This window comes from Vipera berus (genome assembly GCF_964194415.1).
Source record: "Vipera berus genome assembly, chromosome: 3".
Taxonomy (NCBI): Eukaryota; Metazoa; Chordata; class Lepidosauria; order Squamata; family Viperidae; genus Vipera; species Vipera berus.
This window is the reverse complement of record NC_138204.1, coordinates 15,967,290-16,094,109: the sequence shown is the minus strand read 5'-3', so window position 1 is coordinate 16,094,109 and position 126,820 is coordinate 15,967,290. Positions and strand designations below refer to the sequence as shown.

The 126,820-nt window shown below is 39.5% G+C and overlaps 2 protein-coding genes across 7 annotated transcripts; both read left to right on the top strand.

Moving 5' to 3' along the window:
- Positions 1–54,520: 54,520 nt before the first annotated feature.
- Positions 54,521–91,884, top strand: SPO11 (SPO11 initiator of meiotic double strand breaks; the record flags this gene model as incomplete). Its single annotated transcript, XM_081325956.1, has 12 exons — positions 54,521–54,663; positions 57,994–58,082; positions 59,671–59,737; positions 61,476–61,584; positions 62,444–62,530; positions 63,154–63,187; positions 63,398–63,507; positions 66,578–66,677; positions 82,422–82,459; positions 84,533–84,609; positions 90,179–90,290; positions 91,746–91,884. The coding sequence occupies 12 exons, from the start codon at positions 54,521–54,523 to the stop codon at positions 91,863–91,865; spliced, it is 1,086 nt and encodes a 361-aa protein (XP_081182082.1). The 3' UTR covers positions 91,866–91,884.
- A 4,497-nt stretch (positions 91,885–96,381) lies between these two features.
- RAE1 (ribonucleic acid export 1) lies at positions 96,382–122,228 on the top strand. 6 transcript variants are annotated; one of them, XR_014025947.1, is made up of 15 exons: positions 96,382–96,458; positions 98,138–98,234; positions 101,662–101,766; positions 102,776–102,868; positions 103,501–103,587; positions 104,732–104,818; positions 105,676–105,747; positions 106,033–106,140; positions 108,207–108,313; positions 108,400–108,475; positions 110,508–110,702; positions 112,316–112,401; positions 114,607–114,640; positions 118,856–119,364; positions 120,428–122,228. XR_014025947.1 is itself a non-coding variant. In XM_081323892.1 (14 exons), exons 2-13 carry the CDS (start codon positions 98,145–98,147, stop codon positions 114,608–114,610), a joined length of 1,110 nt encoding a protein of 369 aa, XP_081180018.1. In that variant the 5' UTR covers positions 96,382–96,458; positions 98,138–98,144; the 3' UTR covers positions 114,611–114,640; positions 118,856–119,562. The 6 variants fall into 6 exon arrangements, 5 of the variants coding, with proteins under 5 accessions (XP_081180018.1, XP_081180021.1, XP_081180020.1 ...); XM_081323892.1 differs by lacking the exon at positions 120,428–122,228 and having other exon boundaries at positions 118,856–119,562; XM_081323893.1 differs by lacking the exon at positions 120,428–122,228 and having other exon boundaries at positions 96,411–96,544; positions 118,856–119,562.
- The last annotated feature ends 4,592 nt before the right edge of the window (positions 122,229–126,820 follow it).

The window sequence follows — 126,820 nt, the reverse complement described above, 5'->3', positions numbered from 1 at the left end:
AGCAGTTCGAAAGCACGTAAAAATGCAAGTAGAAAAATAGGGACCACTACGGTGGGAAGGTAACAGCGTTCCGTGCGCCTTTGGCGTCTAGTCATGCCAGCCACATGACCACGGAGACGTCCTTGGACAAGCGCTTGCTCTTCGGCTTTGAAACAGAGATGAGCACTGGCCCCTAGAGTTGGAAATGACTAGCACGCATGTGCGGGGGAACCTTTACCTTTACCTTTTATGGCTATAGTATTATTACTATCCTTCTCAACTTCTCTACTACCTGCTCTTATTGGTATCATTATTATGATTATTATTACTCTGTTATTTTGCAGGTACACTAAGAGCTTCTGCACCAGAAATAAATTTCTTGGGTGTCTAATCACACTATGGCCAAATAAAGCTGTTCCATTCCATTCCTGCTCATGCCATTGCATTCTGTACCAGCTGAAGCTTCTGGATACCCTTCAAGGGCAACATTGCAATAGTTAAAATGTACAGCACATTGCAATAGTCCAATCTGGAGGTTACTAAGGTATGAGAGACTATAAGCAGGGCCTGCCAATCCAGGAATGCAAGATGAAGCTGTGCAAAGGCCCTTCTAGCCACAATTGGCACCTGCTTCTTGAGTAGGAGTCGTGAGTCTCCCAGGTTGCATGTAGGGTCTGGGGCAGTGCAACCCCACCCAGGAGCAAAGATGCTATAGTCCTAAATCCAGCAGGCCTCCAAACCCACAGCCACTCAGTCTTTCCAGGGCTCAGATGTAGCCTGTTGTTCCCCATCCAGTCCCTCCCACTCTTCAGACACTGAGATAAGATGTTCATGGTATTGCTTAATTCGCAGAGATACATAATTGGATATAAGCATGGCGACAGATGAGTTCACCCAGTGGCCACGTGTAAATGTTAAAAAGGAGAGGAGAAAGCTAGGACCCCTGTTGTGCTGAGCACAGAATGCAATCAACTGTTTTAAAATGACTTATTCTCAGTGCTTTTTTTGTAAAAGAAAAAGGTGCCGGAACTCACACATGTCATACAACCCGCCTTGCCTACCCTACAAGGTTCCATCCAAAAAAGGTGCTGGAACTCCGTTCTGAGCGTTCTATGAGAAAAAAAGCCCTGCTTATTCTAAACAAATGTTTGTTGACTTCAGTTCATTAATGGTTGTTTTGAAGGTGCCTGGATGTACCTATGTTTCACCAAAATTCTACAGAATTTTGAAGAAACTGAATTTAGATAACTGGTCTGCTTCCTCCTTTTTATACACTTTATATACTTCACTCCTTCTCCAGGATTTTTCATGAGTAAATACATACTCATGTAAATGAACTGTGATCACATCAGGAAGAAGTTCCCTTAGTACGGTGCAGTTTATCTGGTCATCCAGAATGTGCTCTGTCAGTCTCGTGCTTCAATCTTACTTCTTCATATTTTATTTTAATGCTGTGGGCAGCTTATGCTTCAATGTTATCTCTGCATTGTGTTGTGTTGCGTTGCGTTGCATTGCATTGCATTGCATTGCTCTGAGCATTAAACAAAAAAAATAAAACATAATACACGTACCAATTAAAACAGTCAAGTTGAGACCACTGTAAAAACAGCTTGCCAATATATCCTACACATATCTGTTGAGTTCATTAATATCCCAGCCAGGTCTTCAACAGCCTTCCAGCTATCCTTCTTCCACCCAAATGGGAGCCACTGCAGCTGAAAAAAGCAGCAATGTTACACGAAGATACTGCAGTGTGCCCAATGTGCACCGGCTATCACATTCTGGGCCAGCCCAATCAGACTATTTATAGTTCAGTCTCCTAATATCCTTATCCTAGTTGTGTTTATGCAGAATTATTTCCTATATAGTCAATTTCTTTTCTTTTCCTTGACATAATAGGTACTTGAATTAGCTCTTTGAAGTAATTGGACATAATAAACCTTTTTCCAGAAAGCTTATATGTAATGCTTAGGAAACACTGCTTAGGAAACTATTTAGGAAACAGAATTATCGGCCTTTGATAATACATTCCTTAAACTGGAATTCCAAGATTTAGAAACAGGACATAGGTAGTAGAAGACATGTCAAATTTATCTAATATAATAATCATAAAATTGGATTACTGGAAACACGAGCAGACCTATGTATTTCAACCCATTTTGTTTCAGACATTCATTTCTGATTGCGTTGTCCAATAATCTAGTCAAAACAGGGAATTTAAAATTGGTATCAATATCTTTTTTTTTCACGTTCATGTCAGGGTAGGCATGCAAACTAAACATGTTTTACAAAAGTCACCAGTTCTTTGCACAATATTGATAAATGCTGACTTGTTTAGTAACATATTTCTAGTCATCAAGGCTGCTGAAAAATAATCTTTATCAAAGCAGAATTGGTCCATGGTTTCTAGTACTTTTCAGAGTTTTTCTAAGGACATAGTTTTCCACGAATGTTAACCTTTGTGGGAACCCATTCTTTGGTTCACGATCAAACACTGCATATTTAGTTCTATAATTGCCTTTAAGAAATATTGCAACTAGCTGAGTAATAATCAAAACACTCCCTTTATTCTTTTGTAAGCCTAACAATTTAAATAGCTAGAAATGACTAGACAGCCTATGCAATGAGGCAGAAAAATATGCTAAGATTGGATCCAACCTTGAAATGGCTCATTCCAACCTTATACGTTCTGACTTCACCAAAGATGTTTTCACATCAAAAGGGGCTCTTCTGAATTTATGGAAGTGTCCTGACCTCAAATCAACTCATTCTGACTGTAAAACTGTGAGTCTGTAAGTCTTCCAATGAAGTTAGAATGACTCATTAAAAAGCTGAGGCTCAAAGATGCTTCAAGTATGGAACAATTTCACCTCAAAACATTTGCATGTAGGTAGTTCTCAACTTACAACTGATCACTTAGTAACTGTTCAGAGTTACAACAGACCCACAAAAAGCTACTTATGACCCAGTTTTGAAGTTCCAATTTCATCCCTTACACATATGACTGCAATTTATGATGATTTTGCCAGATGGGCTTGCTTAACGACTGCAGCATTATCTTTATGACCATTACATTTGTTTAATAACCTCTGCAGAAAAGATTGTAGAAATAGATCCCTCTTTACGATTTCATGAATTGTCAGGCTCAATTAATTTATTATTAAATTTATTGGTTGCCCATCTTCAATCAGAATAGAGCTGGAAGGGACCTTGGAGGTCTTCTAGTCCAACCCCCTGCTCAAGCAGGAGATCCTATACCCTTCCAGATAAGTTGCTGTCCAGTCTTTTCTTGAAAACCTCCAATGATGAAGCACTTACAACTTTTGGAGGCAAGGTGTTCCACTGGTCAATTGTTCTCACTGTTAGGAAGTTTCTCCTTAGTTCCAGGTTGCTTTTCTCCTTGATTAGTTTCCATCCATTGTTTCTTGTCTTGCCTTCTGGTGCTTTGGAAAATAAGTTGACCCCCTCTTCTTTGTGGCAGTTATTCAAATACTGGAATACTGTTCTCATGTCACCCCTAGTCCTTCTTTTCTCTAGACTGGCCATATCCATTCATGCAACTGTTCTTCAAATGGTTTTTTTTTTGTCTTCAGGCCCTTAATCATCTTAGTTGCTCTTCTTTGTACTTTTTCCAAAGTCTCAACAACTTTTTTGTAATGTGACCAAAACTGGATGCAGTATTCCAGGTGTGGTTTTACTAAGGCTTTATAAAGTGGTACTAATACTTAACGTGATTTTGATTCTATGCCTCAGTTTATACAACCAAGGATTGTATTAGCTTTTTTGGCTGCTGCCACACACTGCTGGCTCATGTTTAACTGATTGTCCATGACACCAAGGTCCCTCTCACAGTTAATGTTTTTGAGCCAGGTTTTGCCTAATCTGTACTTATACCTTTGGTTTTTCCCTACTTAAGGTTTTTCCTTTCCTTGCTTTACTCTGGGTGGCCAACAATTACAGTTGTATCAGGCACAAAGAATCAGGACCATACATTAAGTTGCAATTAAGATTTACTGCTGAAGCCTATACAGAGAATCTAATCTACTAAGGTTCAGTGCTAAATTGGTGCCAGATCAGGTCAACAGAATTCAATAGGGGTTGGACTTAAAACCATTAGTGGGAATGTAGCAACTAGACTGGTGACTCCTTTAACTCTGCCCTCCCCACCCCCCCACTCTGCCTGCTCTTTTCTTACAGTAAGACAACAACTACATGTACCTCTATCTGACTCCTTGAAGACCAATCCCTAAGACTTCAGAAAGCTACTATTAATTGAAGCAGACAGTTTTGGAGTAAATGGATCTGATATGTACTATTTCTTATATTCTTTCTTCTGCCAATGAATATGAAAATACTGAAAATAAACACCAGGCGATATGAGTCAACTAAAATAATGTTAAATATATTGTGCCACATATCCTGAAGCATTTATGATTATTGACTTGTGACACTGCAACCAACGTATTCATAGCCCAGTTCCCAGCTTTCTGACTAACGTGCCTGATAAAAGTTCAGCAGTAGTTTGTCTTTCCTCATCCGAGTGCAGAACCGAAAGAGCTTTATATTCTGATTTTTTGTGGTCACCTAAAAGGCACCTTTGAGAGCAGGAATGTGATTATGGCTGAGGGTGGGGCATGGAGTAAAATATGTCAAATAGTAGCCACCGCTCTGTGATCAAAATATTGGTCTTTGTTTACATGAATTACATGACACAAGTGAAAAAAGGGGTAGAGCTTGAGTGTCAAAGTCATAGCTACTGTTTGATTTTTTTTTTTGATAGATACCCTTTATCAACTGTCTAGGAAGTTACTACGTAAGTATGGATCTCATACACTATTTGCATGATAATGCAACCCATGTAGTGACACAGCCATTTATAAAGAGAGACAATAAAATATGATTGATTGATCACCTTACTCACCCATTTGATTCCTCCTGTTGGCAGGAGAATCATAGGGTTAGGTTGGAAGACCTTGCAGGGCTTTTAATGCGACCCCAGCCCAATGCAGGGATCTTCATACTATCCCAGACAAATGGGCATCTAATCTTTTCCTGAAAATGTTTGTTGATGGAGCACATACAACTTCAGAGAACAGCCTGTTCCATTGTGTAATAGCTCTCCCAGACAAGAAATTCTTCCTTATTACAAGTTTGGATGTTTCCCTGTAAAACTCCCATCCATCGGTTCTTGTTTTACCCTCAGGCTTCCCAGGCGATAAATCCAACCATCTTCTGTGTAGCATGGAAGACTGCTGTTATGTCTCCCTTCTCTTTTTTAACCTAAACATACCCAGATCTGCTTCTCAAGAGATTTAGCCTTCAAGTCCCTTATCATCTTTTCACTGTTCTTCACACTCGTTCCAGGTTTTCAGGGTTCCCTTTGTATTGTGGCAACCAAAACTGGACACAGACTTCCAGATGTGATCCAACCCATGCAACACAGAGTGGTGCTATCACTTCTCATGATGTTGACACATATCTGTATTGAACCAAAGTGCATTGGACCTTTTGGCAGCCATAGCACGTTGTTGGCTTACACTTAATTTGTGGTCTACCAAGACACCCAAATCCTTCTTTGCGAGTATTACTGCCAAGCCAGGTAGTACCAAACCTGCACCTGCACATCTGTTCACATTGAACAACATTTTACTGTTCAGAATACCGGCTAAACAAATCATGAATGTGGCTTACCTATTCGAAAGTAAACCATCTGATATTCTCAAAAGTTTTTAACTGGATTTCCCCTCAGCTGCAGCTAGATCAGTTTTATCCAGACAATCTAAAAATATTGACTTCCCGGTTTAGCATGATTTGGGGTATTCTGCTGTGTTTTCCTGAGAAGTCATAGTTGGAAGCCATTTTCTTCTTGGATTCCAATTTTCACTTAGGTTTCTGGTTTGTAGGTCACACCCAACAAACTGCAAAGAACTAGTGTTCCCATTGCCAGCTGGGGCAGGTAAAGACAATTGAGCTAGTACACAATAAACTAGAATTATTCAGAATTCTATATTAACATAGCAAACAGACGTCATTAAGTACTATGAAGGAAACAGAAATGCATACACGTTGCCTACTAAAGTTCCAACATTAGAATTAGAACTTAGAATTAGAATAATAGTCTAACCCCACCTGCCCAGGCAGGAGACCCTACACCAGGGGTATGCAACCTTGGCTCTTTTATGACTCGTGGACTTCAGCTCCCAGAATTCCTGAGTCACCTCAGGAATTCTGGGAGTTGAAGTCCACGAGTCATAAAAGAGCCCAGGTTGCATACCCCTGCCCTACACCATTTCTGACGGATGGCAGTCTAGTCTCTTATTGAAAGCTTCAAGTGATGAAACTCCCACAACATCTAAAGGCAAACTATTCCATTGGTTGATAGTTCTCACTGTCAGAACATTTCTTGTTATTTCTAGGTTGAATCTCTTCTTGATCAGTTCCCATCCATTATTCCTTGTCTGGCCTTCAAGTGCTTTGGAAAATAGGTTGATCCCCATGTCTTTGTAGGGGCCCCTCAAATATTGAAACACTGCTATCATATGTTCCTTGGTCCTTCTGTTCACTAGACTAGCCATGCCCAGTTCCTGTAACTGTTTTTCATATGTTTTAGCCTCCAGTCCCTTAATCACCTTTGTTGCTCTTCTCTGCACTTTTTCTAGGGTCTCAACATCTTTTTTATAGTGTGGAGACCAAAATTGGTTGCAGTATTCTAGGTGCGGTCTTAGGCCCCAGTGTCTCAAATTAACCCTGAAAAAGAATCCTGATTACATTTTGGAAAGCCACTGCCAATTGCTTGATAATAGGCAAATTTGCACCATTCCATATATCTATGGGGATTCTCAATCATCCAGTTCATGGTTGTCCCAAAGGTGCTTTTTCCAAAAGACAACTGGACTTTCTTTTTTCTTTTTTTTGGGGGGAGGGGGTGTCTGAACTGAAGAAGCTTCTTTGAAGAGAAGCAAAATGTTTTCAAAGAAAAAAAAAGCCCACAAAAGTCCAGTTGCCTTTTGGAAAAAATATCTTTGGGCACCAAGCCATAATACGATTTATCTTGTGTGAACCTGCCCTTGCTACTATATAAACTGTGTTTTATGAAAGCACATGGTATGTGAACCTAACCAAAATTCATGGTCCATACCTTAGTGTGATAATATGAACTTGCCCATTATAAGGCAACCTCTATGTTCTTATTTCATGCATAGCTTTCAAGGACAGAAAAGAACATGGAACAAACAATGCCTATGTGATGAAATATACCAAAAGGGAACCCTTCATAGAGATAGAAGAGCCATTGTGTCTAATCCTCTGTTCAGGGCAGGAATCCAGATTAAAGCATCTTAATACAGATGGTTGTTTAGCCTCCACTTATATAGTGCTAGTCATTTTCTGACTCTAGGGGCCAGTGCTCATCTCCGTTTCAAAGCCGAAGAGCCAGCGCTTGTCTGAGGACGTCTCCGTGGTCATGTGGCCGGCATGACTAGATGCCAAAGGCGCACGGAACGCTGTTACCTTCCCACCGTAGTGGTCCCTATTTTTCTACTTGCATTTTTATGTGCTTTCGAACTGCTAGGTTGACAGAAGCTGGGACGAGTAACAGGTGCTCACCAACTACTTGTATAAAACATTGATTCCATTGTAAAAATATTTATTCACTTTGGAAAATTTTTCTAATCCAGAGAGAATCTGCCTTCCTGTAAATTAGCACTATTCTTAATCTTAGTCTCTAGAATGAAAGAGAACAAGGCAAATCTTCTTCTACTGATATCCTTTCATGTATTGGAAGAGTGCTATTATATCAATACTCATCCATCTTTTTTCAAGGCTAAAATGCCCTAGGTCTTTCTATTTTATTGAATGATTCAATATACAGTTTCTTGATCATCTTTGTTGCCCTTTAAACCTAGGATTTGATCAATACAAATCGTCAAGTAGACAATAGAGTATCTAGAAATACAATGGAACACTTGCTTCCCAAGATTTGGGAATTTTTTATTTATTTATTTAATTAAATTTCTATACCGCCCTATTCCCGAAGGACTCAGGGCGGTTTACAGGGCAGCATAAAATACAATATAAAAATAATATAGAATTAAAATACATTAAATTAATTAAGCCCAATTAAAACAATATTTAAAAAGCTAAAACCCCTTCAGTCCAGACCTGATAGATCGAAAAACCAGGTTTTCAGGTCCCGGCAAAATGAACGCAGATCAGGGGCGGTCCTAAGTTCCACGGGTAAATCATTCCAGAGGGCAGGCGCGCCCACAGAGAATGCTCTTCCCCTAGGAATAACCCGCCGGCATTCCTTAACTGGCGTATCCTGAGAAGGCCCTCCCTGTGGGAGCGCACGGGACGAAGGGAGCTTGATGTTCCCTCAGATAACCCGGACCCAAGCCATTAAGGGCTTTATAGGTCATCACCAGAACCTTGAATCTCACCCGAAGGGCAACCGGAAGCAAATGCAGCTTGCGGAGTAGAGGTGTTACATGGGAGTATCGGGAAGCCCCCATCACAACTCGCGCGGCCGCATTCTGCACCAGTTGAAGCCTCCGAGTGGTCTTCAAGGGCAGCCCCATGTAGAGAGCGTTGCAGTAGTCTAAACAGGAGGTCACGAGCGCATGAGTGACTGTGCGTAGGGCATCTCGGTCCAGATAGGGTCACAACTGGCGCACCAGGCAAACCTGGGCAAAAGCCCCCCTGGTCACGGCTCCTATATGATCTTCTAAACTGAGCCGTGAATCCAGGAGGACGCCCACGTTGTGAGCCCTATCAACGGAGGGTAACACCTCACCCCCCATAGTTAACGATGGACAAAACTGGTTTTCCCGAGATGCCGGTATGCACAGCCACTCAGTCTTGGCAGGATTGAGTCGGAGCCTGTTTCTCCCCATCCAGACCTGAACCACCTCCAGGCAACGGGACATCATGTCGAGGGCATCACTGAGTTGGTTCGGGGTGGAAAGAAAAAGTTGAGTATCATCAGCGTACTGATGATACCCCACCCCGAAGCCACGAATGATCTCACCCAGCGGCTTCATATAGATGTTGAACAGGAGGGGAGAGAGGACCAACCCCTGAGGAACTCCACAAACGAGAGGCCTCGGGGCAGACCTCTGCCCTCCCGTCAACACCGACTGCGAACGGCCCAGCAGGTAGGAGGAGAAAAACTGTAAATTGTATTTCTGCTTATTTTATTGGCTGAATTATTATGCCCAATCCAGGTAAAATTACTGAAAAGGGGAAAAAAAGATCTTAACACTGGATAAGGTCCTGGGAGAATAGCAAAGTTTGTTGGCTCTCCCTTCCTTCTCATCTTACTGTATAAGGTGGGAGAGAAAAAAATATTCTGAGGGACGTCTCAACTCTGCCTTCTAAAGTAACCTCCATGACCTGGTGTCCTCCAGATGTTTTCAGAAGTCACATTCCCAAGTGAGCTGGGTTTTTGGAGAGTTATAGCCAAACACATCTGCAAGACACCAGGTGGGAAAGATTGCTGTAATGGCTTGCAGTCAAGGTTGCTCCCTTGTTTTATTTACTGGCTCTTGAGTGTTTAGTTACAGCTCAGACAAGCATAGTCATTGAGCCGGAGATGGTGGTAGTAGGAAAAATAAAGCTCAGAATTCAGTCTTCTTCTTGCACTTCTCAGAAATCTTGAGATGTTTACTCATTTATACCCAAGCTTTGGTTCCTAGGATGCCTTTCTTGCAATTCACACATGATCTCCTGTTGAGACCACAATAGGTCTGGTTTCAGTAGCTCCATGTCTCCTCAGGCCGTGCCTCCAGTCCAGTGGAACTGCTATAAAATCTGGAATTTTAAGAAAGAATAGCAGAAGAACACTGAACCAAATGTGCTATAAGAGCCTTCTCAATGAAATTACCGTATCCTAAATGCGTAGTTTGTTAGATCTTCTGTGTTCAGGATAGAGGCAGATTTGCCTCCATTTCTAATAGGTTTTGTAGAATGAAGAATTTCAGCAAGCCTGGCTTACATATCTAGCTGCACCTCTTTTAACATTTGGTTAGGGGCAGATTTATTAAAGAGGCAGAAGAACAGTGGTGGGATTCAAATATGTGAACAACCGGTTCTCTGTGTGGATGCTGCTTCCAGAAGTCCATTCTGGGCCTGGGCAACAAAAAATTACCTACCGGTTCTGCCGAAGTGGTGAGAACCGGCTGAATCCCATCACTGCAGAAGACCCTATTTCTTTTACATTGGCTATTCTAAAGTGAAACAAAAAGCTTAGAAAAAGGAATAAGAGTTAACCAAAGATAGCAATCCAGTTGTGGAGGAGCTGTGCAAGCAATAAATACATTCCCATGTTTTAACACGTGCACTTGTAGGTGTGCTTTTTAAAAAAACAAAAAAAACCAAAGCCTGTTTATGTCTTTTCCAAGTTGTTTTCAAACTGGTAGGAATGCACTTATGCTGTTAGCACTAATTGGGAAACATTCCTCACTCATAAGCTTCCAGATAATGAAAGCAGTTCACTGGGAATATTACACATCCATGAACAACAGGGGAAAACCAGTTTCTCTTCTTTACCACCTTCCTTTTGGCCCTCTCCTAGTGTCTTCCAAGATGAAGCAACCTGTGAGTTGGCAGCTGTTATTTCTGTTCTTTCCTGGAGATTACAGACACCAGCCCTTAAGCTGCCTCCCTGCAGAGTTCACTCAGGCCATATGACCAGGTCAGCAATACTTCCCTTTTTTTTCCAGGGACCTTATTCTTTTTGGCTTCACCCTACATCAATTTATGATGCTGCCTTCTTTCTCAGATTTGTTATGCAACCACCAAAGTGCCCTGGACAAGTGAAAGAAAGAAAGCTTCGTAATGGGAAAAGAGAGAGAGAGAGAGAGAGAGAGAGATGGCCATTCTTCATGCAATACTTGTCATGTTTACCATTTCTGCTATAATCTCGCCTGCAGAATGAGAACCTGCAGACCCTTAACTCCCAAGACAGACAATACACTCAAGGGTTAGACAACTGGAAAGATGGCCATCCCATTTTTCAAAGGTGATCCTAAAGGGTGGGTGTTCTTCAGTGGTGGGATTCAAATATGTGAACAACCGGTTCTCTGTGTGGGTGCTGCTTCTGGAAGTCCATTTTGGGCCTGGGCAACAAAAAAATTAGCTACCGGTTCTGCTGAACTGGTGTGAACTGGCTGAATCCCACCACTGGTGTTCTTCCCTTTCAAATGGAGCTGTGGGAATTTCCCTCTACCAACTCCACCCTGTACTAAAAGGCAGTTAAATCTCAGCACCAGCAGAAACATTTTTAAATGGAACTGAAAGATTAGAAGTTGATGTTTAAAATACTGTAGGATCTCCTGCTTTGATCAAAAATAGAGGACAGTAAATCAAAATCAACATTACAAGAACTGAAATATGACTACTACATTGAAAGCTTAGACTATAAATTAGAAACAGAGAGGCAAATATTTATCTGCTATTGTACTTTCACCATTGAACATTAGAGGTCGAGAAAGGTTTTTTTGTTAATTGAAAAGTTTTAAAATACATTTTATCTTTAACCATCCCCCCCTCCCCCCACCCCTACCTATCCCTCCCTACCCCTCCCCCCCCTTCCCCCCCCCCCGACTTCCCAGAGCTAAGTACAAGGTATAAAAACAAAGAACAATCATAAACATCCATATGCTACCAACAATAAATTCTTAAATCTATCACTCTCTAGCTCATATAAGATAACTACAAGCAATACTAATATACATATAAAAAGAAAAGAAAATAGAAAGGAAGACTTATTCAAATGCTAAATGAAACTTTTTAGTCCCATATTTGTTCTGGATATATTCAATCCATTTTTTCCACTCCATAATATAACGTTCTTGCGAGTGATCTTTCAAATAAGCCGAGATCTTTGCCATTTCCGCCAGGTCAGAAACCTTTAAAGTCCATTCTTCTATAGTCGGCAGTTCCTCCTTCTTCCAATATTGACCTATTAAAAGTCTTGCTGCTGTAATTAAATTCAACATCAACTTAGTGTCCACAACAGTAGCATCTGTAATTATACCCAACAAAAACAATTGCGGACAAAACTTTATCCTTTGCTTGAAGATCTTCTGCATATTCCACCAAATTTTTATCCAAAAAGCCTTAACCTTTTTGCAGGTCCACCATATGTGAAAATATGTTGCATCTTCGCCACCACACCTCCAGCATTTTGGCTGATAATTCGGATACATACTTGCAAGCTTTTTAGGATCTAAATGCCATCTATAAAACATTTTATAAAAATTCTCTCTTAGGTTTTGAGCTTGTGTAAATTTTACGTTCCTCACCCTGATCTTTTCCCATGTGTCCATTGTAATAACTTCTTGAATATTCTGGGCCCATTTTATCATACAATCTTTAACAAGTTCTGTTTCTGAGTCAATTTCTATCAATGCAAGATATATTCGTTTGATATGTGCTGGACCCTGATTTCTAATTTGCTTTATCAAATTTTCGTCAGTCATTGCAAAACCAGTTTTCTGATCTTCTTTCCACCTGGCCCGTAACTGAGTATATTGAAACCAAGTTTGAACAATCTTCTCATCTCGCAAGAGGTTATACGATTTTAAACACCAGACACTTCTTTCCAAGCTTAAAATCTCCTTATACGTAGTCACATCATGCTTGAAACCAACGTTTATGTTTTCTATTGCGTGTTTTGGAATTGCCCACAATGGCATCTTGCAGTCTAACTTATGTCTATACTTCTTCCAAACTCTCAACAATGCCTGTCTTAGAATATGCACTTTAAATACATTATCTACCTTCTTATCATACAACAAATATGCATGCCAGCCAAATAACAAGTCGTGGCCCTCAAGATTTAATAATCTCTCTTGTGTCAAATTAATCCAATCACTTATTCCTGATAACGCAGCAGCTTCATAATATAATTTAAGATTAGGCATTTTGAGTCCACCTCTTTCACGAGTGTCTTGCATAATCTTAAGTTTAACTCGTGGCCTTTTCCCTGCCCAAACAAATTTATTGATACCCCGTTGCCATTCTTCCAAATTAGAATCTTTTTTAAGAACCGGTATCATTTGAAATAAGAATAGAAATTTAGGCAGGACATTCATTTTCACTGCTGCGATTCTTCCCAGCAAAGACAATTGCAATTTTTCCCAACTCTCCATTTCTTTTTGAATTTTTCCCCATAATTTTTCATAGTTATTTTTATATAACTTTGTATTAGAGGGTGACAAAAACACCCCCAAATATTTGACCCTTTTAGCAATCTCAAATCCAGTTAATCCTTCTAAAAGAGCCTTTTGCGATACTGTCATATTTTTGGCCAGAATTTTAGTTTTTTGTGCATTAACTTTAAATCCAGAAACCTTCCCATATTGCGTTATTATCTCCATCAGGTCCACAACAGAGTTCTCCGGCTGGGTCACCGTAACAACCAGATCATCTGCGAACGCTCTCAATCTATAATCCTGATCTCTAATTTGTATACCCTTAATTCTTTCCGAATTCCGTATTTTTACCAATAATATCTCCAATGTTAACACAAATAATAAAGGCGATAACGGACACCCTTGCCTTGTGCCCTTCTCAATATTACATGCTTCAGTCAAACTATTGTTAACTATTATTCGGGCAGTTTGTTTTTGATATAATGCCCTAATTGGTTGCAAAAATTTATCCCCAAAATTCATTTTATCTAGAACTTTCAACAAAAATTGCCAATTCAATTGATCAAAAGCTTTTTCAGCATCTAGAAAAATTAGCGCCGCAGGGATCTGGTTGTTCCTCTCCAAAAACTCTATCACATCAACTATATGCCTCACATTATTTTTCATTTGCCTATCACTAATAAACCCAGTTTGATCCCCATGAATCACCTGTTGCAGAACCCTCATCAATCTGTTAGCCAACACCTTAGCAAATATCTTGTAATCTGTATTTGAAAGTGATATCGGTCTATAGTTTTTTACTTGAGTAGCATCTTGATCTTCCTTTGGAATCAAAGAGATAAAAGCAGTTCTCCAAGACGGAGGCACCTTTCCCCCTCTCTGAATTGTCTGGAACAGTTCCTTTAACGGCTTTATCAACTCCAATTGTAAATTTTTGTAATAAGCCGCAGTCAAACCATCCGTACCTGGCGCTTTATCCACCTTCAATTCCTTAATTGCTATAAGAATTTCTTCTTCTGTTATCAATTGATTAATCTCCTCCTTTTGTGCTTGCGTAAGAACCGGGATGCTAGCATTCTCCAAATATACATCAATGTCTTTTTCATTAATCTTCTCCTTAGCATATAATTTAGAATAAAAATCCACAAAAGCTTCCTTAATAAGATCCTGTTGAAACACAACCTTTCCCTTATATTCAATTTTATCTATATTAGAAACCCTTGGCTTTTTCCTTAATCTGTAAGCTAGCCATCTACCTGGCTTATTAGCATTGCAAAAAGTATTATGCCTAGCAAACCGTAAATTGGTTGCCACTTGATCAGCCATCAACTTATCAAATTGTCCTCTTAATAGGTTAATAACCTCCTTAGTCTTCACATCCAATGGGTTCACGATTAGGGCCTTTTCTTTTTTCCCTAATTTCATTCTCCAGTTCTTTCCTTCTAACTTCCAAAGTACGTCTGCATTTATTATTCATATATATCAACACCCCTCTCATGTAGGCCTTGCTAGCATCCCAAACCATGTCCATAGAGGTATCCTTATTCATATTAATTTCAAAGAAATCCTTCATCTGCTGTTTACATTCTTCCACATTTCTCTGATTTCTAAACAAATTCTCATTTACGCGCCACGAGCGCCTATCCCTATTGTCCTTATTGATCTCTAACCAAACTGGACTATGGTCAGAAATAGTTCTTGCACAGATCTTTACCTTCTTAATCCTAGAAAAAAAATCATTAGTCAGCAAAATAAAATCAATCCTGGAAAAAGATTGATGTCTGTCAGAAAAAAAAGTATAATCCTTTTCATGTAGATGAGTGTCACGCCAAATATCTCGCAGTTCCAAATCATCCTTCATTTCGAAAAAAGATTTAGGCAATCTGGCATGACTCGGAACACGCTTAAAAGAACCAGCCTTATCCATCTGTACGTCCAAAACACCATTCCAGTCCCCCATAAAAATAAACGATTTGTAATCCAATTGGGTAACCTTTGTGTGAAGTAAACTAAAAAAATCAGCTTGTTGTTGATTAGGAGCATACAGTCCAACTAGAAGCGTCTTTTTACCTTCTAACAGCAAATCTATCATAACATATCTTCCTTGCTTATCTACTTCAATTAGTTCCGCTGTTAGAGTACTTTTAACGTAGACAACCACTCCATTTTTCTTATTCATCGCAGAGGCAACAAATTGCATGCCCAACCTTGAGTTCGATAAATACTTTTGGTCCATAACCCTAATATGCGTTTCTTGCAAACATGTAACATCAATCTTAAATTGCTTTAAATAGTGAAAAACTTTTTCTTTTCTGTGGTGAGTTTAATCCATTGACATTCCAGGTTAGAAATTTAGTCGCCATGCTTGGCGCCCCGAAGCTTTTGGAGCACATCTTCAATGGCCCCTGCAACTTCTTTGGGCCGCGCTCCTCCCACAGCTTCACTGTAAGTACGCTTTGAAAGTTCCATAAACTTCTGCTGATCTTGCTCTTGTACTTGTCTTGCTCGTCTTAAAGCGGCACGCGTCAACCTCTGCTCTCCAGCAACAGCCGATGAAACTGTAATTTGATCCCCTCCAGCACCATTCTCCTCTGTCTGTCCCCCTTCAGCATCTTGAGATTTTCCCTCTCCAGATCCCTTTGCAGCTTCCAAGAGTGATAGAGGGGTTGCTTTTAAAACATTGCTGTAGAAATCACGCGCCTGAGCCACGGTAACCAGACAATATCTTTTACCTTCGTGCATCACCACCAATCCGACTGGAATCTCCCATCTAAACTTGATATCACGTTTATCAGCAACCACAACCTTAGTATCATAAGCAGCTTGAATAACTTCATCTCTAGTTGCTCTCTTTGTAAAATAGACCACCACATCTCTAGGTAGCTTCCTCTGCCTTGCAATCCATGAATTAACACGAAAAATTTTATCCATGCTTGCCTCTATTTCAGATGCTGGCTGGCCCAATACTGCTTCCAAAGCCTCAGAAATCAGCTGCTTGAAGTCTTCTTTAGGATTCTCTTTTAAGACCCTGATTCTAATAGCATACTGCATCTGATGGTACTGGGCAAGGCTCAATTCTCCGTCCATTTTATCCCTTAAATTTTCATTCTCCAGTACCTTTACTTCTAATATAGAGTTCTTTTGACTAAGATCCTCCACTTTTTCGTCCAAACGTTGCACACATTCAGCCACGCTTTCAATTGTAGACAAAATGTCTACCCTCATTGCACTGAACTTCTCTTCCATCCTCTCCTCCATTGCACTAAACTTCTCTTCCATCCTCTCCTCCAATTTCTCCAGTTTCTCCTCCAGCTTTACCATCTTATCATCCATCATTTCTGACATTACCTGGGATTGCTTTGCAAAGGCATCTTGTAAGTCCTTAAGCGTCAATGCCACAGGAGGTGCAGGAGGAAGCAAAGCTTGCAACGATGTCTGTTGCACCGGGGAAGTTCCCGCACTCCGAAGAACTTTAGAAGAAGATTTAGCCGCCATCTTGCCCAACTTTCACTTATTGCGTACTTTCACTTTAAAGCTAAAAAATCCATTGAGCCAGGGAGTAAAAGTAAAAGTCCACTTCACCTTGACCTCCTGTACCGCTCTGCCTGAACCTTGTTATTCGAAAGTCTTTCCTTCTGGCAGGGGTGGTTGCTAGCGCCTGGCTCCGCTCCAAAATTCACGGAGCAGAGACGCTGCGCAGCTCGGAGCAACCCAGGCTTCGGGGGGGCTCAATCCTTCAGCCGCCCAAACTTACAGCTCAGGCGGCCCCGGAGAGCTCAACCCCTACCTGGGGCCTCACCCCCTCCTCTTCTCCCGAGGAGGGGGCTTCAAATCCACCTAAACAGCTGATCGGCGCTGTTTTAGGTGGATAAACACAGCTGCGAAGCGGACAGCCCGGAGCCGGCTGTCTTCGGCGCCGCGTCGCCACCGGAAGCGAGAAAGGTTTTTTTTTAATGCTCAGTGTTAACACCAGGATATCCACAGGGTGGGGTCAAAAAAATAAAAATGGTGGCTGCAACAACATTGCACATAAACAGGCAGAGCTTTTGATGGCATCAATGTGGCCACTTGTTTGACTTTTTTATTGTACCCTGTGTATTTTATTTAATACACAGTTTTGTTGCTATCCACAAAATAGTGCAATCTAAAGTGCTACTCCTCAGGGTGCAACTGACTTCACGATGCCTTTTTCCAGGTTACTTCACTCCTGGTTTTCTGTTCCATCTTTCCAATCATCAGCCAGCTTTCATCTATCTATCATCTATCTATCTATCTATCTATCTATCTATCTATCTATCTATCTATCTATCTATCTATCTATCCATCCATCCATCCATCCATCCATCCATCCATCCATCCATCCATCTATCTATCAGATTCTTACCTCCATGGACCACTTTATATTCTCCCACCTACCCCCCTTAGGTCTTCTTTAATAATTTGGGGTAAAATGATACCACTTCAAACTTCTACAGTTTCCCCAAAACCTGTTTTTGCAGGCAAACATATCTTTGAAGAATGGGATTTTCCCCAGAAAAAAAAAACAGGAGCCATAAAACTTTACAAATAAAAACAGTAATTTGAAAAGGTTAGGCTCCCTTTCTTTCTTTCTCAATCGGAATAGAGCTGGAAGGGGCCTGAGAGGTCTTCTTGTCTACCCCCCCTGCTCAAGCAGGAGACTTAAAATGAACAGGTCTGCTTACCCACTCAGACGCAGGGGGGGGGTCTCTCTAAGTTGCCAAAGAGATATGTAATATTTTTTCCCATAAGTACTGAGCGCCTTTCTGAAGCCTTCCTTCCAGGGATCAGCTTTAATATTAAGGTCCTGGCTGGGAAAAAGTGCCGGTCTAAAGGAAACCCACGATGGGAAAAGGGCTTGCATTACTCAGCCCACCATCACTACCCCGCCCTCCGGACCATCCTTTTTGTTTCAGAATCCTGATTACTTGCTATTTAGCTTCTGCAGGATGGAGGCAGCTCTGTGCTCCATCCATTGGACTGGGCTCCGTAAAGCATGAGTGATGTTTCACCTGCATCAACCATGTGTTGGTGTTAGGATAAGAGCTAGTTTGGGGTAGTGGTTAGGATGCTGTCCTAGAAACCAGGGGACTGTTCTCACCGTAGACATGAAAGCCAGCTGCATAACTTTGGGCCCATCACCAAGAAACTGTGAATTCTAGTCCCACCTTAGGCATGAATGCCAGCTGGGTAACCTTGAAATAGTCATTCTCTCTCAGTCCAACTCACCTCACAGGCTTGTTGTAGTGGGTAAAATAGGAGGAAGGAATATTAGGTGCCTTGAGTTACTTATAAAGTAATAAAAATGGAATAAAAATGAAATAAATAAACACACTTCCAAATAACAAGGAGAAACCACTTGGGCAAATGTTCTTAAACATTTCTCTTTTGCGCATATCAGTCTCAAACTTACCTAAGACTGAACACTGGCCTTTCCCAGTTTTTGAGGTCAAAAGAGCTCAGTTCTCTAGTCCAAAGGAGACCTAAGATCCATTTATATCTCTGACTGATCCCAAATTACCAGATGGGTTGGTTTTCGTTGGAAGACGTCTATTTAGGAAAGGGATTAGCCTGGCTGAGGAATTCTGGGAGTTGAAGTCCACAAGTCATAAAAGGGCTGAGTTTGAAGACCCCTGGCTTAGCCTATAGGATCTTCACTGACAGCTAAAAGCTGGTGGTAGGTTTATAATTACTTTAACAAGCTTAATGGAAAGTCTGCTAATTATCAAAGCAAGATATCCCCGTATAACTTAGAGAATCCTTCAAAGATGGGCTTGAAGGCAAAATTATTAAGTGACCAGCAGAAGAGAGTTTTTGCCTGTTAGTGCACTGGTAACAATAACACAATCTTCAGCATCATTCTGGATAATGGATCCATGTGCTAGCAGTTTCTCTTGTCTGTCTTTTCCACCTGTATCATTATTTTTCTTTTTTCTTTTTGCTAAGTAAGGGAACACTGGAAATTTACCCTCATAAGACCTCAATGCCCTGTTGTCTTCTCTTCACTTCTAAATTTGCCAATACAAAGTAGACTGCTTGCACAATAAACATTTCATCTGGAAGTACATCCCAGGTTAAAAGGGGTGATTTAAAAATAAATAAATAGTAGGATTGCTTTCTTTAAAGAAAAAAACATGCATTTTTCTTCTGTGTACATAAAAGAACCGCAGAAGATGCAACATTTGTATGAGTCAGGTTCATGTTAAGTATAGGGATCTAATTGGGGAATCTAACCTTTCCACATCTTTAACCAATGTTTGGATTTCTAGACAGGTTTTCCTGTCCTCCTGTGACCTTTATTGTTGTGTAGGAAGGCTGATCACTGAAATGTGTTCTTAAATTCATGAAGGCCATGTAAAGAATAAGGCTGCCAGATTGGGATTGGAAATATCTGGAGGACCATTAATGGCAAAAATTCATTCTTGGCTGCCATCTTGTTTTGGTTTGGATTTTGGCAGCTCTAATCTAATAACCTTAGAATATAATCAAGTTGGTTCCTGACTTGCACCTGCCAGATCTGCCCCACCATTTCATTCATAAATAAATAAGTCACTGATTTTCCTGCCAACAAGTTTTCCCTTTTATCTTACAAGGCTTGAACCACTTGTACAAACATGCTTTTTGAATTCTTCCTTATATTAAAAACAAAACAAAAACAACAATCCAGCTCACAAGGTGAGAGGTTTTAGGCTTTGCCTATCTATGTAGTGATAGAAAGCTGAGGCCAGTATACTTTGACTGGTTGTCCATTCTGCTCCTAAGAGATGCTTTAGGTACCTTTATATTAAGGTAAGTCATGAAAACACCATTTCTTTATTGTTGCCCCAACAATCAACTTCTGAGATCTAGCTGGCTTTCACATAGACTTCTTCCATATCTAGACCCGTACCAATCGGGTTTCAGGCCCGGGCACAGCACGGAGACGGCATTGGTCGCGCTGGTGAATGATCTCTGGAGGGCTCGGGACAGGGGATATTCCTCTGTTCTAGTCCTATTAGACCTCTCGGCGGCTTTCGATACCATCGACCATGGTATCTTGCTGCGGCGTCTCAGGGGACTGGGAGTGGGAGGCACAGTTTTACAGTGGTTCTCCTCCTATCTCCAGGGACGTTCGCAGTCGGTGTTGGCAGGAGGGCAGAGGTCGACCGCGAGGTCTCTGATTTGTGGAGTTCCTCAGGGGTCGGTCCTCTCGCCTCTCCTGTTCAACATCTACATGAAACCGCTGGGTGAGATCATTCGTGGCTTTGGAGTTGGGTATCATCAGTATGCTGATGATACCCAACTTTTCCTTTCGACCCCAAACCACCCCAGTGATGCCCTCAACGTGATGTCCCGGTGCCTGGAGGCGGTTCGGGTCTGGATGGGGAGGAACAGACTTCAACTCAACCCCGACAAGACTGAGTGGCTTTGCATACCTTCATCCCGGGTTGATTCGGATATTCCACCTCTGGTTATGGGGGGTGAACTATTACCCCCCGTAGATAGGGCTCGCAACTTGGGAGTCCTCCTAGATTCACGGCTCACCTTGGAAGACCATGTAGGAGCTGTGACTAGGGGGGCCTTCGCCCAGGTTCGCCTGGTGCGCCAGTTGCGGCCCTATCTTAGCCGGGATGATTTGTGCACGGTCACTCATGCGCTCGTGTCCTCTCGTCTGGACTACTGCAACGCTCTCTACATGGGGCTGCCCTTGAGGACCACCCGGAAGCTCCAACTGGTACAGAATGCAGCCGCGAGAGTTGTATTGGGAGTCTCCCGATACTCCCACGTTACACCGCTGCTCCGTGAGCTGCATTGGTTGCCAGTTGTCTTCCGGGTGAGATTCAAGGTACTGGTAACGGTGTTCAAAGCCCTCCATGGCATGGGGCCGGAGTACCTTAGGGAACATCTGCTGCCGGCATCAAGCTCCCTGCGTCCTGTGCGTTCCCACAGAGAGGGCCTCCTCAGGGTGCCACCGATCAGAGAATGTCGATTGGTGGCCCCCAGGGGGAGATCCTTCTCTGTGGGCGCTCCGGAGCTGTGGAATCAGCTACCGGTAGAGCTCCGGATGGCGCCCGATCTTCGCTCCTTTCGTCGCGATCTCAAGACGTTTCTGTTTGTACAAGCCGGCCTAGCCTGATGGGGATTGGTGGGGTTTTCTATTGTCTTAATTTTTAACTTGGTGTTTTAGAATTCTATGTCAACTGTTTTAACATGGGCAATTATTTAATCTCTTTTAACGTTTGTATTCAGTATTTTATTCTGCCCTGTAAACCGCCCTGAGTCCTCAGGGAGAAGGGCGGTATATAAATATTATTAAATTAAATTAAATTAAATTAAAGCTATTAAAACATGGCTGTTCTGACAAGCTTTGGGAGAATAATATCTTAGCTTTGACCACGTCATTTGGGTAGCATGCTATCTTAATTTTCTATTGTTTTAAATCAGAATTATGATGTGGTTTTATAGGCTTGTTGTTTTATTACAGTACTCGGTTTGTGGCTGTGCAATGATGAATATGCAGAGAATAGAAAATGAATGAATAAATCCTGAGGAGGCATGTTCAAAATACTGTGTAACACTGGTTGTATTTTTAACATTTTAATTTTGTTTAATCAAAATTGTATATTATATATAATTCTGCTGCATGTGGGGATAATCCATTGGAGTGGGCTAAAAATATTATTCTCTTTCAGTAGCAAAGGAAAACATATACAAGATGCAACTGAGTGATGAAATCGTTATTTTATCTTTTATTCTTTAGCTACAAAGATAGAGCAGCACTTTGGCCTGGAGATGAAGATGCTTGCCTCCCACTCGGAAGATTGAGAGTTCAATCCTGGGCAGCAACATGTTTCTCTATCAGGAGGACGCAAAGAGAAAATAACTGCTGTGAACTCCACATAGGCATCAGGAAGGGCATCCGGCCGGTAAATGCTCAGCTTCACTCAGTTGCCCCAACTCCATCCCAATAGAAGGTATTGCAGGGTTGTAAAAAGAAAAGATATTTATATGAAGGTACTATTTTAAAAGGCTCTTCTATTTGAACAGAAGGCACTATGTGAAACATTGTATAGACATGGTGGAAGCAAGGACAATTTGCAAAGATGGAACATAGATCTAAAGAGGCACCATGAAGGGTGTTGGAGAAAATGTGTTTATAACACTGTTTCCTTTCTTTTATAACTTTAATTTTTTATTTGTTTCTTCTTTTTATTTTATTTTTTGTGTGTATGTAATGTTGCTTGCCTGAAAAGGAATTGTTATGATGTGTATGATACACTTAAGTTCTATAGCAGGTGTTTTGGGAAGGTACTAGTCTACAACATCTTCACTTTCCACCTATAGGAAGTGGTTAGTTATAGAAAGGAACAACCTGAAACATAGTTTTCTAATTTATGGGGTTAAGAAACTTATCAGGGAAAAATATTCAGCATAAAGTCTACACTGCTTTATGACTTGTTACTGTAATTCATGTAGACGGTAGAGAGCATTTATCTCTATGTGGATATTCATGCATGGTGTAAGAGAGAGTGATCCAGCAACCTATATAATTCTATTTGCAAAAGTAGAGTTGTTCACTTTTCTTATATTTTTAAGAAAACATCAGCAAAGCAAAACTGTCCTTACTATATGAAAATTTTCTTTAATAATCTATCCAGCTTTTCAGTAATGAGTAGTAACTTTTCCTTAAGAGTTTTTTGAACACTGTAGGCAAATGTATATGGTTAGACAATTAATATGATTTTTTCTGCATTTTAAGACATCCAGTGACAAGACAATGGGAACAAAACGCCTTTTGTTCAGACCAAACTATTCCTAATGATCTCCTGTGCCAACAGCACCACTAATTCACAAGGCCTTGTACTAAGTCCCTTTCAAAAGGCCAAACGGAGCAGAACATGAAGCAGAAAACTCCCAGAGTTGCTAGCTCTTTACACCATGTTGGTGGTCTCATAAACTGGGTGTGGAGAAATAGGTTCCAAAAAACAAGAGTAAAAGGGGGAAAATATATATCATCCTATAAATAATTTTACCCTGGGGCCTTCATTTCATTTCTAAATAAAGGACTGCAAGTAAAGGCATGTGGGATTTAATGGAAATAATCACATGCAAAACAGAAGTGAAAGAGCTTTCTCAAACACTGGAGATCCAGATAGGTGATTCTGCAATGACATGGTGGCACTGGTACTTGGATTACAAAATTTAAGAACACCAAAAGTTGTCATTCCAGAACATACGGATGGCATTTAGTAAGGAAAGACTGTCTTGATATGTTTTGTAGGAGCAATGTGCCAGAGAGGGAACATGGTCTTGGTTTGTCATCATAAAACATGTTGTGTAGAACAGGGGTCCCCAATCCTCAGGCCCTGGACCAGTCCCAGTCCCAGCATGCCAGCAACTGGTCCGCACAAACAAAGCCCCATCTGCAAGATGCAGGCAGCACACAAAACCACGCGCCCTCCAGTCCATGGGAAAACCTCTCTCCACGGAACCGATCCCTGTGTCCAAAAGGTTGAGGACCTCTCGTGTAGAAAATGCAATAGATTCAAAAGTAGACAACACAGGATATCAGCGGCCTTCTTCTGCCAAGGACCTTTGCCTCGCATGGAAAAGGGGGAATACATTAAGTGGATAATTGTATAGTGTTAGTCCTCAACTTATGACAGTTTGTTTAGTGACCATTTGAAGTTAAAACAGCAGTGACGTATGACCGTTTTTCACACTTATGACCATTTTAGCATCCCCATGGTCACGTGATCAAAATTTGGATGCTTGGCAATTAACTCGTATTTATGACAGCTGCAGTGTCCCAGGGTCATGTGACGCATCCCTTTATATACATGTAAGGTTGTGAAGGAAGAAAATGCAATAATATGTACAGGTAGTCCTCAACTTACAACAGTTTGTTTAGTGACCGTTCAGAGGTACAACAGTGCTGAAAAAAGTGACGTATGATAATTTTTCAAACTTACAATCGCTGCAGCATCCCCTTGATCAGGTGATCAAAATTCAGATGTTTGGCAACTGGCATGTACTTATGACGGTTGCAGTGTCCCAAAATCATGTGATCCCATTTTCTGATCTTCTGACAAGCAAAGTCAATGGGGAAGCCAGATTCAGTTAACAACTGTGTTACTAACTGAATAACTGCAGTGATTCACTTAACAACTGTGGGAAGAAAGGTTGTAAAATGGTGCAAAAATAACTTGACAACTGCCTCCCCTAACAACAGAAATTTTGGGTTCACCTGTGGTTGTAAGTTGAGGACAACCCGTACAATCCTTTATTATTTGCCTATCAAGTCTAGCAACTAGACTCTCCTCACTCTCTCTTTCTCTCTCTCTCTCTCTCTCTCTCTCTCTCTGTTCTGCGTTTCCAAGCAGATACCAGAAAGTTGGATAGGAAGACTTATTACAGAGAATTAGACAGCTATAAGTTCAAGACATTCTCCATCTACTATTATCCAGGAATCCTGACATTTACATCAAGTATTCCCAAGGTTTGAACCCTGAGTATCTTCCTCCCACCTTTTTGAGTCAACAGCCTTGTGGCTATTCATTTTCCAAACTTGAAATGACTCTAGTTTGAGAAGCAGAGGTTCTCAGCTCACCAGCTTCAACACTTACAATTAATATTAAAACAAATCAAAATCACTGCAAGGTCAAGGTAATTGTTTTACATTACAGGAAATTACAGGAGATTTTCTGCAGCACATGCTGTTTTACCTGGGAGCTAATATCTACCAAAAAAATGGGGAAAACAGCCATTTTGGAATAGTGGAGGAGGGAGGGAGAGGCACATGCTTATCCTCTGGCATAGTATATCTCTCAAAGCAGAACATGTGGGCAGGAGAGTGGTGGAACTGCTGCCAAAAGGTGCTAGATTATCCTTAAGGAGTCCAAACTTGTTGCTGTCTTCCATTTCTTCACAAAATGACATTGAAGTGATACTAATAAAGGAGAATATTTGTAGCTCATGGTTGACACAAGGGGACCTTGGTTGCTTGTTTTCTTGCAGATATTTCATTACCCAGACTAGGTAACATCATCAGTGCTAGATTGCATAGACACATACTGACTAGCATTCATGATGTTACCTAGTCTGGGTGATGAAATGTCTGCAAGAAAACGAGCAAGTTCAGAGAGCACCAAAGACGCCTCACATTCAAGTGAGGAATGGTAAAGTTTCTTGTAATCCTTTTTAGTAGTGGTACCCAACTGGCTGCTGTCCTTCCTAATTCTTCCCAATATATACCTGAGACACCAGTTATTTATTTATTTAGTGTATAGCATATCATACATAGACTAGCAATATAAATTAACATTTCAACTAGATTAGTTAGAACCCAATAAAACATAAATGTTAATAAGACATGTATATTCAAATATCGATGTCTAGGCCATCTAACCATTGAAGCACAGTATTGTTTACATTAAAAATAATCAGATACTGGAGCAGTATAGGCCCTGAGCTTACAGCTGGTCACAATGTGTTCAATGTGTTTCAGGTGGGACCACCGCAGTCACACTAAGGGGAGGATACTATGCCCTATTTATACAGAGAATCCCAACAGATGCCATGTGAGGTGCGAAGCCTGTCAGGATTCTTCATTGCAGATGTGGCAGTTCAAAGCCTGCCACCTTTCTTGTGGGCTCATGTATATGTTTTCCTATCACTGGGTGTTCACCCATCCATTGGAAATCAATATTAATGTTGTTGGGCAGATGTTGTTCAAGTGCCAGTAGGAGTTTCCTGGATTTGACCCTTCCTGCTGATAAATGAGAGACCAGTGAAATTAAGTGAAGGATATATAGCAACCTCTGGATTAGAGGAAGAGGAAGAATGAAATAGAAATCACTGCTTGGGTGTAGATGGTCTTAGAAAACTACAGGAAAATAGTTGCCTACATAGATCCCAAGCTCAGACTGTTTAACTTCTGTCAAATCCAAGCTTTCTGATTACCTGAATTCATGCTCATTTTTCTGTAGAAAGTTAGTACCTCTCAGAGAAATAGATACCTGAATGTCTTGCTTTTTTCAGTGATTAAGAGGTGATGATTGATTTAATGATAGGTTATATTCACTTGGATGGGTTTGAGAGTGGCATTGGTTTAAAGTGTGGTAGGAAAAATCTAACTTCTTCAGAAAAGAGTCAGGAACGTTGTGAACTCATGGGATTCAGTTGCTTGTTATAATCAGGTTTATATCAGGACACAAACTGACTCACTACACATTTTTTTCTCACTGTGTGAATAATTCTTTCAAGACCCGATCTTTGCAATATGTCTTGCTTCAGAGATTACAGTTTTATAGAGGGTTTAAAATGCCAGGAGCTTTTCTTGCATTCATATTGCAGCATGATGACTACAACTGGGTGAGATCATGCTGTATCTGCAAATTATCTGTGCTAGAATGGACCTGTTAAGATGGGGTCATGTTTGAAATACTCCCAGCTTCTGTCTGTGGTTAATGTTACAGCTTAAGGAAGCAGCACAAGTCAGGACCACAGGATGATGGAGATGTAAGTCAAGAGGACAAAGAAGACCAGTCCCATCCCAAGGATAAATCATGTGTAGGCAAGGTAGAAAATCATACAGAATGACAGACATTGGATTTCTGGGACAGTTTTTGGAGGGCTTTGCTATGCTTTTGAGAATAAATAAGAACTAGAAAGTTGGGGGGGAACACTAGGAACTGTGAATATTTAGGAACCACCCAGGATTAACCTGGAAGCATGTAGCCCTATGTTAAAAGGACCCTATAGTCTCTCTTCATGAAAAACTGACTGCATCAGATTTCCAGTTGTCTTGAAAGGGTTACTACCACAGGAAGCGAGCTCAAAGATCTGAAGATGATGCCTGAAGAATGGATAGAGCCTCACTTCAGAAGAAAAAGTGAATAGTTGACAGAGTCATCAGACCCAAACAGCACAGCTGGCTGATTCCATTTAATAAAAAAAAAAGCTCAGAGACTTTGTATTGTGCAGCAATATGCTCATTTGTATACATTTATAATTTATTTGGGGACAAAACGTACTAATTAAAGTGCCGTATATTATAGCTTTCTACGATTATGTCACATGTTGTCTCTCTTAACTTCAAAGTCTTTAGACCAAAAGACAGCTGTTTACTTGTGAAGCTTTCTGATAAAAGGTTGACTAAACTTGACTACAGTCTGCTGCTGGCTGTAGCTTCAAAGACAATTTGGAAATTCCAGATATATTTCTAGAAATGTTTGAAAACACTTTACCATGTTTTCTTTCTTTTTTTTAAAAACCCTCTCAGAAAAGCTCACAGAAATTTGTAATTTAGCCAGGGCAAAATTATGAAATTAAATTTGTAGGCTTTTTAAATGTTATCATTTTCTTTTTTAAAAAAAAGAAAGAAAAGAAACATATCTTTTGGTCTCTTTGATCTATATTTAAAAGGAATGTCAGCAGTAGGCCTAAGTAATTGTTTAGGCATTTGCCTGTTGGGTATTATGGAACTTCTTCCTTTGATCCAGTGTACTATCATCATTAGTTAAGGTATATCAGTTCAACATCAATTTGCCACTCTAGGTAAGGATCACTTTCAAAGTCTTCCTCAAGTATAAAGGATCCAACTGATTTCAGCTCTCCTAATCAGCAGGATAGGATCCCTCTGCTGATAAATATTTTTATATTGGGGACTAATTGAAGTGGTAAACATTTGACTGTGTGTTTCTTACAAAAGGCAATGAAATAGTAAATACTGTAGTCATTTACAGTAGTTCTTACCTCCTTCCCAATAATTCTATGAATGAAGTTAGACTGAAAGAAAAATGATTAGCTCAAAATAACTCAGAAAATGGTGATGAGCATGATTTTTAAATTTTGTCACTCAAATTCTATCTATTTTACTATACTTGGGATTCAAGATGGTTATATTACTATTTGTGTGCCCAATCATTGTCCATCCTTTTGTGTTCAGTCACAATTGTCCAATAAAGAATATTCTAATTCTAATTTACTTTAAGCATGGTTTCTTGAGTAAGCCAGATGACAGGAATTATGCAACACACTTTCTCAGGAAACGTGGTTTACAAAACTCAGGGGATGGATTTACATAGCATACTAAGCCAAAACCAATTAACTTACATTATGGTTTAGAGCAGGGGGTATCCAACCTTGGCAACTTTAAGACTTGTGGACTTCAACTTCCTGCTGGCTAAGGAATTCTGGGAGTTGAAGTCCACAAGTCTTAAAGTTGCCAAGGTTGGACATCCCTGATTTAGACTTGGGATATGAAATAATACCTTCAACACAATCATTGCTGTCAATACCAAGTTTTGTTTTGGGAGACCATAAGAAGAATTCTCCCTTGTGCTTCCCAGTAGTGATCTCAAAAAAGCAGAGTCAAAAATTCCTTCTTCTTTTGCATTTTCTGAAAGTGACTAGTACCCCTCCCAGGAATTTATTTTTTTTAATCCCATTTATATCCCGCCCTTCTCCGAAGACTCAGGGCGGCTTACAATCTAAGAAGCACAAATCGATATGCTTAGCAATAGCCTTCATTTGCAACAAGAAGAAAAACAAGTCCTGTTGGCCAATACTATGGAAAGATTGATCAATTTGTAACTAAAGCTTTGCAAAGACGGGATACTACAGGTAGTCCTTGACTTACAAAAGTTTATTTAGTGACCGTTCAAAGTTACAACAGCACTGAAAAAAGATATTTACGACCATTTTTCACGTTCAAATGCTTGACTCATATTTATGACAGGTTGCAATGTCCTGGAGGTCATTTGATCTTTTGCAACCTTTTGACAAGCAAACTCAATGGGGAAGCCAGATTCACTTTGTTATTAACTTACCAACTGTAGTGATTCACTTAACAACTATGGCAAGAAACGTCATAAAATGGGGCAAAACTCACTTAACAAATGTCTCACTTAACAACAGAAAAATTTGGCTCAATTGTGGTCATAAGTTGAGGACTACCTGTACAGTTCTAAATCACTATTTAAAAGTATGATGTTTCTTCTTGCTTTTTAAAGAAAACCCCTCAGTTACCTGTTATTATTTGCCCAGAAATTATCATGATACTTCTTTTCATTTTTGCATATATTTAATCAAGTCATGGCCTTCCTAACCACAATCCATTGTATTGCACTCTCCCCCAAATTGTCTGCTGGTGCAACCAGTGGTTCGACATTCCATCTAAGCTGCTTCAAAGAGAAGGATGAAGTTTTAACGCTTGAATTATATTATTACTCTCCGCCAATATCTCTGGTGTTTGAAAGATAAGATAACTCTCGGGCCCAAGGCACGAAAACTGCATAAAGCCTTCGTGTAAATCTGGTTGGGTAACATGTCAAAAAAAGGGGAGGATATTATCTATGGAAAACAGTTTTTAGATTCTATCAGCACACGTTTGGCATAAAGAATTTCCTGTAGTAATGCAGCAGCTTACACTTTCCCAGACATTTGCTGGCACCAATAAAAGCTGCAGCCCTCTTTGTAATGTTAATGAATTATCTTAATGGACTATTTTACAATGGGGGGGGAAACCTTCATCACCTTTTGTGTCGCTGTAACATATTAAAAGGTAACTAGTTAATTAGATAATAAATCCATATCAAACCAATCATTGTTGCTTATTAATCTATACATAATCAGTCGAGCATCCCAGTCATATTTAGCACCTTCAGAGATTTTATCCTTACCAAGCCTTTATGGGGAATCTTACTCCTAATAAGAAAAAGTGTGTTAATCAGCAAAGCATTCATTTTAGTTCACATCTGGAAAAAGTGTGAAAAGGAATATCATGACAACTTTTTCAAAGATGATCACTTCCCACGCATTTCAGCTCTGATTTACCAGATGGCAGTTGGATTCTGGGTTCTGTATCCTTGCTAAATTTTAACTCAGTAAACAGGGAACAGAGTGTTAATTATGTAAAAGGAAAATGATTTGGAGGCATTTTTTTCAAAGGAATTCTAATTTCTCTTTGGTTTAGAAGATGTAGCGAGTTATGAAATACTCGTAGTCCTTGACTTACAAACACAATTGAGTCCAAAATTTCTGTTGCTAAGTGGGACAGTCTTTAAGTGAGTTTTGCCCCATTTTACGACCTTTCTTGCCACAGTTATTAAGTGAATCACTCCACTTGCTAAGTTGTTAAGTGAATCTGGATTTCCCAATGACTGCTTGCCAAAAGGTTGCAAAAGGTGATCACATGGCCTCAGGACACCGCAACCATCGTAAATATGAGATGTCAAGTGTCTGAATTTTGATCATGTGAACATGGGGGTGCTGCAACAGTCATAAGTGTAAAAACAAATTCATAAGTCACTTTTGACAGTGTCCTTGTAACTTTGAATGGTCGCTAAATGAACTGTTGTAAGTCGAGGACTTCCTGTTTGGGGGCCACATTTTTGTTATAACTCAGAAGATTCTTAAAAGAAATCTAAAGCTGAAACCAGAAGTTTTCTTTTTAGGGCTGTTGGATAAAGAAGATGAAAGAAAATAACTTTGTTATTATAGATATTAAAGGAGGTGGGAATGTTACTTGTGCAAAGATGGAAAGACATGTCAATTCCCACAATAGAAGAATGGATGGAAAAAGTATTGGAGTTGGTGGAGATAGCAAAGCTGTTTTAATTAAGGAGAACTTATCCAGTTTCATTTCCACCTTGAAATCCCTTCTGGACTTTATGCTCAAAACAGAAAAAATGAAAATTGGATCTTAGGTTTTTATGACTAGATTAACTTTGTTAGTATAGAAATGACTTGTATCTATCAGACATATAAAGCAAAAATGTGAGGCTGTAACTGTATCTTGTATTCTACTGCACAAAAAGAGTTGGAATTCACTGCTTTTTTAACTTTTTCCTTCTACCTTACACTTCTTTCCCCTCTCCCCTCTGATCTTTATTTTTATTTGTATTCTATCTATATCAAAATAAACTGTAATAAAAAGAAATTATCTAAAAGTAGATGTACTTATATCAGGTTTATTTTGGAGTTGCTAGCAATTTTAATCAAAGAATTGTCATCTACTGTTAAAATATGAGAGAATCCAACATTTGGAGTGGAATGGGACATGGAGAAAAATAACATTTAAAATATTACTATTACAGATATTTGGATCAATAACATGTCTGTGGGAATTACATTAAAAATACAAACTAAGGATTATCAAGAACACTTGATTGAACTCGAGATTTGACACATTGGTGAATATTCCTAACTATGATAACACCAAAATTATGCAATATACATTATGACATCACAACAGAAGACATGCCCAATCATAAATCATGACATCAGAGACAAATAAGGGGTTGTCTGTGTGTGTGTCACAACATTATCCTATATATTTGCTGTTTGCACTCTCTCTTGGTTTGAGCAAGTCTAACAACATTTAGCATGAACAGAGAAATTTAAGATTTCAGAATATTTATCACATTTAGAATAGGTGGTGGTAGCACTGAGTTGACTTTGACTGACCTGGAAAAAGTTAAGTATTAGTGGACTCTGAAGGGAAATCAGAAAATCCCAAAGATCTATTAGACAGGAGGAGGAGGAGGAGGAGGAGATCCTGGAAGAAGTAAAATAATCACTTCTGAATTGTTGCCAAAAGAACTAGATGAAGAAGTCCATTTAATAACAAGGAATTTATTTTAGCTCAGGGGAGATGTTTTCCTTTACTTCAATCAGTATAGGTCATTAGTACTAGCCTCATTATAATGATTCAAAATGAAATGCATAATTATGGGTGGGTAATCTATAAAAGAATAACAGTCTAAGACTGGTGGAAACGTAATAATACAAGACCTAACCAAGGCCCTAAGAATGATTAAAGTAGCATCTAAGAAAATAGGCAGCTCCAAGCAGGTGGGGTTTTTTGTTGTTGTTTTGTAAAATTTGATAAATTCAATATTTCCAGATATTGAAGAAGTCCATTAGGTACCACTGCAATCACAATTGGTAGTAGTAGTAGTAGTAGTAGTAGTAGTAGTAGTAGATGATTTTAATTTATATGATTGCCTTACAAGTTATATAACAATACCATATTCATTATTATTTTTTATCTCACCTGTATTATTTTTATAACTCAAGATGGCAAACATACCTATGTAATACTCCTTCTCCCTCTTATTTTACCCACAACAACAACCTTGTGAGGTACAGTATATTGGGCTGAGAGAATATGTGATTGGCCCAAAGTCACCCAACTGGCTTTCATGCCTAAAGTGGGATTAGAACCCACAGTATCTTGGTTTATAGCCTGGTGCCTTAACTACTAAGCAAATCTTGGTGGTTATTTTGTTTGTTTATTTTGCTCTATAAAAAGTATTTTGCAACAAAATATTTATATGTATTAATAGTGCACATCTAAATAAATTACAGGTCTGAATTTATTGATTTCTGGGAACAAATAATACGTGCAGTGAAAAAAATATGTTTTTAAGCTGAACATTTCAACTCTAGGGAATTCCCCACTAGCTAGAGGGGTAACAGAAGATAAATAGATGGAAGAGAATAGCAAGAAGAACAAAGTCAGAGGTATAAGTTTTCAGGCAGCATCAAGAGTCCCATTAAGTAGTGACAAAACTTTTTACTGGATTCATATTTCACATTAGTTGAGTCATGGATTATCAATAGCCATTGGCTAGATTCACAAAACTGACCAAGTTATAAGATGGCCTATTTGATTTTGGTTTAGAGTCCTATGCAATTATTTTTTGTTTCGATCAGGATTACTTAAGCACTAAAGTGAAACAAAAAAGCAAATTGTCTGAAAAAGATGTAACTGTGCAGTACTGAAACTAATAATTTTGCTGCAAGTCCAGCAATACCCTTTCAGGAGATCTGTTAATTGTGCAACTGAAAGCTTAGCCTATTAATTTATTATGAAATTATTGGCTTTTTTTAATAAGTGAGCCATGAATTAACTTCAACCAGAGCTAGCCCATCTTAATCACCTTGTCTATACTTTTAACTGAGATACCCATTATTAGAATCAGCAGTTGACTAACACCTACTTTGACACTTAACAGAAGAAGCTAAAGAGGCTGAACACAAACCTTCAGTTTTAGGAAACGATATAAAAATGAGAGCAAACCTCACTCCCATCTAGCATTGCTGATGTTACCTAGTTTGGTAATGAAACGTGCAAGAAAACCACCAAGCTCAGACAGCACCAAGGACCCTACAGAAAGAGTTCATCTAGCGGGGCAGTTGTGGCTTTGTAAGCATGCCAAAGACTTTTGCAAGTACACTCATTACCAGAACAAGGAAAGTAATGTGGCATTTTGCTTAAGTTGTGGTCGACAATGTCTGGGCAAAGGATCTCAGATAAAAAGTTCATCATTAGCATGGCAAAAAACACACCCAAAGTTGAAGAGCGTAACTAAGGGGGCTGTGGTGGTGCAGTGGTTAGAATGCAATATTGCAGGCTAACTCTGCCGACTGCCAGCAGTTTGATCCTGACCGGCTCAAGGTTGACTCAGCCTACCATCCTTCCGAGGTTGGTAAAATGAGGACCCAGATTGTTGGGGGCAAGATGCTGACATTGTAAACCACTTTGAGAGGACTGTAAAGTAGTATAAGTAAATCAGGAAATTCGGATGTGTACAGGTGGTTTAATGGTAGAAAAGCAGCTTGCTGAATATTAGAGACACACTTGATTTGGACATGGATCCCAATCTTCCATCTTTATTTCTTAGCAGAAATAAAGTATTAAATCCCAGTTTCCTCTGTCAGTGTGATTATTGGTTCAGCATTGGACTGAGCCAAGACAACTTTTCACCTTTTCATGTAGAACTTCAGGTAGGCCCTGAGGCGAGGGAGGTGAGGGAGAAGAGTAATACAAAGCAATCACATGGGAGCCTGGTATTAGCGTGTTTGAGGAGGAAATGAGGACAGTGTCTGTGCTTTTTAAAAATACGACAAACTATGTCAAGGTAGAAACTATTTTTCCTGGCTCTACAGGCTACAGAGCCACAGATTTGTGAAGGATTTAGACATTTCTACAAATCACCTAAGAGTTTTTTCCCTATTTAGTCAACACACTGGAGATAACCAATTCATCTGTAAAATAATAGGATCCTGTTTTCAATGGCAAATTGTGCTCTGGAGAAAAGACACATTGGGTTCCCCCCTCCTCCCCCCCCTTTTTTCATTTCCTAAGCTAGCATCCTATTACTTTGAATGTCACTTAGCTGAATGAGTTGGATGACTTTAAGAAAGAAAGAAAGAAAAAAAAACCAGTTGAACCAGATTGCTTGTGAAACAACGTTTGGTAGGTATAGATTTGCATTGAGCCAAACGTATATTCAGTTTAAGTATTCTTACATTATGATGCATATCGCCATGTTATGTACATATATTTATATATGCTACATTTGTTAATCAAACTTCTCACCACAAAATCCTAAAAGCATTTATGAATCATTTGTAGAGTAATAATTGTTAAGTGTCTACATAACCAGTTGATAGCTTCTACATGTTCCTAAGGAATCATATCATTTCAATTTATTCGATATCTTATCTTCATTTTTATTTTACAGTTTAGCCTGTCACTATAAAAATATACCAATTGTAAAATCTAAGCAATCAAGTTTCAAAAAAATGGGATACCAAAGATATTCAAAGAATAGCTTTGTCCAGATGAATATGTATGTATGTATGTGTGTGTGTGTGTATACATATACATATACATACACACACACATATATATATACACATACACACACACACACACACACACACACACACACACACACACACACATATATATATATATATATATATATATATATATATATATATATATATATATATATATATATATATATATATATATATATGAAAAGCAGGTATGTATTAAAATGATAATTACAAGCAATATTTCTTTTTTGCCGGTTGAGCTCCGGATGGCCCCTGACCTTCGCTCCTTCCGGCGCGATCTGAAGACTTATTTGTTCGAACAAGCCGGCCTGGCCTGATGGGGGATGGGTTTGGATTTTATTGTTGTTTTAAATGTATTTTAATCTATTGTTAACTTGGGCATCTTGTTTAATTCCTTTTTAATTTTTGTATTTTGTATTTTTATATGTTTGCCCTGTTCACCGCCCTGAGTCCTTCGGGAGAAGGGCGGTATACAAATAAAATTATTTATTTATTTGGTTATTTTATTTTTTCACAAGGTGATCCAAACTTTTTAAGAATTTACTGGCTACTGAACTATGTTCTTATCACTTTTTTATATTTAAAAAAATCATACATGATGCTGATTGGCTAGCATATGTGACAATCATAAAGTAAGTTTCTTTCCATTTCTCAGAGTAATTGTTCATTTTTTAAAAATAATCAGTTTATTGTGCAAGGCACTTTATAAAAAAAACTGGCAACCCAATTATTATTTCTATTTATTGGAACTTCTATGCTACTCAAATTCAACAGGACTTTCAGCAGTTTACATTCCCTTCTACAGCAAAAGAGTTAAAATACAGACACGTTGTTATAAAATGGCTTACTACAATACAAAACAATAAGTTACTAAGATTAAATCCACGAACAACTTATTCAAGGAGAATCCAGTCTAATTTATGTTGTTATATAATTGAAACATGAAGGAAATCCAAGATGAAATAACACTGAACAGGGATTAAATAAATTTATTACTTAAATAAGAACATGAGATCATCCACTGCAAACCATTTGCAAGGAGTCCCTTGTTTCATTAGAAACCTTACTATCTCAGATCATTTCATGGAATTACCAGGTAGAATATTCTATTTAAATTTTTAGAAGCCTTATTTTGATGTATTCTAGCAGTTAGAAGATTTTCCAACAAAGTGTACAAGGTGCCCCCTACAGTTTACATCAGTGAAGGAAATCAACCAAGAAGATAGAGTAATCTGTCCAATTTCTTCCCATGGATTTTTAGAGAAAATAAAATAAAATAACTACAGATAATATTGTTTTCTTATCCCAATCACATAAAAAAATTAAGATGAAACTCAGAGTTTTATTCAATCTGCAGTCATAACTAGATGCTAAAGAGAAAATAGGCACCATGACCAAAAATGATCAGAAACGTATAACACCTAATGAACTGACCACACCACAGAATAAATTCAGATGGAAGGGTTTGCATCATGCATAATTAGAGTCTCTCTGGGAGTAACTTACTATATAGGATGCCAGCTTGTGTTTGTGTGTATGTGTGTGTGTGTGTGTGTGTAGAGGTAGGTAGGTACATATGTACATATGGTATGCTACAAAATATTTTAACTCCCTCTGACATTTGAAATAATTGTCGCTGGTTTAATACATCTGAAATGAACAGGAACTGAAGTATCCAAACAAAATACTTGTAAATTTGTAACTAAATTCAAAGATATACAGCTTAGCTAAATAAGTGAAGCTCTGCATAGAGATTCTATCCTCACAAGGTTCCTTCTTCCTTTCACACTGTACCACAACGTGTTGCATGTGTACTTCTTATTTCTTCTTATTTCTTTAGAGTTGGCGGAATAGGGGGAGCAAAGTGCTAACAAGCTTCAAACATTAAACTGGTAACAATTTTATGAGTTCATTCAATTGCATTGGAAAACAATAACCAATGAAATAACTATTGTAGATATATGTGACTTAAATAGGAATTATGTCTCATAGAGGAATCCTCCACCTCAGCCACTTTTGAGTTCTTGGAGAAAAACTAGACCATCAATGCATTTATCCTAGTAAAGATTATGTGCAGTGCTTTTTCTGTAAAAGAAAAAGGTGCCGGAACTCACACATGTCATACAACCCGCCTTGCCTACCCTACAAGGTTCCATTCAAAAAAGGTGCCGGAACTCCGTTCTGAGCGTTCTATGAGAAAAAAAGCCCTGATTATGTGATATGTAATTGAATATTATCTGGAGGAGGTCAGGTTGGTGAAACGAATAATACTTGAAAAGGGGTGGAATAACTAGGAGTAGAAGCAGAAAACATGACATATATTGTGAATAATCCTATTAGGTTTTTATGTTCACATTTATGATGAATGATGAATGATGATTGCAGTCACAGTTTAGGAGAGCCTTTCAATGTCACTGGCAGAATAACAAGAATTAAAACTGGGTGATTAAATAAATGACATTGACTATTAAGTTACAGTATTTATTCAATATTTGATTTAAAAAGCAGACTACTAAACATGAAAGTAATGTGTGTGGAAAAGATACAAATACAGTAGTTAAAAATGCAAACACATTTATAGCAATCTAACCTTTTTTTTAAAGCTGTCTCTCAACCCAGCTGAACAAGATGCCATAAAGCAATAACTGATTTTAATTTATTAATTTTACATATTATGTTGCCATTCATTTCTGAGTTCAAGACAAACTTTAGATAAAATGTAAATGTATAAATAAAATTAGAATTAATATAAATATTAATATAAAAATTCCACCTAGTTAAAACATAATTAAAATATATCAATATGATTTAATAACAGCAATCTACTTATTAAAATTTTAGTTTGTACATCTATAGAAAATTTCATATTTCTTTATGGACAAATCTTTGATTGACTTAAAAATAATAATTTAAAAATAATACTTGCTTTTTGAATAGTTATAACAGGAATTGCTTTCTTATCTATTCGGAAAAGATTTTGTACATTTAAACATCCAAATGACTCAGTCTCTAAATACTTACACAACAGTCAATCCTTTGAATTTATTTTGGCTTATAATTCAGACTGGAATTGGGAATTGGAATTAACAGTTGAAATAAATTACCAATTTATCAGAAGTACTAATGTCCAAAGATCTCTCATGTGCACTTTGTTTGGGTTACATATGAAAAGATTATATCTGCAAAGAATATTTCTCAGCTCAGACAGGATAAATTCTGTTAGAAGATTTCTTTTTTTTTGCTCCTCATATTTATAGATTTACAGCAGATTGGGGAAACTGTGAATAACCTACTTTGAAGACAATTTACAAGCCTCCAGTTATAAACTAGCATCTAATTCCCTTAGAGAACTCTTTTGGAATACATGGAACATAGTATCAACAAATCTTAGGATTTTTATTTATTTAGATTGATTGATTTTAAAGGCCAGCTAACTCCAAAACAACTCCAGATGGCTTACACTTTTAAACAACAGAAATAATAAAAAGAACAGAAACTTTCCCACTGGCATCATAAATACTACTGCAGAGGAATACGATAATGAAAGAAAGTGTCACCATTATTTGATTATTAATTGTAGATGCCCCTCCGGGTGAGATTCAAGGTGCTGGTGATGACCTATAAAGCCCTAAATGGCATGGGTCCAGATTATCTCAGGGAGCACCTGCTGCCAGCCTCAGCCTCCCATCATCCTGTGCGCGCCCACAGGGAGGGCCTCCTTAGGGTTCCGCCGGTTAAGGAATGCCGGCGGGTGATTCCAAGGGGGAGGGCATTCTCTGTGGGCGCGCCTGCCCTATGGAATGAACTGCCGGTGGAATTTCGGACTGCCCCGGACCTTCGCTTGTTTCGCCGGGACCTGAAAACTTGGTTATTTGATCTTTCTGGCCTGGACTGAGGGGTTTTTAATTTAACTTTAAATTTTAAATTTTAATTTGTTTTAATTGTGGGCTAGTCTTAACTTAATTCTATTTTAATTGTATTTATTTGTATTGTTTTAATTCGCCCTGTAAACCGCCCTGAGTCCTTCGGGAATAGGGTGGTATATAAAATCAATCAATTAAATAAATAAATAAATCGTTTAAAGACTAGAATATCGTTCAATTACTCATTTGATTAGGAATATGTAAAAATATCACTGCATTTTTTTTTTAAAAAAATGCAAATATAAGGCATCTGATTAGCATCAGTTTTCACCATTATTTCTAAGCAACATGGTGTAAATATTACCTTAAAGAAGCTTCAAGTCGGTTCATGTGAACAGTGTCTGGAGGGAGAACGTACGTGAAATTAAGAGTTTGACTTTTCCAGGGTCTTTCTGAATCGTTGCAAAATGTCTCTGCTGTTAGGGCAGTCTTAACATTTTCATTCTTACTACTGATGGTTTCTCTGTCCTAGCACTGAGCTTGTAGGAGGCCTTTTTCACAGGACAGTGCCAACATATCCTGGTATCTACAACAATTACATAGCAGCTAAGCACAGGGACATGTAAAACATACTAGAAACTGTATAGTTCAGAGTTCCTGCTGCTACATATGCTTAGCACATTATCCCTCCAGTTATGGGGCTGGCACTCTGCTGGAAATGTCCCAGTTCATCTGGAAGCTGCTGGGATGAAGAATGCTATTTTAGGACAGCTTTTTAGATTCCAGAATGTAAGGAGAACCTCGAGAGTGACAATACACTTTCTTGATTTAATTTAAATTTAATTTACAGGACTCATAGGCTTATTCTGAAGAAAAAAAATTGCAACATTGATAACAATTACAGTATGTTTTAGTGGCTTAAATGTCTTCATATCTGCCATTACAAGGACAGATTCATTCAACTATTTGGATTTTTTTTATTGTTATGGGTAATCAAACTCCACTTGTGTGATATGGAAGTTTGATGAATAATCTAGCTTGAACATCACTTGTCCTGATTGAAGCCATGAGTGTGCAATCAGTCTTTGGTTGTCACTTTTTTTTTTAATCCCATTTATATCCTGCCCTTCTCCGAAGACTCAGGGCGGCTTACAATCTAAAGCACAATGTGCTTAGCAATAGCCTTCATTCTATGTATATACCTGCTTATTAGGGCTTCCCCCCCCAGCGGCATTTTTACAAAGTCAGCTTATTGCCCCCAACAATCTGGGTCCTCATTTTACCTACCTCGGAAGGATGGAAGGCTGAGTCAACCTTGAGCCTGGTGGGATGCGAACCTGCACTAACTGCAGGCAGCTGGTGTTACTTAAGGAGGCATTAGCCCACTGCTCCACCAAGGGTTGCTATCAAATAATGGGAGAACAAAGGATGGGGATTATTAAAAAGAGGAACCTTGGAATACAGATAGAATACAGAAGAGACTAAGGCAGCCACTTGTCTCAAATTCTACAGGGCTTCCTGCTTGAGCAGGGGTTTGGACTAGAAGACCTCCAAAGTCCTTTCCAGGTCTATTCTGATTGATTGATATTCTAGGAATTCAACAGGTTTGCTTCAGCAGACATGTTCAGCACTGATTTCAAACTGAAGTCAGGATGGGGGAACAAGACTTCTTTAAGACAGCACACAGGACACATGAAACGACTTCAGTAGCTTGCTACTTATGGTTCTGGTAAATATAAAAATGCATTTTAGCATGACTACTAAAGTACGTGATGCCTTTGGAATACTGTAAGTTAGAGCAGTCTCCTCCCCCTGTTATTTTTTATTTAAATAAATAAATGTTCTGAATCCCACCTTAATTCTATCTTAGTCCAAAATCTAAACGAGCAGGTTCAGGTCCTTCTACTCTGTACTAGATGAAAATTACATTCTGTTTTAAATTACCCTGATCAAATCAAATCTGAACTCTGGATGAAATACCTAACTCATGGACTAGAGATATACATGATTAATCCGAAGGTGTGTTGAGCTTCTTGACCTCAATGAAAAGGTCAACACACCAATCTTTTGTCTTTATATTGGCCCTTTAGCAGTTTTATTATAGAACACTTAATAATTCAAGAAAAACAAATATTTGAAAGCAAAATTCATGGAGTAATCAGTCCAGATCCCTTACAGTTTCCCACTGCCAACTGCAAAGAAATGTAATGCTTTTCTTCATGTCCATTTATGGCATATGTTTTTTAACAAAGACATCTGTCTGAGTCATTTGTGTTTGTTCTAAGCTGGGAGAAAAGAAAGAGTTACAGACAGACCAAAAACAGTCTGTTCTAAAAAGTGAAAATGAAATGAATTTCCTCTAATTTTAAAAATGGTACTCAAGAAAACATTCCAAGCATTTATTAAACAAGAAGGATATTAATATCTAGGTGTCTTAGCAGATTGAAATACATTTTTTTGGTAATGCCTCTGAAAAAATAATGAAATAATGGAGCTTTGCCAGTGTGTTTTCAACTTTTCAAAGTCCCCACTTTTAAATTTATTTGAAGGATGAAGTGAGAAATGCCTACAGTACTTTTTATTGCAGTATAAAGATAACAAAGCTAAAATAAACCTCCTTCCAACCCTACCAGTTTGACCTCTACTGATTTTTTCCTATTTCATACAAAATTAATCTCCATCCTTTTTCTCACAATTCTCTCCTTCTTTTGCTCCATAGTACACATTTTAGTTTGCATTGAGAATGACAAATTTTTAAAAAGTACAAAATGTTTTTTTTAAAAAAATGGAATCAGCCACATGAGTTTTCATGTCCCCATTGTGCCTGGTGTAAATTTAAACTTATAGGGCATGTTAAGTCGTGGGCTCTGGTGAGCAGGAATGAAGACACACAGCTGAGTACAGAGAAACTCATTCTTTTATTCAAGCTGGAACTGTACTAGGACTTGGGGCACACCACGCCACAATATATAGCCAAACCCTATGGTAGCAACCAATCAGATTGAACCCATGCTTGCCGCCCGAGGTTGACCAATTGCAGGACCGGAGACATCCTGTCTGGGTTGCTGGAGAGCCATTAGCTCTCCAGCAACGCACGTGGTATGGTACCAAAAGCCCAGTACATAACAGGGCATTTGTAAGAATGTTTCTCTTCCTCCGTTTCATCTTAAGACTCTGACCATGGAAGTCTTACTGATTTTAGTACCATCTTCACGCTTTCCTCTTTTCCTCTTCACTTTTTTTATTCTTTCCGACTCAGTTTTATATAAATTATGAAATTCTTTCTGTTTGTTAGAATAACCTTCTAAAATTGAAGATTACACTACCAAATCTTGTGTTTGAGAGAGAAGCAAACATAAAGAAGATTGAGATCCGAAATACACTAGATTAATAGAAGGGAAGCTTAGATTGAAACATGGAATCCTTCAGAAGATGTTACTTAGTTGGAGAATGAAATGTCTGCAAGTAAACAACAAAGTTCAGCGAGCACTAAGGACTCTACAGTACATCATTGTTTCTCAACCATGGCCACTTGAAGAGCTGAAGTCCTGGAGCTGGAGCCCGCACATCTTCAAGCAGCTAAGATTGAGAAAAACTGCACTAGATCTAACTGGAGGTTGACAAGAAGAAAAAGATCCTGGGGAGGGGGAAATCTCCCAACAATCCCTTGAGTGACTTATTGATTGGGAAAGTTGGGGAATACACCTTTTTTAAGCCCTGAAGAGGAATTTTTATTAAGCATTTGGGAAGGATTCTGGAAGCCAAGCTCTTCCTGCTTCCCAACCTCCTTTAACGCTTCAATGAAGAACTTGAAGATATCTGTAGAGGACTTCAGTGTTAACCTTAAGAAGGAAGAGGGAGGGAGAAATGGTCATTCCCCCTGGGAAAGTGGAAGGCATGAGAAAGGGAATGGCTTCAGGGTAAGGGATGCACAGATAGTCAAGGAATGCAGAGCCATTCCTAGATAAAAGCGACAGTAAATCTCAGCCCGGAGAAAGAAATGCAAGAAAGATACTTAAAATAACCCCACCTTGAGTCTCTGTTCTGGCAGGCTTTCAAAATTATGATGCCATACAATAATAAAGTAAAATTTAAGTAGCTCTTGTAGTGTCCAATTCCTGATCTGGGCTATTTTGAAGGACTGATATCCACTTTCATTTTGTTACTCTTGAAAATAGGCAGTGAAGGTTCTGAGGAAGGATTTTAAGATCCTGTTAATATATACTCCAATGATTCAAGTGTCACTTCTAGTATCTCTCAGGTGTCTGTTTTTTTATCTGGCCTATCCCAAAGGGCTGACATCAGAGTTGAAAAACTCACTATTCTCTCATCAGAGAGGCATTAAATCCTACTTTTAGACCTTCAACATGGCAAGAGATTCTTGGAGCATGTTGTTGTCTGTAGAAGAAGTTCTCGAGGCATTGTTGCAGCATCAACCGCAAGTGGTTTTGCAATTAAACCTACACAAGGTCATAACAAAATTAACAAAGCAACTGTTAAAGCAATTGATGGAAAATTCTATTAATATGCCCCACAACAGTAAAGCAGCATTCCTGGAATCCTTGCACACTAACCATTTCTTAACATGGTCTCCCTCAAAGGGGTGACAAAGTCAAACAATTTCGCATAGTTTTGTAGCCGATAGATATCTATTCCACCTAATCAAGATGTTGACTGAGTACATGGCATGGGTCCGCGATACCTCGAGGACCACCTGCTGCCGGCGTCGACTCCCCTCCGCCCTGTGCGCGCCCACAGAGAGGGCCTCCTCAGGGTGCCTCCTGTCAAGGAATGTCGTCTGGTGGCCCCCAGGGGGAGGGCCTTCTCTGTGGGTGCTCCGGCGTTATGGAACCAACTGCCGGTTGAGCTCCGGATGGCATCAGACCTCCGATCCTTCCGTCGCGGGTTGAAGACCCATTTATTCGAACTAGCGGGTCTGGCCTGATGGGGGTACTTGGGTTGTTTATAGGTTTGTTTTATTATTCTGGTTTTAACTTGGGCATTAATTTAATTATCTTTTAATGTTTGTACTGTTGTTTATATTTATGCCCTGTGAACCGCCCTGAGTCCCTTTGGGAGAAGGGCGGTATAAAAATCTCAATAAATCTTAAATCTTAAATCTTAAATTTTGGCATTTTTCTATGGGTTCAGAATAGCATGCCTTACTTATAAATCCCAATTGATGTTTCCAGAAGAAATATTCCTCACTATACAGAAGGCACTGTATAATTACTTTATCTCTTGTAAAATTTTGTGAATCAAGCTAAGCAATTGCATAATTGTCAATTTTTTTACCCAATTATATCCTTTGGCTAAGTAGTGACAGCAACTACCCAATTTTGGCTGATCATGAAAAAACTAAATAGAGTCAGACTTGGGAAGCTGTTAGATGGGAGACCACAAGGAAATCTCAGGACTATACCTTAGATTGGGATGATTTTAAAAATCTAAATGAATTAATGACAAACTAATTCTGAACTGATTTTAAAAAATCTGCCCATACAGTCACTCAAAATTTGGTTCAAATCATATATGTCTTTACAATATTCCTACTTAAAAGAGACTGGCTTACATATATTTCAACAAAGTTTATATTTATCTAGATTTAATAGACACCACACCTTATTATTTAAAGGTCTGCAAAGCACTGTTGCCTATGTAGGGTGTTACATTATTTTAGCTTGATTTCTCCAGGCATTATTAGGTAGTTGGTAATGCAAGTTTCTATTCCACCCTGATTTCTAAGTGTTTAAATTTTAAGAGAACCACACCCTTCAACTTGATGATTTGATGCAAGTATAATCATAAGCAGCCTGTGTCCTAAACTATTTTGGACAATTTTGAATTCTGAAAGTAACTCTATATTTTGCCAACTTATGAAAACTGAAAAAAAGAACATAACAAAAGACAGATATAACACAATCACCATAACAAAAAGTTTAGCAAGCTTTCCTTACAATAAAAAGGCTGGTTTGCTGAAACTTCCATTTAAGATATTTCTGTTCCTAATACAATTTTGCAAACTGCACTGCAGACTGGTTGGCACATTTAGAATGTGAAGAACATGGAACATGGAAGGTCCACCATATTATATGACTATCCTGATAGTTCCTTGATAATCATAAAAATGCATTATTTATCGGACATGAAAGTAGTCTAGCATATCTATCTCCACTAGAAACTGTTTCCTATTGACTTTTATCTGAACAAGTGAGCAGACTTTCAAACAAAGCATCTTCTCCTTTTCATTTTCTACAAATGCTTGTCTAGGTGTACTGGGGGCCCAGAAATGTTGGAAATACAGATTGTGTATGAAGCTGTTACTTTACTATGTTCTTATTCATTTTGATTTAAAGAAATGTCATTATTATCTTCTATTCTGCATGGATCAGATCACACCTGTAATATTGTATCCAATTCTAGGTACCACACTTTTGAAAAAGTACTGATAAATTAGAGACCGGGCACAGAGGAGCAATCAAAATAACAAGAGATCTGGCAGGAATGACCACCACAAAAAAGGTTGTAAAATTGGGAACTTCCAGTTAGGCGTCATGGCATAATGGATGCAGGAAGACGGGGCTCTGTCTTCCATGTTCGATTTCGCCCTGCTGTGGGACCCTAAAAGCTTAAACTACTGTCCAAGGAAGTAGATTTCCTAATGCTAAGAGATGTCCAGCTGATTGTTGGGGATGCTATGGGAATAGAATCCCCCATTTTGCAAGGAATTAGACTATATAAATAGCACAATTTCTAACAATACTTACATTCATTTTTAATGAAAAGCTGCTAGATACCAAGTTATGGATTGGATAGCAAATATCATATTTATAAATACATTCCTTCACCATGTTCCCTTTGGAAACCACAGCACAGTAGTAAGAAATATCCAAAACAATTAAAACCCTGAAATCTAAAAATGAAACATAAGTAAATGTAATTTATATCAATATCATTTATTATATTTCTCCATACCTTTCTATCCTTGCAAATCATGCTTGCCTCCACCACATCCATACATAGCTTCATACATTGTCTTTTCTCCTTAAATATCTCATCTCTTTTGCTTTGAGACTCTCATTAGTTCATCCAGTCCTCCCAGCCAGGTTTTATTTTGTATAACTGCTATGCAATTGAATCTTCATTTATTCTCTTTCTTTGACCAAACTGTTTCAGTTTACTTCTTTTCTACTGGTCATTCACTTTTGTATTCAATTCACATTTCAACATATGTCTTATTTTATCTTACTGTATATAATGCATTCCCCTTGCATTTAATTTACAGTTCTTAATTTCCATTGGAAAAAAGTGACTTATGACCAGTTTTCACACTTACTATCATTACAGCATCCCTGTGGTCATGTGATCAAAATTCAGATGCTCAGCAACTGATTCATATTTATGACCGTTGCAGCATCGTGGGGTGATTTTGCAACCTTCTGACAAGCAAAGTCAATGGGGAAGCCTGATTCACTTAACAACTGTGTTACTAACTTAGTAAGTGCACTGATTCACTTAACAACTGTGGCAAGAAAGATAGTAAAATGGGGCAAAATTCACTAAAATGCAAATCAATTTATAACTGTTTTAAAATGCGTTTTTCTGGATTTTTTGTTGTTGTTATTCTGTCTCTCACTGTTAAAATAAACCTACCATTACAATTATAGACTGATCATTTCTTTGTCAGTGGGCAAACGTACAAAATCAGCAGGGGATCAAATACTTTTTTCCCTCACTGTAGTCCTCGACTTACAACCATTCATTTAGCAACCATTCAAAGTAACAACAGCACTGAAAAAAGTGACTTTTGACCATTTTCACACTTATGACCATTGCAGCATCCCCGGGGTCATGTGAGTTACCTTCGGATGCTTGACAACTGACTGACATTTATGACAGTTTCAGTGTCCTGGAGTCATGTGATCCCCTTTTGCATCTTGCTGGCCAGCAAAGTCAACAGATTCAGTTAATGACTATGTTACTAATTTAAGAACTGCAGTGATTCGCTTAACAAATGTGAGAAAAGTCATAAAGTGAGCAAAACTCATTTACCAAATTTCTCACTTAGCAACAGAAATGTTGGGCTTAATTGTGGTCGTAACTCGAGGACTACCTGTAGTCTGCTGCATTTAAGCCGATTATTTTAGATTGTGTAATTTCACACTTTCAGCTTTCAGTCATCAAATATTAAAATTTTAAAAAGGTTAAGAAATATGCTTTGTGTAGCTTGGCTTGAGTCTTTGGCAACTCTAGTGTTTATTCTCATGATTCAAAAAGGAAGAACAATGAAAAGAACTGTTCTTTAAATTTCAAAAAAGTGGGTAACATGTATTATTTCACACAAAACATTGCAAACTGCTGTGAAGATATACATTTTACTATAGTTTCTTTAACATTACCATATCTCCTTGATATATTTTCATGCTACATAGCAGTGGAAGTATCTTGCATTTTTGAGATAAGCATAAAGTTCCTTCTTATTACAGAAAGGTCCTGTCATATTTGTAAGTGGTTTAAAGATAGAAAACAAAGAACAAGTCTGGAAATAAAGTCAATCTATCATACTGGCTTGGCTACCATTACTAAATTACTTGCAGGTGGTTCTCATTCAAATGTTGGGTAAGCTTAAAATATATTGGATTTTCTTCTTTAAGCAAGGCATGTCAAATCAGAAAGATATGCCTGTTTTATGCTCTTTGCTATGAATGACTTTTCATCTCCTGTTTCTATACCAGAGGCATTGTTCATTAAAAAAGATCAGCATCTGTCCACGTAAGCAGCAGGTGATACGTTTAGTTCCCATACTGAGCTAACTTGTTCAATCAAATCATGCTACTGTAATGGAGGACTTTTCTCATAGCCTTGAAGTTTATTTCATAGTTATCAATTGGATTTTCTTTACATTTCTTCAGATCTCATCTTCCAGAAGCGCCTGCTAGCTATATATTACCAACATGCTATAATTTTATTGTAGAACATTTTTGATACTATCAGAGGGACAATAGCTAACCAATAAATGAATGGATATACTGTAAGTTCAGTAAAATGTTCATAATGACATATGAACATTAATGGCTGTGAATTGATAATTTTATGTACTATACAGTAATAATTCATTACATTTATATACTGTGTAATTCCCAGTGACTAAATATACAGTAATGCTGAGTTAGTTAATTCAAATATAATATGCACAAGAATTAAGAAATTATTATGAACATAAAAATAATGTTTATTCTGTTGGCAAACAGTAACCACCATTTTAGCAGAGAAGATGAGTCAAGCGATTAAACTCTTTCTACACTGAAATATTCTTTAATCTAACATAAATTATGGATTGCACATGATATAGGTAGTCCTCAATTTATGATAATTGGGACCAGAATTTCCATTGCTAAACAAAGAGGTTAAATGAGTCACACTTGATTTTATAAACTTTTTTTGCTATGGTTGTTAAATGAATCACTGCAGTTAAGTGAATCACCTGGCCATTAGGCGAACCCAGGTTCCCCATGGACTTTGCTTTTTGGAAGTCAGCTGGGAAGGTAACAAATGATGATCACATGGCCCCAGCATGCTTCAACCATCGTAAATTCATGCCAGTTGTCAACTGCCCAATTTTGACCACATGACTGAGGATGTTGGAATGGTCATAAGTGTGAGGACTGGTCATAAGTCACTTTTTCAGTACTGCTGTAACTTCAAATGGTCACTAAACAAATGGTTGTAAATCGAGGACTATGTGTATAACTGAATGCAGCATACGGTATATTTAATTATCTTTAATCTGACTTCTATAATCTGAGTAATAGCAATCATTTTACTTAGATTTTTCTATCATTTGATCTTTATATATTCAGGTTTAGCTAGAACCATAATTTAAATACATATTGTTTTTATATTTATTCTATTCAAAATAAGAAAGCAGGAAATGATATTCCACACTGGAGTCATGGTAACTAACATTGATACTTGATGCAACAGAAATCTTCAAAACGTCTCCTTTTGCCATGCAATTTAATTTGTCAAAGTTATTTAAGTTCCTGACCCATATTTATCAGTTTGTATATCACGGAAACCTGTATACATAGAAAGTAAGGGAGAGAGAGAATGAGTTCTTAAAAAGGATTATAGGAGCTTTTATAAATACTTCCTGTCAGAATTGATTATAGCTAAAGAGGAAAGTGTATGTATTCATTTATTTGATCTGTTTATTAACTGAACTTTTTCTTTTCTTTTATGACAGAAACTAACAAAGTAGTTAGAATGGCAAGGGTGGAGAACATCGTTATTCTTAATGTATTTATTTAAGTTTTTATAGCTCATCCACAATAAGAGATGATTCTGTGGCAGGATACAAGTACTGCGCCTAAATCTGAAGGTTCATGTAGCTTAGGTCCATAAGGCAAATGTTGTTTATTTTTTTTAAAAAAAAACACCAAATAAATATGCCTATGTCAAATAAAAAGTACAGTTGATACGATGATCTGTTCAAATAGACATTTATAGCTCAGATTTCAGAGATTTGTGTGGAATTTCCACTTAGTCTTGCTATAGTTCTAAGCTAATGTTTCTCAATCTCAGCAACTTTTAAGATGTGTAGTCTTCAACCCCCAGAATTCCCTATGCTGGCATGGGGAATTCTGTTACTTGAAGCCCACCCATCTTAAAGTAGATGATGTTGAGAAACATTGTATTAATCCTTCTGAAGCAAGCTGAGGGAAAAATCAGGGCTGCAAATGTCTCTTCAACTTCTGAAAGAAGAAACCCCAAGCCTTATGGCTTTCATTACCTCAGAAGGAAAGACTAAACAGATTAAATCTTTACAAAGGAAAAAGAATGTCCATATGTTCTGGAAAATATGCGATAATAGAGACCTGAACCTTGCAAATACTAGCCAAATCAGTCCCCTGCAAAGAGCAGGAACTCCCAAAGTCAATCTACAGTGGCCACGGTTAATCCAGGCCCTGCTGACCACACCCAGGTAATATATACACAGTAGTAACACTAAAGACTTTTTTTTTAAAGTTAATGGTAGCCAATTTTTTTCATCAGTCCTCAGAATACAAACAGGTGTGTCCATACTGCAGCCCAGCAAGCAGACTACTCCAGGGGTAGGCCACCTCGGCTCTTTTATGACTCATGGACTTCAACTCCCAGAATTCCTGAGTCAGCATAGCATAGCATAGCTGACTAAGGAATTCTGGGAGTTGAAGTCCATGAGTCATAAAAGAGTCAAGGTGGCCTACCCCTGGACTAGGCCCACCTTTACCATGATTTGATTGGCTGCCTGGCTGGCACTGCCAAAAAGTGACAGAAAATTAGGGGCAGGATAAAGCCAGACTTTCAGTCTGGGTTGAGTGTAACAGATTATTCTCTCCTATTTTTATTTTTAATCTTTGTTTTTTCCTTATGGCTTGTTCAACAGAAACAGACTGGTCTTTGTTCACTTTATTGGCTCAACATGCATTGGCTCTCAGAAAAACTTCAGCAAAAATCCATGTGGCCAGCCTCAGTTGTGAAATCTCTAGGTAATGTCACCCTAACACAAACTGAGTTATAATTTGAGTCTCTTATGTTAAGAATCAGGGAGGAGATGATCTGTATGCCAAAAGATGGTTAAACTGGCCAAGTGCTGGTAACTTCCCACGGGCTGCCTTTGAAAATAACCCACAAATGTCTGTCACTTCAGGTAACAGACCACGTCAGACCTCACCAAAGGGGTTAACATCCTTCAGACGCTACTTCAAAAAGGTAGAACAGGAACCCCATTTTCATTTCTCTTACCACATAATAGCAGGAATATAGGTAGACCTCGTTTACTGACCACAGTTGGGACTCGGAACCTGGTTGCTAATTAAGTGGTTGCTAAGTGTAACCACAACTGCACTTCATCTTACATCAACTTCCCTTTGTTTTACCGAGCTATGAATGTTGTAAATGCAAGAATTCATCATAGTTATTTTTTCATCACTATCTTAACTGTGAATAGTGACTAAACAAGGATTACCTGTACTTGTTCTGAAGTAAGAGAATTTAATGAGTTTAGTCTAGTGAAAATGCATCAGCTCACACGCACTATATTTAGCCACACAGAAAGATTTTTTACATTTTTGTAACACACAAGAACATCCTAAAGCTTTTAATTGAAACACTTTAGGTCTAAAAAGCTCAGTTTTTAGGCAGTTAAGATTTTTCTCTTGTCCAGGAAGTGTAAAATGTTAGTTTAACAACTTTCCCTAAAAAGTATGCTAACTTTAAAAAATGGCTGATATTTAAATCAGTTCAAATCTGTTTCTATTAAAATCTGTGTCTATTATTCTATGGAATCCTGGAAACAACTTTCAGCAGAGATAATGGGTCAGTCAGGGATAAACACAAATCAATCATTTGATAAAAAAATAAAAAAATAAAATTAAAAATAATAAATAAGAAAACAAAAAACCCTCAAAAGGAGACTCAAAGGACTGCTGGGTCTTTTTCTGTCATCAGTTTTCTATGTTTCTATATTGTAATAGCTGCTTTATTATTGCTTCTATTTTGAAAATGGGAAGCTGCCTTGCAAATTCTCAGTCTCATTTATAAATATCTAGTAAAGACTGGAATAGAATGAAGAAAAGCTCCATGTATATGCAAGCTTTCCCTGCTTTTTATCTATTTCCAAACCTTAGTTCAGGTAGTCCTCAACTTACAACAATTTGTTTAATGGCCATTCAAAGTTACAACAGCACTGGAAAAAGTGACATATGACCATTTTTCACACTTATGGCCATTGCAGCATCCCCATAGTCACATGATCAAAATTGGGATGCTTGGCAACTGGTTCTTATTTATAACAGTTGCAGTGTCCTGGGATCATGCAAACCCCTTTTGTGACCTTCTGACAAGCAAAGTCAATGGGGAAGGCAGTTTCACTTAACAACCGTGTTACTAACTTCACAACTGCAAGATTCACTTAACAACTGTAGCAAGAACACTTGTAAAATGGCACAAAGCTAATTTAACTAATGTCTCACTTAACATAAAATTTGGGCTCAGTTGTGGTCATAAGTCGAATACTGCCTGTACAATATTTCTTAAGCTTTTTGCTCTCATTTTCTCTTCCCACTTTTAAAAATTAGGGAGGATCCCAAAATATATTGTTATATTTATTTTGTTTGTTATATTTATCATTATTTACCACCCTAAAAATTAAAATTAACACATTTATAAAATATTTATTGAATCATGTAAAAATAACAATATTAAACCTACTAGCTATTAATATAAATATATTTCATAAAAACCTGCATATAAAATACACAATAAGAAGAATGAGATTGTTCTAATTTTTTTAAAAAAATATCTTCAATATCTAGCAAATAATTTTGCTTTTGGGTGTCACCAACAAATGAATAATAAGCTGCCCAGATTCACCTTGTTGGGGAGATAGGCAGCATAAAGATTTAATAAATAAAATAAATATGACAATTGAAATATTGATTTCTAGTTGAAATATAGCTTGCATTTGCTACTTTCATTAGCATTATTCACTGTAAGATCTGTAATGAACAATGATGGACTGCGTTTTCAGCCTATATTAATAAGCAGTTCTAATGCTTTGAATTATCCTTTTTGCACACACAAACTCAAATCATTTGAAAGTTTTCATTCCCCAAATGAAACTGGAAATGCTATTGTTTTCTAATTTAAGGAATTTGTCATCCACTACCATTGCCATGAACATTTTAGTATTTCTAAATTTAATTTGTAATAATAATAAATCCTAACCCTCATTTGTTGAAACAAAAAAACCTACATGAAATTAATTTTCTATCTTTTAAATTTTCTGTTGTGAAATAACGTTTTAAGGATATTTCTATTTCTGTTGCCAAAAGAAAAGAAACAGTGTTCATGCTGTGACTTGTTGGAAATTAGCTGACAGGATTTATCCTTGTGTGATATGCTGTTGTTCCTTGCTGTTCAACAGTTTAGATTTGTCTGTAATTAATGCTGAGGTGGGTTTTTTTCCTTTTAAATTGGCATGTTTGGACAGTCATATAACTTTTTACTGAGGGTTACTTCATTATTAAGCAGGGAGAGCTAAAATGTAGGAAGGAACTTGTGCAACTTCTTTGAATGAGTGTGTCACTCAAATCTTTCTCTTCCCACATTTAAAATGCTCTTAAATTCTGTTGGCTCCAAAAACCTTAGATCTTAAGCCTGCATATCAAATCTGGATCTACCATCTGGGCCTGATTACTTACCTACACATTTCTAAAAATTAAACAGAAACCTATCTGGTTAAATGATGTGATGTATAAAGAACAGTAATATTGTTAAATATACATAGATACTAATTATTATAACTATTAAGTATTGAAAGAAGTGAAATAATTAGGTAAAAAAGAATGGCTAATCAATAATACCAGGGTTGTCCATTTCCTATTAACTCAATTTTATTTTATTCTGAAACATTTCAGTCTAAAACATGAGCAATAAGTAGAGAAAAATATCCCATAATTTTTAAGTGACAATTAGTCATCTTAACAAAACATGTAGAATCATATTTAAACTAGCACTTAAAAGTGATATTGAAGAAACACGCTAAATTTTGAGACTCTTTTTTTTGCCATTCATTAAATTACTGAGTTCCCAATCTAAGAAAGTACTATATTCATACATCAACTTAATGTAATCCAGTGTTATAGTTTTAGTTAGGAAACAAATAACTATCCAACTAGCTCTATATGACAATTTTGTGTGTGTGTGAACTGCAGTAAATATCATAATCATTTTCATTCACATGGGAAAGATCATTTCTGAAACTATAGTATGAAAGTCTTTTACAGTGGGTTGTGATATAATATGGATATGTAGTGCATAAATAAAAGAAAACCAAAACAATGTCACTAGGCTAAAGGAAGACTTGGAATTTATATGATTTGTACATAGAAACAAGTTATGACTAAACTGCATTACACTTTATAATATAAATCAGTAAAATGTAGGTACAAAAATGGGGAAGAATAGGGAAATTAATTAAAAATGCAGTTTTATTCATAGATGGTTCAGAGATACTATTGATATCTTATAATTATATTACTTTGTTGTTTGTATGTACACTGAGAGCTTATGCACCAGAGACAAATTCCTTATGTGTCCAATCACTTGGCTTCTATTCTATTCTATTCTATTCTATTCTATTCTATTCTATTCTATTCTATTCTATTCTATTCTATTCTAATTATTTTGAATTGTCTATGAACAAAACGGCCTTTTAGTTAATTTTCCTACTCTCCCCCATTTTATATCTATATTTTGAAAGAATATATAGTTACATTCCATCAAAATACACACACACACACATGCAGAGATAGAGCACTACTAATGTATTTACTTCAGCTCATGATGCATTTCATCTCCCCCTGCCACACACACAATGTTGTTATTCAGCCAAAACCTTCATATAATTAAAAACCACAGGCACTCATTCAAAGTGTCAGATCAAAAGGTTAATGTGCTATGGTAGAGAGGAACTACTTATATTATACCCTTGAACTTTTATTTTAAGTTTACAGCATTTAAAAACAAGTTAAGTCAAACTCTGGCCAAAGCTAATATTACATCATATGATTTAAAAACATTAATCATAGTTGTTTTAAATCAGTTGATCCAAATATTTGGCTTGGTGGAAAAAATCTTGTGAGTACTGGCTAGAAATGCACTTCTTAAGGCTGAATCTTAAAAATATGAACTGATTTCTACTATTGGAAGCAAGACAAAGCACTATGAAATGTTTCTAGAATCTTCAGAAAACTCAAACAAAAAATAGTTAGAAGGCAATAATGAATTACTTTTGTGAAGCTTGGAAAATGATATATAATCTGTATGAAATTATATCTTGTAACATCTTTCAGCTCCAAGGTACTGAGAGCAATAGAAAATGTTATTGAAGATGTTATCATGAGTTTGTCCAGTAATAAAGCACCTATTCTTATCTTAAGAAACAGATCTGACTGGGGAAATATACAGTGAGTAAATCGTGCTTGCAAATGTATTATATGCAAACATTATAGATAAAAAATTAGTTCTATATTTATATATTTATTAAATGTTATTAAATCTGACTAGAACTAACCTTGATTTAAATTGCAAATGACAAAGATAACATTATGAAAACTTTTGGTTTTGGTTAACAACCCACATTCTGAAGCATTAGATTAGACTAAAGCAATTCTATAGTCTTTGAACCAGAATCTAATTCTGAACCTACACATGATCAGCAAGGCTTCAATTTATTTCTGGTTTACCTGAAGTATATTTAAAAATCTCACTAAAATCGCCTTTCCATTGAAATGCTGATGCTGTGCAGAAATTGTGAACAGGTATTTTTCCCTTTTGCTTCACCCCAAATCCTTACTGCAGGGCTTATGTTGACAGCTTTTAGCAATTTCTCCTCCCAGCAGGAGCTGTTCAGTTTATGAACAGAACTGGGGGTTGACAAATATCTGTAAGGTGAGGATATGAGATTTTTTTAAACTTCAGAACCTTGTGTATTTTGTAATGGGCATTGATCAAATGCTGCTTTTTGCACTCCTAACAATCAGCTGAATGGAGTTTATATTAGCCGGGTGATTGAGGTTCTCAGGAGAAGAGGGGGTAAAGTATGGAAGTGTCATTAGTAACACTAGCAACACTCCTTAGTAACAAGGAATGACATGGAAACAAATCAGCTGCCAATTAAGTGCTCACTATTCAGGAAATTAAATAGTGATTCAAACTGTTAACTTAATATGGAAGCCAATGGAGATGGCTGACAGGAAAGAGAAAAGAGAAATAACAAAAACCTAGGAAATACGGTAAAATAATTGCTGGAATTATAAATAGTGTAGTGTAAGAGTATGGGCAGGTCATTATGACAGAACTGTACCTGAATCTCATCAACAATGATCTAAAAATATAGAACTATTAATAATTGTGTCTTCTTTATTATCTATTTTTTAAAAATGTTTTAACTGCTATGAAAGAAGAAAGGGCAGTAGAAATCAAGATCTATAATACTAATGAAGAGTTTATGTTTTCATTTGATTTATTATGCAGCTATATAATAGGTTTTTGTGTTTTGTAATTCAGAAATTAATTTGTAATTGATTTAAACTGTATTACAATTTGGTAATATGAAAATTATTATTGCCATTATTCAATTTTACATTGTTCAATTTTAGTCTACTAAAATTGGGGAGGGACCATATTGATGACAGAATTAAAATTTTATATTGAGAAATTTTCAGAAACAACAGCATAACCCAAAGCTATGTGATAGATTAAACACTGCAACTCTAAAGCAAAATATTGAAATAGATAACAATATAGTCTGGCACAGTAAAAAATAGTTTCCTGTGTTATGAAACATATCTTATTTTGTTGTCCTCTTCTCATTCACCTTGCAGTTTTGCTTGGAAGAATATATTAATACCAAAGGAATTTGGTCATCAATAGTATTTACCATTTTTAGTCGATTTTAAATAGTGTATATCATTATGCCCTGTATCTATAACTAAAGGTTTGTCTAACATGTTTTATTTGAGTTAAATTAGTATGAGTTTGTGAAGTTCAGAATGGAAACTTAACAGAACAACAGTATAACTTTTGGAATCTATGTTCAGCTCCTTGATAACTATGAAATAAATACAATAAGGGCTGGTGTAATTAATTTGAGGTCAAAGTTTAAGCACAAGAAAATAATTAGGAAGAAAGTAAGCCATTTCTGGGTTTAGATTCACCTGATTTTGTTTATATACTATACATAATAAAGCAAACCAAAATGATTTTATTTATAATGCTACTACATAATTATATTACTTAATCATATTCTTTCTAAATATGATGAAAACTGAAATTTGACTGTAATTTGTATCAAATTTAAATGATAAAAGAGTTGAAGTAAGTGAAAGGTTTTCTGTGCAACCACTGAAGTAATATGAACTTAAATTAGACACTGATGACTAACTTGCTCAGGATCCATTTCAGTACCTTGAGAAATCACAAGTTTTCTAAGGCTAGATTTATTTTGATTTTATAATGTAGTGTCTTCTGCCACCTTAAGGATGTAAAAAGTAATGACTTTGAACAGCAAAATGCAGCTTTAATAACTGTTTCCTAACAGCATAATCAAATATTTTGTATAATTACACTATACAATGCTTTGGAAATATGTTCTGTGGATTTAAAAGAAAACATTTCTTCAACTAAAAAGAGAATACATGAGCTCTGAAATTAAAAAAGCTAGGGTTACCGGGGGAGTGGTTTTATTTATAAATAAACACAGTTCAGGCATTTGAATAATCCAAGAATGGAGAAAGCATAAGGAGATATACTGTATTGCAGATCTATTCTGTCCACTCTGCTTCTCTCATTAGGCAGGAAAGGCTTGCAGGGAAACTGGATTTTTATTCATCTGAATGCAGAAAATCAAACCCTGTGGGTAATTGTGTTTGTGTGTGTGTGTTTCTAATAGATTTATATAAGTATCAGCCAAGCCCACTTCATTATGTTTAAATGAGTCCCATATTTCCTTATCCATACAAAGTCTATGTCTATAGGCAATCTGCTCATAAGTAACAAATTTAATCAGGTTTTCGATCCATTAAGTAAATGGGACTGTATATTTACGTGTTTCATTCTGGAATTTAAAAATGTTTCAGCCCCTTTTGCGTAGGTAATAGTAACTGTATATCTCTACCAAAGTCGTCTTCCTTGTCCCTATATTTATGAATCCTGTTGAATTCCAAAGAAAATTTGAGATTTGGGGATTTTCGCTGAGGTGACAGTTTGACTGAGGCCTTAGTCACTTCCTGGAATAGTGGTGGCAGTGACTTGGACGTACCATCCCTATGAAGCCTTTCCCTGTGTAATCTTCCTGTATTATACTATACTGTGCATTTCCCTATACTCCCATTGTGTACTCCCTGGGTGTTGATCCCGGAGTGCATCTAGTTTCACTGGGAGATGAAGCACAAGATGAGACATCTTGAGCTCTGTTGGAGGAAGACAAAGAACAAGACTGGTTTTTATGTTTCAAAGTCCGTATTAAGGGTTATCTTGAAGTTGTAAGTACAGTGAAACCTCAATATTTCCCTGCCCTTATTGCATCTAATGATAGCCATCTAGTGGCCTGGAAATATTAGGCTCAACTGTGGTCATAAGTTGAGAATTACCTGTACATTTTATCTTTTCTTTCTAATCTTTAGTATTAAAAATATTCTTGACTTGTATGCAATATTATGAATCCTGATTACTAAAATATCATTATTGTTAGATTATTAGTTCTTTTAAATTCCTGATTTGGTTTTCAAAACTAGTTTTACAGAAGCTGTAGGTTTGCAGATGATATCTAATTGTACCACACAACAAATAAGAAGTGACAGCCCTAAATCAGCACCAAAGTTTGGTAAGTTAAAAAACTCAGCAATATATTGATCTATTTAGTTCAAAAATATTTTATTACAATTCAAAGAATGCACTAATGAATGGATCAGATCATTTAACTGGGGTCCACTTTTGTCGTCTTTGCTTCAGGATAAATTGTACAACAATTTGTTTTGATTTGAAGCAGAAACCTTGCTTCAGAAAATTCAAAGCTTTGTAGGTCTATTTAGTAAGAATAATATAGAAATAAGTGAGTTGCTAAAGTATCTGGGTTAAAGCTTCCTAGATATACATAATAAGCTAATCCTCTAGATTTTGCATGTATTCTTGTTAGCTTTCCCTCTGCATAGTGGCATAATTATGGCATTGTTCCATTTGATAAGCAGAGATGCATTATTGCATATATTTTAAAGCAGGGGTCTTCAAATTTGGACCTTTTATGACTTGTGGACTTCAGCTCCCAGAATTCCTCAGCCAGCATGCCTGGCTGAGAAATTCTGGGAGTTGAAGTCCACAAGTTATAAAAGGGCCAAGTTTGAAGACCCCTGTTTTAAAGCAATCATAAGTCATACCAAAATTAATCCATCTTTATATTTTAATATATTTTCCATTACACCATCTATACTTGAAGCCTTAGCATTCTTCAACATTCTCACATTATTTATAACTTCCTTTTCATCCATTTTCTTGCACACTAATGTTATAAGCATTTTTTTTTCAAGTTCCTCTCTTCAATGTATTTTTCCCATACAAAGCTCCTAGGTCTCCAACTGCCCCAGTCACTCTTTCTATACTCTTTTATATCATTCCCACTATTACTATTCTCTTCATGCCACCTAGTTCTTTTTTTTTCCCCTTCTGGATCACATTTATTCAGAATATCCTTTTTTTCCCCAGAACTTTTTCCATTATCACCATTCACTGGAAGGTAACTTAGTTATTACCAACCTATGGATTCCTCTACAGCAGGGGTGTCAAATTCGCAACATCACATGACCAGTCACGACGTATCACAACTTTTTTTCCATTGCTGGCAATGGGGTGGGTGGGGTTTCGCTATGATGCATCCGACCTGCGGGCCAGCAGTTTGACACCCCTGCTCTACAGTATTTCCAACCTATACCTCAGTTCATATTTTTCTGACATGTTTTAGTTCTTTCATTCAATCAAATCTTTACCTTCACTTCAGTGCATGTATTCCACAATTGTACTCTATATTATCAGAACACTTTCTTCAGATTGATTATATACTTTCCGTTTCTCTTAGTTCCACAAACACACACTAAGTATTTTTCTATCATTTCATTTCATTTATTAATTAATGCTCTTTACCATTTACTCCTCTTTATTTCATGTCGCAATCTTTCTATGCTATGGTTGTCACCAGATAAGTGGATAAATATTGATCTCCATTGTCTATTGTGATTTTCATCAACTGAGGTGTTGACATAAAGCCTTAGTGTCAGATAAGGTTTAGACTAGGTTGTGGTATCTTTGTAAATAATGCCAACAGTAAGAAAAATACACTGTATGCAAGCAGTTGAAGATAAAATACAAAGGATGCAAATGTTTCAGGTGGCAACTGTATGAGGTTTTGCTTTATGTTTCAGCTTTGTTTCTTAAAATATTATCTATAATCTACAAGATGATTCAGACAAATACATATGCAACAAAAAGGTAATAATTAAGTTTACATGTATTTGTAAGGTTAAAATAAACATATACAGTTGTGCTTAAGAGTTTCAATATTTCTGCATAAATATGGCCTAAGATGTGATCTGTTCTCCAGACAAGTCCTAAAACTAGAAAAGAAAAAGAAAAACTCAAACAAATGAGTCAAAAACTTTATATTTCTTCATTTATTTATGACATAGTTCTGTGTTTATCTTTATTCACTTTATCTTTTTGAGAAATAGTAAGGGTCAAGTCTGGGAAACTTTCTCAAATTACATTTCTGCCTTGGATTTAAACTTCTTTTATAAAACTATTGTCTTAGTAGTGAATCTTCTTCAGTATTATTCCTACTGCCAATTATAATTTCATAGAAACAAACCTAAAGAGAGGTATCATATGATACCTGCTTTTTAACAACATCACACAAAATTATGTGATGCTTGTGTTAGATGTCATGGCAAAAATTATATAACTATATCATTAGTATGATGACATATGATGCATATGTCATCATTTTGATGCTGTGACTTGTAACAGATGCCTATGATGACTCCTACCCTGTGAGCTTATTGTGCAAAAGTGAATTAATTTCATAACAGCTTATTTTGCTGTACAAACATAGCCTCTGTGATAGCATTTCTATTGTGGCCTTCTTCACTACCACAATTTTTATTATTATTTTAATCCCATGTATATCCCGCCCTTCTCCGAAGACTCAGGGCGGCTTACAATTTAAGCACAAACCAATGTGCTTAGCAATAGCCTTCATTCTATGTATATGCCTGCTTATTAGGGCTTTCGCCCCCCCCCCCAGCGGCATTATTACAAAGTCAGCTTATTGCCCCCAACAATCTGGGTCCTCATTTTACCTACCTCGGAAGGATGGAAGGCTGAGACAACCTTGAGCCTGGTGGGATGTGAACCTGCACTAATTGCAGGCAGCTGGTGTTACTTAAGGAGGCATTAGCCCACTGCTCCACCAAGGCTGTTTGAAATATTGTTTGAAATATTGAAGCAGTGAAGTTATTCATTGAAACATAAAATCTAGTTCACTATTCTGAAATATTTTTGAGAGTCGTTCCAGCTAATTAGCCTCCAAGACTGCTGTGTTTTTATGATGCCAGAGTAGCTGTTTCAAGTTTCAGATAAATTAATATGGCTGATCAATTTTTGCTCATTTAATGATATAGTAGTAAGAGAGTGAAGGGAATCATTTATTCCCTAATCAGACCCAAACCTTAGAGATGTCACGAGCAAAATAGTAAGTTAACACACATCAAAAATAACATGTATTACATTTAAGTGTTTATCTAAGCAACTCAAAGCAGGATTCATCATTCTCAATGCCGCTTCCTAAGCTTCTATCTTCTCTTATGGTAAAACAGACTGAAAGAAAAAGTAATCAGACCATTTTCTGGTTGCATAGTGGTCTGACTATTTTCCTCCTCATCTTAGCTCAACGTACTCTGACAACTTGTAAAAATTATTGTTGAAAAACTCTGCATAAGAATAGTCCTGAACACTCCCTTTGGGGATTTTTCCTACAATTTTCAATTATTCCATTGAGAAGAGACGAAACATAAGATTCAAGGAAGATGACAGAATAGTGGGATGATGTCCACAGGCAATACTTATAGGATAACCTTTGCTAAATATTCATGAGTACTATTTTCTAAGCAGCATTGAAATCACTTTTGAGACTGTAAATATTTTACTTTAAAACTACATTTTATTTTGACAGAGATATCTTTTACACCGATACAGTACTTTTTGGTAACCAGAGGGTTGTGGACAATATTATAAATGACATTTCATGTATGCTCAAGATACCCAGGAGGACTCTACATATTGTTAAGTATTCAATGTGTCTTACATGATCTGTAATAGTTTAGTACACTTTGGGGAGGAAAGGTATGAAATATTTTAATTAATTTCCCACAACAGTAAGTACAGAGAAACATGACAAAATAAAAATAGAAAAATCATATCTACTGTATATCTAATGAGTAGATTTGTTGGCAGGTGCAAATCACAGAAGGGAGGAGAAAGTATATATATCTTTGTGTGTGTGTGTGTGTGTGTGTGTGTGTGTTTGTGTGTGTGTGTGTGTGTGTGTGAGGTGGTCTTTTGTCATTTCCTTTCTCTGATGACACTCAAGAAGTAAACTATATAGTATAGCCAAAAGAAGAGAAAAAAATCTTATTTGCCCTTTGTATGATTTTTCACTCATTCTATAATCCACCTTGAAAAAGAAACATTTCAGCATATTGTTTTAGTACTGTAGTGGAAAAACGAGATATCATCCTCCTATGCTCCAGCAAGACTGGCACTGCCAGAAAGCTCCCTCTCAAAACTTTCCCCATTTGCCAAACCAAAAAATGCAGTTGGATGATTTTGAGTGATCAGTTATTAAAGATCTTAAATATTGTCTAGGAAAGGTTTGGAGGATAGTGGTCAAATTTCTATAAATGTCAAAATTGGTATGGAAATAAGTCATACTATTTTTGAACATGAGGAAGTAGTTGCCTAAGACAAGATTTAGTTCAGGCCATCCAATATAAGAACTGATAAAATTTCCTGTGACTACAGTAATTAAGAACACTATTACATCACTTACATTTTTTCCCTATCTAGCCTATAAATAATGATTAGATATATTATTCTGGTAACTGTGTAATTACTATCTGAAGTTACTTTTTTTCTTTGCAGCTCTCCACTAGCAAAGGGTGCATTGCTGGTAATCTTAGTTATATTGAAGAGGATGGTACAAAAATCAATTGTACTTGCAGTATCACAGTATGTATAATTCATTATATCCTGATTTGATATAAGAAAGGTGCACATTTCTGTATTCTAGTTGAAATGCATAGATGTTTTTGCTCAATGCATTATGCCTTGTAATTTTTATTCTGTATATATTCTATATACAGTATATATACAGTATATATACATTACTGTAGATATTCAATAAGATAAAATCATTATTTATATCCATTAGGTTTCTAATATGATAATCAAAGTATTGATGCTTGCTTGGGTATAATTTTACCGAACTAAATATCTGGACTTTCTCAACTTGCACCTAATTATTGCATATCCTGGAAAAAAACTTTTTCTGCACATGATGTAGTCTTCATCTTACCTCTGGGTTGTGAATGTTTCTTGGATTTTACTAGCAAAATACTAGAGAGGGTTGCTTTTCTTTCTCCAATGGATTTTATTTAGTTTAATAAACTCCCAAATCATAGAGTATTTCTAATGTATGGGTCTGTTCATCACTCTTAAAGGATGGTTAGAATTAGTGTGCTAATATATAAAACCATAATGCTTACGAAGTAATGAAGAATTACTATAGTTAATCATTTTTGAAAGAATGTCTTTCCTAAGTTTCTAAAACAATTTGATGTCTGTTTTTTTAGACACCTGTACCATCTAATGTAGAAGGAATAAGAAGTATCCTTTAAGCAAAATGTAGATTAAAAAAAGTAAAAAACAAAACAAAATGAAAACCTGAATATAAAATTTATTAAAGATTCCATATAAAATGGCATGACTGATGCTAAAACTGTTCATATTATAGTAACAGAAAATTATATAATATCCAGTAATTTATATAGTGCAATTAAATTCCAGTTTATTTTCTTGAATCCTTTAACATTACAGATTTGATTACAGATGCAAAATTTATTCTAATTATAGAAAAAGATGCAACTTTTCAGAGACTGTTAGATGACAACTTCTGCTGTAAAATGTCCCCAAGTATAATAATTACGGTACAATTTTACATTTTACTAAGCAGATCCGAACATTCTCAAATAAATTGTCCAAATTCATTTCAATTGTATTTAGGACTGGTTTCAGAAATGAAACTGCATTGGTTATACAATGAGGCTGGCTACTGTAATCTGCAAGCATAATCTTGTTAATTCTCCTGGATACATTTCAGCAATTTTCAATACTATCAATTATGCCCTTCTGTTAAAGACTTTGCTTAGGACTCGTATTTTACAATGGTTCTACTGATATCTAGACTATTTTTTGAGAAAATTGTGCTAGGGTGTTACTGTTCAGCCACATGACATTTGTGCTTTGGGTCAGTGGAAGAGTTCATTTTATTTTCCATGTCATGTGAAACTGCTAAGTGAAGTAACTCAGATATTAAGCATGCAATGCTACCTGCATGATGATCACATGCTGATCTTTTCTATTCCTGGGGTAATATGGTGGGGTTATCCTATCATCCCAAACTGACAACATGGTCATCACCATAAAGTCATCAATAATGTAAGCAAAATTATAAAGCCAAATCTGGTGTACTTAGTAGCATTTCATGTCTGAAGGAATTAGGAAGGAGTAATAATCAGGAAGATCTAAAGAACTCTGGGTTTCCAAATAAGGAGAGGTAAGAAGTGTTATTTCCAACCAAATGCTTGGTGAACCATGTTTATGGTCAGACCACACAAGCCCAGCCATATGATTAGCTAATAACTGGCGCCCATTATTCCCCCAAAATCCAAGTTTCAGCCTCATATTTTCACAGGTTTCACACAGTGGTGCTGTCACTCTCTAAGTGAAGGCTTAGTGTTCTCATACTTGGCAGAAGTACCAAAAAGGTTCTGATTCCAGTTAAATAGCAGGACCCATGTCTCTCTAGAATCTTGTCACCTTACTTCTTTCATCTTCTGAACAATTAGGGCATCTGCTGCCGGCATCAAGCTCCCTGCGCCCTGTGCGTTCCCACAGAGAGGGCCTCCTCAGGGTGCCACCGGTCAGAGAATGCCGTCTGGTGGCCCCCAGGGGGAGATCCTTCTCTGTGGGCGCCCCGGAGCTATGGAACCAGTTACCGGTTGAGCTCCGGACGGCGCCCGATCTGCGCTCCTTTCGCCGCGATCTGAAAACATACTTGTTCGAGCAAGCCGGCCTGGCCTGAGGGGGGATTGGTGGGGTTTTTTATCACTCTTGTTGGGGTTTTTTACTATGTATCAATTGTATTTTAATCGGGCATGCATTTAATTATCTTTTAATTTTTGTAAATTTCTGTGTTTTATTCTTGCCCTGTACACCGCCCTGAGTCCTTCGGGAGAAGGGCGGTATAGAAATGATAATAAATTAAATTAAAATTAAATTAAATTAAATACACAGAAATATATCATCTGAATCACTGAAAACCTTAATCGAAGTTAGATTATGGGAGTGTACTGACAGATAGCTGCTGACTTAAAGCTCAGTCTAGCCAAAGTAGAAGCTTCGTGGTTTAATCTACTGTATATCAGCAATGCCACATTGCTCTAAGGGTCAAGTGCACGCTTAGGAGGGGTTGCAGATTTATCTTTGTCATTAAGGCAAAATATCTTTCCTACTTAGCAGAGATTTCTCTGGCTTCAGTGGGCCTCCATTAGTTCCAACAACAATGCATTGTTGAATAGCAGAGAGCTTTATATAGTGGAAAGAATGCATGGAAAGAGAAACACTAAAGTTAGGAGTGTAACTGAAGGTATTCTTGAGGCTGGTGCTTGTATGAAAGAAAATAAAAGATAAGCTTTATTTAGAAAATAATTCAGTGATAGGAAAGCCTTAGTTATTTTATCTACAGATAAAGAGTTTGTAGTGTGAGCTTACATTATGGAAAAAGAGTGGCCCAGAGAAGTACCTGAAATGTATGGTCAGAGTGAAAAGCAAAAGAGAACAAAGAGAGAGAAAAAGAAAGTGATGAAATCCCTGAGAATGCTAATCAAAAGGATATGCGTTACATAAAGGTAAAGGTAAAGGTTCCCCTGCACATGCGTGCTAGTCGTTTCCAACTCTAGGGGCCAGTGCTCATCTCCGTTTCAAAGCCAAAGAGCCAGCGCTTGTCCAAGGAGGTCTCCGTGGTCATGTGGCCAGCATGACTAAACGCCAAAGGTGCACGGAATGCTGTTACCTTCCCACCGTAGTGGTCCCTATTTTTCTACTTGCATTTTTACGTGCTTTCGAACTGCTAGGTTGGCAGAAGCTGGAACGAGTAACAGGCACTCATTCTGTTACGCGGCACTCGGGATTCAACCCGCCAAACTGCCGACCATCTGATCGACAAGCTCAGCATAACCCACTGAGCCACCACATCTCTGCAATGCGTTACATAGAGATGTGCAAACTGGGTCTTTTTAGAGAAGGAATGGAGATAAAAGTACAGAGTCCTCTTCATGACTGTCTCTGCATCCATTGTCCATAGTGACCAGTAGGTTTATAGATAAAGAAAGCTTGTACACTCAGAGAAGAATTCCAACTTTCATTGTGTGTGAATGTGCTCTGAATCCAGAACTTTAGTTGATATAAAATATGTGGGAAGAGTTACTGATGTTATCTCTAGTCAGGGGTGTGAGTAGAGCATTGTGGGGATCAAGGCAAATCTTTCAGATGGGTGGTCACCTCATTACTACCAGTGTAACACAATATCTTCCTCAATGAGATCCTCTTGGCATTTACCAAAATGTATTTTGAGACACTGGAAATACTTTTTTTTGCGCAAGTCTTTTAAGTGGTGATACCTGCCTGATTTGTATCTAAAAGCAGGTTTACCTTTTGGGCTTTTTTTAAAAAAAATCCTTTCATTGTATGTTATGCCTTAATTCCCAGTTTTCACCATTTTTTTATACAGCTTTTAGGTATTTTGTGAGTGTTGATTCTATTGTCTTTGTATTAATCTTTCATCCATTAATATGAACAACTGTAAAAAATGATTATACTCATTGGGAGCTGAATTTAGAGTTCTGTAATAAAGAATTTTGCTGAGTAGAAGCAACTGTGTCTAAACATATATTGAAAAATGTGTCATAGTTATAAATATTGTAATTATTTCTTCAGGGAAAAGGTGTACCAGATATCAATACAAGACTACTAGTCAGAAAATTATGGGATACTTGTCACATACCACTCTTTGCTCTCATGGATGCTGACCCACATGGTAAGTATGGGGATTCTCTACCTATTTATACCAGATGTCTAGCAATGTAGACATGGTAATGGGCATTTTCTCTCTGAGCATAGCGGATGCAAAGTCGTGTGGTCACACAGAGAGACGGACACTGGAGCTGGGTAGTAACTTCTTTATTGGATCAGGAATGAAGCTGGGGCAAAGGGGTTACCTGGCATCTATTTATACCTGCCCAGGTGAATCGCAACCAATAGATTCAAACCTGGTCTTCCCGCCAGTGCAGGTGGCCAATGGATTTAAACCCTGGCTTCCCGCCAGAGCTGACCATGCCCTGGGGCTGTCAACGACTTGCTCTATTCAGGCTTTCCCGCCAAAAACGGTTGTAGACTGGAGCTGTCCAGCCCCCTGCTGTGCTGACATCCTGTGTATGCTTAAGAGCATACACTACACCCCTTCCCCCTTAGTGAGGGATTAACCTCTGTCATTCTGTCTCCCATAACTATATACAACTATTCTATACACAGAATTTACATTTGTTTACTTCCCAGTTACACCTTCCCCTAAGAACGCACATAGTCAGCGAGGTAGCTTGGAGCCTTGTGAGGTCTGCTTGATCTCCTTGGGACTGGTTCCCCCGGTGGTGTGGTGCTGTTTCTTGTCTCTCTTCCTTGCTGTTGTTGTGGTGGATTGTGGTGTGTATGTGTGTGTGTCGGGGTGCCTTGGCTTTGTATTATGCTGGGTTCTGGTGACTGCCTGGTTTCCCTGTCAGTCTCCTGCCTGAGGCGAGGTTGCCTCTGTGCCCCACTGGTGACCCTCCTGGGTGTTTGTGTCAGTGTTGGCTCCTCCTCCTCAGGCCCAGTGTGTCCTCAACAACCCTTTCAGGAGCCCTTTTCCTCAGCTGGTCCAGGTGCCTCTTCCAACAGAGTCCCCCCTCCACCCTCACCTTGTAGGAAAGGGGTCCTGTTTGCTCTAGTATTTCCCCTGGCACCCATGGGTGACCTGAGCTATAGTTCCTTGCCCAGATGGGGTCCCCCGTGTTAAAAATTGTTTTGATGTTTGGGGTCCCGGCATCTGCTGCTACTCTGTCTGGGTGAAGCCTGTCCAGCGTTGTTATTAGGCGTCTGCCCCATCTGAGTTCCGCTGGGCTTTTGCCTGTGGCAGTGCAGGGTGTTGCATGTTGGTGGCCAGTCTTTGCTTCCAATTTCCCTGCACTATGCGCTTGAGGGCGTCCTTTGTTGTCCTCACGAATCGCTCTGCCAACCCATTACTGGCCGGGTGAAAGGGAGCCGAGGTGGCATGTCCAATCCCCAAGGTCCTCAGGAACACCTGAAAATCCGATGAGGTAAATTGTGTTCCATTATCTGACACGATCACGTCTGGCAGACCATGAGTTGCAAACATTCCCCTTAATGCTTGAATGGTTCCTGCTGAGGTCATGTTGCCCACAGGCACCACCTCCAGCCATTTGGAATGACTGTCTACTGCTACCAGAAATGTGTGTCCTTGGAATGGGCCCGCATAGTCTATGTCTACCCTGGACCATGGGGTGTGTGTCTCCTCCCACTTGTGAACTGGTGCATGTGGCTGTTCTGGCTGTGACCTCTGGCACATGTAGCACCCAGCTACTAACCCTTCTATCTCCTTGTCCAACCCTGGCCACCACAGGTAGCTCCTTGCCAGGGCCTTCATTCTTACCACTCCTGGGTGGCCCTCGTGCAGTGACTGGAGGACTCTTTCTCTAAGCCTTGTGGGGATGATGACTCTACTTCCCCACAGCAGACACCCCTTGTGTGTTGATAGTTCATGTCTTCTGGAAAAGTATGCAGTGAACTCTTGCCCTGGTGATTTGTCCTGCCACCCACTGCTCACCCACGATTGTATCCTGCTTAGAACCTTGTCCTTGGGGGTCTCTGAGGCTATGTCCTTTGCGTTAAGGGGGCATTCTGGCAGCTCCTGTATTGCCAATATTTGGGTAGCAGGTGCGGGGTCCGGCTCAGTATCCCTTAGGGGGAGTCTGCTGAGGCCATCTGCGTGCCCCATCTCTTTGCCTGGTCTGTGTACCAGCTTGCAGGAATATGCTGACAGGAAGATGGACCAGCGTAACATCTGGGGTGACAGGATTTGTGGTGTCTGCTTTTCCGTTGTAAATAACCCTAACAAAGGCTTATGGTCAGTATATATTAGAAATTCCCTACCATATAGGTAGTCATGAAATTTCTTTACTCCTGCAACCACTGCCAGTGCCTCCTTGTCTATCTGCGCATAATTTCTTTCTGCAGCTGACAGGGTTCTGGAGTAGTAGGCGATGGGGGCCTGAGTTCCATCCTCCCTTAAATGGCTGAGAACTGCCCCAATCCCATAAGGGGATGCATCGCATGCAAGGCAGATTGGCTGGTCCTCCCTGAAGTGCGTGACTGTAGCATTGCCTGCCAACAGGTTCTTCAGTGTTTTGAACGCGTTTGTGTGTGTGTCAGTCCAGTCCCAGGATGCTTGCTTGTCAAGCAACCTGTGTAGGGGTTCTGCAATTGTTGCTTTGTGTGGCAGGAATGCATGATAAAAGTTGAGGAGGCCCAGAAATGCCTGCAACTCAGACTTGTTTTTGGGAGTTGGGGCTTCTTTGATTGCCCTGACTTTGGATGCAGATGGGTGGATGCCTTGAGCATCAATCCTGAACCCCAGGAACTCTGTCTCAGTTACCCCAATCTTGCATTTTTCCCTTTTGAGTTTCAGCCCTGCATCCCTGAACCTCTCTAACACTGCTTTCAATCGGGTTGCCAAAATGTCTTCGGAGCTGGCTGTGATTAGGACGTCGTCGAAGTAAGGGCAAACCCCTGGTATTCCCTTGAGGGTCCTTTCCATCACCTCCTGGAATATTCCAGGAGCCACGCTGACCCCGAACTGCAACCGGTCTACCCGGAACGCCCCTTTGTGTGTGATTATTGTTTGTGCTTTAGCAGCCTCTGGGTCTACCGGCAGCTGCTGATAAGCTTGGGCAAGATCCAGTTTTGCGAACACCGCCCCGCCTTGCAAGGACGCTAGGATGCTGCTTACCGCGGGGACCGGGTAGGAATGGGCACTCAAAGCTCGGTTAATGGTCCCCTTATAGTTGGCGCAAATTCTAATTTCGCCATTTGCCTTGAGCGGCATTACGATGGGGGTTTCCCATTCTGCTCCATCGACTGGCGTTAACACCCCCTGGTCTACCAACCTATCCAGTTCCCGCTCTATCTTGTGTTTTAGTGCAAACAGGACTCTCCTAGCCTTCATTCTGATGGGCTGAACCTGGGGGTTTAATTTAAATGAAATTGGGGAACTGGTGTATCTCCCTAGCTGCTCGTCAAACACGTCTGCAAAATCCTTGCAGATCCCTTCAAGTGAAAGGCAGCTCCGTGTCTGGTGAATCCCCGTGATTCCGATGCCCAGCGCTTTGAACCACCCTAACCCCACGAGGCTGGTTCGCTGCCCTTCGACGACCAACACGCTTAATTTGCCCGTGAATCCCTTGTACTGAACCAACACCGACGCCTCCCCCCGAACGTTAATGGGTGAGTTTTGAAAGTCAGAGAGGGTCAGCCTGGATGGCCTCAAGGGAACCCATTGGCCGCTCCGCTTGCAAATGTCTTTAAACGTTCTGGCGGAGATTATTGACACAGCTGACCCTAAGTCCAGTTCCATCGTGCAGGGAATCCCTTGCAGCTTCACCCTTAATTTTATTTTTGGGGTGAGTGTCGGAGGGCCCCCTGTTAAGCAAACAGCTGGCCTTCCCTCCGTGTGGCTGACCGACAGTCTTGGCAACCGCTCCCCGGTACCTGTAGCAAACTGGAACTCTGCTTCCACTTCGTGCAGGCTGTCCCGTTGCTTGCTCCTTCAGACCGCCGTGATGTGCCCGGTTTTCCCACATGCCCGACACTTTGCCGACTTGAATCGGCAGGTAGACCGGGGATGCTGTCCTCCGCAGCTTGCGCAACGGGTAGCTCGGGAGCTGTTTGAGCCGCAGCCGGAGCACTGGGTAGACCGGGGTTGTCCGCAGCCGCCGTGCTGGGTAGACCGGGGTCCGCAACTGCAATGCTGGGTAGACCGGGGCCGGTTCGCGCTGTAGCCAGGGAGTTGGGTAGACCGGGGCCCGCTCGCTCCGCACCTGCACTCCTGGTACCTCAGGCTGGTCGTGGCTCCCTCACGTTGTCTCGGTTGGTGTTGATGGGTCGCGGTTGTCGGTGTATGGCGTCCACTTCGGCTTCCGCCCCTTCTGCTTCGCTGCAACCGCTGAACTGGTGGATGGCTCCGCTCTCTCTCGTGTCAGACTCCTCGGCCGCGTCCCAGGCTAGGAACTCCTCCTGGACGTCCCTCAGGATTAACTTCTGCTTCGCGAAAATTTTCTGCCACAGCTTCCGGTCCCTCAGCCCACAGACGATCCGATCCCGCAGCCGGACCTCTAAATTTTCAAAGTTGCAAAGACGGGCTGCCTGCCTTAGGGCAGCCATGTATTGTTTGGCAGACTCACCCGGCCGCTGATCCCGTTTCTCGAAGCGGTACCGCCATGCGATTTCGGACGTCTCAGGCCTGAAGTGCTCGGTCAGCTTCGCTAGCAACTTGCCGTACCCGATGGTGTGGATGTCGTCGGGCGAGTAAAGGCCGACCGCCAGCTGGTACGTTTCTGTCCCGCAGCTGCAGAGTAGCGCCGCCGCTCTCTGTCGGTCATCTTTCACCCCGTTCGCCCTTAGGTAGCACTCGAGCTGTCCCACGAAAGCTTCCCACTCCTCGGGGCGGTTACTATTTTTTATTTTATTTTATTTTATTGAAAAGTTTTATCATACATTTTATCTTTAACAAACCCCCCTACCCCTCCCCTATCCCTCCCTCCTTACCCCTCCCCCCTCCCCCCCCGACTTCCCAGAGCTAAGCACAAGGTATAAAAAACAAAGAAAAAAAAAGAATCATAAACAACCATATGCTAACAACCGTAAACTCTAAAATCTATCACTCTCTAGCTCATATAGGATAACTACAAACACTATTAATATAAAATATATAAAAAAAGAGGGGGGAAAAAGAGAAAAGAAGGGAAGACTTATTCAAATGCTACATGAAACTTTTTAGTCCCATATTTGTTCTGGATATACTCAATCCATTTTCTCCACTCCATAATATAGCGTTCTTGCGAATGATCTTTCAAATAGGCCGATATCTTTGCCATCTCTGCCAGGTCGGAAACCTTTAAAGTCCATTCTCCTATAGTCGGCAGTTCCTCCTTCTTCCAATACTGACCTATTAAGAGTCTTGCTGCCGTAATTAAATTCAACATCAACTTAGTGTCCACAACTGTAGCATCTGTAATTATTCCCAACAAAAAAAGTTGCGGACAAAACTTTATCCTCTGTTTAAAAATCTTCTGCATGTTCCACCAGACTTTTATCCAAAAAACCTTAACCTTTTTACAAGTCCACCATATGTGAAAATATGTTGCGTCTTCGTCACCGCACCTCCAACATTTAGGCTGATAATTCGGATACATACTTGCAAGCTTTTTAGGATCTAAATGCCATCTATAAAACATTTTGTAAAAATTCTCTCTTAGATTTTGAGCTTGTGTAAATTTTACGTTCCTCACCCAAATCCTTTCCCACGTATCCATTGTAACAACTTCTTGAATATTTTGGGCCCATTTAATCATACAATCTTTAACAAGCTCTGTTTCTGAGTCAATTTCTATCAATGCAAGATATATCCATTTGATATGTGCGGGGCCCTGATTTCTAATTTGTTTTATCAAATTCTCATCAGTCATTGTAAAACCAGTTTTCTGGTCTTCTTTCCACCTGGCCCGTAGCTGAGTATATTGAAACCAATTTTGAACAACTTTCTCTTCTCGCAAGAGGCTATATGATTTCAAACTCCAGACATTTCTTTCCAAGCTCAGAATCTCCTTGTACGTAGTCACATCATGTTTGAAACCAGCATGTATATTTTCTATTGCGTGTTTTGGAATTGCCCACAGTGGTATTTTACAATCTAGCTTATGTCTATACTTCTTCCAAACTCTCAACAATGCCTGTCTTAGAATATGCACTCTAAACACATTGTCTACCTTCTTGTCATACAACAAATATGCATGCCAGCCAAACAACAAATCGTGGCCCTCAAGATTTAATAATCTCTCTTGTGTCAAATTAATCCAATCACTTATTCCTACTAATGCAGCAGCTTCATAATATAGTTTAAGATTGGGCATTTTAAGACCACCTCTCTCACGAGTATCCTGCATAATCTTAAGTTTAACTCGTGGCCTTTTCCCTGCCCAAACAAATTTATTGATACCTCGCTGCCATTCCTCCAAATTAGAATCTTTCTTAAGAATCGGTATCATTTGAAATAAAAATAGAAATTTAGGCAGGACGTTCATTTTCACTGCTGCGATCCGTCCCAACAAGGACAATTGCAATTTTTCCCAACTCTCCAATTCTTTTTGAATTTTCCCCCATAGTTTTTCATAATTATTTTTATATAACTTTGTATTAGAGGGTGACAAAAGCACCCCCAAATATTTTACCCTTTTAACAATCTCAAATCCAGTTAATCCTTCTAAGAGAGCCTTTTGCGAAACTGTCATATTTTTGGCCAGAATTTTGGTTTTCTGTATATTAACTTTCAACACAGAAATCAGATTGACTATATGCTCTGCAGCCAAAGATGGAGAAGCTCTATACAGTCAGTAAAAACAAGACAAGGAGCTGACTGTGGCTCAGACCATGAGCTTCTCCTTGCAAAGTTTAGGCTTAAACTGAAGAAAGTAGGGAAAAGCACTAGGCCACTCAGGTATGAATTAAATCATATCCCTGTTGAATATACAGTAGAGGTGACAAATAGATTTAAGGAATTAGATCTGATAGACAGAGTGCCTGAAGAACTATGGACAGAGGTTCGCGACATTGTACAAGAGGTAGCAACCAAAACCATCCCAAAGAAAAAGAAATGCAAGAAAGCAAAATGGCTGTCTGAGGAAGCTTTGCAAATAGCTGAGGAAAGGAGGGAAGCGAAAGGCAAGGGAGAAAAAGAAAGATACGCCCAATTGAATGCAGAATTCCAGAGAATAGCTAGAAGAGATAAGAATGCCTTCTTAAATGAACAGTGCAAAGAAATAGAAGAAAACAATAGAATAGGGAGGACCAGAGATCTTTTCAAGAAAATTGGAGAAATGAAGGGAACGTTTAATGCAAAAATGGGCATGATAAAGGACCAAAATGGCAGGGACCTAACAGAGGCAGAAGAGATTAAGAAGAGGTGGCAAAATTACACAGAAGAACTATACAAGAATGAGCTTAACGTCCCTGATAATCACAATGAGGTGGTCACTGACCTCGAGCCAGACATCCTACAATGTGAAGTGAAGTGGGCCTTAGAAAAACTGAGCAACAACAAAGCTAGTGGAAGTGACAGTATTCCAGCTGAGCTATTCAAAATCTTAAAAGACAATGCAGTAAAAGTGCTACACTCAATTTGCCAGCAAATTTGGAAAACTCAACAGTGGCCACAGGATTGGAAAAGATCAGTTTACATTCCAATTCCAAAGAAAGGCAGTGCCAAAGAATGTTCAAACTATCGCACCATTGCACTCATTTCTCATGCTAGTAAAGTCATGCTTAAAATCCTACAAGCTAGACTTCAGCAGTATGTGGATCGAGAACTACCAGAAGTACAGGCAGGATTTCGAAGAGGCAGAGGAACTAGAGATCAAATTGCCAACATACGCTGGATCATGGAGAAAGCTAGGGAGTTCCAGAAAAACATCTACTTCTGCTTCATTGACTATGCTAAAGCCTTTGATTGTGTGGATCACAACAAACTGTGGCAAGTTCTTAAAGAGATGGGAGTACCAGACCATCTTATTTGTCTCTTGAGAAACCTATATGCGGGTCAAGAAGCAACAGTGAGAACTGGACACGGAACCACTGATTGGTTCAAAATTGGGAAAGGAGTCCGGCAAGGCTGTATACTGTCGCCCTGCCTATTTAACTTATATGCAGAGCACATCATGAGAAAGGCAGGGCTAGATGAATCAAAAGTTGGAATTAAGATTGCCGGAAGAAATATCAACAACCTAAGATACGCAGATGATACCACTCTAATGGCAGAAAGTGAAGAAGAACTAAAGAGCCTCTTGTTGCAGGTGAAGAAGCAGAGTGCAAAAGTTGGGTTGAAACTTAACATTAAGAAAACCAAGATCATGGCATCTGGCCCTCTCAATTCCTGGCAAATAGATGGGGAAGAAATGGAGGTAGTGACAGATTTTATTTTCCTGGGCTCCAAGATCACTGCAGACGGGGACTGTAGCCAAGAAATTAAAAGACGCTTGCTCCTGGGGAGGAAAGCCATGGCAAATCTAGACAGCACACTAAAAAGCAGAGACATCACCCTGTCAACAAAAGTGCGTATAGTCAAGGCTATGGTCTTCCCAGTTGCAATGTATGGCAGTGAAAGTTGGACCATAAGAAAGGCTGAGCGCCAAAGAATTGAGGCCTTTGAACTGTGGTGCTGGAGAAGACTCCTGCGAGTCCCTTGGACTGCAAGGCGATCAAACCGGTCAGTCCTAGAGGAGATCAATCCTGACTGCTCTTTAGAAGGCCAGATTCTGAAGCTAAAACTCAAGTACTTTGGCCACCTAATGAGAAGGAAGGACTCACTGGAGAAGAGCCTAATGCTGGGAAAGATCGAGGGCAATAGAAGAAGGGGACGACAGAGAATGAGGTGGCTGGATGGAGTCACTGAAGCAGTAGGCGCGAGCTTAAATGGACTCCAGAAGATAGAGGACAGGAAGGCCTGGAGGAATGTTGTCCATAGGGTCGCGATGGGTCGGACACGACTTCGCAGCTAACAACAACATATTAACTTTAAATCCAGAAACCTTCCCGTATTGTGTTATTATCTCCATCAGGTCCACAACAGAGTTCTCTGGCTGGGTCACTGTAACAACCAGATCATCTGCGAATGCTCTCAATCTATAATCCTGATCTCTAATTTGTATACCCTTAATTTTTCCCGAATTCCGTATTTTAACCAATAATATCTCTAATGTTAATACAAATAACAAGGGCGATAACGGACACCCTTGCCTTGTGCCCTTCTCAATATTACATGCTTCTGTCAGACTATTATTAACTATAATTCGGGCAGCTTGTTTTTGATATAATGCCCTAATCGGTTGTAAAAAATTTTCCCCAAAATCAATTTTGTCTAAAACTTTCATCAAAAATTGCCAATTCAATTGATCAAAAGCTTTTTCAGCATCTAGAAAGATTAACGCCGCAGAGATCTGGTTGTTCCTTTCCAAAAACTCTAACACATCAACTATATGCCTCACATTATTTTTCATTTGCCTACCACTGATAAACCCCGTTTGGTCCCCATGAATCACCTGTTGCAGAACCCTCATCAGTCTATTAGCCAACACCTTAGCAAATATCTTGTAATCTGTATTTAAAAGCGATATCGGTCTATAATTTTTAACTTGAGTAGCATCTTGGTCTTCCTTCGGAATCAAGGAAATAAAAGCTGTTCTCCAAGACGGTGGCACCTTTCCCCCCCTCTGGATTGTCTGGAACAGTTCCTTTAACGGTTTCATCATCTCTAATTGTAAATTTTTATAATAAGCCGCAGACAAACCATCCGTACCTGGTGCTTTATCCATCTTCAATTCCTTAATTGCTGTAAAAATTTCTTCTTCTGTAATTAATTGATTAATTCCCTCTTTTTGTACTTGCGTAAGAACCGGGATGCTAGCATTCTCCAAATATATATCAATGTCTTTTTCATTAATCTTCTCCTTAGCATATAATTTAGAATAAAAATCCACAAAAGCATCCTTAATAAGGTCCTGTTGAAACACAACCCTTCCTTTATGCTCAATTTTGTCTATATTAGAAGCCCTTTGCTTTTTCCTCAATCTATAAGCTAACCATCTACCTGGTTTGTTGGCGTTGCAAAAGGTATTATGCCTGGCAAACCGCAAATTGGTTGCCACTTGGTCAGCCTTTAATTTATCAAATTGTCCTCTTAACAGTTTAATAGCCTCCTTAGTCTTCACATCCTCTGAATTCAAAATCAAAGCCTTTTCTTTTTCCTTTATTTCATTCTCCAGTTCTTTCCTCCTAGCTTCCACAGCACGTCTATGTTTATTATTCATATATATCAACACCCCTCTCATATAGGCCTTACTAGCATCCCAAACCATGTCCATAGAGGTGCCCTTATTCATATTAATTTCAAAAAAATCCTTCATCCGCTGTTTGCATTCTTCCACATTTCTCTGATTTCTAAACAAATTCTCATTTACGCGCCACGAGCGCCTATCTCTATTCTCCTTATCAATCTCTAGCCAAACTGGGCTGTGATCAGAAATAGTTCTTGCACAAATCTTCACCTTCTTAGTCCTTAAAAAAAAAATCATTAGTCAACAAAATAAAATCAATCCTAGAAAAAGATTGATGTCTGTCAGAAAAAAAAGTATAATCCTTTTCCTGCAAATGTCTCTCGCGCCAAATATCTCACAGTTCCAAGTCATCCTTCATTTCAAAAAAGGATTTAGGCAGTCTAGCATGACTTGGGACGCGCTTAAAAGCTCCAGCCTTGTCCATCTGTACATCCAAAACACCATTCCAATCCCCCATAAAAATAAAAGATTTATAATCCAACTGGGTAAGCTTTGTATGAAGTAAACTAAAAAAGTCAGCTTGTTGTTGATTAGGAACATATAATCCAACTAAGGGACGCGGTGGCTCAGTGGGTTAGGACGCTGAGCTTGTCGATCGGAAGGTCGGCAGTTTGGCGGGTCGAATCCCGAGTGCCGCGTAACAGAGTGAGCGCCTGTTACTCGTCCCAGCTTCTGCCAACCTAGCAGTTTGAAAGCACGTAAAAATGCAAGTAGAAAAATAGGGACCACTCCGGTGGGAAGGTAACAGCGTTCCGTGTGCCTTTGGCGTCTAGTCATGCCGGCCACATGACCACGGAGATGTCCTCGGACAAGCGCTGGCTCTTCGGCTTTGAAACGGAGATGAGCACCGGGCCCTAGAGTCGGAAACGACTAGCACGCATGTACGGGGGAACCTTTACCTTTAATCCAACTAAAAGCGTCTTTTTACCTTCTAGCAGCAGCTCTATCATAACGTATCTTCCATGCTTATCTGCTTCAATTAAGTCTGCTGTTAAAGCACTTTTAACATAAACAACCACTCCATTTTTCTTATTCATTGCAGAAGCAACAAATTGCGTACCCAGCCTTGAGTTCGATAAATACTTTTGATCCACAACCCTAATATGCGTTTCTTGCAAACATATAACATCTATCTTGAATTGTTTTAAATATTGAAAAACTTTCTTCCTCTTCTGTGGTGAATTTAGTCCATTAACGTTCCAAGTTAAAAATTTAGTTGCCATGCACATCATCCCAAAGCTCTTGGAGCACTGCTTTGATAGGACTATCTTTTTTAGGCTGTGCTCCTCCCACTGCTTGGCTGTAAGTACGTTGTGGAAGTTCCATAGACTTCTGCTGATCTTGTTCTTTTGTTTTTTTTTTGATCGTTTTAAAGCAGCACGCATCACCCTCTGCTCTCTAGGATCATCCAGAGAAGTTGTAGCTTGATCTCCTCCAGCACCGTTCTCCTCTGTCTGTCCATCTTCAGCCTCTTGATGTTCTCCTTCTCCAGATCCCTTTGCAGCTTCCAGAAGTGATGATGGGGTTGCTTTTAAAACGTTATTGTAAAAATCACGCGCCTGCATCACAGTAGCCAGACGGTACCTTTTACCTTCATGCATCACCATCAACCCAACTGGAATCTCCCATCTGAACCTTATATCTCGTTGCTTGAGCTCTTGCACAAGAAATGTAAAATCCTTCCTCCTCCTTAAAATCTTTGGAGGGATTTCTTTTAGAACCAAAACTTCTTGATCAGCAATCACAACTTTAAAATCATAGGCAGCTTGTATAACTTCATCTCTAATTTCCCTCTTTGCAAAATAAACCACCACATCTCTAGGCAGCTTTCTCTGTCTAGCAATCCATGAATTCACACGAAACACTTTATCCATGCCTCCCTTTATTTCAGATGCTGGCTGATTCAATACCACTTCCAGAGCCTCAGAAATCAGCTGCTTTAAATCTTCCTTAATATTCTCTTTTAAGCCTCTGATTCTAACAGCAAACTGCATCTGGTAATATTGAGCAAGACTCAATTCTCTGTCCATTTTGTCTCTTAAATCTTCATTCTCCAATACTTTTGCTTCTAATATGGCATTCTTTTGAGTCAAATCTTCCACTTTTTCATCCAGATCTTCCACACATTCAGCCACTTTATGCACTGAAGACAAAATGTCTACCTTCATCACACTGAACTTCTGTTCCATCCTCTCTTCCATTCTCTCCTCCAATTTCTCCAATTTCTCCTCCATCTGTGCAAATTTATCACCCATTGATTCCAAAATTACCTGGGCATGTTTTTCAAGAGCATCTTGTAAATCCTTCGGTGTCAATACATCAGGAGGATGCAACGCCTGCAATGATGATTGTTGCACCGAAGAAGATCCAGCACTCCGAAGAGTTTTTGGGGGAGGTTTAGCCGCCATCTTTTACTTTCACTTGTGACGCACTTTCACTTTAAGTTTTAAAAGTCCATCAAGCTCGAGAGTAAAATATAATAATCCTCTTCACCTTTTCCTCTTGTACCGCTCTGCCTGCTCCTTTTATTCCATAGTCCTTCCTTCAGGCAGGGGTGGTCGCAAACGCCTGGCTCTGCTCCAAGAAATCCGGAGCAGAGACGCTGACCAGCTGGGAGTGACCCAGGCTACGGGGGAGTTCGATCCTTCAGCCGCCCAAGCTACAAGCTCAGGCGGCCCCGGAGAACTCGACCCCTACCTGGGGCCTCACCCACTCCTCTTCTCCCGAGGAGGGGGCTTCAAATTCACCCGAACAGCTGATCGGCGCTGTTTCGGGTGAAAATTACTCAGCTGAGCCGCGGGCAGCCCGGGAAGGCTGTCTCCGGCGCTGCGCAGCCACCGGAAGTCCCGGGGCGGTTACTATTGAAAAGGGGATACTGACTCAGTTGTGCCATTCCGCCGTCTCGGTCGTCCTGTGTCTGGATCCGGGGCTGCCGATAGGGTTCCGTTCGCGGCTAGTGCTGTCCGGTGCAGGATCCCACCTTCGTCACCAGTGCAAAGTCGCGTGGTCACACAGAGAGACGGACACTGGAGCTGGGTAGTAACTTCTTCATTGGATCAGGAATGAAGCTGAGGCAAAGGGGTTACCTGGCGTCTATTTATACCTGCCCAGGTGAATCGCAACCAATAGATTCAAACCTGGTCTTCCCGCCAGTGCAGGTGGCCAATGGATTTAAACCCTGGCTTCCCGCCAGAGCTGACCATGCCCTGGGGCTGTCAACGACTTGCTCTATTCAGGCTTTCCTGCCAAAAATGGTTGTAGCCTGGAGCTGTCCAGCCCCCTGCTGTGCTGACATCCTGTGTATGCTTAAGAGCATACACTACAGAGGAAGAATTATTTTTCTGTTTCTCCCCTCCCAATTCCACTCTGTCTGACAAGGGATAGATTTCAGCCTTCCTATCCCCTTTCTTTTAGGGATAACAGATCATGGCGAGGAAAATATAAATAATCCATAAATAGCAGTAAACATTTAGAATAAACCTTTTGTTCTCAGTGATCAAATTCAAATTCAAATTCAGTAACCATAGTCTCTCAAAAATATTAATATATTAGTATATATTATATACAGACATAAACACTCATCACACTAAAACTCCCTTTTTATGATCCTGTAATTTATTTTGTTTCAAAGGTAGCATGCTATGCAAAAAAGAATAAGAAACAGTAATCCAAAATGAAGGCCCTAAGAGAAAAGAAATATAGATCAAAGTAATTTATATAAATATATATCATTTGCTATTCCTTTTCGTGTCTTTGCTATCTGGCCTCGGGATCCAGTAATGTAGGTGAGGAATCTGTATAGTGGTTATATTGTTAGGGAAACTGACTGCACTCTTCCACAAATTATGTTTTACAGTTACAATTGTTTTATTTAGCATTCAACACTAATCTATTCATGACCTTTTCTCCTATCACAGATACTTATTTCCACTGTATTCAATTTATATTACGTTTCTCCTGACATACTCAACTCTTATATAACAACATAGGCAGAAGTACCGGTATACCAGCGGTGGGATTCAATATGTGAACAACCAGTTCTCTGTGTAGATGCCACTTCCAGAAATCCATTCTGGGCCTGGGCAACAAAAAATTAGTTACCAGTTCTGCTGAACTGGTGCAAACTGGCCCACCACTGTGGTATATACTCTTTTTACAAGCCAGTTGGGTATTTTAAAAAACAAACTTTCATTCATTGCTACAAACCACTTACTGCCCACTAGCTTTTTATCAGCTTTAGATTTCTTAAAATTTCTCCAACTATTTTGCCACCTTTATTAAACATTCTACCATGATGGACAAATGCATCTCCTTTCTCTAATCAAACTCCTTTCTTCTGTCAAACACAACTATCTAGTTCATTGTTACTTTAATTTTCAAATCTATACTTCTTGTGGAATGTTGTGTAGATCATACAATCTACTTAACATTCATTACAAACCATCCACGTTTTCAGGCAATAATTTATCTCCTGCAGAAGAGCCAAAGAAGCAAGAGACAATGGCAGGCATAGTGTTGTGATCCAAGCTAAGCTCTTTTTGTGTAGGGATAAGAAACTGATCTATGTCCAAACCAGGTGGGGGTAGAGGCAATATTGATCTGCGTACAAAAAATGCACACATTCACATCACCAACTACCATGCCTCTAAAATCACCAAAATAATTCCCTATACATTAACTTTGACAAGGAAACACCACACATTTATATCTTATGTCACACTCAGATATGAACTGTTTGCTAAGCATTTAATTAATTCTCACACATGCTGTTCTAAGCATTACTCTGCTTAGCAATGGACTTCAACTGCATATTCATGCAAAACATTTTCTATTGATTGATTTGATTTGTATTCCACCTTTTCCGTGGGAACTCATTCAAGCCTTTTGACTACCATATACTATCTCTAAACTAACAAAGGGATAAGTTTTATTACATATGTTTCTCACTGATTTCCTGAAGAACAGAAGTCTAGTTTCTATACCCTTTGTAAAAAGTACACTGCACTTCTCAGATTTTGCAAATTATCTTGCTGTTTGCTTAACATTTTTTTTCCATCCACACTCTTTTTCCCTTCATCATTTCACCTGTCACCTTTTTTTCATACTTCCCATTACTCAACACAGTTCTGTTGCATTTTGGAATGCACTTTTTCATTCTGCTTCAATCAGCCTTCTTTAAGTTCATTTACAGTTCATTCTGTTGGGAAATTAATCCATCTACTAATACTTTTTCATACAAGACTCTTTTTCTCTTCCTTCAGACATCCTACTATGTTCTATGTTCTTCTCTTTCTTTCACTTTTTTTTCCTATCTCTGTTTTTCCTCCAAGAGTCTCTCCTGCCGCTACCAATATGGTAAGATGTAGTACTCTTGATCTCAGTGCACACATAATGCAAGGTGATAAATCTGTTTATTATTTCTGTCTGGCATTGCTACTGAGTAGGAACTTCAAAACTCTGCCTTCTCTGGGACATCTGTGTCATGCATATACTTGGTATTAATTCATTCATTTGGAATTCATTGCTAAAACATTGTAAAAAGATAACTGGAAAATATTCTTTGTGTATAGGTATTGAAATAATGAGTATCTACAAATATGGATCTGTGGTAAGTAAAAACTTGTCATAGTTTCACAGTAAATAAAATGTAACAGCACGTGCACACGCACGCACAAACACAGAGACGTTATCAGTTTCTCATATTTTGGCTTGGAATTGCAAGGTTGTTTGGAAAGCAAACCTTGCATATCTTTTAAATGATCAGGAAAGGTAGATTGGGATAGGTCACACGGTGAGAACATCAGTTCAAATGTTGAGAATTCTGGCATGTAGAATTCCAAGTTAGATAAAAAGATCAAAAATATACTGGCTGTTCATTCAGAGCAAGAGAGACTCCTACTGGGCACTAACAATCTTCAGTAGTAACATGGAAGTCAGGAGAAACTCCAGTCCAGACTACAGTCATAGCTTAATTTACAGAACCACAAGATTCCTAGAGAGGAATCAAGGAGCACTTGTACCTTGTTGACAACTATCTGCCTGTGCTTTCATGGGGGAGAAGAGAGAGGTGGAATTGCATGTCACACTTTAACAGTTATGTTTGAAGAATAAAAAGGGCAAAAGAATTTTAAAAGAGTAGGCTGAGATATAATGAGAATGTCAAGCTTGCATGGATGGCGAGACAAAGTTAAGACTGAAAAGCTAATGGACTAAAGATAGGGAAAGTATAAAAAAAAGCTTTAACAATGGTTAAATATTGTATCATGACAACACCTATGTCTTAAAATAAGAAAAGGGAAAACTTATCTAAATCACAGTCATATTGATTTATGTTACTTTAAAAGAATGCACATATCCTGTGTGTCATGAACATTTTGTTATTATTAGATTACAGAATATCACGCTCATATGCAGAAGCTAAAGATGACATAACATAGTATTCCTTTCTCCTATTTTCCTCTCAATGCTTCTGGGTTGGAGATTAGACTGAGACATTCATTGGCCTAAAGTCTACCAAAGGATAGACAGAAGGACCTGGCTGTCCTTGGTGCCAGTCGAACATCTTAACCATGGCAGCACCCAATCCTCTCTATTCTGAGAAGAGAATAAATATATTGTTCACTCACAATATGAACCATCTTTCTTGTTAATAAATATTTAAATCAAGAAAACATTTAGGGTATATTTACAGCAGTTATTCAACTGAGGTAAAGCTCAATTTTAATTTCACTCCCAGTCTGCAAGGTAAATGTCATTCCATCCCAAACCCTTCCAAATTTTTTTAATAATCAAGCACAAGGTTAGCTATGACACATCAATGTACTGTTTGGGAAAATGTTTAACTCCCTCTTCCCTTCTGGAAAGAATAACAAGTTGAGCCACAAATATAGAATACCCAACCATATGTTTGCTGCAGCATTGTATATGCCTATTTAAAATACATAGGCTTGATATGGAAGATATTTCTTCAACAGCTCTTCCCCTTAACTGTATTTCCTTACTTGATTAGCAGATCTCTCATATGGTGTAAATAAAGCAGTTCATCAACACCTTGCAGAGAAGTGAATAAACAAACTCCCACATGTTGCTTCAGCCTGCAAAAGCTCACTTTGCACATCAAGGGAGAAGAGAATTAGGCTCCATTGCATACTGTAATATTTGTTGGTCTCCCTAACATAAAGTGGTTTTTTATTTTTAGCATGCTTTCTGTTTTGCTTAGATCTAATACAGAACACATGAATTCATAAATGGATGTAACCCACGAAGGTTATTTTTTATACTTCTGCTGAAGTTTTAGAAGAGCCGATTCAAATAATGCATTGAAAAACAGAACTTGTTTCTCCCATTACCTAATCAATTAGCACTGTCACAATTTGGGGGATAAAAATAATAAATTTCCAAGTAGAATGGACCATTCTAAGAAGTAATAACCAGCAGCAAGATGGATAGACCCAGTTACACTAGCCGTGAGTGCACAATCCGAAGAACTGAAGGACCAGATTAGGGACAGACCCTCATGGAGAGTATCTATCTATTTGGTTACTAAGGGTCAACAATGACTTGATGGCACATAAGTCAATCAAAGTAGATATATTAATCATTAAATGCCTTATTTTATATTAAGTTCCAATCTATTAAAAGCAGACATATTGAGAAAAAGGATTGTGATTTTATCTTTCAGTCTATGTCATTTGAAGCCCATCGCCTCACAGTTCCAGCTGTAAGATGGCTTGGCCTCCTTCCGTCTGATGTTTATCGGTTAGTTTTTCTAACTATCATACTTTAAATTTTTTTAAAAAGCAAAAAAAGTTCATTTTTTCTTAATATTTTCTTAATATTGGTTTACTCTGCACAAATTTACAAGGTACATGGTTGCAGTACGTTAAACATAACCATCAGGATAATACATGCAACGGTATCCTTATCCTTTACTATTTTTCATTCAGTTGTGGCACACAGAACTATATATATTCCATGATTTAATAAGTATAGGTCATCCTCAACTTACAACAATTCATTTAGTGACTGTTCAAAGTTACAATGGCACCATTCTTCATACTTACGACCATTGAGCAAGGTACCCCCTATACTATACCTGTACATTTGGTTTTTCTTCCCTAAATGTAGACCTAAATGTAGACCTCTAATCATCTTTGTTGCTCTTCTCTGTACTCTTTCCAGAGTCTCAACATCTTTTATACATCGTGGTGAACAAAACTGGATGCAGAATTCCAAGTGTGGCCTTACCAAGGCATTGTAAAGTGGTATTAATACTTCACGTGATCTTGAGTCTATTCCTCTGTTAATACAGCCTAGCACTGTGTTGGCTTTTGGCAGCTACAGCACACTGCTGGCTCATATTTAAGTGATTGTCCACTAGGACTCCGAGATCCCTTTCACAGTTACTACTCTTGAGCAAGACTTAGTTATGTGCCCCTCTTTCCACTTTCTATACTTGTCCTTTTATCTTTCAGTTTATCAGAGAGTACTTTATGCAGCCATGCTGGTTTCTTTTGAAAGCTGTTATTTTTCCTCTTTGTTGGTATTGTGCTATACTGGGCTTTTATTATCTCACTTTTCAAAATTTCCCAAGCTTCTAGAGTTGTTTTCCCCTTGAAAATTCTCATCCATGGAATCCTTCCCAAGATCTAAGTTTATTGAAATTAGCTCTCTTAAAGTCCAAGACTCTAGTTTGACTGTATTCTATTGCTTGTGCTTCCATAATGTTGAATTCCAATATTGCACAATCACTTCCTCCCAAGGTTCCTGTGGCTTCAACACCTTCTATCATTTCATCTCTGTTAGTGAGAATTAGATCCAAAATGGCTAATCCCCTAGTTCCCTTCTCTACTTTTGGGTGACAAAGTTGTCTGCTAGGTTTGTCAGGAATCTGTTTGATCTTCCACTTGGTGCAGTTTGTCTCCCAGTTGATGTCAGGATAGTTAAAGTCCCCCATTACTATTGTGATGTGCTTCCTACATACCTTGGTTAGCTGACTAGCAAAAAGTTCATCTATTATTCTATTTCCTCTGTTTGGATGGGTGGCCTATAGTATACACCTATGGCAATGTCATTTTTTCTCCCTTTTATATTGACCCAAATGCATTCAAGTTTACAGTTTTCATCATTGTTGTGCTCTATTTCTGTAGAGATGTAGTTATTTCTTATATAGGGAGCAACTCCACCCCCTCTTTTATTTGGTCTGTTTCTTTTGAATAATTTAAATCCCTCTAGCTGTGTGTTCCATTTGTGGGTTTCATCCCACGTTTCCTTGATGGCGACAATATCATATCTGCCCTTATTAACCTGAATTTCTAGTTCACCCTGTTTATTGCTCATACTCTGTGCATTGGTGTATAGACATTTGAGTCCTTTATGACTGACCCTGTGTTTACTTTCTACATGACCTATGTGGTGCCTGAGTTCCCCTATTGTCTTACCACTTGTTTGGTTAGTGCACTTTGTGTGGCACTCGCTATTAGAAGCTCAATTTTGCTTGATATTCTTGTCCACACACACATCTATGTTACATACACATAGCCCTATAGTTTTTAGATTTTAGACAGGGATGTTCTGTATCAATTAACTCACTGTCCCCACTGTTTAGTTTAAATATTCCTCCAGAAAGTCTGTGAATTTATAGCCGAGCAACTCCGTCCCTTTCTTTGATGGATGCAATCCATCTCTTTTGTACATTTTTTTATTGGACCAGCTACAGACATCGTGACTAATATATCCAAAGCCTTCCCCTTTACACCACTCCTTTAGCCACATATTGAATTGTGCTATACGCTGGCCTTTTCCATTTTGCTCTTTATACACTGGTAAAACCTCTGAAAAAGCCTACAGCCTATTCTGCTAAGTTCCTGCCCCAAGCTCTGGAAATCATTCTACACAGAGAGTACATCTTTTTGGCACAGATCGTTAGTGCCAAGATGTACAATAGCCTCCACATCACAGTCCTTGCTGGCATTCTTGATTATTTTAGAAATACGCTTCTTGTCCCTACTGGCAGTAGCACCTGGAAGACACCTGACCTCTTTCAAAACCTTTGTGTCCTTTCCTAAACTTACATCCCTTATAATTGAATCACCAACCAGAAGGTGGCTTCTCTTTTTGGATGCCTTTCTCTTCTTGCGTGACTGATGTGTAATACCTGATTCGCACTTCTCCCTGTCAAAAACTTCATCTTGGACCACAATCCCCTGCTTATTTGAGTTATCATCACAAATACCTTTACCAGTCTCCTTAATGTCCTTATTAAGGTCAGCAAGGGCACTGTATCTGTTGTGCAGGGACACAGCAAAAGCTTTGTGTTTATGGTTCACAGCTCTCACTCTGCCAGATCCCACAGTTGTCCACACTGCCCTTCTCCTGCAGGATCTTTGTGGTAGAGAGGGCAGATAGCGCGGAGGCTCAGTAGAGTAGAAGGGACCTTAAAGATCTTCTAGTCCAGCCCACAGCTCAAGCAGGAGACCTTATATTATTTCAGATGGTTTCAAATGGTTGTCCAATCTCTTCCTGAAAGCCTCCAGCGATGGAGCACCCACAACTTCTGAAGGCAAGCAATCATTGGTTGGTAGCGCTCACCGTTAGGAATTTTCTTCTTAGTTCCAGGTTGATTCTCTCCTTCATTAGTTTCCAACCATTGTTTCTTGCCTTGCCTTCTGGTGCTTTGGAAAACAGTTTGACCTCCTTGTCTTTGAAAGAGCCCTTCAAATATTGGAACATTGCTATCAATTCATTCCCATGTCTGTTTTTGCCCAAACCTTGAGCATGCAACTCAAATAGCAAACTTTCATTTCATATCTATATTTCAGACTGTAAAAAGGAATTATTTCAAGAATAACCATACAATTTAGATAAAACAGAAACTTGCAATTCGGGCACTACGTTCATGCAAGAACACAGATATGCTCTATCTGATTTTCATAGAATGTGCCTTGCTGCATGCTAAATCTGTTGTAAATATGACAAGACATCTTTCTCTGCCCACTTTGATTTAAATTTTAAACACATTCCCCATTGTAGAACAGTATTATGTACAATTTCATCACATCTAGGTCTTCAGCAGCGCTAGGGGCTCTATCTCAATGACTGGATGAGAGAAAAAATAGGTAATGTCCCAAACTGTGTGCAGCAAGACAGCACCAGTTTCTTAGAGCAAATATGAAGCAGCCTGAATTATCATCATCCTTCATTCATTTCCTTGTAGAATGACAAAACAGGCAAGCACTAACTAATGACTTGTAAATATCTGGTGGACAAAATTGCTCAGATTCGGGCTGGTCTGGACTCTGACTGGGCAGTATCTGACGAGAGGAAAACAATGAGTTTGGCCGAGAACATTTGGGAAGAGTTTGATCCTGTGACTCCGGATGAAGTGGACAGGATCATGGGGAAATTAAGTGCCGCCACGTGTTTGTTGGACCCATGTCCCTCCTGGCTGGTCTATGCGTCTCGGGAGGTTACACGAGGCTGGCTCCTAGCAGTTATCAATGCCTCACTGAGTGAAGGGTACTTCCCTGCCACCTTGAAAGAGGCGGTGGTAAGGCCCCTCCTTAAGAAACCTACATTGGATCCAGCTATTTTAAACAACTTTCGTCCTGTCTCCAACCTTCGCTTTCTTGCGAAGGTCGTTGAGAGCGTGGTGGCACGGCAGCTCCCTTTGGTCCTGGAGGAAACTGAGTATCTGGATCCGTACCAATCGGGTTTCAGGCCCGGGTATAGCATGGAGACGGCATTGGTCGCGCTGGTGAATGATCTCTGGCGGGCCCGAGATATGGGTTATTCCTCTGTCCTGGTCCTATTAGATCTCTCAGCGGCTTTTGATACCATTGACCACGGTATCTTGCTGCGTCGTCTTGAGGAGTTGGGAGTGCGAGGCACCGTTCTGCGGTGGTTCTCCTCCTACCTCTCGGGCCGTTCGCAGACAGTGTTGGCAGGGGGGCAGAGGTCAACCCCTAGGCCCCTTAGTTGTGGGGTGCCTCAGGGGTCGGTGCTCTCGCCCCTCCTGTTCAACATCTATATGAAGCCGCTGGGAGAGATCATCCGTGGCTTCGAGGTGAAGTATCATCAATATGCTGATGATACCCAGCTTTTCATCTCCACCCTGAACCAACCCAGTGATGCCCTCAATGTGATGTCCCGTTGCCTGGAAGCGGTACAGATTTGGATGGGAAAGAACAGGCTCTGGCTCAACCCGGCCAAGACTGAGTGGCTTTACGTACCGACATCTCGTTTAGTCCAAGAGGTTCCATCTTTGACTATAGGAGAAGAGATGTTACCTCCCGTTGATAGAGCACACAATCTAGGCGTCCTCCTGGATTCACGACTCAGTTTTGAAGATCATATTGGAGTCGTGGCTAGGGGGGCATTTGCCCAGATTCGCCTGGTACACCAGTTGCACCGCTTTCTGGACTGAGATGCCCTACGTACAGTCACCCACGCACTCGTTACCTCCCATATAGACTACTGCAATGCTCTCTACATGGGGCTGCCCTTGAAGACCACCCGGAGGCTTCAGCTGGTGCAGAGTGTGGCTGCACAGGTAGTGATGGGAGCACCCCGATACTCCCATATTACACCCCTCCTACGTGAGCTGCATTGGTTACCGGTTACCCTCCGGGTGAGATTTAAGGTGCTGGTACTTACCTTTAAAGCCCTACATGGCTTAGGCCCGGGATACTTGCAGGACCATCTGCTGCCGGGAATGAATTCCCATCGCCCAGTGCACTCACACAGAGAAGGCCTCCTCAGGGTACCGTCGGCTAGACAATGTCGGCTGGCGACCCCCAGGGGAAGGGCCTTCTCTGTGGGAGCGCCAGCCCTGTGGAACCAGCTCCCCCCTGAGCTTCGGATGGCCCAAAATCTCCAGTCCTTTCGCCGCGGCCTCAAAACACTCCTTTTCCACCTGGCTGACCTGGACTGACAGGGACTTTAATTATGTTTACAATTTTTTAACTCTAATTTTTAATTTATTTTAATTTTAATTTATTATACAGAGGCCTTTAATTTTAATTTTATCTTAATTTCTGTATTTATTGTATGTTATTGTTGTTAGCCGCCCTGAATCCTTCGGGAGATAGGGTGGGATATAAGTCCCATTAATAAATAAATAAATAAAATGTTAAGTGTTCCAATTATATAATGAGCCACTGGTTAAGTAACACTTCACGGTCCCTAAAATGTGCAAAGCCATTAGCTTAACATTAATATTTGACAATATTAATCTTATTGGATTTTTAGTTCAGTTTTATACCATTATTTTATGAAAAATAAAAAGAAATATTTAACTGTAAAACGTAAGCATTAAACTGTTTTTTAGACTGAATGTTCCCAACAGTGCACTAATTCCACTGACTAAAGAAGATCAGAGTAAACTAACTGGTTTACAGACAAGACCATATATTCTTCATGAGTCAGCCTGGAAAAAAGAAGTACGTACAGATCATAATAAATTCTGTATTTTGTATTATAAGCAGTTTGAGCAAACTCATTTATATTCTGTTGGTAGAGTTCTAATGTATGGCGCAACTACATGTCCCCTCTTTAACTTGAGAATGACTGATTAAATAACTCCACATGAGCCATCTTCTCATCTTCAGCCCATAACTGATGCCAAGGGACTGGTTGCTCTGAGTGTTTTTTTCAACTTTTCCTGGCAAAAGCCTTGATCTTAGATGATATGTTATATTTAGCAGCAATAAACTGATTAGACAATAATTTGCCCATTGTCTATTGGCTACTTGATTGGGGCATGTATGTTGTTTCACTCCACTCTTCTCTGCACAGCATACCAGTATGCTCACATGTTATGTTCCCTTATATATATGATATGATATTCTATGCAGGGATCCCACAAATCCTTTATACAGTGCGTCAACATCCTTGTCAGCAGGTCACATATAATGGCAGCCCTTGGTTTTAGTGGGAATGTTAGCATAACTACCGCAATAGACTATTTGGTTGAGATCCCTTGTAAAATGTGCTGATAAACTGCGGGAGTCTGGCAAAATAGACACAGAAATTCCATACCAACATGTTTGTGTTGCCTCATGGACTAGACACTAGAAGATAATAAAGCTTGTTTTGTGGGATTGTACTTGTCTCTATTAGTATTAAATAGCATTTAAAACAGACATGTCAAACTCGCAATGTCACGTGACATCGTGCAACTTATCGGGCAGTTTTGCCATTGCCGGCAATGGGGTGGGCATGGCTTCCGTATGATGCATCCGGCCTGTGGGCCGGCAGTTTGACACCCCCAATTTAAAAGAACTCCAGAACTCAGGTGCTCCTCTCTGCTGTTCAACATAAACATTAGCTCTCCAGTCTAAATAATTAAAAAAAACTTGATATTTGAGTCAAGAAAGAGTTTAAAAACAGATCTGCATTGTATAGCTTTGGCCTAAACAGCTTTGAACTGGATAAAATGTCTTGATCAGTAGCAAGTCTAAACATGCCCTCCTACGTGAGGGCAAAACAAGGTGTGCTTCCAGAGGACCTCATAGACTCTAGTCTAGAACAGGACAGAGAAAAATTGTCTCGTGCTATTACACAGCTGAGGCTTAAATGCCTACCTAAAGGCAAAGAACATGGCCATTTCGTAGCTGCTTAGATGCTGAAGGAAATATCTGAAATGTATAAGCTTGACTTGTCCTGACAATGTGCTGAATTTATGTAAGTGGAAGATGTAGATGTAAATGAGGACAGAGAAACAACACGCAATTCATCTGGCACTATAGTGTAGCAAAATAACCTCTGCTTGTCTTTATAGTTAAGGTCAATCATATTTGTAATGTGGAATCCACGGCGTAAAATGTTTGTCTTTTGATTATGCATCTGAATCAATGTTGATTGAAATGCTAATTTCCAATGCTTTTCTTTTACAGTTAGATATTATGGAAACATCTAAAATGAAGGCTGAAATTCAGGCTTTGACTTCATTTTCAACAGATTATCTTTCTAGGGTATATTTGCCAAACAAGCTGCAATTCGGTGGATGGATCTGAATATCAGGACACCCTTTCAAAGTTTTTTAATGAGTATTTTGAAAGAATATAAATAAAAAAAATCTAAGTAAAAATATGCAAAACATATAAGAGAACAAAAGGATGGTATAGATAATTATTCCTAATGGACTACAATTTATTTCAGAGGTTTTTAAGGCAGACCTTACAAAATTTTCAAGTTATGCAAAATACTTTCCATGTGAGATAGTATTTCTCCTTAATTTTTCCTTCAGGATAGGAAGAATATCCTATTTATATTAATATTAGTTTTCATACATTTTATAACTGCGTGTTTCAAATAAGAAATACAGAAGATGAAAGGACATTAATATTGTTTTAGAAATACTTTATCACAGTTTACTAGTTAATTAAAAGCACTTCTTCATGATTTTGTGTTGAGTTTAAAAATCTGATATCAAAATTGTAATAAATCTAAGAAGAATGTTAGTCTTTATGTTGTTGTTGTTGTTAGCTGCGAAGTCGTGTCCGACCCATCGCGACCCTATGGACAACATTCCTCCAGGCCTTCCTGTCCTCTACCATCTTCTGGAGTCCATTTAAGCTCACGCCTACTGCTTCAGTGACTCCATCCAGCCACCTCATTCTCTGTCGTCCCCTTCTTCTATTGCCCTCGATCTTTCCCAGCATTAGGCTCTTCTCCAGTGAGTCCTTCCTTCTCATTAGGTGGCCAAAGTACTTGAGTTTTAGCTTCAGGATCTGGCCTTCTAAAGAGCAGTCAGGGTTGATCTCCTCTAGGACTGACCGGTTTGATCGCCTTGCAGTCCAAGGGACTCGCAGGAGTCTTCTCCAGCACCACAGTTCAAAGGCCTCAATTCTTTGGCGCTCAGCCTTTCTTATGGTCCAACTTTCACTGCCATACATTGCAACTGGGAAGACCATAGCCTTGACTATACGCACTTTTGTTGACAGGGTGATGTCTCTGCTTTTTAGTGTGCTGTCTAGATTTGCCATGGCTTTCCTCCCCAGGAGCAAGCGTCTTTTAATTTCTTGGCTACAGTCCCCATCTGCAGTGATCTTGGAGCCCAGGAAAATAAAATCTGTCACTACCTCCATTTCTTCCCCATCTATTTGCCAGGAATTGAGAGGGCCAGATGCCATGATCTTGGTTTTCTTAATGTTAAGTTTCAACCCAAGTTTTGCACTCTCCTTCTTCACCCGCAACAAGAGGCTCTTTAGTTCTTCTTCACTTTCTGCCATTAGAGTGGTATCATCTGCGTATCTTAGGTTGTTGATATTTCTTCCGGCAATCTTAATTCCAACTTTTGATTCATCTAGCCCTGCCTTTCTCATGATGTGCTCTGCATATAAGTTAAATAGGCAGGGCGACAGTATACAGCCTTGCCGGACTCCTTTCCCAATTTTGAACCAATCAGTGGTTCCGTGTCCAGTTCTCACTGTTGCTTCTTGATCCGCATATAGGTTTCTCAAGAGACAAATAAGATGGTCTGGTACTCCCATCTCTTTAAGAACTTGCCACAGTTTGTTATGATCCACACAATCAAAGGCTTTAGCATAGTCAATGAAGCAGAAGTAGATGTTTTTCTGGAACTCCCTAGCTTTCTCCATGATCCAGCGTATGTTGGCAATTTGATCTCTAGTTCCTCTGCCTCTTCGAAATCCTGCCTGCACTTCTGGTAGTTCTCGATCCACATACTGCTGAAGTCTAGCTTGTAGGATTTTAAGCATGACTTTACTAGCATGAGAAATGAGTGCAATGGTGCGATAGTTTGAACATTCTTTGGCACTGCCTTTCTTTGGAATTGGAATGTAAACTGATCTTTTCCAATCCTGTGGCCATTGTTGAGTTTTCCAAATTTGCTGGCAAATTGAGTGTAGCACTTTTACTGCATTGTCTTTTAAGATTTTGAATAGCTCAGCTGGAATACTGTCACTTCCACTAGCTTTGTTGTTGCTCAGCTTTTCTAAGGCCCACTTCACTTCACATTCTAGGATGTCTGGCTCGAGGTCAGTGACCACCTCATTGTGATTATCAGGGACGTTAAGCTCATTCTTGTATAGTTCTTCTGTGTAATTTTGCCACCTCTTCTTAATCTCTTCTGCCTCTGTTAGGTCCCTGCCATTTTGGTCCTTTATCATGCCCATTTTTGCATTAAACGTTCCCTTCATTTCTCCAATTTTCTTGAAAAGATCTCTGGTCCTCCCTATTCTATTATTTTCTTCTATTTCTTTGCACTGTTCATTTAAGAAGGCATTCTTATCTCTTCTAGCTATTCTCTGGAATTCTGCATTCAATTGGGTGTATCTTTCTTTTTCTCCCTTGCCTTTCGCTTCCCTCCTTTCCTCAGCTATTTGCAAAGCTTCCTCAGACAGCCATTTTGCTTTCTTGCATTTCTTTTTCTTTGGGATGGTTTTGGTTGCTACCTGTTGTACAATGTCGCGAACCTCTGTCCATAGTTCTTCAGGCACTCTGTCTATCAGATCTAATTCCTTAAATCTATTTGTCACCTCTACTGTATATTCAACAGGGATATGATTTAATTCATACCTGAGTGGCCTAGTGCTTTTCCCTACTTTCTTCAGTTTAAGCCTAAACTTTGCAAGGAGAAGCTCATGGTCTGAGCCACAGTCAGCTCCTGGTCTTGTTTTTACTGACTGTATAGAGCTTCTCCATCTTTGGCTGCAGAGCATATAGTCAATCTGATTTCTGTGTTGTCCGTCTGGTGATGTCCATGTGTAAAGCCGTCTCTTGGGTTGTTGGAAAAGAGTGTTTGCTATGACCATCGTATTCTCTTGACAGAATTCTATCAGCCTGTGCCCTGCTTCATTTTGCACTCCAAGGCCAAACTTGCCTGTTATTCCAGTTATCTTTTGGCTTCCTACTTTAGCATTCCAATCCCCTATGATGATAAGAACATCATTTTTTGGTGTTAGTTCTATAAGGTGCTGTAGTGCTTCATAGAACTGGTCAATTTCATCCTCTTCAGCACTGGTGGTTGGGGCATAGACCTGGACTACTGTGATATTGAATGGTTTGCCTTGGATTCGAACTGAGATCATTCTGTCATTTTGAGGATTGTATCCCAGTATTGCTTTTCCTACTCTTTTATTGACTATGAAGGCTACTCCATTTCTTCTGAAGGATTCTTGCCCACAGTAGTATACCTGATGGTCATCTGAATTAAATTCACCCATTCCTGTCCATTTTAGTTCGCTGATACCTAAGATGTCAATGTTCAGTCTTGTCATCTCTTGTTTGACCACGTCCAGTTTTCCTTGATTCATGGATCTTACATTCCAGGTTCCTATGGAGAAAAAATCTTTACAGCATCGGACTTTCCTTTCACCACCAGACATATCCACAGCTGAGCGTCCTTTCGGCTTTGGCCCAGTCGCTTCATTCTTTCTGGCGCTACTAGTACTAGCCCTCTGCTCTTCCCCAGTAGCATATTGGACGCCTTCCGACCTGAGGGGCTCATCTTCCAGCGTCATATCGTTTTGCCTTTTGGTACTGTCCATAGGGTTTTCATGGCAAAGATACTGGAGTGGTTTGCCATTTCCTTCTCCAGTGGATCACGTTTTGTCAGAACTCTCTGCTATGACCTGTCCGTCTTGGGTGGCCCTGCACGGCATAGCTCATAGCTTCATTGAATTACACAAGCCCCTTCGCCACGACAAGGCAGTAATCCATGAAGGGGGTTAGTCTTTATAGTTACCATTATTTACAGATTACTAAGCTAAAGAACGATTTTTGTCTAGTTTACAGTCTTAATAAAATCAAACATGAATGGAGTATATAGTGAAGGATTCCCTCCCTTTTTGCTATGCATTTGTTCAACAGGGACCTAATTTATAGTTTCAAAACTTTAAATGTTCTGAGAACAGCCTTCTTCCAAAAGGCAAGGAGCCGTGATTATATGCGTGGGTAACATTTAACAATACTGAAGAAAACATTCGGACCGAAAATAATATTGGTTCCAAGCAAGAAATAGCATTAAACGTACTTCTTTTCCTCAATGCTCACTAATGTAGTTCATAGACAACCTCCTATTTTCTCCCAGAGGGAAAAAAAAAACACGAGTGAAAGATCCACTAACACACTTTATATAGGCAATCATTAGCACTACGTCTCTAAGCATCCCCCTTGGTAAAATCCATAGCGAACTGATTTACGATACTTTCCCAACCTGGAGACCTGCGCAATATGGTCAGGAAGCCGAGAATTTAGCGCAGCCCGGGACCCCCCAAGTTCGGGCGGCTACTTTACGGCACATTCGGCTAGAGCAGGGGTAGGCAACCCTGGCTCTTTTATGACTCGTGGACTTCAACTCCCAGAATTCCTGAGCCAGCACAGCTGGCTCAGGAATTCTGGGAGTTGAAGTCCACGAGTCATAAAAGAGCCAGGGTTGCCTACCTCTGGGCTAGAGCATCGCGCACCCAACGCCAGGGACCAAAGGCGATACGTCACGCTCCGCCATTAACCCGTGAGTTGCTGCTGGCGAATGAGAACGGACGTCGCTTGGCGCATGCGCAGTGAAGAAGGGCCTAGGCTTCGCGGACAATCCCAACGGTCCTGATCGGCGTGGTGGCTTGAGGGAAGTGGAGGATTGGCAGGTGGGTGTATTGGGTATTGTTTTGTTTTGTTTTCCTTCTCCCGGATAATTTTCGGATAAGGTTCCTTTCCGGAAAAGATCTCCGAGGTAAGAGAGGCGGCCGGCAGGGCTCCATCGTCCTTCTCTGAGGACCTTTGGGGCGGACGGGGTGCACGATAAATTACCGGTAGATAGAATAAGCTAAACTAGCTTCCCTTGCTTCCCCAGCTCTGGTCGGAAGAGAGCATCTGCCTGGCCTCTACGGCTTCCGACTCGGTTGCGCTCTTCCCTTCACCGGCATCCCGTCCTCAGTACCTTGGACCGCTCTCCCCATAATTCCCAGCCGGCTCACCTGAGCTTATTGGAGCTGCAGTCCCCACTCGTGGCGAGAAGAGAAATACGATCTGGGTCCCCGCTGCCCTTCAGTCAGGCAACGGGCTGAGTTTTTAGGGACTCTTCGCTGAGACTTTCCGAGTTCAAGGACTAAAATTGGCCACCCAACGGGACATTCTGATTCCCGTGGAAACTCAGAATCCGGCTGTCAAGAAATAGTGAGTCCGTAACCGGAATGATGTGATGGCAACATCCGCATCAGTTCAGAAGGACCACCCCATTGAATGCAATCGGACATGCTGCTTGTTATGTTTCCCCCCCCCCAAAAAAAAAATTGGCAACTTTAAGATAACTCTTTAGCCAGAATGCTGGTTGAGGAATTCTGGGAGTCAAGGTCTTTGTCATGTCAAAGTTGGCAAGATTAGAAAAAATAGAGACAGACAAATATTCCTGTCTCTTTATTTCCCCACAACAACAACAACCCCATGAGGTGGGTTGCATTGAGAGTAGCTGACCAGTAACTCACCCAATTTTTCATGCCTAAGAGAGCTTCCTTCCTTTCTTCCTCCCTTTCTTATAAATTAAATATTATTGGCCACCCATCTTACCTCAGGGAAACTTGTCTTGGTGGCTCACAGTCATAAAAAATACATTTATACACGTACATTAGAACATAAATAAATTAAAACCAAACATTAAAATCTAATGACAGGTGGGGAGGGGAGGGGCGGAGGGGAGGGGAGGGAGTGGGATCTGTTAAAACTCACCTCCTGTAGGCCAGCACTTGATTCCCTGCACCAAAGTGGCTCTATCTAATTCACATCTAACAAGATCCGTATGATTCTGTCCAAAGGCATGTTTCATTCCATGAAATGTTATTTATTGGCTGCCTTAGAATGTAAGGTAGTGTACTTTAAGAAATATTAAAACGTGTAAAGAAAGCTCTCCATATTAAAAATAAAGGTAATATGGCCAGTATATACAGATTAAATAAACTTCAGTTGAAAGTATAAACCCAAGTTTAAAATACGTTTTAGAAGATGCTGGAGTGCTTAAGCCCATGTAAGTCTCACAATAAGCAACTCTGAAGTTAAAGCTAGTTAAAGTTTTAGATTAAAGATTTTCCAAATAATAATGTGCTGGAAAGGCCTTAAGCCTAGGACAGATATCATCTGTCTAGAGAGCAACGGCAGATGAAAAAAGAGGCATGTGGGGATGATGTTTTTACATTTTTTTCTGTGTAAACTTTTCACTTATAAAAGCAGCCTATGTTATAAGTAAGAGTTATTTATTTAATATGTTAAGTTGATTTTTGAACACTCTGTATAATAAATAACATCCAGAAATTCTTTTGCATACTTATAACAGGACCAAGATGAGTTTGTTTGGGTCAACATCAGGATTTGGAACTGGAGGCACCAGTATGTTTGGCAGCACTGCTACAGATAATCACAACCCAATGAAGGTATTAAGCCACTGGTTGCCTTGAGAAAAACTAAATCACTTCACATAAAATATTTTGACAATTATTAATTTGAAAAGATGGCAAGTTTGCCTATTGGTGAAGGTGTATAATACTTTTGGCTGAATCCAAATATTATAGGTTTAGCTTTATGCATTATTTGTTAATGAGATTTGGAGACTGCAATACAGTACTGCAATACAGTAGCTGTTAGAACTGTCATTCAGATAGCTACTACAATTGTAGACCCTTAAGAATATTCAGAAAAAAATCCTTTGGCCCTCACACAAGGACATAAGCCGTTGCTATTCTTTAAAAGCCTGATTTTTCACATATCCTCTTTACTTTTGAAGTATGCAAACCTTGACAGCTAAATATGATCTTTGATAGAAGAAAGAAAGGGAGGAAGAGTAGTATATTAATGTTATAAAGTGTTATACTTAATAGATACTTATTTTTTGCTTACAAAACACATCAATTTTAGGTTATGTTCTCTAAAGCATATGTTTTTTTGATACAGTGATGAGATTTAAATGCAGATGTGTGTGTGTGTATATATATACACATACATACATACATACATACATACATACATACATGTGTGTGTGTGTATATATATATTATCCCCCACCCAATCAGAGCACACCTCCACCCACAGAACACACCCCCTCTGGCAGTTTAAAAAAGAGGAACAAACAGCCACATGCTTCTCCCAGAAGAAGGAAGCAGAAGCCACCAACCTGATGATGACGGATGGGATTCCGTCGAAACGTCGCTCCTACACCTTTAGTTCTACGTGGGGAAAAACCCGAATAACCAAAGATCCACATACGAACACCCGCGAAAACCTCAGAAAACATATATATATATATATATATATATATATATATATATATATATATATATATTGTTTTCTGAGGTTTTCGCGGGTGTTTGTATGTGGATCTTTGGTCATTCGGGTGGCACCACCACAAACACGAAGCCGAACAAAAGCAGCACAACTCACCAGCTCAGGTCTAAGGCTGGCAGCTGAGACCAGCCCATCCACTCAAAACATACCCCCACCCAATCAGAACACACCCACCATTCAAAACACACTCCCACCCAATCAGAACACACCCCCTCTGGCAGTTTAAAAAAGAGGAACAAACAGCCACTACCACGTGCTTCTCCCAGAAGAAGGAAGCTGAAGCCACCAGCCTGATGATGATGGATGGGATTCCGTCGAAACGTTGCTCCTACACCTTTAATTCTATGCAGGGAAAAAACCCGAATGACCAAAGATTTATATATATATATATGTATAATTTGTTTTCTGAGGTTTTCGCGGGTGTTCGTATGTGGATCGTTGGTTATTCGGGTTTTTCCCCGCGTAGAACTAAAGGTGTAGGGGCGACGTTTCGACGGAATCCCATCCGTCATCATCAGGCTGGTGGCTTCTGCTTCCTTCTTCTGGGAGAAGCATGTGGCTGTTTGTTCCTCTTTTTTAAACTGCCAGAGGGGGTGTGTTCTGTGGGTGGAGGTGTGCTCTGATTGGGTGGGGGAGTAAGTGTGTTCTGATTGGGTGGGAGTGTGTTTTGAATGGTGGGTGTGTTCTGATTGGGTGGGGGTATGTTTTGAGTGGATGGGCTGGTCTCAGCTGCCAGCCTTAGACCTGAGCTGGTGAGTTGTGCTGCTTTTGTTCGGCTTCGTGTTTGTGGTGGTGCCATGTTTTTATAGTGGGTGTCAGTTTGCTTATTGTGTGGTTTGGAGGGGTTTAAAGTGCAGCTGTAGTTAGGTTTCTGTTTTGTGGTTGTGTCTCGTTATCATTGTGGGTTCAGATTTGCTTTTTGAATGGTTGTGTGGTGGTGATGTCATGTGGTGTTATGAGTTTGGGTCTATCATTCTTGGTGGTTGGGACTCGTCTGTCAATCAAGGCGGGTTTCCAAATGGTTGGTAGGCGAGAGGTATCATCTCGTTTGTTTATGCTGTGGGGGCGTTTTTCTATCTCAATGGCTTCTCTGATTATTCTGTTGTTAAAATGTTCAATTTTGGCGATAGTTTTGGTTTTTTTAAAATCAATTTCATGTCCCGTGGCTTCAAAGTGTTGGACCAGGGATGAAGTTTGTTCTCCTTTTCTGAGTGAGTTTTTGTGCTCTTCAATGCGTGCACTTATTCTTCTGTTGGTCTGTCCGATGTATGTGGTGGGGCAGGTGGTGCATGGGATTTCGTATACTCCTTGGTTTTCTAAGCCAATTATGTCCTTGGGGTTTCTTAGGATGGTGGATATTTTTCTGTCTGTGTAGAATGCTGTTTTGATGTTGTGTTTTTGGAGGACCTTGCTGATTCTGTCTGTGGTCCCTTTTAAGTATGGGAGGAGGGCTTTGCCATTTTCTTGTTCTCTGTCTTGGGTTTTTGTGGGTGTCTCTCTTCGGATTAAGTTGGTAATCGTGTTTCTTTGGAATCCATTGGCTGTTAGTACATTAGTGAGAGTGTGTAGTTCAGTTTTTTGGTGTTGTTCGTCAGCTAGGTGTTTTGTTCTGGAGATGAGTGTCTTGGCTACGGAGTTGATCTGTGCTGGGTGGTGGTGTGAGAGTGCGTTCAGATAGCGGTTTGTGTGTGTTTTTTTATGGTAGATAGTGTGTCCTAGGGAGCCGTTGGATTTCTTGTAGACTAGAATGATAGACCCAAACTCATGATAACACCACATGACATCACCACCACACAACCATTCAAAAAGCAAATCCGAACCCACAATGATAACGAGGCACAACCACAAAACAGAAACCTAACTACAGCTGCAACATCAGCCACTTTAAACCCCTCCAAACCACACAATAAGCAAACTGACACCCACTATAAAAACATGGCACCACCACAAACACGAAGCCGAACAAAAGCAGCACAACTCACCAGCTCAGGTCTAATCTGGCAGCTGAGACCAGCCCATCCACTCAAAACACACCCCCACCCAATCAGAACACCCCCACCATTCAAAACACACTCCCACCCAATCAGAACACACTTACTCCCCCACCCAATCAGAGCACACCTCCACCCACAGAACACACCCCCTCTGGCAGTTTAAAAAAGAGGAACAAACAGCCACATGCTTCTCCCAGAAGAAGGAAGCAGAAGCCACCAGCCTGATGATGACGGATGGGATTCCGTCAAAACGTCGCCACTACACCTTTAGTTCTACGCGGGGAAAAACCCGAATAACCAACGATCCACATATATATATATATATATATATATATATATATATATATATATATATATATATATATATATATATATATGTATAAAAGCTGACTGCAATTTTATTTTTTAAGGTTTTTTTTCCTTTGTAGAAGTGTAGCTATGACTCTCAGTCTGACTTTCCTAATTGGATGTTCATAATTTAAAATGTATCTTTTTACAACACATTTTAACTTTGACTTTTTTCCAGGATATTGAAGTTACTTCCCCACCTGATGACAGCATAGGTTGTTTGGCTTTCAGCCCACCAACGTTGCCGGGTAATTTCCTTATTGCAGGATCATGGGCAAATGATGTAAGTAAATAAAAATAGAGGCATATCATGCGTTCAGCTTTCCCTGCATTTGCTAAATGAAAAATTACTGCATCCAGCAGACAAAATGTGATTATCCATAAGTGGGCAAAGGTTAAAGTAACTGCATGCTACCTCTATGAGACAAAATCAGCTTGTAACAAAGTATTAACAGTGAAGAAGTGCTGCAATCTAATAGTTTTTTCCTAAGGAATCTCAGAACAAAACCTCTCATAATATTAAAATGGAAATGAGTTAGGTAAAAATTTCAGGACTGGGCTACTAATTGGTTTCATTTCATCAAATTTATATTAACTTTATTTTTTTCTGAAGAAGCACTAAAGTCGAAACTTTAACACTATCTAAGTCTGGAGAAACATTACTCCTTGGACTTGTGTGTGCTGATATCTTTTTCATCAAACACCTTTTTTCAGGTTTTTATTTATGAAACATTTTGTCATGGAATGGAAAACTACTAAGAGAAGTGTGGCATAGTTGCTATATAAATTGATCTCCAAGGCCTTGAATTGAGCTGCTTTCATTTTTATGAAGCTTGCATTTTTATGAAGCTAAATGTACTTCATTGTCAAAGAGACGGGATAAACTACATACATTTCAAGTGCTATCTAGGGGGAGATCCTTCTCTGTGGGCGCTCCGGAACTATGGAATCAGTTACCGGTAGAGCTCCGGATGGCGCCCGATCTTCGCTCCTTTCGTCGCGATCTCAAGACGTTTTTGTTTGTACAAGCCGGCCTAGCCTGATGGGGGATTGGTGGGGTTTTTTATTCTTGTATTCTTAATATTATCTTTGGGGTTTTATAATTGTAATATATCAATTGTTTTAAAATCGGGCAATTATTTAATTTTCTTTTAATATTTGTAACTTTGTATTTTATTCTTGCCCTGTGAACCGCCCTGAGTCCTCAGGGAGAAGGGCGGTATAGAAATATTATTAAATTAAATTAAATTAATTAATTAATTCATATTTACAAATGTCTGCATTTATTTCAGGTTCGTTGTTGGGAAATCCAAGATAACGGCCAAACTATTCCAAAAGCCCAACAGATGCATACAGGACCAGTACTAGATGTTTGCTGGAGTGATGTACGTTCCATTATTTCAGAAGAAATGTACTTAAAGGTTTATAATGGTTTTCAGAGAAGGAGGAAGAGAGTGAGATAAAAACCACTGTTTAAAATCTTAGCAATTTCTTTAGTGAAGGAAATTGTCCCAGAGTGAGAAAAGCAACCCCATTTTAGAGGTTTAGCCATTAAAAAATACGCTACAGATAGTCCTCGCTTAAGAGCACAATTGAGCCCAAAATTTCTGTTGAGATATTTGTCAAGTAAGTTTTGTCCCATTTTACGACTTTTCTTGCCACATTTGCCAAGTTAATCACTGCAGTTGGTAAGTTAGTAACAAGGGAACCTTGCTCTCCCATTGACTTTGCTTGTCAAAAGGTGGTAAAAGTTGATCACATAACCTTGGGACACAGCAATGGTCATAAGTATGAACCAGTTGGCAAGCATCCGAATTTTGATCACACAATCATGGGGAATACTACAAAGATTGTAACTGAAAAATTGTCATAAGCCACTTTTTTCAGTGTCATAACTTTGAATAGTCACCAAATGAACTGTTGTAAGTCAAGGACTACCTATATTTCTTTTTAAAATGTCTTCATCCTAAGTAGGCATTCTGGAATGCATAGTTTTTTGTTCTCTGTTGTTTAATAGGATGGAAGCAAAGTATTCACAGGATCCTGTGATAAAACTGCCAAAATGTGGGATCTTAACAGTAATCAAGCAATACAAATTGCACAGGTACAATTTTCAAATATGCATCGTTTTCTTGGTAACAGATTAACCCTAAAGAGTTTGATGCATTAACTCTCAACAAGTTTCTGCCACAAGATGGGAAAAAAGCTTGTTAAAAAACAATGCTTAAAAGTTTCCTGGCAAAGTGCAGAATATTCAAATGGATTGACTATGTACACCAGGGGTCCTTAACCCTTGGTCCGTGGATCAGTACCAATCTGTAGCCTGTTGGGAACCGGGTGGCGCAAACTGGGCGAGCACACAAAGCCCCATTTGTATATGTACAAGATTAGGTTGCACGCATGAAACCACCTACTATCCCCACCGCCACTGCCAGTCTGGAAGCCAGAAAGGTTGGAGACTGCTGATGTGTGCTAATGAATTAGCCTTAAAGGTAAAGGTAAAGGTTCCCCCGCACATGCGTGCTAGTCGTTTCTGACTCTAGGGGCTGGTGCTCATCTCCGTTTCAAAGCCGAAGAGCCAGCGCTTGTCTGAGGACATCTCCATGGTCATGTGGCCGGCATGACTAGACGGCAAAGGCGCACGGAACACTGTTACCTTCCCACCGTAGTGGTCCCTATTTTTCTACTTGCATTTTTACGTCCTTTTGAACTGCTAGGTGGGCAGAAGTTGGAACGAGTAATTAGCCTTACTTAACTCTAATTTCTAAGAAAGTTGTCAATATTTTAATTTATGTTCAAATACAAATATTTTAAATGATGGAGCTGCATGGGAAGACATTATACATGATGCTTTGATCACACAGTCTTGTCCTAAAGGGTTTTTTTTTTCTTAAGTGGGATAAAAAGTTGATTATATAGTATTCATTGGAATATAATATGTGCTTTTCAAATTATTCCTCCTCTATGAGGTGGTTTCCAGATATTTAAAAACTATGAACTGACTGAAATATAATGATCGTGATGTTTATGGAGTGATATCTGTGGGTTTGAATTAAAGCTTGTATTTTAATGGGACCAAAAATGTAACAAAGTCTATATTAAATTGAAGAGCACAGGAAAAAAGTAAGAGCCTTGCCAAAACCATTGCAAAGACAAGGCTAGGCCGATGTTTTTTTTTACAGAAAAGTGAAATCTGTAATTGCATGACTGGAAAGTGATTCCAGAATTCTTTTAAACATATTCTTCAGCATGAAGCTCCTGTAAAGACCGTCCATTGGATTAAAGCACCAAATTATAGTTGTGTGATGACTGGAAGTTGGGATAAAACGTTAAAGGTAAGCTTGTAAGTTTTGTTTTAAAAAAATGTGTAAAAAGGTTTTTTGCAATTCTGTGTAATAATTATGGGGAAATGATTGTTAGGACATGGTAAAGTGCAATTTATTCCTGTAAATGTGAGGCTTATTTCAAAGTGATTGGACTTGGGAGGGTGAAATCTAATGGTTGATTCAGGTATCAGTTTATTTAGGGAAGTGTCTATTCCATAATATCCATTTAACGTATTCATTCCCAGTTAGTGTCAATATACAGTATCTCTGGGGATTATAAAGGATGTATGTGAAATGCTTCAAACTTACAATTGGAAGCAATTGTTTTTTGTTTATTACATTTGTAACACTATTTTAGCTATGCTTTTTAAAAATGCAGCAGATTAAAAATTAAACTACAAGCAACAAACAAAAGAGAAAATTGGAACAAAATAGACGAACACAGTAATGATGAGCTTCCAAGGAAATAGTCCTAGTTTATTTGGTATCCTGACATACAGTTTTTAAAAATCATAACAAATACAGATAAATGCTCCATAGAATTATCAATATCGATAAAAAAGTACATTTTCTGAACCTGGGCCATGCTTGAAGTACTTCAAATGATAGAGAAGTCAATATTGAGAATTCCATCGGACAGAATATTACCTAAGTGCATCTAATTCTTATATAGTATAAAAAATGCTTGCCAATGACTTATTCAACCATTTTGCTCATTTGTATCTTCAGTCTCCCATATTCATTATAGTATTTCCTGAATCAATTTTGATTAGGGTTTGGAGACACTTCAAAGTGAAATGATGAATGATCATTCTGCTATTACATAAAAAAAAATTATTGAGGCCTTATTTAACTTTTTTTTAAAGTTTTGGGATACACGAACCCCCACTCCTATGATGACGCTGCAGTTGCCTGAACGATGCTATTGTGCTGATGTGGTAAGACAAATTTCAGAAGCTTTCAGGTCTTAATTAGTTAGAATCATACCATACTTGACTATCAGTCTTTTCTTTATACCGTGGTAATTAATATTTGCATTATTTGTTATGATAATAAAATAGATGTACGGTTAGTGCAGGAAAAAAATGTAAATTAGTTTTGTATTAAATACTTTCCTGTTTAGATGTGAATGTGAAATAAAGCACTTTTTACTACCTGACTATATAAAATTAGGATTGAAAATTCTCCCAATCTGTACTCTCGTATAATTTCTCCTGTTTTAGATATATCCCATGGCCGTTGTTGCTACTGCAGAAAGGGGCTTGATAGTTTATCAGTTAGAGAATCAGCCTTCTGAATTTAGAAGGATAGACTCTCCACTTAAACATCAGGTAACTTAAGTTTTCTTGATTTCCACAGTATGGCTTGTGTTCAATTGTACAGGTAGTCCTTGACTTACAACCATAATTCAGCCAAAAATTTCAGTTGCTAAAAGAGACATTTGTTAAGTGAAATTTGCCCCATTTTAAGACCTTTCTTGCCACAGTTAAGTGAATCACTGCAATTGTTAAGTTGGTAACATGGTTGTTAAGTGAATCTGGGTTCCCCATTAACTTTGCTTGTCAGAAGGTCGCAAAAAGGGAATCGCATGACCCCCAGACACTGCAACCATCATAAATATGAACCAGTTGCCAAGCGACTGAATTCTAATCACATGACCTGTGGAGATGCTGCAATGTCATAAGTCTGAAAGACAGTCATAAGTCACTTTTTCAGTGACATTGTAACTTTGAGCGGTCACTAAATTATTGTAAGTTAAGGGCTACTTGTAATGCCAAGCATTGGTTTCTTATTCCTAATGGGATAAATAGAAAACTGTACCGTATTTTCCGGCGTATAAGACGACCCCCTACCTTTAAGAAGTTTTTCAAGGTTTTGTCTTATACGCCGGAAAATACTTACATGCCCTGCCCGTCGCAGAGGAGGCGAAGGCCCGACTGGCCCCGCCGGCCCTCCCGCTGCTCCCGCGCTTCTGCCGGCCCCCGAGGCGCAGCGTTTCCTGGGCGGCAGGCAGCGCCGGAGGGCAGCCACCACCCCGCCACGGCCGGCGCCCCTCCTGCTTCCCCCCCCCCAGGCCTTGAACTTCTCCCATTGGGCGCAGGGCGGGGCAGCTCCGCCCGCAGCCTCTTTTTTAGAACTCGTGCGCTTCCCTCTCACTGTCGGCCGAGGCGCGCTTGGCCCGGGCTCCCAGTCCCTCTTCCCGGCCGGCTTCCCACCCTGCCCCTCATGGAGCTGGACTGGGCGTGCAGCCTCTCGGTGTGGCTGCTTTTCCTGGGCACCTTCTCCTCCCCCCGCGCTCCGCTCCTTCCCAGCTCACTTGCTGCCGGAAAGCATGCTGCTTGGCAGCGGCCTGCAGAAACCCTACAGAGGGCGCGCACAGGCGCAGAGCGAGGCCCCGCCCTCCCCAGGGACTTGTAGTGCAGCAACCAGATTGACTTCTGATCAGCGCTTCTTCGGGGCACACATGGCCGGGAAAGTGCGTCAGAGTCCCAGGTACCTGTAAGGCGATCAGCCTGCTTCTCCCCCATTGCCCCGCGTGAGTGCCTCGCTGGCCGCCGAACCCTGCCTTTTGAGCAGGAGCGGCCTTGCCCTGCTTGCCCTTGGCCGCCTCCGCGGGTACCACTCTGGCGCAGAGCAGGCGAGGCCAGTCCCTGTTTGGCCCGCCAGCTCTGGGAGAGCTCCGCACGAGCGCCTCGCCGGCTGCTGAACCCTGCCTTTTGAGCAGGAGCGGCTGTCAAGCCCCGGGCTCGACAATCAACCGAAGTGGGGGGGGAATCCGTGCAGCAACCCGGCTACCTGGCCTGCCAGCCGCTCGTTGCTCTGCTGATCAGCTGGGAGGCTGAGACTCCGGATTTGAGCCACCGACAGAGCACAGCACAGGGAAGACGTGCCAAAGCTCATCCCAGAGCCTCCCGCTGCTGGAAGCCTGCTTGCAAAAAGCAGGGCGGGCAGTAGCAGCTGCTCACGGCGCCTCCTTCCCCCCTCCCGCCGCCCTCTCGCCTCACGAAACGGCCTCTTAGTCCGGCGCGTAGCTCCGATCCCGGCCAATAGGCTGGCTCGTCTCCGACAGCACCGCCCGGCGGAAGCGCATCCCCGCAAGGGGGAGAGCGGTGCTGGTGACAGGTGAGTCCGGCGGGCGCGAGGCCCTCCCCTCGGGCCAAGAGCCAACAGGCAGCGCCGCCTTCGCGTGGGGAGAGCTGCCCAACGCTCCCGCCCAGCCGTGTCCCGGAGCCGCGCCGGAGTTTTTTTTCCGGCGTATAAGACGACCCGGCGTATAAGACGACTCCCCAACTTTTGAGAAGATTTTCATGGGTTAAAAAGTCGTCTTATACGCCAGGAAATACGGTAATTGCCATAAATAAAAGTATCTGATTAAAACACAGTCTCTCTTATTTAGCATCGTTGTGTGGCTATTTTCAAAGACAAAGTGAACAAACCAACAGGCTTTGCCCTTGGAAGTATCGAAGGAAGAGTTGCCATTCATTATATTAACCCACCAAATCCGTAAGTATCTGGAAGTGGTCTGCTATTTACCCGTTATCAGTTCCAAGAAGTGCAGCGTGAAATGAAGGAATACATTTTTTTTTCAGTGCCAAAGACAACTTTACCTTCAAATGCCATCGATCCAATGGTACAAACACATCTGCGCCTCAGGATATCTATGCAGTAAGTATTTTGTGCGTTGTGCAGTAAGTTTCCTCTAGGAGGGCCGCATCAGCATTGCGGTTGCCCTCAGGGGGCTGGGTGAGTATGGCCAGGGTGGGCGTGGCCTACTGGGTGGGCGTGGCTAGAGTGCGTATGGCCTACTGGGTGGGCGTGGCCAGCTCTACATCGTTTGCATCAAGGGTGCCTATGGGGACCTGGGCAGGAGTGGGACAGATCTGAGGGTCTCTGGCAGGAGGAGGGTCTCTGGGCCAGGGCCAAGGCAGTGGGGGCCGTTCCCTCACTGTTTCCAGGATGGCTTCGCGGGCCACATGAAACCACTTCGCGGGCCGGATCCGGCCCCCGGGCCTTGTGTTTGACATGTCTACTCTAGGACAAATTAAAGTAGAAAAATGGATATTTATACTAAATTGCAGAAATAATTGCTCTGTTTTCAACAGGATATTTCCGTTTAATATAATACATCTGAGTGGAAACCTACTCTTACTAGTACATTTGATAAGTGGGATTCAGAATTTAGCTAATACAAAAGAAAGAGAAGGTACAGTTTGGCTTGGTTCTGATTAAATTCTACAGGTAAAGCAATTACGCTTTAGCTTGAGGAAATGGAAAAAACAACCCTTCCTACTTCAAATACTTGCATTGCTTGACCAAAGGCTCCTAAGGGTACTTTTCAATCTTTTCCTTGTGAAAATAACATATGATGGTGAGAAAAGTAATGAAAGTGAATGCTTTAATCACTGTCCCATATGGGAAAGCAGTACTGTCTCTCGTCTAAAATGGAGTTTGCAATTGGCAGCCTAATACATATTGCTAAATTTAAACTCAGATTACCAAGCCAATTGTGAAGGATACTGGCTGTTTAAGAGTCATATTCAAAGGTGTTATTGAAGACTCTGAATCCAGTCAAGTCAGTATGGGTATCTGACCGATAATTGTTTACATTCCATTTGAACATATCCAGCAAGGGGAGGCCTGTATATTGGGAGATAATTGCAGCCTCTGTCAAACTGCTTTTACAGTTTAGGAAGATGTTTTTTTCTTAACCTTCACTTGGACTTCGCTTTCCTAGATACCGAATCCATTATTTGCTGGCATTTCGAAATGCTAGATAACAGGCCAACAGGTCTTGATTTGTGATACATCATTTCAAGTATTTGAAGAGTGCTACCATATGCCCCTTAGTCTTCTTGCCCCAACATTAAAGAGTTCTAGGTCCTTCTCTTTCTCTTAGGTTTCCAGATCATGCTTATTTCCTTTAACTTCCAATTGCTGTGATGAACCCTTCTTAAAATAGTGTTCAGAACTGGATCCAGATCTGATTGTTGCAGATTAAAGTGGAGCTATTACTTTTTTGTTACACAACTACACACTTCATTCTATAGCTTAGGACAGGGCTTTTCAACCAGTGGTACGGGTACCACCTGTGGTACATTAGCACCTGGCAGGTGGTAAACGATCATCCTAAAAAAGTGGTAGCAGGGGAGGGGAATGAGCTGAACCGGTGGCAGCACCACACAAGCCTGAGCGAGAGACGGCTGGATCTGCAGGGCTGTCAGGGCTCAGCGGAAGCGCCAGGATCAGCGCCAGGCTCCAGCTGGAGCTCGGCGCTGATCCTGGCACTTCTGAGCCCAGAAGACAGGTGTCTTGCTCGGCTGTGGCTTGGGGGGCACTTTTTTCAGTGCCATTGTAACTTTGAACAGTCACTAAGTGAACTGTTGTAATTCGAGGACTACCTGTACTTCCATCACTTTTTTCCTTTTTTTTTTTTGGTCATTAAGTTTTTGACACCTTGCTAGACAACTGGTGGTACTCGGATGTTGCCATATCCTAAAAGTGGTACAATGGGTGAAAAGGTTGAAAAGCCCTGCCTTGGGATACAAGTCATCTGGTTGTGGAAGTAGTTATTACAGTATTTTTCCTGTTCCATTTTTCCCCACGCTTTTTAATTTAAAAGCTTGATAAGGTAGAACTTCAATCTTAATTACTGAGAGTATGAGAACATTTAAACTATATTTTAATTTTTACTTAACAGGTAAACGGGATTGCCTTCCATCCTGCCCACGGCACTCTTGCAACTGTAGGGTCTGATGGCAGATTCAGTTTCTGGGATAAAGATGCGCGGACAAAGCTTAAAACATCCGAGCAGCTAGACCAGCCAATATCCGCTTGCTGCTTCAACCATAACGGCAACATATTTTCATATGCTTCTAGTTATGACTGGTCAAAGGTAACTGAGTTTGCTTAAGATAACTCCTTTCAGTAGCAGTTCTTAGGAAAATTCAGCATCTCCGGTGTGCTGAAATATCTAGTAAACATCTCCATTGCTGTTGCTAACAGTTGGGATGCTCTTCCAATGAAATCTCTCTAATAACTTGCTTAGCAGTTGGGAAACATACAGTTTTTGAATACAGGTACTCCTCACTTAACCACCCTAATTGGGACCAGAATTTTGTTGCTAAGCGATGCGGTTGTTAAGGTGAAAGGTGACCATACCACTTAACGACAGCAGTTTTGGTAGTCCTAATTCTGGTTGTTAGACCAGGGTCTTACACTTCTCTTGCCCTACTGCCCTCACTTCCGCTTCTGTCCTTGGGAAGCCACACATGGCCAGCAGCTGCCTCAAGAAGGGCCACACCGCACAGACCTGGTCAGCAGTGGGAGGAAGATAATGATGGAGCTCAGCTGGGATCAGGGGAATGCAAGGCAACCAGAAAAAAAGGGTGGGGGAGAAGGAGAGTTGAAGCCCCCCTGAGGTCATAAGTGGAGACGGTGCCAAGCACCTGAAGTTTGATCACATGACCACAGGGGCATTGCAAGAACCAGTCATAAATAATTTTTTTAAATTTTTTTAATTTTAATTCCATTTATATCCCGCCCTTCTCCGAAGACTCAGGGCAGCTTACAAGCTTAGCAGTAGTAAATAATGATTGCTCAGTGCTGTCCTAACTTTGAACAGTCACTGAATAGTGGTGGTTAAATGAGGTCTCCCTGTATAATTGCTAATATGAACAGAACATTGTGAGTTGTTACTGTGTCCGCAAACTTGAAATCTTCCAGTGTATCAGCCTCATTTTTGTAAAGGAAAGCATCTTTTTTCAGATGTCTACTAATGATAGGCATTAAACATAGTATGTTATTCAGAAAAGAATTCTCACCAGGTTTCACCTCAACATTTTGATGCCATTGAACTCCACCTTAAGTTGGTACAAGACTTGGTACCAAGTAGAAAATCATTATTAAGTTTCCATAGCGAATTTTAACTGAAGTGGCCCAGGTAAGAAAGTGAAAGTACCAAACCTGTTACAGATCTGTCACAGTTATGTTACATATTCTGATGATGAATAACGAAGGGTTATTGGAAAAATTAGTACATTATCTATATTATGAATAGATATTTCTTATTATATGGGGATGCTACAAATATATATAATTTCTCCTTTCCCTTTCACCCCGTTGATGATAGAACCACAGATAGTCCTCAGGTTACAACAGCAATTGGGACTGGAATTTCTGTCGCTCAGCAATTGTTTTGTTCCCACTGATTTTGCTCTTTAGCTGACAGCTTGAATTTTAACTTCTCTTTGCACATAGAATATTTCTTAATGCCCTTGCACGGATATTTAAATGGAGAACTGCTTTCCGGATATATATTTTCACGTAAAGTTTTAAGTCAAGGAACAACTGGTCTTTACTCCGGATAGAGGTTTCTATAGCATTAATGATTGCTCAGTAATTTTGCAGAAAAACCTAATGGAATGTCACAAATGTTGTGCGCCTACTTTATAATGCCATTATTCAGATTTATATGTAATGTTGTGTTCAATCTTTTTTCCCCCCCAGGGGCATGAATTCTATAATCCCCAAAAGAAAAACTATATTTTCCTGCGCAGTGCTGCTGAAGAACTAAAACCTAGAAACAAAAAGTAGTGAGTATAAATCTGTCCATAATTCTGTGTTGCTTTCCTGCCACCTGCTCTTCTTTGGTCTCCTTGGAGTTGCCTATTAATTTGTAGCAGGAGATTCTGTAACTAACATCAAAGCACATTTGGTTGGCTGGAAAATTACCTTGCAAGGAATGCCTGACATGTGCATGAAGGTGTGGTCCTTTTTCTTAATAGAGGCAAAATCTTTGCATTGGATCAAGAGACAGTAGTTGCATCTTTTAAAGGTACTTGTCAGTTTGAAAAATATATTGTGAAAACTGCAGAAAATCCGAGAACCCCCTTTTTTTCTTCTTGATAGAAGTTTAAAAAAAAAGGCTAACTGGGATTGAGGAAGACAGTTGTGACTGAAGACCTTTTGTGTATTTTATCTGTATATTTATAGGCCACCTTTCTATTTCAATAAAAACTCAAGGCAATGATTTTTCTTTTTTATAATAGAAATGTAAATTTAATACTAAGCTCCTGGCCACTTAGAACAAAATAATGTGTTGTTATTTTTTATCCTATATGTATTATTTTTCTACCTATGTAAGTGAACAATAAATTGTGTTTAAAAATCCCAAGCTAGTCCAAGCTTATATAGTTGAGATGAGAGCAATTCCAGCATGCAACCATAACTTGAAAATGTTAAGCAATGCCTTAAAGGATAATTATTGGCCTTGAGACTCTGTATCATATAGAAGCACTATATGCTGCCATATATCTTTGTGAAACTTTAAATCTTGGAACTCTGCCTTCCATTTCCACAGATCTGTATTACAAGGGAGTGAGTGAACAGGACAAATGTTAGCATTGCACTGTGTCCATGCTTGTAGTATCAACAAAAAAGGAAGGACCAGTGTTTTAAATTGAAGAATACTTTCTGTGACTCATATGTGTATATTTCTGTAAGCCAATCTGCCCTGTAGATACAGGGTGTTTCCCCCCCGATATATCCCAGGTAGAATAACTCTTCTCAGCATTTTTATGCCAATTCCAACACTATCAAGTATGGGAATAAAATCAGAATACAACCAAATAGAAATGGCTTGAACACTTTTATAATATTATTCCAGTTGAGGTTTATTTTCATTTCGGAATCTTCTGTATGACTGCCAAAGGACTGTTCTTTCAAGGTTGATGCTATAGCTATTTATAAAAAAAATGGGAGCAAAACATGACCGTAGAACTTGTACATTATGATATTTCTGTCAATTCAATCTCTGTAAGTTCATATGTTGTAATATTTGCTACTATTTAAATAAAATTGATTTGAATTAAAATATTTTTCCTGTTAATTAGACTAATGGTCAAATGCCTATAATCTGGAAGTTAGGCAATGAAATTTTGAGGCGGATGCAATTCACCTCAATGTATCTGCTTCTTAGCTAAAGAGGGAAATCAGTAACTTCACTGTAAATGAGAAATGTATGCTTATCTATATACTACTGCGTGCTACTACATAAAGAGTGCATGTCTGTTGTTCCTGGTTGGCTAATATTAAATTGAAAAAGTTAATTTGTGCAGCTTCAGACGGTTCATCCCAATACTTTTCTCCTGTTTGTGACTCTCGTGAGATTAGAAAGGGTTTGATGAGAACAATACTAGCTAACACTGTTTTAACTGAGGATGCTAGAACTGAGTCTGAAAGACATTTAAACCACACATTTTCATGCTGCTTGGTATCTTACAAGGATTCCTGATCTCTTAGGATCCCCTGTAATGACCCTCTACCCCCTGCTGAAAAGTTATCTTCAAGTTCACATAACATTAATGTCTCCCAACAGAGCCATAGATGGTTTTGTCAGGATTGACGGGTATCCGTCAGATTAGATGTAGGGTTACAGAGAATTCTTCCTGCAGTTAGGCAGGTATTTGCATGCCGGATATTTTGTTCAAATCAGTCCAGAGTTTCGCTGTGTGGGCCGCAAGGAAGTGCATATTTGGCATGCAGAAGCTCTGACTGCCCCATACTGTATATGCTAATATTTTGAAATCACCTTTGCATGCATTAGGCTTTTAGGAAGAACAGATCCATCCCTAGTCTATTGCTTATGGCAAGAATCTTGATTGTACTGTTTCTAGGTCATAGACAGTAGCTCATAAACATTTAAAGGTTTGTGTCGGAGTGCTGAACTGGTAACTAATGTAATATAGACTAAATGCATATTCTTTCTGATTATAAAAAAGCATTTTTCATTTTTACAGTTAAATCTTATGGAAGTCATTATGAGTCTAGCAGGTAACCATTCTTGTGTGTTTATGTGTGTGACCCCTATGACTCATGCAGAGGAATATGCTCCTCATTTCACTGCGACCATTCATTCAGTGACTATTTGAAGTTACAGCAGCACTGAACGAGTGGTGATTATGATCATTCCAGCCCTCCCAGCATCCCTATGGTCATCCTCGCAGACTGGGCACTCTGCAGCTGTTTCACACGGTTGCAATGCCCTGGGTCCTTGTGATTGCTATTTACAACCTTCTCTGCTGGCTACCTGGGAAAGTCAGTGGGGAAGCCAACAGGGAAGTTTGCAGATTGCTGGAGTAAGTCTCCCTCACCTGAGCAACCTCCCTGGACACTCTGTGCTCATGCTCAGGGGACTATTCCTCAACCATTGCTGCGCCCCTCTGACCTGTGCCTATCCTTCCCAACTCTCTCACACACTCTTCCTGACCCCCTCACACCATGTTTCTCACACACCCTTTGTGAGCCACCTCTCGCACACCCTTTATGATCCATTACCTGTCTCTCACCCATCCTTCTTGACCCATGTCCCACCTCTCGTGCTGCTCCTCTCATCCTCATGTACTTTCTCTGGCCCGTACCATGCATCTTCTGAACCTCGTTGCATCCTCTCAAGCATTTCCCCCCCAACCTTTCCCCGCACCTCGCTCTGTCTCCACCCAGCAGCCGCCCTTTACCTGTCTGCCAGCCTGAGACCTCTTGCTGGCTTCCCCATTGACTTGTGAGAAACCAGCAGGAAGTTGCCTCACCTAAGAACTGTGGGATTCAATTAGTGACAGCAAATGAGACTGCAGGGATTGCTGTTGCTAAGCAATGCGGTTGCACTTTATGAACATATCATTTGGCGATGGAAATTCGTCTCGAATGCTGTCATACGTTGAGGACTACCTGCATTTATGTAATGTCAGCTAAGTAAAGCTCTTTTCTTTTTTAGAGTAATATATTTTGAAATCCGCAATTAATGCAGTGCTTTTTATTCAAGAGATGTGAACTATTAATAATTCTTACCAGGCTTTGCAAGAAAACTTTTTTTGTTTTATGCACAATATGCTAATAGACATATCAGGTATTATGTTGATGGCTATTTTTCAAAAGCTAATTGTGGCACTAAGTTTTGGCATGGTTAAAAGCATCAGCTTTACTTGTCTGCTGGTGTAAATCCCATTATTTGATTTTAGAAAATAGCTTATTTACATTGACACTTTTTAGGTATACAGCAAGGGTAAAACATGAGCCAGAAGCAAGTTGCTGTGCTGTTGTTGGAGTAGGTGATCATCAAGAAAGTTAGTATTTAACAATAATGCTTATTAATTTATTACAGGCATTAAGAAATGCCATCGCATCTGTAGTTCTGAAACTACAGGTGGCTTGGCAGATTATTAATTTGGGCTACCAATGCTTTGTTCGTTGTGCTTGGCCCAAGGTAAAGTTGTTTTAATGGGATGAAACCAGAATATCTTAAAGAGCATTATTTCTTATGTGTGATTATCTTCCCTTGAAAATTTCATCAGGAGTTCTAGACCCAGGCTGTGATCAAATAAAATAAGGTGGATGGATCAAATGATGCTCATTAGTGAGTCATAAGGTAGAAGAAACCTTTCTCTAAGGCACAGGTCGGCAACCCGCGGCTCCGGAGCCGCATGCGACGCTTTGAGCCATCTCCTGCGGCTCCCAGTCGCCCGGTGTGCGCGCACCTCTTCAAACCGGCAGTGGTGCGCGCGCACCTCTCCAAATGGAGAGTGGCACCACCCGTTCTGAGAGGTGCATGCACACCTTTCCGAAGGGCGGAGGTGCGCGCGCACCTCTCCAAGCCGCCGCCGTCCCGTCCGGAGACCTGCCGCGTTCGTCAAACATGGACGAACGTGGCAGCTGTGCAAACGGTCCCGTTTGCACAGCTGCCGTGTTCGTCCATGTTTGACGAACGCGGCAGGTCTCCGGACCGTCCCGCACACACCTCTCCAAAGGGGAGACCCGTCGACGCGCAGGTGCCTCCCATTTTGCGCATGTGCAAAATGTTTTTTGCGCATGCGCGTGAGTGGACGCACACGCACGCACTTTTTGCGGCTCCCGCTTTTTTGTTTGTGTGATGGAACCGGTTCTGAGTGGCTCTTTTCCTTTTTCCGGTTGCCGACCCCTGCTCTAAGGAGATACATTATTGGACTTTTTCCATATAAAAACTTTTTATTCATTCATGTGCAGGGGTGTCAAACTGCCGGCTGGATGCGTCACACGGAAGCCGCGCCCACCCCAGCTCCAGCAAGGGGAAAAAAGTCGCGATACATCGCGACACATCATGTGACGCGGCAAGCTTGACATCCCTGCTCTAGTGTGTGGTTAATATACTGTTACTGGGAGCAAGGGACAGGAATTGTTTTTATAAAGTATATCGACTCCTTGAACTACAACAATAAGATCAACATGGACTGATTTAAATCTTAAGTATGTGGACCTAAATGGAAAAGAGTGATATTTAAATTATATCTTTGCCAATGTTCTCTTCAAGTATTTTATCTTAAAATAACTCTTCTTGAAAGTATAATTTACCATTAATAAATAGGCAACTAGATTAAGAAAGTCCAGTTGCCTCTTGAAAAAGCACCTTTGGTATAACCGTGGCCTGGATGACTTAGAATCTTCATAAACAATTTACCATTAAATTTTACAGATTTGATTATGCTTTGTCTTATAAAACTGGCTTATTGTGTCTTTCTGCTAGCATTTATGTTGCAAAATGTTCTATTTCCTTAGTCAGTGGCAGCCGTGAAGAAAAGCTTGTTCGCAAGCTTCTAAGGTGCCCTGCATCATGCTGTACTTTCTTATGTACAATATTAGAACAGTCTAAAGGAATTAATATATTTCAAGTTACTTTACATTACTTTTCTGATGTAAAGTTTTTGGCAGACTGGGTTTCTGTACTTTTTTAAACTGCTGAGTTTTGAAGAATGATTTTGAGAAGCTTCATTTATGTGCTAAAACAAGGTTGGATATATGGATTTGCTTCATCTGGGAAGTAAATACACCTATCGTGCTATGTTGGGTGTTCCTAAGTCCGAGTTAAAATGTTTTGTAAAGAAAGTTACTAAGACACGCGATATCGTGAGACACTTTTAATTCCGAGTTTGAGTATGTGTGTGTTTGTATATAATATTGTCAGTTTCAGAAATGTGCTGTGTTCTTTATATTTTTGTAGCAGCTGCTCAGGTTCATGGAAAAGGTGCTGAAGCACGTGTTTAGCGATCAGTTATTTGAGTGCATCTCAGAATAATAGACCCCAGAATTTTAAATTTGCACCAGTGGCTGGGTAATCAAGGATAGAGGGGAACGTACAGAATAATTATAGTTAATTCAGTGAAATGAATCTTTTCTAATGATCACTCTTCCACTGTGGGCCGCATGTATTTAGTTTAATGAGTTGCCAACAGGTGCCATGTTCCAAAGAAGGTTTTCCCTTGTAAATCTGAAATATTTCTCATACAGGTACTCTTTAATGTACGACCAGTTGCTTAAGCACATGTTTGACGTTATGGCAACCCACCCCCCAAAAAAGATACTTATGACCAGAATTCAAAGTTCCAACAACTGTGCCCACCCCCAGTGGGCAAATGATCCATTTTTGATGCCCAGCTCACACTTACAGCTATTTGCAATGTCCTATGGTCATATGACCATGATTTATGGCCTTTTTTGCCAGTTTCCAGGGGAAAAAATGCCCATTGTGCACAATAGGTTTGTTCAGCGACATGACATTTGCTTAACAAACATGGTGATTCACTTAATGACCATCACAAAAAATGTCAGAAAATCTGGTTGAACATGTGATGATTAGCTTAATGGCCTGCACAACTTATAATTCTGGTTTCAACCATAATCGTAAGTTGAGGACTACCTGTAATAGGAGAGTACAATTTGGAGTTGTGAAGTGGAATATTACCATCAAACTTAAATAAAATTATTCTTATGTTGTATTATTAAAAAAAAATCTATTATATAAAAAATGTATTATATAAAAATCTTAAACTAACATAACAAAATGTTAAAAGATTTTGTAGGAAATAATTGGTCAGTTTATCTTGAGCCTACATCTTAACATCATAATTATTTTTTCCATTTCTAACACTGTGGTTCATAAAATAAATGTTTGGACCCTTACGCCCTCACTTTCTAAAGCAACCTTTCTTACAAATCCTTGTGTTCCTTTTTATTTTGAAGGTGCCACAAGAACTTCAACTGAGGAAGGAATTTCTACCAGAAACTTAACTAACCGTGCCTGTCAGTTGGGCTTCTTCCTTGTGCTTTTAACGAGGCCAAAATAAGAAAGATCAAAAAAGAAAAGAAAGAAATGCGCAGCGTCTTTTCCTTTTCCCCTGTTTTGAAAAATGGGAACTGCTTTCACTTTAATTATTCTACATTGGCCATTTGCTCCTACCTTTTACTTGAAGGCTGAGGGCCTATAACCTGTGGCTTAATTTCCAGTCAATCATGCATAGGATCACACTGTACATGACAGCAGTCTCCTTCCTCCAACAGGACTTGGAACAGAATTGTGGAATATTTAACAATGAAAAAAACAGAAGCAGCTTAAAATATTTTAACTTCTCTCAAAGGTTCACAGTATATGAACAGATCTAAAATCATGAACAAAATATTTTCAGTTCTTTTTACCAAGGTTGAGATTCTTACATTTTTGCCCCAACTTGGTCTTAATGCCATCTTTATACGTAAGTTCTTTAAAAATTACCTTGATGTTTTTTTCTAGTAAAAAGTTAAGCAAGTGTCCTTAGCCGCAATCTGGTTGTTACTGTTGATCTTCTTCAGCACAATGTGTAGGTATCTTCAGTGGTCATTTTAAGAAATCAGTTTTCACGTTGTGGTCCAATGAACTCCATTCATGAAATCTATTGAAAAATCAACTATTATTTATGCTTTGGTCTTGAACTTGATTTATTTTCTAAGAACAGATTTCATATCCTGATTGAATTAACCCCTAAACTTCAGGCCCCAGGTTTTCACAAGTTACTTCTATGCAACACTGATGGTGCTACTGAATAAAGCAACATTTTATCTCTATGGGTTATGTACGTGCTGGAATTTGAACAGTTTACTAAGAGGCTTGCTAAGCTGATCTAAAATAGAAGTTGGGCATCTTGTTGGAATCTCTTAATTGTCCAAATTGATACAGAAAAGATGATGAATAGATTAGAAAATGCAGATGAACAATTTGTGAAATAGGTTGCCACACTATCACAAAACTATGTGGAGAGATTGTGAAAACCTGCATGATGATTTCAGAAAACACTGCCTTTTTTTTGCTTTTTTTTACAATTTTCATCATGCAGATTGTACTCCACACCCTGCTCTATTGTACCATCAATTTGTTCCCTTACCACAAAAAGAAATAATTTGCCTTCATTTCTCTTGTCTCTGGCACTCTGATCTTTTCTTGATCAGCTCTTGCCAGGTATTAAAAATATAAGGGCCGCTAGTGGAATCATTTTAATAATTCCTCCCACATGTTTATAGATGGCAATTGTTGCTACACTACTGGCAAAACAAGGATTAATAGAGCTCTTCCACCACCAGCATTACACATTGGTGTTTGTGTATAGTTTAAACAGACTGAAGTCACACAAAGAGCAAATAAGAGTAAAATTATTTGTAAACTGTTCTCTTCCTCATTGTCGGTGATTGACCATATGACTTACTCTTCTTTATCTGAATAAATAGGTGTTAGAGGGAACAAATCTACAGTATAACTTTTCCTCTGTTGATGATTCCTTGTAGATGGACCTGAATGGCAAGCTCCCAGAAAAATAATATCCTTCCTCTGTTGATTGTTTAAATTAAATCTGCATTTAAGATGCTTCTGAAATGAGTTTGCCCCATGAACTTCATACATTTTTGCTGATCTTGATCAACTGAACAAGTGGTCTTTGACTTACGATCATTCAATGACAGTTCAAAGTTACGACAGCCTGGGAAAAGGTGACGACTTGTCCTCCAAGTTATGACCATTGCTTCACACACACAGCATGATCACCCAATTGCATTTTGAGCTCTTGGCAACCAGCTCATATTTCCAATGGTTGTGGAGTCTTGTAGTCACATGACCGTGATTTGTGACCTTCCCAGTCAGCTCCCGACAAACAAAAGTCCACTGGGAAATCTGCATTAAAAATAGTCCTAAAATTGGGTCTGCTCACATGATGACTCATTTAATGACTGCATCATTTCGTAACCAAAATTCCAGTCCCAATTGTTGTGAGTTGAGGACTACATGTGTCCACAATATTTTGGTAAGTGCAAATTCCATGGCAGGCATATCTGCTTTAAGGCATTGCAGGGTCCTTGGGCATTTGGGATAGAATGATTAGGTAAAGGTAAAGGTTCCCCCGCACATGCGTGCTAGTCGTTTCCAACTCTAGGGGCTGGTGCTCATCTTCGTTTCAAAGCCGAAGAGCCAGCGTTTGTCCGAGGATGTCTCCGTGGTCATGTGGCCGGCATGACTAGACGCCAAAGGCGCACAGAACGCTGTTACCTTCCCACCGTAGTGGTCCCTATTTTTCTACTTGCATTTTTACGTGCTTTCGAACTGCTAGGTTGGCAGAAGCTGGGACGAGTAACAGGCGCTCACTCTGCTACGCGGCACTCGGGATTCGACCCGCCAAACTGCCAACCTTCTGATCGACAAGCTCAGCATCCTAACCCACTGAGCCACCGCATCCCTTTATAGAATGATTACAGGGACTGAAAGCACAATAAATTATTTGAGGCCAATTGTTGTTACACCGGGAATAATTGTTATGACTTGTTTTTAACTGACATTTTGTTACAGATATTTTTGTTAATTGGTATACAGTATGACAGCTTTGCTCCAACAGCCCTGTGAAAACTATATAATAAATACATCAATCCTGCTGTCCCCAATCCCTTGAGATGCTTTAAGGATCAAATCAGAAATACTACAACTTTACTAAAAACTGGAATTTCCACAAAAGCAAGATGAAAATATCTGTAAAGCTGTGTGTAGGCATCAGGAAAGGCATCCGAGCAGTAAACACTCAGGTCCTTCCTGTTGCCCTGATTCTACCCCGAACAGGGACTGCAGGGTTGTAAAAAGGGAGTTTTTATATAACTAGTGAAAACTTTTATTAACCAATAAAGAAACAAGCAATGGATGGGATTCAAGCAACACTTGTCACAAGTGTCACAAATTCTTCATAAGTAGCTTAATTTCTAAAAAAGCAGTATGTCTTCTAAGCAGGAATAAGTAGATTAACGCACTTTTTTCTCCTTTTCTCTTTTGATTGGTCATTTCTATGAATTCTTTAAATGATTTTTTTTTAAAAAAAAATGGTAACAAATTGCTTATGTTTATGTTCCTGAACAGCCAAACAAATAATCTGCACATGATATTTGGCTTGGCCCTGAAAAATAGTTTTTCAGAAATTTAACTGCTCACTGTAAATTAAAAATAATAATAATGGATGAATGGTAAAAAATTTAAAAGGTTGCTTTGAAAAAGCCAAGTATAGTTGATACTGTAAACTTTACTTGAGCCAGAAGATGGCAGCATTTGTATCTATTGCAGGTTAAAAGAAGAAAGTTTGGAAGGCTTGGTCTAATCAGTCTAAATATTAAAGCAAAATAAAATTATAGGAAATTAAGATTTACAACTCCACTGCTTTGCGTGCTTATCGAATTTAGGAAGCTGGGATCACCCAAAAGTCAGATTCCTTTTGGTTTTCCTGATAATTATAGAAGACAGTCTCAACAAATTCAGAAGCTTCCCTTCTGTTGTCCCAGGATGGATTTAGATACCTCCTAAAGCTATTTATAAGAATAACCATTTATCTCAACTGACAAGACACACGAATTTCTTCAAAACAAGAATTGCTTTATTTACACGCTGAGCTTGCAGTGAAATACTGGGAGGTGAACTGCTCAGCCTGCCAAAGATTTTTTCAGCCTAGCATTCCTTTCCTGACTGCCCCCCCCTCCCAACTTTAGACAGCCCCAACAGCAAGATCACTTTTCATTTGAGTGAGAGATGAGGGGACTTTGTGCTTTCTCATTTCCTAAAATTCTCTTTATAGTTCCATAAGAGCATGCAATAATCACTTCCCCCTTTGTGTCAAGGTGCGATTTGGCATTGGAAGTGCCATTTTGATTACGTAAACGTTAGAGCTTAAGAATATGTATTTGTTTTCACCATGGATGTGTATGTGCTTGTGTGAGACACAAAGATTTCATGGAAAGTTAAAAAAAACACCCTTTATAATTCCAACTAATTTAAGATGTTGTTACATTTATAGCCTGCTTTTCATTCAAAAGCTCTTAAATTTCACTCCTTCCTTGTCTACCCTGTGAGGTAATCCAGATAAAAAACATACCCAGAAGCACTAGCTCTTGACTTTATGGTAAGGTTATATTAAGAGAATCTTGCAAATCTGAAAGTACATCTCTCTACCCCCCCACACACCCCAACCCTTTCTTTATAATATAAGAAACTAGGCAAGAAGATGTTTGCGTGCCAAATAAATCTTATTGCATTCTTTGACAAAGTGACAAAATTAGCGGGCAGGTGAAATGCTGAAGATATAGTACGCTTGAATTTCAGTAGACCACAATCTACTTCTTGATACGATAGAAAATGTGGATAGACGGCATCACCATCAGATGAATTTGTAACTGGTTGACAAGCCACACTCAATGTGTAGTCCTCAATAGAAACTACACCTTCGCAGAAGGAAATATACGGTGTGGTACTATCTTAGCCCCAATACTCTACAACATCTTCCTAATCGATTTAGATAAGGGGGTAGAAGGGGAACTCATTAAATTTGCAGACAACATCAAACTAGGAGGATTAACCAACACTTTGAAAGATAGGCTCAAGATCCAGAAAGATTTTCAGACTTGAACGCTGGTCCCTATTCAACAAAATGCAGTTCAGTGGTGAGAAAACTAAAGTTTTGCACAGGTATAGAATAAATAGGTGGAACCTGTCTCAACAGTAGTAACTGACAGGGATCTAGGAGTCCTAGTGGTTAACCACTTAAGTATGAGCCAGCAGTGTGCTGCAGCTGTCAAAAAAGCCAATGCAGTTCTTATATCACATCAACAGAGGAATAGTATCAAGATCACATGAAATATTAGTACTGTCTTGGTAAGACCACACCTGGAATACTATGTCCAGTTCTGATCACCGTAATACAAGAAAGATTTGAGACTGGAAAAAATGCTTAGAAGAGCAGTAAAGATGACTGGGGGGGGGTTAGAGACTGAAATAGAATGAGCAGTTGCAGGAACTGGGTATGTAGTCTAACAAACAAGGACTATGGGTGACAGCCGTCTTCCAATATTGGAGAGCTCTCACAAAGAAGGGGACAACTTATTCTCCAAAGCTTCTGAGGGCAAGACACATAATGGATGGAAACCTATCAAAAAGAGATCCAACCTAGAATTAAGGAGAAATTTCCTGACAGAACAATTAAGCAGTGGAACAGCTTTGCCGTCAGAAGCTGTGGGTGCTCCAATATTGGAGGTTTTCAAGAAAAGATTCCATAGCTGTTTGCCCAAAATGTTATAGGGCTCCTGCTGGGGCTGGGGTTTGAAGACTTCCAAGGTCCCTTCCAACTCTTGTTATTCTCTATTCTGCCATTTCCGCATGCCTTCTGCAGACTCAGGTGCCATTTGCCTGGCCATTGTCTAATACAAGGATCTTTCTCCTGTTTCTCAAGTCATTCCCACATATTATTACATTCCTTCAACACAGAGACAAGAGAGAGAATTGGAAGGGACCTTGAAGGTCTTCTAGTCCACACATCAACTCTGTGAATCAGGTTGGGCTAAGAGCAGAACTATCCCCAGGTCACCCAAGGGAGCTTCTTTTCCAAGTAACCAATTTAATTAAAAGGCGAAAGCTTTCATGTTCTGCAGCCGACTTTATCAAATGCCTAGTTGAGGTTGAATCCTAAGGTACCACCGTAGATTAACTTGGCTCTCCTCCTACTAAAAGCTGTGATGGCTCAAGCAGACTTAAACATTGGGGTTTCCAATTCCTTAACAGCCATAGTACAGTGGATATCTCCTGCAGAGATCTATGTGGGGTATGCATTATATACTCTAAAACAGGACTTGGTTTTGAAGGAACACAGTTTAAAGCAGTGTCTTTCAAACTTGGGATCTTTTAAGATATTTGGAGTTCAATTCAACATTGTGGGAGCTGAGGACCACACATCTTAAAAGTTCTCAAGTTTGAGAATCACTGTTCTAAAGGAACTGAAAGACAAAGGAACATTCTACATAAGCACTCAATAATTAATGTCTCCCGGAGCTGGATGCACATGCTAAGTAATTAATCATGAGGAGAAAATCTGTTCCCTTTAGGAAGGCAACAGTGCCAGCTGTTGCATTTTGTGCCTGACTTACAAATGATATTGCAAGCCCCCTAATATATACCATAAGTTACAAGCCTGGGAGGGCAAGAATTGCTGATCTACTATATGTTGGTGGCCTTTTCAAGCAACTACATTATTTTTGTAGGTATGCCATACCTCAATTGCAAACCCCTAAATGCCCATAAGATGGCAGCAAGGGGACACTAAAACTCTCTTTGGGGCCATTCAGTTACCCAGCTTTTTGTAGCGCAAGTATGCTATGCTTATTTTTTCAAAGTGTATATTTATGATACGTAAATTGACTTTGAACTTGATATGTACTTGACTTTGAAATGTATATGTAAATTGACTTAAAATGACTTCAGTGCCACTGTAACTGAATGGTCACTGAATAGTTATAAGTTGACTTAAAACCATTCATTTAGGGATCATTCAGAGTTACTATGGAACTGAAAAAGGTAACTTATAACCATTTTTTACACTGATGACCATGGCAGCTTCCCCATGGTCACATGATCAAAATTTGGACACTTGGCAACTGGTGTGGATTTATGACACTTGCAGTGTTCAGAGACCCTTTTGCGACCTTCTGACCAGCAAAATCAACGGGGAAGCCAGATTCACTTAACAGCCATGTTACTAACTTAACAACTACAGTGATTCACTTAACAACGATAGTGAGAAAGGCTGTAAAATGGGGCAAAATGTATTTAAGAATTGTCTTGCTTAACAACAGAAATTTTGGGCTTAATTGTGGTTGTAAGTTGTACAAACTCCTAAAAAGTGGAACATAAAATGTAACAAACCTGGGATCACTTAGGTACCAATATTTAGGATATTTCTGTGCAGACAGTTGGGGCAAATTTCAGCTTGATTCAGTATGATCCTTGGAAAGATATTTATAAGGCTGGTTTCACTGTTCACGATCAAATCATTTTAAAGAGGTCTACAGATTTGCTTGGGCATCAGAAGCACCTTGAAATTAATGTTTAATGTGTCACAGTGATTTTCAGTGGTTTCTCAAGATGATTTATTGAGCCTGGTTTTATATATACAGTTAATTATTCAAGCCATGGAATAAGGATTTTAAATCCTTTAATAATAGAACATTCTCTCTTTTATTTACTCATATTTAAAAAGGTAAAGGTAAAGGTTCCCCCGCACATGCGTGCTAGTCGTTTCCGACTCTAGGGGCCGGTGCTCATCTCCGTTTCAAAGCCGAAGAGCCAGCGCTTGTCCGAGGACGTCTCTGTGGTCATGTGGCCGGCATGACTAGATGCCAAAGGCGCACGGAACGCTGTTACCTTCCCACTGTAGTGGTCCCTATTTTTCTACTTGCATTTTTACGTGCTTTCGAACTGCTAGGTTGGCAGAAGCTGGGACGAGTAACAGGCGCTCACTCTGCTACGCGGCACTCGGGATTCGACCCGCCAAACTGCCGACCTTCCGATCGACAAGTTCAGCGTCCTAACCCACTGAGCCACCACGTCCCTTTTTACTCATATTTACCATCCACTATGTCCTTTTTCTGTTTTCTTTTATGTAGTCATTCATTTTGTTCCTTAAATGATTTTTTAAAAAAAATAGTGAAAAAAATGTTTAAAAGCACATAGACACACATAAACAACAAAGGAATTGTGGAAATCAGCAGAACCCATTTAAAAAGCTATTCTAGTAAAGATCTAAAACTCAGCAGGAATAACAGTTGCTTTACATCTTTAGCATCTCCTATTGAAAAGGGCTCCAGCTGGGATGCTGGCGGATTAATAATTCT

What these genes read in the sequence shown, in the direction of transcription:
- RAE1 (XM_081323892.1), top strand. Translation starts at nt 98,145, where the DNA reads ATGAGTTTGTTTGGGTCAACATCAGGATTTGGAACTGGAGGCACCAGT. An exon ending in GTTGGGATAAAACGTTAAAG is followed by an intron (nt 104,819 to 105,675) that starts GTAAGCTTGTAA and finishes TTTTTTTTAAAG; the next exon opens with TTTTGGGATACACGAACCCC. An exon ending in TATATTAACCCACCAAATCC is followed by an intron (nt 108,314 to 108,399) that starts GTAAGTATCTGG and finishes TTTTTTTTTCAG; the next exon opens with TGCCAAAGACAACTTTACCT.